General features: G+C 44.8%; 3 pseudogenes; 1 reads left to right on the top strand and 2 right to left on the bottom strand.

Moving 5' to 3' along the window:
* Positions 1–40,903: 40,903 nt before the first annotated feature.
* On the bottom strand, positions 40,904–46,572 carry LOC144251385 (endonuclease V-like; annotated as a pseudogene).
* A 306-nt stretch (positions 46,573–46,878) lies between these two features.
* Positions 46,879–110,973, bottom strand: LOC144251384 (E3 ubiquitin-protein ligase RNF213-like; annotated as a pseudogene).
* Positions 110,974–123,545: 12,572 nt separating this feature from the next.
* On the top strand, positions 123,546–124,229 carry LOC144251383 (gamma-glutamylcyclotransferase pseudogene; annotated as a pseudogene).
* Positions 124,230–144,179: the final 19,950 nt, after the last annotated feature.

Raw genomic sequence — 144,179 nt, 5'->3', positions numbered from 1 at the left:
GGTCACATCTTAGTGACAGATTCTTCTGCCTCCAGTCCTGTCCTTTGAGCCACATTGGGACTAAAACTAGTGTGGGACTGGCATAGTGATCATATCAGCCTCTAGCTAAACAATAAAGGACACAAATATGCCTCAACCTGTGTAATCTTCCCTAGCAAGAGAGCTATTCAAACCACCACTTTCAAAGGTCTTGAGAAGCTAACGTAATATACGGGTATCCACACTGTATTGTCAGTGTCAGGACATGCATTTCACAAGCCATACTATTCAGCATTGGTCCCAAGGACATGAAGCATCATGTAATTTCCACTTGCCATATAACTCTAGGGCAGCAAGCAGGTTTGGTGGAGAGAGAAAGTCTTACTCAAGTGTTGGATATTGGCCTATTAGGCAAACCCACCTTGGCTATGGCCTGGAGTCTTTGGAGAAGTATGTGTATAATATGACACAATACACTATATTGTCATGTGTATCTAAAAAGAACAAAGAAAAGAAGAAAAAAGAAATGATAGTAAGTTTAAATGCCCAAAAATTCTTGGATACCTTCTCCTTATAAGCATATGGGAGCTCTGACCCCTGCCCCAAAGACTGTGGATGTCAAAGCTGTACATCCAGATGATATACTGCCAGAGTTGACACAAAAAGCTCTGCTGTTTTGCACACAGCATTAAATCCAGGGTAGGGGACAAGTCAATGGAGGCTTAAGTAGTGTGTTCCCCCAGAGATGGGCTGGCTATTTTTTTTATGTTGTTCTAATTAGTTACACATGACAGTAGAATGAACTTTGACACATCCTACATAAATGGAGTATAGTTTCTCATTCTTCTGGGTTGTACATAATGTAGAATCATACTGGTTGTGTAGTCATATATGTGTGTAGGGTAATAATGTCCAATTCATTCTATTATCCTTCCTATCCCCTGCCCTCCCTTCACTCTCCTCTACCTAATCTAAAGTAACTCTATTCTCTGTTAGCCCTACCCTCTGATTGAGAATTAGCATCTTCATATCAGAGAAAACATTTGGCCTTTGATTTGGGGGGATTGGCTTATTTTGCATATACTTTCCAGCTTTATCCATTTACCACCAAATGTGGGCTGGATATTTCTTGCCATAGTGTGAGGAATCTCCAGTCCTCCTAACTAAATTCCTGTTGGTCCTCTTGGGCTGTGGACTTGTGATCATGACCTAATGTGTTAAAGAGAATACTCAGGCAGCTGAACTTAGACTTCTAGTCAGGCATGTCATTCACTATTCATTTTGAGAGTCCCTCATGGACTCTGTCCATGAGTGGGATGCTCTACAGCATCTTCCCCAGTTGTCATTGCCTTGTTCTAGAACAGATAAGTTGTCACCAGTACTTTCTTTTTGGAAGGTGCAGATTAACTTGACAAGTCCCTATTAAACATTTATTTTTCTATTTGTAGCTGCAGTCTCTCACTGTTTTTCTATTTTCTGTGGAACAATTGCTATTATAAAGACAAAATGTTGTCTGTACAGTCACAAACCTCAAGTCACACATGAAAACATAAAGTAATGCCTTATGTAATGTTCTCCCTGGATAAAGAGCAATGATAAGTCATTGATTTGGTTCCTGGGACTTCTGGTGGGAAAAAAATGGTTATTATGATCACTTGCATAATTGTCATCTTACTCCTTTTTGTTCATGTGCTCCTACTGGTGCTTTGGACTCTGCTTACAAGCCATACAGGATGTCTTTTGTCATGCTGTCTACACAATATTAAAACTCCTCCCAGGCTCAGGGCCCATCATGGAAGAAGGGTGCATGTGAGATTTTAAGATCCAGTTACAAGTTAGTTACACATGCATGTGATCAGCTTGACATGACTGAAGCCATCTAAAGTTGTCACCACCATGATTGCCCCAAAGTAACCCTAGCTTGTTTCTCCTGCTTTGTTTCCCAGCATATTATAAATAGATGAAGTCATTAGAGTCATGTATTGTATTAAGTAGAGCTTTATGACTGGAACTTAGTAGTAGAAAAGTGAACAACTCTTTGATTCTCGTTTAAGGTAAACCAGCTACATTGCAGCTAGGATGAAGTTGTTTTTGACCAGACCCATATACAATACACACTTTTCATTCTGGCAAAGTTGTGGGGATGCAATTGCTATCACTGCCACTCTTACATCAGTAGATTCCCCAGTAAAGTGCCCTTTTTAATCCTAGATCTGTCTGCATCTCATTCTTTGGTCTCATAGCACCTTGATGCTGGTTCCCATACACTGGGACTGAGTTGTTCTGTACTACAGGCTGAGAAGAACATAGGAAACCTCAGAATGAGAGCTGGAAGTGCTCCATCTTGGGCTCACATAAACAGTTTTCATATAAACTCATGTAAATTTTTCATTCAGTGAAGCACATTTTTAAAAACTCATATAAAAAGAAATTCATTTTTCTTATGTCCAGAGTATTTGTGAAACATAAGCAAAGCTCATCCTTGTCAGGTTATTTGCTTTGTTTTTGTTCTCAATTTTGTCCTGGTTTAACATAAAATGTGATATAAACCTCCTCTCATAAAGCATATTATTTCAGACTCTCATTCCAGGTAAATAGGCCCTGAGTAGACTTCCTACCCATTCCTTTTCATACCCAAAGCAAGGTTTTCTCTCTGATTCTCCTTTTTTAAGTCTCCTGCTCCTGGCTAAGAGACTTGTTTGTTGCCCTCTTACTCACCAGATAAAAGTACAGAGATTTTCCTATTTATGATGGTTTGACTTAACCAATTTTCATATTCAATTGTGGGAGAGTGCTCCCTTACAACAATCCTGTCTTTCCCTTTCAGTATGGTATTCATTTAAATCCATGTGATATTAATCACCTTATTATACAATACATAAGTTTGTGTTGGATTATTTTGCCCAACTGTAGACTACTGAAAGTATTCTGAGCACATTTAAGGTAGCCAAGGCTTATGTATAATAGGTCTATTAAATGCATTTTTGACTTATGTTTTATTTTGGTGTAAACCTATCATAAGTTGAGGAAGCACTTGTTTATAGTCTCAGCATTTAAAAAGAAATCATTTGTAAGGAAATTATAGAGTCAGAGACCACTCCTTCAGCTGTCATATCTCTTAGGAGCCTCTGCAGTGGACCTCTTAGCTCCTTACCACTCTGCCTGTTTTATATTGTTGGCAGTTATTATTCACTTAAATTTGTGTTCTTTTATATCTTAATTTGGAAATAATAAATAATCCAAAATACTAAATGATTTTCTATTTACCAAAACAACCAAAATTTTAAAATGGACCAATATTCAGGAATGGTGCAGATGTGACACTGCTATAGTTCTGTGGTAGAGATATGGACCAGCAGCAGTTATAAGGCACTATCACTGCTTGTCTGTCAGTGCCTGCTTGGTTGTTCTTTCACATGTGTGAGTTGCCTGGTGCTTTGTTCCCATAGCAATCTCAAACCGACCTAACATCCTGGTCTTTTTGATGATATAGGGTTCATAATTACATCTGGCTACTTCCTGCTGGCTAGGAGTGCTGAGGGAAAGGGGTTGGCTCAGACATTGGTTTTGGTAGGGAGGTGATTATAGGGGTGTAGGAGCATCTGGTTGTAGGTCACTCTGGCAATTTCACCCATGCACTTTGGGGCGAACCCAAGGAGGCCGGGGGTAATCATTAATAGAAGTCCCATTACAAACATAGGAGTGAGAATGGGAGTCAGCCATGTAATGAGGGTTGAGTTTAGCCAGCCTGGTCAAGGGTCATTTGATTGTAGCTGTTTAAGCCTTTCATGCAAACAACAGAGGCTTTTGATATTCTTTTCTACCAATCCAGTTTCATTGATATAGTAGCAGCATTCATCTTTCAGGAATAGACAGATTCCTCCTTTGTCTGCTGTCAGGAGGTCTAAGGGCTTGACAGTTCTGTAGTAAAAACTTAGGCAATAGATGTTATTTGCCTTTTCAGGGAAATGAGAAAGGCGGCCGATGCCTCTACTGCTTCCCAAAGTTGTTGTTCAAGCTTCTGAGTAGTGGTTACTGCATAACCAAGTCCTCCTTCACCCAGTCCTGAGGCAGCAAGTAAGGAGGCCAAGGAGAGTCCAACTACTACTGGTAGAAAGCATCCCATCTTGTCCTGGAAAGAGAGGTGGTAACAAGCCATGTTAATTCATCCTCACTGTACAGAGTTGACTGAGAGACAAAGATGAAAGGAACACAAAAAGCGAAGGGCATGCTGAGGCATAGATTTTTTATTAAGGTACCATTGAACCAGCAGAAGAATCCCAGTGGAGCAAAGCTTGGGGAAGAGATGAATGATCTGATCACAGGGTAGCTCCTAATAATTGGAGAACATCTCTGCTTAGGAGAAGAACTGGACAGGATGGAATGTCCAGAAAAGAATGTGTGAAAGGGTGTCCCTCCAGGGCACAGGCGAGCTTAGCAGTACAGTTTGGGAAGGAGGGTTTGCTGTCAATCTCCATAACTGAGATCCGGGAAGGAAACATAGGCCCAGAGTGAGCAGACAAGACAGAATAGGTAGCCCCTACCCTGAGTCCACAAGGAAGGTTATGGACTTATCCAATACCTGGAGTGTTGCCCTGGGCTCAGTGAGGGTGATGGGGGTCCTTGAGTCCAGGCTTCTTCAGTCTTCTGTGAACCCCAATAGTTCAAGAGAAGGGACTGCCTGGCTGGTCATACCCCCACATGGCAACACCAAGGAAGGGCCAGCCATGCGGCAGTCACTTTTCCAATGAACTGTCTGCTTACAGGTGGGGTACAGCCTGCAGGGGGACCGTGGGTTTGGGCATTGGCAATCACAGTGACGTTCGCATCCACATTTGAGCAAGCCCCTGGCAGAGAGGAATGCTGGTTTCTCCTGAAGACTTCACTGGAGCCATAGGCCTAAGGGCTGCTGTCGAAGCCTAGGTTTGGAGTATTACCTTTTTCTGCAATTGAGCCTGCCTGGCTAGTTCAGCCAATTCTTCCCAGGCATTATAGACTTTAAAGGCCATTTTCACCAGATCTTGGATATGGGTCTGAGGGCCCTCCTCAGCTCCTTTGAGCTTTTTTCTTATATCTTGGGATGATTGGGTAATGGAATGGGTTGCTAACCCTGTAGCCCTGGAGGGAGACTCAGGCTCCAGCTTAGTATATTTGGTGAGGGCCTCTGTAAGATGGTTGAAAACTAAGGCTGGATTCTCATCTGGATCCTGGGTGATTTCTCTAATCAAAGTTAACCCCCTTATTGGAAACTGCCTGCATGCCCGCTATAAGATATTGGACCATGTGAGTGCAGTAGCAGCGACCTTATTTGCCATCTTGGTAGTCCCAGTTGGATTTAGTTATGGGAGAAGCTGCTTTACCTGTGGGGAGAGTTATATCTGTTAAGACAAATTTGATAAAGCATGATCTCATGTGGCCTGCTGGATGCAAGTCTTACCCTTCTGGGGTAAGGGTGGAGGGGAGAATGACATAGACATCCTGCCAGGTTAGATTCTAAGTTCAAGAGAAGTATCAGAATTCCTTGCTATTAAGTAGAAGTGTCAGCATAGAAAGACCCAAGGAGCTTTTCAATCTGGGAGAAATCTTTAAGTGAGAATGGGACGTGTACTCAGACAATCCCTTTGGCACCAGCCACTTCCCTAAGAGGACAAAGGAGCTTTGGGTTAGCTGGTAAGAGGGCCTAGTGGGATTGGCTGTGGGCACTGACAAAGAAGAGAGGAGTGAGTGGGTGGAGAGATCCATTGGCAGGAGGGTTAAGGGTTGTATCAGTAGAAGAGGTGGGCAGAGGAATAAGGACTGCAGGAGGGGGGGGAGAGGGATGGAGGGGAGGGTTGTGGAGTGGGGGAGGAGGAGTTGTGGTATTAGGAGGAGGGGAGGCGAGGGTGCAGGTGTGGGAGGGGAGGAGGAAGAGGATTGGCCTGGGTAGGGAGGAGGAAGAAGAGAATGAAGGGTTGAGAGTAACTCAGGTGGATCTGAGAATGAGAAAGGAAATGTAGAAGAACAAAGGGAAAGGGGATTGGATTTTCTCTAGCAAGGAATTTTTGAGCAGTAGAACAGGTAGAGTAGAGGATAGGACTGGAGTATATATCCCAAAAAGCCTGAATGTGCCTGCAGATGTAAGGGACTTCTGCCCACTTCCCTTTCTAGTGACAGAAATTGTCCAAATCAATGAGTTCCTTCTGGGGGCCATTTTTACCCATTGTCTAAGGAGGACTCAGTGTTTCCCAAGACCTTCTGGCACACTCGAGGGTGGATGGGAGCAGAAAAAGATGTCCCAATTTCTGATCTCACTCCCCCAGAGGGACACATAAGTATTGGGCCAGGGTTGAGGCATCCCTGCGTCCCACCAGGGATCGGAGTGGCTCACTCACAGACTGGGATGTCCCCACAGTTCCTGGGGCCTTGAGCAGAATGGGCAGGGGACTATGGTATGCGCATGACTTACAGATAGACCACATGGGTGGTCAGGGGAAATGAGGGAACGTACTCCAGATGAAGGCAGAGGGAAAGAAACAGCAGCTTAGGAATTTCCTGATTCCTTGGAAGGAGAGTGTGGACGTCAAACCCTATGGGGGAGACCCAAAAAGCCCTCCTGGGTTTTTAGCACCAGGGGTAGGGTCAGGCACCAGTGATGAAAAGGGGGCAGATGAAAAGCTGCTGAACAAAGATTTATTGATATTCACTCCCAGGTGAGACCCTCTAGTCCAACAGAGTAGGTCCAGGGGAATCTTACCCAGGCTCAGCTGGATTGGAATTTTATTGGGATTAGGGCAGGAAGGTAGGGCTTGGGACATGAAAGGGGGTTGGTCAGGGGATTTTGCTGAGATCATGTCCTTCCAGGATTGGTCAGGAGACCAGCTAATTGACAGGGGGTTATAAAGCACTATCACTGCTTGTCTGTCAGCATCTGATTGGTTGTTCTTTCGCATGCCTGGGTTGCCTGGTACTTTGTTTCCTGAGTCACCTCAAACTGGCCTAACAGTTTTGTGTGACCTTTGGCTGAAGTTCACAACTACACTTATTATGTCACTTACTAATACATTTATTTTGATAAAAATGTATAACAGTGAGAATTCTGAACAGATGGGATTGTAGAGAGTATCCAAAATCCTTCAAAAATTGGGATATCATTTCATAACCTAGGCAGGTTGGGATGTTGGTACGTTTTATCTTTATATAACTTTTTGCATCTTTCCCATAAGTTAACATAGTATTTTCTATGTTTTTAAATGCAAAATTACAATTAAATGTAAACAATGCCCAGGAAATTATACTGGACATGACATAATAAAGCCAACAGTCAACTGTTCATGGTAGTGTATGCTTGTAATCCAGCAACTCAGGAGGCTGAGGCAGGAGGATCACAAGTTCAAACCCAATCTCAGTAAAAGCAAGGGTCTAAGCAACTCAGCGAGACCCTGTCTCTAAATAAAATACAAAAAAAATAGGACTGGGGATGGTCACATGCCCTGAGTTCAATCCCCAGTACCAAAAAAAAAAAAAAAAAAAAAAAAAAAAAAAAAAGAAAAGAAAAGAAAAAAAGCCAATAGTGATTCCTGTCTCACAGAAAACAAAAAACAAACTGGGTATGGTGGCACACACCTGTAATCCCAGTAGCTCAGGTAGCCTGAAGCAGGAGGATTGTGAGTTCAAAGCCATCATCAGCAACTGCAAGGCAGTAGACAACTCAGTGAGACCCTGAAGTTAGTTCAGCCTTTCTGAGTAGAAGTCCATGTCACCAAGTCCATCCTTCCCACCATAGCCACTCTGTTCATGGGCTTACTTTACAGGAATGACTGGGAAGAGAGTCTGAATGGCATCCACAGATTATTAAAATTCCTGCTCTACTGAGGTCACTCTTTAGTGAGCATTCACATGGGGCACAAGTATCTTCATGATGTTTAACCATTCAGAGAAGCCTATCCACATATTTATCCCTCATTTTTCCTCATCAATAGTTTTCCAGTCATGGTGTGCTCAAATCTATGACCATCTTATCAAAAAAAGTAGTGTAATGGCTATGTTTTATTCATTATGTCTAATCAGCATAATGCTAACTATTTCATGGACCAGTGTTATGTTTTGTGGGAAAAATATATAAAGATCCTTGTGAGTTGATATTGTGACATAATGCTGCTGAGGTAGGATAATGAAAGCATATTGTTGGCCTTGCCTGCTGATTCCAGGTACCCAGGGATGTGTTAATTTGCTCATGTATCTGGTACAAAAGTTGAAATTGAAGTCACTACTTTCTTAAGCTTATGGTAATCCACTGTCATTCTCCATGATCCATCTGTTTTCTGCACAAGCTGAATAGGAATGTTGAATGAGGATACAATGGGAAAAATTAATGCCCCCTATGCCCTTTAAGTTTTTTAAGGTGGCATTAATTTTTGCAGTCCCTACAGGAATGCAATATTGCTTTTGATTTATTATTTTTTCTGATAGAGTTTTAGTATCTTCCATTTCACCTTTTCCACCATCATAGCCCCCACTCCATGGGTCAATGTAGGGAGTCTGCAGCTTCTAAGTATGTTTATTTTAATGATGCATTAAATAATTGGTGAGCTAACAATGGGTGGGATCAAGGACCTCTGAGCCAACTATGAGACGAACTTAAACTAAAATTCCATTGATCACATGACCTCCATCAACCAGCCCCTACCTGGTGGGCCATAGCAGTGCTTTGTTTGGGTTTACTGGAATCAGTGTCAGTTCAGAGGCATATCCCATAATATCCCTCATATACCTCATTATTTCCTTTTCCTCAGTGCAGTCATCCTGGTAAGAAGTGATAGGTTTCTTGGAATAAGGAGAAAGATTAATAGTTTACATATTGGCAGTGCAGAGGGTCTTTCCACAAAGGTACCCAGTCTCCCTTTCATTCAAAGCCTTGTGGTTCTGCAAACTGGCTCCAATCTGGGAATTGATTGAAGGAAGGTCTTTGACTCTTCTTGTAATTCAAGTTTGACTTCTGGAACTCTTCTGCTTATGCAGATCCAGTAAGAATTTAATAGATTTTCCATCTATTTAATTTGTAGAAACCCAGTGATCAAGTAACCAGTACTATAGTCTTTGCAGGTCAGATTAATGTAACTGCTCCTTTGACTCTAGTCTCCACATGGTAATCATAATCACCTTTTCTTTGGTTACTGAGTGCTGCCATTTGGCCCCTACCATCCCAGGATCAGCTTTTTCCTACTACATGCTTTAAGTTTTCCAGTTCAGTGGCAGCAGTTCCCATTTAAAAATCTGACCTACATTAAAATTGACCAATGGCATATTTAAGGGTCCTGGGGCTCTCTACAAATTTATTTCTCAAATTAATGGTGAAAGATATATCCTCTAGACTTTGTTTTAGTGTAAGTGAGCAGATACTAAGGACAAGGCTAGTATAATTTCCATCTTCCTTATCCTTTGGATTATTCCCTCATGTCATTCCAAGGCAGTTCTGGCAATAACTGAATTTAGGTCACCTTTTGGTCCACATGGGTCTGGGAGTTTGTGGTTCTGCAGCTTTTAGTTTTATGGGATACTGTTATAGAAAGAATTGTCTTGCCCCAGTGGTGCCTTGTCAGACCTTAAAAGGGGAGATTTTTCCTGTCCCCTGGTCTTAAGCTGAAAATGTTGAAACCTACTGCCACATTCTTTGTGGCCATCAGCTTCCACCCCCACTGCCCTTCCATGGGCAAAAGAGGCTGGAAGACAGGGCAGAGGCCAGGTTTTCTTTGGCCATTTTTTGATAGCCTAGGCAATTTTTCTGGAATTTTTCCAAGATTAGAGCAGGTATCCTTGATCCACAGTGAGATAATCTGTGACTGCCTGGGAGGGCCAGCCCTGGGTTGGAAGGATTTAAACCTTTTTTTTTAACCCTTTCTTCTGGTGTCCTGCTATCTTTGCACACAAGAGATAGTGCTTTCAAGCACATTAAACTTAGTTCCTGACTGTTCAGATCCCTTATAATGTACCTGCATAAATGCTTATACATACAGAATCTCTTTTATATACTTTACCCCTGACAGACCAACTTCAACTGCAAGATTGTATAATAATCCAGAAAAAAAATTCAAAGGCCAAATTGTGTTACATTAAAATCTTTCTCCTAGGTAGGCTTATACATATAGGAGGCCCCTTTAGCCAAGATCAGTCTTCTCAAGAAACTACTGGTAAGATCAATGCAGCTTGACCCTTGACTTAAAGGGCCATTAACAGATACAAAAAACAGACAAGTGAGGATCACTGAAACCAGGGCTAACATATAGGAACCTTTAAAACAGACCTGCATATACAAATTTCTTCAACTTATTTTACCTTTGACGGAACAACTCTAACTTCAAGATTGTATAATAATCCAGAAAGTTATTAAAAAGCCAGATCATTACAGTAAAACATTATCTTAGACACTCTTGTATCTGTAGGTGGCCCTTTTTTCAACTTATTTTACCTCTGACAGACAAACTCCAATAGCAAGATTGCCCTAAAAAGAAACAGAGAGACAACCAGAGAGGAACCCTGAAACAATGGCTGACAGACAGGAATATTTAAATTGACAAGCCAAGATCTTTCGCAAGAGACTACATATAGATCAATGCAATGTTGACCATGCTTTAAAAGTGGAAGGAACAGATACAAACAAAATAACAGCATAGACATACAATCAGGGGGAATTCTCAAAGCCAATGCCAACAAACAGGTGATAAATTAGAACAGAAATATTCCTATGTTATTGAGTCCCCAGTTAACCATGACTGTACACCAGTGGCACCACAGGTGTCCCCACAATGAGGGACCATATATGTGGAATCAAGGGTCTTGACATGCACACTGTGGAACTTATCAGATGACCAAGGGTATCGTGATTTTACTGAGTTCAGTTTTCCTTTTCCTCAAAGTGGACCATGATGGAGCAATGTGCACCATTCAGGGGGAAAAGTTAGGAGTTCCCCAAAGCAACAGGAGTTCAGCAGCTGCTGGGATAGTCCCTCAGTCACTCCCTTTACTTACAGGAATAGCTTCTTGTTTTGACCTGAGACAAACTCACCTGTCTCCTTACTCTACTGCAGTTGGCTCTCAACAAGTTTGCCAGCACCCTCCATCCTCAGCATGGAAATGGGTTCCTTGGAGAGCCAGGCTTGCCCAAGAATTGTAGAGCAGGGGCTTCTCTGGTGTCCCACCCAGCGTACCAAATTTGTACCAAAAACTCAGTTCTTGTCTCCAATGTCAATCCAATAATGAGAACAAGATTTTGAGAAAAAGGAAAAAAGAAAGTTTATTGTTTTGCCTGCAAAGAAGAAACACAAGGACTCCTATCTCTGTGTTTCTTCTTCTGAGAACTGTCTCTTCAATTCCTTTGCCCATTTATTGATTGGGATATTTGTGAAGTTTCTTGGTATTTTTTTTTTTTTTTTAGTTTTTTAATATATCCTGGAAATTAATGCTTTATCTGAGAGGCAGGTATCAAAGGATTTTATCTCATTCTTTAGGCTCTCTCTTCATGTTCTTGATTGTTTCTTTTGCTGTAAAGAAGCCTTGTAGTTTGATGCCATCCCACAATAATGCTACTTTTTAAAAAGTTGAAAACTTTGAGAAAATTTTATATATGGTGACATTTGTATTTCAAAATTGTTCAACTCTCCTATGGATGATGATAGTTCTGGAGAATAAAGAAATTATAGAGTTAGTCTATAATTCTATAATTAATGTGCCAATTGGTAGCTGAAAGTAAGCACTAAGCTAGAATGTAGAGAATTGTTTTGTTGTTGTTGTTGTTTGTTTATTATTTTTGTTGTTGTTGTTGTTATTGTTGTACCAAGGATTGAACTCTGGGGCACTTGACCACTGAGTCACATCCTCAGCTGCTTTTGTATTTAATTTAGAGACAAGATCTCACTGAGTTGCTTAAGGCCTCTCTAAGTTGCTGAGGATGGCTTTGAACTCACAATCTTCCTGCCTCCACCTCCCGAGCTGCTGGGATTACAAGCCTGCATCACCACATCCAGCTGAAGGTAGGGTTTTAATCCAGGGTAACTAACAGAGCTTGCTTGCCTTGGCTGACCGCACTTGGTGGCTGGATTACAGGTCAGGGGAGCAAAGTCATCCTACACAGCTGAGGTGAGGCAGCTGCCAAAGACAAGACAAAGTTCACACAGCAACACAAGTTTTCAGACCCTAGTCTGCAAGCAACAGGTACAGGGGAGACAATTTTACTTTCAATCTATTTATAAGATGTGTTCATTTAATTTTCAGAATAAAAAGAACCAAACAAAAATGGCTTGGTGCTTTCATGCTTGCTTTTAGCTTCCAGAACTCTTCAACTTTGCCCTAATGATTGACAGTGTAGGGATGATTTCAGAATATTCCTACCAATGCCATGAATAAAAATCAATACTAGAGATCAAAGCACAGGGGCTGCGATTGTGGCTCAGTGGTAGAGCATGTGCCTAGCATGTGTGAGGCCCTGGGTTTGATCTTCAGCACAGCAAAAAAATAAAATAAAGATATTGTGTCCAACTAAAACTGAAAATAAGTATTAAAAATAATTTAAAAAAAAGAAATCAAAGTACATATGGTTGTACTTCCTAACAATATGTGGTAAATAACCCTGCATACAAATTCTCCATGTCAAAACTCAGAGAAACTGGATAGCATTTGAGAACAAAGGAGAAATAAAGACAAAATGAGCTGATTGGCATGGAAGAGAAAACCAAATCAATTTGGGGACAAGCTGAAGTTTCCTATGGGCCTGTGGAAGGAGATGTTCTGTGGAGTTCAGCAAACCAGGAGACAACACGGTGGAGCTCAGTTATTCATCAAAGCTCTCTAAATCCTGGTGTCCACACTTTAATATGAATAAGCTCTTCTGTATTTTATGAAGTCTCACCTCTGTATGTGAAGACATCAAAAGATGGAGTTTCTACCTAACACATAGATGCCTTGAAAGCTGTGCATATTTGTCCTTTGTTTTGAGTCAACCTGGGATTTCTGCCCACAGTAGGTTGCCTCTCTTCTGGATCAACAGACATTTCTAAATAAAATCTTGCCTATGTCTAAATTCTTTTCAAGTCTGCTATTCATTTCTTTTATTCTAGATCCATGAACCCAAGTTCAGTAAGAAAATTAAAAAAAAAAAAAAGATGAGTCAAATAGCACCTACCATCTAAACAAATTCCTTAAAAGTTATTATGATTGGGGATAAGGAAGTTGTCACAAAGTATTTCAAGTTGTTGATTGGTGATTTTTTTTTTAATAGAGTACATTTAAGTTAATGTAGCTTTCACCAGGAAAGAAAGCTACCATTTTGAATCTTTGCAATGGCCAGAGGCAGGTTTCCTGGGAGGATCATTATTCAATTATAGAGATTTAATAGGAATATCAGGACATTAAAATGGCTTCTTCAAGAAGAAATTTGACTGGATTTTGCTTAAGCCTATGAATTTTACAGTTCTGGTTTGGTCAACATAAACTAAATTCAACAAATTCATTAGATTTTCTATGCATCAATAATGAACCCACTAAGAAAGAATTCAGGAAAACACATTTATTCACAATAGCTTAAAACAAAATTCAAAAACAAAACCCTAGGGACAAATCTAACCAAGGAAATAACAGACATGTACAAAGAAAATTACATAAATTTGATGAAAGAAAATGAAGATGCTAGAAGATGAAAAGACCTCCCATCTTCATTTTAACAATTTTAACAATTGATACTGTTAAAGTAACCTTACTGCCAATAGTGATCTTCAAATTCAATGAAATCCTCACTAACATACCAAAGACATTTTTCACAGAACCAGGAAAAAAAACCCTAAAATTTATATGGAAAAAAAATGAGAAATATCTAGAACAGCCAAAACAATCCTGATCAGAAAGAGCACTGGTGGAGGCATCAGAATACCAAATTTCTAATTATACTGAAGTGGGCACCCCCTTTCTCCACAGAAAAGCCCTCTTCACCGTGGCTGATTTGGGGACTGTCAGCAAAAGAGTCTCTGCAAAAGAGTCCAATGTAGATAAACTTCCTATTTTCATGTCACCCTGTTTACTTGGCCACTGGACGAGAACATACAAGCACTCCAGGTGCTGGACACCCCCTTACTAGTTTTCACAAACATATCAAATATAGTACTTTGAAGAAATGTGCAAACAAGGCCTCTGGCCTTGAGTTGGGCTTTACAGAGATGTCTACATTTTTAAGATAAATTACAATTGGGCTCCATGGTAACAGCTGGCAGGGGGAGGAAAGAAAGGGGAGAAGAAGCTCTCCCCTTTTCTCAGGTGTTTTCCTTGAAGAGTTAACCTGCCCAGAACAGTGAAAGAATAATCTGCTTTTATGTGAATTTCTGCAGACTGTGAACTTCTGAGCCCCTCCCCTTACACACTGGGTATAAAACTCTGAAACTCCCTGATTAATTGATTACAGCAAATTCTGTGCCCTCTGAACCTGGCTGCAGCCAAATAAACTGTTTCCTGCTATCTTTGGTGTCTTGCCTTGTTTGTCCCTACAACAATACTATAGAGACTTAGTGTCAAAAACAGCATGGTACTGGCATAAAAGCAGACATGTAAACCAATAGAACAGAATAGAAAACAGAACTAAAGCCATCTGATTCTTGAAAATGTGCCCCCCAAAAAATACAATTGGGAGAAGACAGACTCTTTAATAAAAGGTGCTGGGAAAACTAGGAAGCCGTATATGGAAGAATGAAACTGGATCCCTATTTCTCACCCTATACAAAAGTCAAGTCAAAGTGGAACAAAGACCTAGGAATTAGACCAGAAACTTTGCAATTCCCACAAGAAAACATAGGGGCAACACTCCAACATATAGTTGCAGGTAGTGACTTCCTCAATAGGACTCCTAAAACTCAAGAAATATTACCAATAATTGATAAATTAACTGGCATCAAATTTAGAAGTTTATGTACAGCAAAAAAAAAAAAAACACATAAAGAGAGAACAAGCATGAAGAGAGAACCTACAGAATGGGAGAAAATCTTCATTAGCTTCTCTTCCAAAAGAGGATTAATATCTAAATTATATAAAGAACTCAAAAATCTCAACACACACACACACACACACACACACACACACAAACCAATATAGTAAATGGACAAATAAACTAAACAGACACTCCTTGAAAAAAGTACAAATAGGCAGCAATTATAGAAAGGAATGTTATCATTTTTAGCCATTTAGGGAAAAGCAAATCAAAACTACATTGAGGTTCATTCTAACTTCAGTTAAAATGTCAATCATCTAGAATATAAATAACAATAATTGATGGTGATGATATGGGGGGAGTCCTTATACACTGCTAGTTGGAATGTAAATTAGTACAACATTTATGGAGATCAGTATTTTTAGAAAACTGAAAAAGAACTACCATATCATCCAAGTATACTGCTTCTCAGAATTTATCCAACAGAAATAAAGTTAGCATACTTAAGATATACATGCATACACATAATTATTTTAGCACAATTAAAAAGAATGAAGTTGTTGATCAGCCTAGGAACCCATAAACAGATAACTAGATTATACACACACACACACACACACACACACACACACACACACACACACAATAGGATTTTACCCAGTCAGGCTAAGAATAAAATTATGTCATTTGCAGAAACATGGATGGAACTGGAGATGATCGTGTTAAGTGACATAGGCCAGACTCAGAAAGACAAGTATTGCATGTGTTCTCTCCACATGTAGAATATAGGAAGGAAAGAAGATGACATGAAAGTAGGAGGAAGACTGTTAGGAAAGGGCAAGAGACAAGGAGAGTTAAGAAGAGGGTAAGAGAGTAGATAGAATCAAAGCATGTTGAATGGATTATGGAAATTTCACATTGAAACCAACTATTTTGTGCAATTCACATGCACTAATAATTATAATAAATGTATTGAAATACTTTTGGTTTAGGGCACAGCAAGGCAAAACCCTTAAAGTCTGTCTTGAAAGAACTTGTAGATGAGTGAGCCATTTGCCAGTGCCTAAGCCATTGCCCAGAGAGGACAGCTGCTTTCCCAGAGGAGCAAACTCTTTCCTGGTTAAATTTGTTGCAGAGTCTTCATTGGCTTCCAGTTTGCCTTTGGGATGAGAATTCCCTCGAAATAAAAAGTGACTCTTGTTCACAGAAGACAATTCAATCTCATGTCCCAATTTCATTATTTATGAAACTTTACATTTCTTATTTTTTTCTTCATTTACAACAAGTTCTGCATGGGCTTTCTTTCGTTCAGCAAGAAGGTCCACGGAACAGTGTAGAGGAGAGTGTGGCTTCAAATTCCCTAATCAAGACCTCCAAAGACCAAGCAGGAAAGTAGGTCTGATTTTATTGTGCAGTTACCATGTATATATACTTAGGCAGTTGCTAAGCAGTGTACAGGCAGCCACCAATGCAATTTCTGGCCAACTGTCCTTGCAGCGGCCAATCGAGGAGCAGGCAGTGGAGCAAGTGCAGGGATTGCAACATGGCCTCATGCCCAGGCCTGTGCCTATGGGATAAGTGGTTTGCCACTCACATATCTAGCAAAGGGGAGTGGTTTGCCACTTAGATGCCCTTAACATATACCATGTATGCGTACTCCATGCACTTGTCCCCACAATGCTCTAGGTAAACAGATTTTATTTACATTTCCCCTTTTCTTAAAAAAAAAGCTTTATTAAGCTGAATATTGACTAACTTGAGAATTATAAACTCCTGGGGATTTAGTCTGAAGAGGGCCCTAAGATTTTATGGCTTTTACTACTTGAAGGCTTGCCAGATTCTTAACGTGAAGTTCTAAAATCTAACGTTTTTTCCAGAGGGAGAGGAGAAGAAAATATTAAAGTAAGCCAAAAGTATTCTACACACACAAAAAAAGACTAACCTAGAAGTAAAAGACTTCACCAAAGCCTTATCCAACTTGGTGAAAGGAAAATTACCCCATTCTACCCCTCTATATCTAACCTGTCTCACCGAAGAAGGGCAGTAAATCTAAGAAGTACCTGCAACTGGCACAACCCAGAGGCCCAAGACTACTAAAATACTGAGACTCAGAGGATTCCACATGTATCTCTTCTTCCCACACTACATGAATGAGGCTGCTGTATAATAATGGTGGATTATACCCAGAAGAACTTCAAGACTTGGATTTTATATATGAGGTCATTTCTAATGAAATTCAAAACAACAGAGGAGATAAAAAAACAAAAATACTAGAGGAAATCTTATCCTCTCACATATAGAGCTAATGTAAACAGCAAGTATAACCTAACTGTTGATAAATCCTCACACTGACAGCTTATTTAGTCTTTGTCTTTTATTCATGGAAGATACTCCCAAGATCAACTGTGGATGGCCGAAACCACAAGATTTGCCAAACCCTATATGTGCATGCTATGTTTTCTCCTCTACATACATACATATGATAAACTTTAGCTTATAAATTAAGCACAGTAAAAGGTTAACAACAATAACTACAATAAAGTAGAACAACTAAAACTATACTACAATAAAAATTAAGATAGTCTCTCTCAAAATATCTTAGAGTACTCTACTCATCCATCTTTATGATGATGACGATGATGTGAGGTGATGCCAGGCCTATGTGATGAGATGCTGTGGGTGAATGATGCAGGCATTGTGAGGCAGCATTAGGCTTCTATTGACCAGACAGTAGATCAGAAGGAGTATCGTGGATTTTGAGTGACCCTGGATCATCAAACCTTCATGGTATTGAGTGTGTAGTTGGATATGCTTGCTAAAGGGATGATTCACATCCTAAGCAGGGCAGAGCAGGATGCCATGAGATTTCATCACACTACTCAGTACAGTACACATTTCAAAATTTATGAATTATTTATTTCTAGAATTTTCCATTTAATATTGTCATACCGTATTTGATCACTAGTAAATAAAACTATAGAAAGTGAAATCAGGGATAAAGGGGAATGACTCTACCTAAGTTTCAGAATCAGATATATTATGTCTGACTCTTGAAGAAAAATGACAAGGAATGCTAAAAGACAAAAAAAAAACACAATATGGGAGTCAAAACAGCATGAAAACAAGAATCATACAAGGCAGAGTATTGATAATTACAAGACAAGGAATTTAAAATAACTATGATTACTATGGCAAAGGTCTACTAGAAATAGTGGACAGAATGCAACACTAGAGGGGTAATGCAAGCAAAAAGTGGATGATTCTAATAAAGAATAAAAATGATGGAAATCAAAATACTACAGGAAAACAAGAATGTCCTTGATTAGTTCATCTGTAAATTGGACACAGTCAAGGACAGGATCAATAATCTTGAAAGAGGTAAATAGAAGCATCTCAATCTAAATTGCAAAGAGAAAATAAATTAAATACAATTTCCAAGAACTTCATGACAGCAAAAGATGTAACATGCACAATGGGAATGCACGAGATTGAAGAAAGATGAAAAGGAACGGATAAATTTTAAAGCAATATTGACTGAAGAGTTTTTTAACATTAATGACAGACACCAAGTGACAAATTATGAAGACCAAAAAAGTACTAAAAACAAAAATCCACACATGGGGCAACTCATACTCAAACTTCAAAAAACCAGACACAATGAAAAAACTGTTAAAAGCCAGAGAAGGGGAACAAAATATTAAAAATGAACCAGACTTATATCAAACTTCTTGTCAGATACTATGCAATCAAAAACACAGAGGGACAGTTCACAATAGCCAAACTATGGAACCAATATAGAAGCCCTATAACAGATGAAATGATAAAGAAAATGTGATGTATATACACAATGAAGTATTACTCAGCCTTAAAGAAGAACAAAATTATGGCATTGAAGGTAAATTAATGGGGCTGGAGAATATGATGCTCAGTGAAATAAGCCAACCCTCCCCCCAAAAAGGCCAAATGTTTTCTTTGATATGAGAATGCTAATTCACAATAGGGGGTTGGGACTAGGGAAGAATAGAGATACTTTGGGTTAGACAGAGGGGAGTGAAGGGAGGGAAGGGGACATGGTGATAATAGAATGAGTTAGACATTATTACCCTGTGTGCATATATAATTACATGACTGGTGTGATTGTACATAGTGTACAATTAAAAGAATGAGAAGTTGTACTCCATTTATGTATGATGTGTCAAAATGCATTCTACTGTCATGTATAACTAATTCAAACAAAAAAATTTAAACCATTTAAAAAGAACAAAAAAAAGAAAATAAAAAGGTGGAGTGAAATATCAAAAGTGTTTAAAAAATCAATCAATAATTATGAATCTAGTGAAAATTAACCTTTAAAAATGAAGGACTGTTGAGAGTCACGGCTGAGTTGGAATGGTCCCTGGCATTTTGCGGGAAGTAATGGTTGAGAGGGGAGCCATTAAGATGATGCTGGATTGATTCAATTGTATATAGACCCCTGCTGTCCTCCTTGGGCGCCTGCTACTTTGGAGTTCTCTGGGGCATTTCCTGGGGAGTTTGAGTTGGTTGGTGAAGTTCCAGTGGAGGGAGTTCCAGGTGGGGTGGTGTGCCAGAGAGGGGCCCCATGTGGTGTTCAGGAGAGTTCCCAGGGAGTGTGCATGGAGTGCTGTTAGAGTTAAGGCAATAAAGTTTCCTGTTTGAACATACAAGTGCTTTGTGGCCGCTCGGTGATTTGTGCCCAACCAGACTGCAGCAAGGGACAAATAAACACTTATTGAAACATAAATTGAGAAAATTTGTCATAGCTCTACCTTGCAAGAAATTTTAAGAGATTTTTCAGAAGGAAGGAAAATTAATAAGTAAGAAACCTACAAATATAAACATAAGGAAGGAATTATTTATCTATTTACATTAGATGAATAGTAACTAAAGGTAAAATAAAATCTTCATTTTTCTTATTCTATATATTGCTGAGAGCCATTGCCAAGTAGGAATGACACATCGAAATTTCCTTGCCAGCGTACACCATGTTGCTTAGAGGAAGGACTCATGGAAATGGACTTGCCTTGGACATTCGCTGTGACATTGCATGTATTCTTGAGTAAGGTGACCTTGCTCAAGGACCAGGGCAGATCCAGGTTTAGGGCGGATCAGGTTTTAGGGAGTATTCCGTCCTTGGGTTTAGGGCGGTTCCAGGTTTAAGGTGAATAGGGCATATCCTGCTGCCTCAGGCAAGCCCGATCCTTGAGTTCCCCTTGAGTTCTCATGGGATTCAGAAAGTATTTGGGATTCAAAGCCTGATGGAGTATGTGAATTTTGCAGCAGAACTTGGATTTCCCCAGAACGTGTTTGTAGAGGGCCGGTGTGAGTTTGGGAATAAAGAGTTGCTGTTTGAATCTACAAAGCTGTGAGTGGCTCTTGATTCTGTGCCCAGCCAGACTGCGGTAATATATAATCAAATATAAGAATATTAATTGAATTGCATTGGGCAATAATCATACAAGGATAAGTGAAATGAATGATATCAATGTTATAAATTATGAGAGAAAGAAACTGGGAATAATCTGTTAAAAGGTAACTGCACAAATCATGAAGATATATAATGTTATTTGAAAGTGGATTTGAATAGTGTGTGTGTGTGTGTGTGTGTGTACTATGCTAACACTAATCTATTTATACTTATGCATCTAAGATCAAGGCATTAGAATGTTTAAGGAAAAACTTATATAATTGCAAGCAGAAATAGTGGAGTCCATTATTTCACTTGGCACACTCAACATATTTTGTGAGTAATTGACAAAACTAGCATTGAACCAAATACTACCATATTGTTATGGTTTAGATATGAAGTGCCTCCCCAAAGTGCAATGCAAAAATTTTCAAAGATGCATTGATTATATAATGAAATCTTTAGACTAATTAGTAGATTAATCCACTGATAAGGATTAACTGAATGGTAACTGAAGGCAGAAAGGGTGTGGCTGGAGAAAGGTCATTTGAGGTTTGACCAACAAGAATTAACCTAGTATGAGGAGTTATTGCTGTCCTGCCATGTTCAGCATTCCAGCCTCCTTGGAATATCTCTGCATTCAGATTCTTCAGGGTACACTCCCCATGAATTCAGGAGATTGGGCCTCAGCACCATGGGTGCACCCTGCCTTCACAAGGGGGGCTACGAAGTTTTTTCACTGTGCTAAGCTGCCCAAACAGAGATGGCTACAAACATGGCCCAGGAACCCTGGCTACTGCTCAAGATGGTGGCAGACCTTGCTATCAAACACATAGTGTTGGTGCTGCAGGTCTGCAGGATGCTGGAATTTAGGGTTCATGGAGGCTTCCACTGAGATTTCAAAGGAAGGTCTGAGAAACCAGGAAAAGTGTAGAAGGGTTGAAATCCCTGCAGGCAGCCCCTGAGAGGATGATGCATGAAGGAAGCTAGAGTTCAAATGAGACCCCCAAGATTAAGAGATGCCAGTAATGTGGAATATCTACAAAGGAAAGCTGCAGGAATCAAGAGGCAAGATGAGAGAGACCATGTGAACTGCAACGAGTAATGCTACAGAGATGGAGCTACACAATCTCTTTGGACAGAACATCAGGGTATCATGTGCTTCACTGGACATAGAGCTACAGGACTTGTTTGCCCAGCTGGATTTCATTCTTGCATTCCTTGGTCCCATCCATGTTTGCACACCTGGAATAAATATCACTTGGTCTTGGTGTAGAATTGCTATTATGTTTTGCTAGATTCTGTTTGCTAATACTTTGCTGAAGAATTCTTTAAATCTATGTTCATAAAAGATACTTGTCAACACATATTTTTTCTGTTTATGTCTTTATCTTATTTTGGCATTATAGCCCCATGGAATGATTTGGGAAATGTCCTGTATTCATCCATTTTCTTGGAGAGATTTTAAATAATTGTTATTTTTTCTTAATTTTTTGGTAGAATTCACAATAAAATTTTTTGTCTGGTGCTTTTTTCATTGGAAGACTGTTTATTATTCACCTGTTTCCATTCTAGATATAGACCTACTCAAGAAATTCTATTTATTCTTTTGTAAATGCTATTGACTGAATTTGTGTCCCTTCAAGATGTATTAGTTGGACCATAATTTCCTATGTGATGGTACTAAGAGGTGGGACTTGTGAGAGATGGTTATGTTCTGAAGATGGAGCCTCATGAATTGGTTTAAGGCTTTGATTAAAGAGGTCATGGGTGTCCTTCCCTGCTTCTGCCACGTGAGAACACAGCAAGAAGAAATCCTTATATTCCAGGAAGAGGATCCTTGGGAGACACTGAAACTTCTGTCATCTTTAATTGATTTTGAACCTCCTCAATCTCCAGAAGGATGAAAAGTAAGTTTCTGTGCCAATTCAAAGTAATATAAAGCCACTTGGTTCATGGTATTCTGTTAGAGTGGCATGAATATATTAAGACATTGAGTTCTGGTAGTTTGCATCTTGCAAGGAATATGTCTATTTTTAAATCATAAGCATACATAGTTTTTTCCTAATATTCTTTTGTTAACCTTTTAATGCCCATAACATCACTAATGATAAACTTTTGTTATTTCTGATATTAGTAATTTTTAAAATCTTTTGTCTGTTTCCTCACTTCTCCTCTTTCCTCCTTCTCTACCTTATTTTTTTCTCTTTCCTGTTTCTCTTTCTCTATTACCTTGGTTTGGGTTTTATTAATTGTATTGATTGATCTTTTCAAAAAATTACTTTGGATTTCATTTACTTTTTGGTGTTTATTTATTTTTTAAAACTTCATTAATTTTTTATTGTAATTTTTATTTATTTTTCTGCTTTATTTAGGCTCTTTCTCTATTTTCCTAAGGTGGATGCTTAAATTATTGATGTTATAACTTTCTTTTTTAAATGTATGCAACCAGTGCTAAAATCTTCCTTATAAGTCTGCTTTTTCTACATCCCTTAAATTTTGTTTTAATTTCAATGATTCTGAATTTCTCTTGAGACTGGCTCATGTGCGATTTATAAGTATATTGTTCAATCTTCAATATTTTGCTAATTTTGGTCTATTATTCTGTTATACATTTCTACTTTATTCCATGTTGTCTAAGGGCATATTTTGTATGATAATTATTCTTTAATTTGTTCAGTTATGTTTTCTATCCTAATATGTGATCTATCTTGATTGGAGTTCTAAGTGCACTTAAGAATAATGTGAATTGTGCTGTTGTTGGATGAGGTGTTGTATAGATGCAAACTTAATCTAAAGTTTGTATAGAAAACAAAAAGACCCATACTAGTCAACAGTACTGGATAAGGAGAAAAAAATTTGTAGGACTTGCAAATTTATCTATGGAATAGATTAGAGACTTGCTCCTTTCAATGAGTATTTTCTCATCCTGCATCTTAGTTCTAATCTTTATTACATTATTAACATTGTTTTGAACTGAGCAGTCAGAATTATGAATATTTATGGGGCACCATGTGATTTTTTTAATATATGTATATAATGTGGAATTATTAAAAAGTCAAGCTCATTAACATATCTATCTAGTCCTTTCCTGATCTATGTTATTTTTGTGATGACACATTTTAAAATTACTTTTATTTTAAAATATATAATAAGGGTTTCATTTTATTATTTTATACATGTTACTCAGTTTTCTCAACAGAATTTGTTAAAAAGGATATCTTTTCTTCAACATATGTTTTTGACATCTTGTCAAGGACCAGATGATTATACATGTGTGGATTTATCTCTGCATCTTCTATGATATTCCATTGGTGGATGTGTCTGTTTTAATGTCAGAATCTGGTAACAATTATTTTACTCTCTACTTCTATCAGTTAAACTTGAATACCTAAATTTAAACATAAAACTCTAAGACGTTTATAAAATAACATGAGAAAGTATCTATGTAATCTTTCATTTGATGGTGTTCTTTTAATTGAATCTCAAAATCCATGAAAGAAAATACTGGTAAGTTGGGACTTTGATAAAATTAAAAACTTTTAAGTACCTGTGAGTTTAAGTTCAGGAGTTTAAGACAAGCCTGGGCAACATAGTGAGATCTGATCCCAAATAATGCATCAGTCAATCCATCAATAACTTAGGATCTGAAAAACAAAATGTTAAGAAAATGAGAAACAAACCACAGAATGGGAGAAGATATTTGCAAAACAAATATATTTTTATTTATTTGCTTTTGTCATGTCCAGGTTTATTTCCTGTGCATTATTTGCATCTCATTGGGATTTTGTATTTAAAACATAGACAGTGAATCCCTCAGTGCTTATCATGAAGCACTTCTTTTTGTCCTCCCAGATTTCCTGTGGTGTGTAGGCCACTGCTTTGCAGCAGGCTCCTCTCGACAATGAACCTTTTCAAAGCAGAGAACCTTCCAAATGCAGGGGTCAGAACTGGGGTCTACACTTGGTGGCTCCCATTTCATCTCTTTGGCACCAGAGCACTGCCCTCAAAGTGGGTGCTAACTCCATTTCAGGATGAGGAGTGAGAGAAATGCTAAATGAATTCACACAAACTAAACCCAGGCTTTGAGCCCAGCATGGCTGACCTCCACTTTTAACACTCCACCAACTGCCCCATGCTGGGCCCAATCCTGAGAAGGATCCACATCAGGGCTGTCCTTCCCTGCTTGGCTCCTAAGGACCAGGCTCAGTGCCTAATGAAACAGCAGCCATGCATGGCACTGACCCACATCCTGAGCCTTCCCAGGACACATTCCATTTCTTACTCCATCCTTAAGAAGCAGGGCTCTGGGATGCCCCTCCCTTGGAGGGTTTCTAGCCTCTAGGTCCCTAATCTACAGTGTCAAGGATATTGGCCCCTTGGTTTGGGAGGCAGTTGGGGAGGGTGACTTTGGTCAGGTGTCCCAACATCATGCCTGAGTCAGGTAGAAATGAGGTGCAGACTGCTGGCCCTGGAGGTGACAGAGTCTGTTCAGGACCAGAGTCTAAGGATGCCTCATCCCAGCACCTAATTATCAGCCACTTGGCCAGAACAAGCCATGGACCCTCCTGGACACTCATGGACTTAGGCCTGAAAGGAGTCCCCTGACAGTGCAGCAGGAATACCCTGTGCCATGGCTCAGTGGCCATGTCATACTTTGGAAAATTTAAAAAAAAAAGGATAACAACCAGCAAACAAGAGGCTGAGTAACAGCTGGGCTAAGTCACAGCAGGCAGAGGCATCTAGTACATGGTCAGTGGTTTGGGGTGGGAGCCAGCCTTAGGATAAGAGGATGGGGGGGGAAGGGACAAGGACCCACCTTCCATGCTCCCCTAGAGGCAGGAGGTCGATCCTCCAGATAATGTGGGCTCCTCTAGCCAGGTGTTTCAGGTCTATATACCTTGGGCTGCCCAGAAGCTGACCAGAACCTGGGTTCACAGCATAGCTCAGCACTAAGCATCCCCAAGGCCTGGGCCAGCCACTCAGGCTTTCTTCGCCTCAGTATCCTGTCTTTTGTGACAGGGGCTGCTCCTACTGTTGTGTGCTGGTTACAGGAGGCTGAGAGCCTGGGACTCCACGTCCAGTACACTAGGACTGAGTAAGACTATGCTGCTGTGTATTCTGTCACCAAGGAGAAGCCCTCGTGGCCTGGGTGGGCACTACTCAAGCAGAGATTCTGGGGGGGGTGCTCATGGGGCCTTCCTTCCAGCCCCAGGCCCTCCAACCAAAGCAAGGCTTTGGTGACTGGGTTATTTCTTCAGTGACTTTCCACATCTCCTCCTTCCTTGGGGACTAGTGTCTCTGAGATGTTCTGGGTCCAGTGGACTGGGCTCTGGGGGCAGCCAAGGCAGGCAGGGTCTCCTACTTCAGTCAGCTTCCTGCCCAGCAGCCTTGCCAGACCCCTCAATGTGTGGCTCCTGCTGCTACCTAGGTGGTTGAGGAAAGCTGGTCAGGGATCTTGCTCCTCAAAGGGACCTCAAGGAGCCATCCCAAGCTCTGTTGGAGCCTCAGCCTCCGAGTTCAGCGTGGAGTCCCTGCCTGTTCACTCTGGGGGGAGTCTGGTAGGGTGTGCTGGAGCCCCATCACCTCCTGGCAAGAGAACCCTGCAGATAGCAGGCCTCTATGTGCTGAGGAAGTTACCCTCCTGCAGAGCTCATGGCTCAGAAAATGAAGGCGCCTGAAGACAGTAAACACTCTTTCAGGCCCTGAGGAACTGGGAGAGAAGGGATTTGCCTATGGCTACCCAGCTAGGTATGACAGGGGCATGCCAACCCTGAACTACAGGGTCCTGCACCCTCTCTGAGGCTGGGCCAAAGCTCCCTGAGCCCCGTGTTCAGGATCTGGCCCCTGGGTCCTGCCCCAACCCTGGAGCCCATGGGGTCCCAGTCCCCTCCCTCTGATGTGGTCCCTGCTCCTCCACCAGTGGGTGCCTGCCCCTCCTTCCCCACAATCCCTGCAGGAAGGGGTTCCTGTGGCACCCCTTCCCCTGCACACACTTAACTCACTGGCAGCCATCTGCCCCGAGACAAATGGGGACACGCTGCACTCACAGTTGGCAGCTTCCTTGGAACCCTACCCCCCAACCCAGAGATGTCATATGTCAGTGTCATGAAAAGATATGAGGCTGGAGAGTTGGGAAGTGGCAGCTACCAATCACTTTCTGAGTAGAACAGGGTGGGGGCATCTACTGCACCAAAGGGCATGCTGGGGCTCTACCATGATCAAAGCCAAGGGCAGGGCATGTGAGGGTATAGTCACTGGTCCTCATCTGGGGGACACATACAGCAGAGGCACCCAGATCATGAGTGTTGCTGGCCCAAGGGCCAGGTTTGATCCTGGCACTTTGTCTCTGCCCACCTAGTGCCAGCTGACCAGCCCACATTAATTCCTCAAGGATGCTATCAGAAATGCACCCTGGCCCCTGGTTCTGACCTGGGAATGTTCTACACCAGAGGGAACCAAGTTCAGTAAGTGCCTGCTGGGGTAGCAGGCCCACTCCTGGGAACTGGGCTTAGCAACCCCATTCTAAGAGGAGAAAACAAGGCTCTTAAAGATTTTCAGAGTCTTATTCAGTCTTACAGCTCTCCAGCAGCAGGAGACAGATCCTGCCCTGGTCTTCCAGTGTGTGGCACCTGGTTCAGGCACAATGCCCAAGGCAGCCTGTCTCTGAGCCAAGCCAGGGCTGCTCTACACCTCATGACCTACTCACCCCCATTCTACCCTGTCCCTGGGCCCAGCCCCTCCTTTCCTCCTGCTCTGTGATGTACTCCTGCCCTGCTCTCCTCCCTGCTCTGAAGATGCTGTTTGTCACCCTTGATTCCACAGAGCTGCAAATGCCACCTGCCTGCACAGTTGTCTCTCCCCAGCACTGCTCTGTTCCTTGTCAGTCCCCTCTCTTGACCACCACTCATTTTGGCAGGTGACTGAGGAATGAATGAAGGGACTGAGGTAGCAGAGGCCAGAGTGTGTGCCCAGGGTTTGTGGCAGTGGTAGAGGAGGAGTGATGCCCAGCCCCACTGGGCCCTGCAGGTCCTTCCCTCTTCCCCTTCCCTGCTAGAGGCTGAAGCCAGATCCAACTGATGCTCCAGGTTGATTGGCTCTCTCCCTGCCAGCAGGAAGGATCCTTCCTGACATTTCCTCAGATAGTTAATTGATACCCAAGTAATGTGTCTGGATACCTCATTATATGCCAAATGGATCCCCTAAGCCTTTCATGTCTGTGCCTCAGAATCAAGATCAGCAAGTTAATAATGGGCCCTTAATAACACTGTTCCCTGTTGGCATTGAAAGAGAATTACTAGGAGATGGGACAGGACAGTAGTAGGAAGAGACAGTGTGTTCCTAGGACCTTGGGATGAATGAAACTATGAGTCCCTAGAGCTTCTACATTTCTGCAGAAGGCCCCAGCCTCAGTTTTCCCAGATGGTGTTTTCCTCTGACAACAGTGCCTTGACTTTCCACTGAGAAATCCTTTCTCTATAGGTGGGTGGAGGCTGGCTCTGCCCCTGGCTCTGGCCACCCTAAGCCACAGTGACATGCTCAGGGAAAGGCCTGTGACAGGCTGGGCCAGCCAAGGTGCACCACCTGGGGTATCTCCTGGAACCATTCAGCTAGAGCATCCCCATGCATGAAGTCACTAGATGCAGGAGTGAGGAAATCTGGGGCTGCTGCTGAGCCCCCACTGGGAAGGGCTGATGGAGAGCCAGGAGGCAGCAAGGCTGTGCAGTGTTGGCTCACCTTGGAGTCAACACATAGGACCCAGTTTTGCTTCAGGTGGTTTCTTTCACACGTGACCTGTGGTTCTGATCACACACCGGATGACTTGGTTTGTACACCTGCACACCCTTGCTCCAGGATTCACCCACCTGAGAGACTGTCAGGAGTCCCCAGGGAGGATGAAAGCCTGGTCAAAGTCCAGGCTTGGAGCAGGGTATGCTTGAGGATGGCTCCAATCCTCCCTCAGGGGTCTGCTGCCCATGTTGGGGGCTATGGACAGAGGAAGCTGGCCAAAGCTGATAAGCAGTGAAGCTGCAGGAGGGTCCCCAGCACCTGGCAGACCAGACAGCCCAGCCCAGTGGTGCCATTGTTTGGACCTTGAGTGTCCCTGAGGCTTAGTCCCCAGACTGTGGCCCTATCCACTGGGCCCTGCAGGTGGGGGAACCTGTAGAAGGTGGACCTAGTGGGCAGTCCTAGATCGTTGGGATTGTGCTCTCCAGGAAAAAGTGGGCCTCTGGTCTCTTCTTATTTTCTTCCTGGCTGCAATGAGATGAGCAGCTTCACTTCTGCCATGAGGTGCTGTCCTGCCACAGGTCCAAAAGTAATGGAACCAGATGCTCATGAACTGAAACCTCTGGAAACATGAACGTTCCATCTTTTTAAGGCAATTTTCTCAGATATTTTATTACAGTAACAGAAAGCTAGACAGCATAGGTGGGCTTAACCCATACAGAACTATGGCCCAGAGGAGGAGCCAGCAGGCCCTCCAGGCAGATGGGCTTTAACAAGGTGACATCCAACAGGGCAGTTCATATCCACCTGAAGACTCAGGCAAGTTAACAAAGAAAGCTCCACTCCCAGGCCTTCCTGCTGGAAGATCAGGGCTGGGGTGCCAGCTGGGGTGAGGCAGGGGCAAGATGGGCTGGTACTCTTGCCACTCAGTATTAAACCAGGGAGCTGTCCAAAATATAGGTTGTGGGGGATGTGGGAAGGATGCCACTCAGAAGCAGACAGAAGAACTTCCAAGGCTGGAGTGGAGGGAAGTTCCTCATGGTAAATGGTGCACAGGTGTGAAGGTGACCGTGACAGATGCATGCCTGAGGAAAAAAAATGGCTCTGTATTGCTGTGTAACAAGTTATCCCAGAACAAATATTTACTATCACACAGTTTCTGGGGGACAGGAATCTGGAAGCAGAATGGTGGAGGACTCAGGCTATAGGTATCATGAGGTGGCTTGTAGCCAAGAGGACAGCCAGGGCTCCTTCCTCCCAAGTGTGGGGATGAAGGACCACTTCCAAAATGGTTCCCTTGCATGGCTAATGGTAACCAAGAGGACCCACTCACAGAGTGCTGTGCCATGCAGCAGGGGCAGGGGACCTCCCTCAAAACAAATGCCAAAAGAAGGAGAAGGAGGCAGAGAGGAAGAGAAAAAGGGGGAGAAACAGAAGAAAGGGAGAAGTAGAGAAAGAAGGAGAGAGAAAGGGGGAGAAAGACAGGAAGAAAAAGAGATGGAGAGAGAGCAAAGCAGAGAGGAAGAGGAAAGGTGGGGGGAGAGAGAGAAATGGAAACAGGGAGAGAATGGAAGGGGCAATAAAGAGGAGAGATAGATAGATAGATGATGATAGATAGATAGATAGATAGATAGATAGATAGATAGAGACCACCACCAAGACAAGAGCCACAGTGTGTTCTGTAACCTAAACCTGGAGCCAGAGAGAGAGCCATGGCTTCTGCCATCCGCTGTTTGTCATACAGACCTACCCTGTGCCATGCAGCAGGACAAGGACACCAGTACCAGGAGGGCAGATCACTGGGCCATCTTTGAGGCCAGCTACCACAGGCTCCAGGAAAAATTAAGCACATAGATGGCCTGATGTTTTCAGTATCAAAAAGAGATTCATATTCCATTTCATTCCATGGCATGGTTTGGGGATAAGTAAATACCCGCCTCCAAGTGAGGCAATTATTAAGGCCAGGAAATACAAGAGGTTGTACAGAGATGTAATTACAACACATTACTCAGCAGCAACCAGTGTATGCAAAGAAACATCTTGGAAACACTTAACCATTATTCATGAGGATGGGAGGAAGCAGGATGAGTGTGCTATGTGTGCACACACACGTGTGCATGTATGTGTGCATCTGGGCTCCATGAGAGGACAAACTTTGACTCACCACAGCCAGATGTCAACGAGTAGTTTCTAAATCTGAAAAGGAAAAAGCAGCAGCAACATTGCTATTCAGAAGTAAATACCAAAAGAACCATCCAGGAGGATGGGGAAAGCAGGGAGCCATGCAAGAGGGGCTGGATTCCATCCCAAGCCCCACAGAACTATCTGATCATCCAGACTGTGCATGTTTATGACTTTGTTTAGGAAAAAACGAAATTTAAATCACCAAGAACAAAACCAAAAGCAAACAAGCTGCTCCCCACACGCATCGCCCTACAGCCTGGCAGAAGCCCAGGCAGCTGGGCCTCTTCTTGAGTCTGGGACCCCCAGTGTCCTCCTTCCCCCCTGTAGGTGCCCTGGGTCTTTCTGCTCTGTCCTGGCCCTCAGCTTGTGCATCTGGCCTGCCACCACCTCTGTTTGCCCTCTGCAGAGCCTCACCACCTGCCTGCACTGGCCTCTGTTGTCAGAGGCTGAGGGGCTTGGTCTCCTGGCTGGGTTGGAGCAGAGCAGGCAGTGTCATCCTTCCATGCTCCTTGCCCACCACCTGCCTGCCACTCACTGCATGCCAGTGCAGCCACCTGTGCTGTCATTAGCACTGGCAAAACTCCACAAGTGGCCTGGCCAGGGGAGTGCAGTGGGCTTGGGCTGCTGATGGGGCAGGTGGGCCAGGCTGGGGAGCCCCTACCTCACACAGGCCCCTGGTGGCACCCCTAGTTCCTCACCTCTCTGAGGGACTAGAGATTGAGCTGCTTTGGGCAATAAAGGGGTGTCTGCACCTGGGCAATGCACCTGGAAAGGAGGGTGCAGACACCCTCTCTTGCTCCCGAAACTATCACAGCTTTTTCTGGAGACACTGATCCTACCAGCCCACTGATGGGGAAAGAGGTGCAGAAAGGTGAAGTCACTTACCCCAGCACACAGGGCAGAAGAAGCCTGAGTTGGAACCCAGGTGTCCCCACCAGGAGAGAGAGCTCCAGGCAAAGCCCTTCAGGCCCTCATCTGAGGAGGCACAGAACAACTTTGGGTGCACAGAGGCTAGGGATCAAAGGGGCTCCCCTACAGACTGAGTTGGACCTGGGGCCCAAAGGGTGGGTCCCAAGAGGCCTGTGGCTCTAGTGAGATGTTGAGGAAAGGGCCAAGTGGCTCAGCTCCACCCCCTCAAGCAGCCCAGTGTCTGAGTAGGTGTGAGTTGGATTGAGGTTGGCCTAGGACAGGTCATACAGGCCACCCAGCCCTGGCTGTGAGAGCCCTGAGGGGTCCTGGGTAAGACCACCACGGGAAGCCAGTCCCTCCCAGACCCTAGGCAAGTTGGGGGGCTGGGAAGGAGCACAGAGGCTGGCAGGGGAACTGGAAATTCAATTTGGATGCAACTTGAATTATTAAGAGGTTCAAGAATATTCTTAGTCCTGAAAGGCTGTGGTCTGCAGATATGGACATCACCATGGTCTATTTATTAGGTTCTGCAGGAAGGAGCTGAGGTGCCACTACACTTAGCCCCCACCCCCCACCCACCCCTCTATTCAGGCCTTGTTTCTGGCTGTCCTCCCAGCCCCAGGCCCAGCCAGTCCTGTGCACCCCACCCGTGCACCCTGCTCCTTTGGTTTGCACCCTTGAGCACAACCCTGAGAGGAGGGTCTGGCTACCCAACTGTCCCTACCTGTGGCCTGCTGGCTAGACAGCCATCACCCCTGGCTCTGTGGTCTTTGCTTCTCCAGACAACAGCCTTCCTCATTGTGTCAGGCCTGAGCCAACCCTTACCACCTGGGGTCTTCATAGTCTCAGGGAAGGTGGAACAGGTATTGTTCCAACCTGATGTCTGAGTTGTGCCCAGGGCACTAGAGACAGGCAGTCAGATCCCAGAGAGCTATGCTCACCTTCAACCCTAGGCTTTTGATTTCCCTGACCCATGGTCCTGATGGAGGTCTGATAGAGAAACATCTGGAAGAAGTTGGGAAGGCATCTGGTGGGGTCATCTGCTGTATTTCCAGTTTGGGCTTTCATGGGAATGCCAGGAAGTAGAGTGCAGTGGGGTGTGGAGTGGGGTGGGCAGCCAGCCAGGGCTTTGCCTACCTGGGACAGATGGCCTGGGGCACTCTGGCAGGGGTGGTGGGCACCAGCTCAGGACCTACACCTCAGCAGGTAGGTGAAATGACCTGAAAGTTTTCCCATGAGCACCCTGGGGAAGACAGGAATCTGGGACACTTCTGTTGTCTTTTTCAGCTAGTCAATCCCAGCTCAGGTCCCCTGGAGCCCCTGTAGCTCCATGGGGCAACCCCCTGAGAAGGGGAATCTCATCTTTTGTGAGAGGAAGGGACCCCCCAAGAAGGAGAGCACAATGCTTCACGAGAGGAGGGGTGGCCCCATCCCCCTACAGAAGGGGCAACTTCTGAGGGGGAAGTCCTTTTCCTACAGAACCAGCACCCTTTGAGAGGGGAACTTAAATTTTAGTAAAGGGGCACCACTTTTCTTAGAAATGGGCACCCCTCTAGATGAGAACTCAGTCTGTAGAAGCAGGGTACCCATCTGTACGGAGACAGATGTTTTAGAGGATTGGCACTCCATTAGAGAAGTATCCAATTTTTACCAGAGGAAGGAAACCCCCATTTCCTACTGAAGGAGCAACCCTCCAAAAAAGGCCACCATTTCTAAATGAGGGGCACACCATCCCCTAGTGGAGGGGCACCCCATTTGACCCCATCCTTCATGGAGGAGCAGTACTCCTATCCCCTAGAGAAGCTGCATGCTTCAAAGGGTGACATCATCCTTATTGTTTGGGAATCCCCAACCCAAATTAAAGGGCATCACTTGAGAAGGTGATCCAACCCCTGAGGAGTTAAGAGGACCCCTCATCCCTCCAGGATTCCAGGCACTATGCCCTAAAGAAGGGGCACACCTCAAAAGGGAAAACATAGCTCTCCAGGAAGTTGGGGGTGCATGACCCATTCTTAGAGTTGGGGTACCCTATGATATGGCCACCCATCACTCCAGGATTCTGGGCTCAACTATATCTAAAAGGGGAACCCCCTGAAAACTTGACCCTGCCCCTCAAGGAGGCAGGGCTCAGGCCCCCATCTGTAAGATGTGGGTCACACCAGAGAGGGACCACATGCTAGAGAAGGGCTGCCTGAAACCCACGGAGCAGAACACCCCAAGATATGAACCACACCTCTAGGGAAAGTGGGGTGCTCACATCCCCTAGAGAAGGGACACCCCTGGCAAAAGGGAACCCATCCCTGGAGAAAAGGCTTCTTTAAAATAGGGGGACACTGACAATAGAAGAGCAGCAACTACCCACTAAAAGTGGGATAACCCCTGAGAAGGGAGCCCCATCTCTAATGGGAGGTGTGATGCCCGGCCCCATTCCCCTAGAAGAGGGCCAACCCCTGAGAGGGGAACTCATATTTTCACAGGAGGGGTGCCCTTTGAGAGGGAAACTTAAATTTTGATAAAGGGAACCCACTTTTCTTAGAAAGGGGCACCCCTCTAGATGAGGACTCAGTCTGTTAGAAGTGGGGCACCCCTCTGTAGGGAGACCTACTCCCTAGAGGAGGAACACCTGATCCTTTAGAGGATTGGCACCGAATGAGAGAGGTATCCAATTTTTGCCAGAGAATGGGAGCCCCCATTTCCTACTAAAGGAGCACCCCTCAAGAGAGGGCCACCATTTCTAAATGAGGGGCACACCATCCCCTAGAACAGGGGCACCTTTTTGACTCCATCCTTCGTGTAGGAGCAATGCCCTTATCCCCTAGAGAAGCCGCATGCTTGGAAAGGTGACACCATCCTTATTTTTGGGAGCCCCAACTTAAAGTAAAGGGGCACTTCTCAAGAAGGTGGCCCAATCCCTAGAAGAGGGGCACCCCATACCCTAAAGAAGGGGTACACCACAGTAGAGTAAACATATCTCTCTAGGAAGTTGGGGGTGCATGAACCATTGTTAGAGGAAGGGCACCCCATGAGAGGACCCTCCATCCCTCCAGGATTCCAGGCACAACCATATCTAGAAAAGGGGAACCCCCAAAAAGCTTGATCCCATCCCTCAAGGAGGCAGGGTGCAGACCCCCATCCCTAAGATGTGGGTCATACCAGAGAGGGACCATATGCTATAGGAGGGCTGCCCAAATCCCACAGAGCAGAACACCCCAAGAGTTGCACCACATCTCTAGAGAAAAAGGGGTGCTCACATCCCCTAGAGAAGGGGCACCACTGGCAAAAGGGAACCCATCCCTGGAGAAAAGGCTTCTTTAAAATAGGGGGACACTGACAATAGAAGAGCTTCAACCACCCACTAAAAGTGGGATAACCTCTGAGAGGGGAGCTCCATCCCTCACAGGAGGAGGGGAACCCAACCCCATCCCTCTAGAGGAGGGCCAACCCCTGAGAGAAGGAGTCCCATCCCTCACAGGAGGAAGGGTGCCCCCATTCCCCCAGAGGAGGGGCAACCCCCAAGGGGTGTACCTTGGGCTCAGCTGCTGACTTAGGTGTACTCTCTCCCTAAGGGCCAGGCAAGTGTGGCCCATCCTCAGTGGGAAGGGGTCGCCAAAGGCACACCTACCCCTGGGCTTGGGTGGGAACACCACCTTGTTCCTGGCTCTCATGTGTTCAATGCCTGCCCAGGCCTGTGGCAGTAGGGTAGCCCCTGTGAGCCTTGCCCAGGTCTGCATGAGCTAGTGACATGAAGTTTTAGAGGGAAAGCTCTGGGGGCTTCCACTATGACCCTGTTCTCATCACACCATTGACAGGACTCCACAGGGAGCCTGGCCAAGAGCCTGGTGTACAGGTGCTCAGTGGACTCAGAGGCACTATCTCTCCGCCTACCATCTTGGTCCTGGGCCCAGCCTGAGACTAGACTCCTTCACTTACTGGGAATTTCCTGCATGTCCAAGAGACTTCATATGTATTTGCACATCTAATGACCTCCAAACCTGTTGAGGAAAATTTAGAACAGTGAGAGCTGGTGCTCAGCTTCCTCAGAGGCTGCTGTAGAACTGTCCCAAAGGGGGTTCCTTGCTGCCTCCGGCCCATGGGGGCAGCTGAACTTAAGGTTGCTTGTGTGAATTTCCTGAGACACCAAATAAAACACAGACACACACTTTACCTTTAAACAAGCTTCAAGACAGCTCCTCTGCTCTTGGCCTCAAGTTCCCCAAATGGGTGAGCGAGGGATGTCACAAGAGGTTGGCCAGAGAGAGCCAGTGAGCTCATTCAGAAGTGAGCTTTTATTGGGAGGACGCTTATTCTTAGAAAGTTCCATCCAAAAAAAAAAAAAAAAAAAACTGAAGAAGGGGTGGAGTTACAAGGGACATGTGAGTGTAATTCAAGCCAAGGGCTATAGGGAGCCATCTATGTCTAAAGACATGTCCTCAAACTTCCGGGACCAGGGCAATATCCAAGTCACTAAGAGATATAGTGACCATCACAGCCTCTCTACTCTGGGAATGGAAGACATGAATCACTCAGAGCGGCACCCCATAGTTCCTAACAACCAGTGCACACTGGCTTGAGAGGCCAGGAAGCTTGCCTGAACCTAGACACGACGTATTGAGCTGTCACTTGGGCTTAGCACAAACCCATCACCCCAGCATATGGCTGAATCTCTTTCCCTCTCCTGTTTGGCCCACAGCCCAGCTGCACTAAGTGCGACAGGTTGCCAAGAGACCCAAGGAAATATCCACAGATGGTGTGCAAGACATGGGTGTATTTTTTATTTTGATATCAGGAATTGAACCCAGAGACATTTTAGCACTGAGCCATATCCCCAGCCCTTTTTTATATTTTATTTAGAGCTAGGGCCTCTTAAGTTTGCTGAGACTATCTTTGAACTCACGATCCTTCTGCCTCAGCCTCCTGAGCCTTATAGGTATGTGCCACTGTGCCCAGGGATATCAGTGTATTGAAAGCTGCTCTTGGGGAAGGTCCAGGGCAGAAGGCAGGACAGGCAGCACCCACCCCTCCTGCAATTCCATTCTTTCCACACTTTGTCCAATGGCAGGTGGCTGGACAAGAGGAACTTGTCATCTCCCTGGTGCCAACACCAGGCCAGTCACCCAGGGAGAAGGGTTTGTTGTCAGGTCACAGCAGTGACGTCATTAGAATGCTTCATATGCTTTGATACCTGCATGATCAGCATCCAAAGAAGCAGCTGTCTGGTGTGTGTGCAAGAAAGAAGATCCTCCTGATAACACTAGTCTGCCTATTTACCATGTGGACAGTCAGTGTCCCTTGGGATGGCATTTACCTGGACATTCTGGTCTGGGCTTAATGTGGCTTGGGAATAGACAAGGGCATTTCAGGGACATGGTTTCTCACCATTCTCCATTTCTTTAAGAAAGCACACCTCCCTCCTCTTCTCCATTGTTGGCCACATTCTTTCATCTTGATCTGGAACTGGGGAAACAGGGACCACAGAATCTGGCAGCCAGCTCCACCTATCCTCTGTCAATTCCACTCTTGAGCCTGGAGTCTGGGGTTCAAACTGGTACATGAAAGACAGGGGATGAGGCAGGCTGAAGGTAGGTCACCCACTGTACCCTTCCTCTCAGTTGCCTCTTCAAACCATGCCAAGAGAGGAAGTGGCCAGATGGGGTGGGGGAAGGGCTGCCTTCCTACAGTAGAGATGAGGCTTGAGGCTATGCTTCTGGGTGAAGGTGGCAGAAGTGTCCTGGCTTTCTTGTGGTGGGTATGGGGCCTCAACTGCCTTCCATTTGGCATCCTCTGAACCCCTAGCAGCCCATGCCCACCCTTGGCCTCATTCCAGACTGAGGACAGACTTGTGGGTGCTGAAGCATGGCCACACCACCATGAACCCCTTCTGTGGCCCACTATGGCTGGTGGGGCACCAGTTAAAAATGAACCCTGAAAGAAAAGACAGAGCAGGTGGAGGCAGGTTTATATTCAAAGGAGTGGACTGAGCAGGAGAGTTGTGGTATTCACACAGCTTTGGGTCCATGGTGCACATGAACCTGAATCCTCTTCACATGCTCTAGGAGGGTGATTGCAGGCACTTTCTGGTCTGGAACTGGCCTTGGAAAGGTCTGTCTTATTGCTGGAGAAGGTAGCTTGCCACTGGCCATGTTGGGTGTTTCAATGGGCATGTCCAGGGTCCTCCTCTATGTTCCAATGGGCCTCTACCTGAGGTTGGGTGTGTGAGGTCCTCATAGCTGGAATGGGAAGCCAGCAGCCCAAGTGCTCATGGCACCCAGTTTACTCTGGCCCTAGCCCTATTTCTCCTGGGAGCCTCCAAGTCTGTCCTTGGGCATTTGCTGTGGTCCTTAGAGGTCAGTAGGCTCTCCCAGGCCTCTTTGGTGGCATGCTTTTAGACCCTGTGCCTTCTGGCTCTTGGTAATGGCATGGAGAAAGGGCTGCCATCAAATGCCAGAGCCAGCCCAGGAGACCCTATGAGGTCCCTGGAAGGCCTGAGGATAGGCCTGGCCAGAGCTTGACAGGACCACCCTGCACTTGGGTTGGCCAGACCTGACTGTGAAGCTGGGCAGTCCCAGGGGCCCATCTCCCAGTTCTCCAAGCAACTTAATAAGGCTGAGGAACAGTCACCAGGAAATGAAGGCGGAGGGGAAATGAGCACAGAGGATACACAGGGCTTGAATGACTTGTGCCATCCAGCCCTGGACACCTCACACAGTCTTCCCTCAGGGAGTGAGGAGTGCCAGAAACAGGGTCTAGAACCCAGGCTGCCACTGTGGCCTGCACTGCTGCTTATCAACACCCTGGGCCTCCCCTTCCTCAATCATACGGTGCGACCCAATACCTGCCTCCTGGTAAAACTGCCATCAGGCTTTGCTAACCCACTGACAGTCATTAAACAGGCCTGCTTTGTGACACCAAGGACAAGAACTACTGTGCTGCCTCACAGGTGAGGAAAAGAGGGCCGGCATGCATGTGATGGCTGTGAAGGGTCTCCAGAGGCCATGCCCTTTCTGTGGAACCCAGGATAGGGTCCCTTGAAGATAAAATAGGCCATGAGAAGCTGGAGTAGCCCTGCTGGGGGACAGTACTCGGGCCAGATGTTTCTAGAGTTCCCACCAAGCCAGGAGTCCATCTCATTCTCCTCCCCCTTCAGGACCTCTCCTGTGTTCCCTGCCAGTCATGAGCCACAACACTGCAGCAGGGCAAGACTGGGCCTCTGGAAGCACCACCTGTGGGTAGCTTAAATGTCCCCTGGTGCTCAACTCTCTTGCCCTGGTACAGATGGCCTGGAGTGTCCCAGAGTCCTGCAACTGTTCTTGATAGTGGATGACAGCCTAGAGGAGACAGAACTCAGTGACATGTGCTGGCTGGTTCTGAGCCAGACTCTGGACAAACTCTACCTGCCCCACAGCCTGGGGAGGCTCTCACACCTCCCACAGTCTGGAGGCCCAGACTTCCAGATGTTAGGAACAGCCACCACTGGTGTGTGGGTGCCAGGGATGCCAAGAACCTCAGTGTTGAGGTCCTGACATGAAGGAAGAGTGTCCTAGGGTCCTCCCCACATGAGCAGCTCTGCCCAGTTTTACTGGGGACTTCAATCTCTTTGGAGGACTTCCAGCAGAACTAGTCTGTCCTTCCAACTAGTGTCACCTGTGACTCCTGCCATCTCTAGAAAGTTCAGCAAGGTTACCTTTTACCAGAGTGAAAGAGGGCTTGTGGGTTGCAGGTGGAGATTGGGACAACCCAGGTGGAGAGGAATATGAAACAGGGCTCAGTCTCAAATGGGACTCTGGCCTCAAGAAGCCCCCAATCTTGGCTAAGATGGGTTTAGCTGACCTCTGGGGCCTCGTGACTCATGGGCAGGAGCAGCTAATCCCCAGATGGCTCCTGCTTCAGTTAGTGGGGAAGTAGGTGGGGTGGGCGGTGGCTGTCTGGCAGGCAGCAGCCCAGCGTGGCAGGAGCACTTGCACCTGGCACTGGCAGGGCAGTGCATCTAACACCAGGGGCCCATCAGAGCAGCAGGAGGGAGACCCAACACCAAGACCATCTCTCATACTATCTAGGAGGGCTGAGGGGCCAGTGGGCCCAGGAAGAAAATGTCGAGCCTATAGGACCCTCACCCATTCCAGCAGGTGGCTTGTCTCTGAAGTGTGGGTTCAGGACTTGGTGGGCTCTTCTCCAGCTCAAGGCACATGACCCTGCCTATTTTTAGGTGGTCAAAGTACATTTCATGTGGCTGACCCCTCACCTACAAGAACATAAGGCCACTCTATGGTAAGCTGAGAAGAGGACAGAGGCCTGCCCGGCAGGTCTGGGAGAGCACAACCCAGAGTTCTAGGGCTGAGGGCCTCTGAGAGAATCTCCTTGTTTTTTCTCATTATGCCACTGGGAAAGAATGGAAGAGGAAAGGCATCTTAGGGCTAACGACACACTCAGGTTTGACAGCCTATGTGCCTAAGACTCCAGCAACACCCTGGATGGGGAGAGAGCAAGGCTCTTGCTGGTGGACACCTACAAGCCCACTCATCCACCACCTCTTGGCACATCTGCCCCAGGAGCCTGTCCCTGGTGGTATGCAGGCTGCTGCTGCCACCTGGAGGCCATTCTGTACACCTACAATGAGGCCAAGGCAGGACTGAGGCCCACTCAAGTGTGTGTAGCCTGTGGCCCCTCTGCTGGGTGGCTACCTCCACCAGCTCAGCACAGGCTATAGGAAGGCAGGAAACATCAGACAGCAGGGAGGCTTCTAGGCCCTCTCCCCCTCCCCTCAGCAGTCTCCAGGACTGGGCTGTGGAAGGCAGGGACTCAGGTGCAGACCATGGCCCCAGCTCCTCCCAAAGGCCCAAGGGCCTGGTACCACACAAGGAGCTGCTGCCTGTAGAAGGCAGATCTGCAGCCCTGCACACTGGCTCTGAGTCCCTGCAATGAGGTCTGCAATCTGAAAGCTTAAGACACAGACTGGCTCCTGGTTTTACACCTCTCTGGTCTGGCTGAGCTGCCTGAGCATATCAATGTCTTCTCTGCCCTGGGGCTTTTGCAAATACTGTTCCTGAGCCAGGATTTCTCTCTTCCTGAGGATGGCTTCTCTTGGGTTTTCACCTTATAGCTTCCGTGAAACACATATTAGTATGTGACTGGTGTCCCCTCATCATGACTATGAAGGTGAGCCATGGGCATTGTGTGCTCAGCTGCAGGCTGAGTTCCTTCTCAGCTGAGCCAACTGGCTCATCAGAGAGCTGATCCCCTGACCCCTGAGCACCAGTTTAGGTGCTGAGTACCTGGCATAGCCACACCCTGGAGTTCCTGATGCCAACATGAGCCTTCCTCAGCACTCACCCCCAGTGTTCTTGCAAGGGCCTCCAGCTGAGGGCTACTGGTGGAGCACTCTGCCATTAAAGCTGACATCAAATGATCCTCCAGACAACCTGGTACCCAGGTGCAGGAGGCTCAAGTAAGGGAGAAGCTGAGTGTTAGGCTAAGTAGCTTCTGAGACACAGGCAGGAAATCTCAGGTAGAATCCTAGGAACTCTCCATCCTTCTGTCTACCTTCCTGCCTCCAGGGCCCAATATGTCCACACCAGGTTTCCCAGCAAGGGGCTCATGGACTTGCCCTCAGCCCAGGGCCATCTTGTCCTCAAACCACTGCTCTGTGACTCCAGCTCAGCTGACAAATGGTGAGAAGTGGAGGAGCATGTGCTGAACCCCGCTTGGCACAAGGACTCTGGGATCCAGAACCTGTAGCAGCATCAGATCAGGCACATGGCTGCTTCCAGGCTCATCTTGTGGCCCATGGAGATGTAGAGAGGCTTGTTGCTGTGTCTATGGCTCTTCAGGGCCTACAGCATGGAAAGGAGGTCAGAGCTGCAGGAACACATGCCCCTAGGTCCAGGCCAGCCACAGGGACTGGAGGCTCTGATGAGGTCCTTGGTGGTAGCAGGGAGTTCTTGGACTCCCAGCCTTAAGGCTCCTTCCTGGTGCCTGTCCCTGGGCAGGGTGGGCGAGTGCTGGCATCAGAGTGTCTGGGGTACACACATGCAAGTGCATGCAGTGCCTCTGACCTTGCAGACTAGGGTAAAGACCCAGGCCAGTCATCATTCCGAGGACAGTTCCAGAACCTCCCATCAGAGGATGCATCTCCCTCAGCCTGCAGGAGCTGAATCTGGAAAATGAGGAGAAAATTTGCAAAAACCATATTTTCTTGGTGAAGGGCTGAGGCAAGCCCCTTCCTCTTTAAAACCCAGTCACAAGCCAGGAAAGGAAAGGGACCTCTCCTGGATGATACTATACCTAAGCAAAGCCATCTGATCAGACAGCCCTGAGTGTGCCCAAGGCCCCCATCTGACCTGACAACAGGGGCTTTGAGATGGGCAGCAGCTCACCTGGGACCACAGCACTGGTAAGTAGAGGAGTGGGCCAGGGCACACAGGGCCACCCTGGCAGCAGGCTGTGACCAGGACTCAGCTATTAGCTTCCTTCTGCTTCCTCCCTACTGGGAACTTGGACATGTGTGTGTCACCTCCACACTTTCCTCTGGAGGGGAGAGGATGGGCCCAGTGTGGGTCACATTGGCCTGGGAAGGGTCTGGACCGCCATGTCCTCCACTGATGTTTATGGAGTGAGTGCTCCACACAGGCTCCTCTGCTGGAGGAAAGGACAGTTGGGGTCTTTGCCCTCAGAATGTGCTGTGCAATAGAAGAGCCAAAGTGTTAATGTCATCTCCCCTGTGCATGCTGCAGGGCCAGAATAGGGAGGTGCAGGGGTGAGAAAGGGTGTGGATGCAGTCACAGGCAGGAGCAGTGGTCCAAAGTCTGGCACCTGGGATGGCATAGGGGTGACTTGGGGACATAATCTACAATAATCTATATGAGTGCAGCAGCAGCACAGAGGTGGAGATGGAAGAGGCAATCATAGCACAGGGAGGAGTCCGGGGCCCCAGGGATTGTAAGCCACAGGCTGGGATGCACCACCCAGGGCTACATGGAGAGAGGCACCAGAGAACACCAGGTGTGCTTTACTCCAGGCCAGGATTCAGGGACACAGAGGTGTACGGGAGGTAGCTGACCCATCCTTCCCATCCCCAGGACCATTCCAGGCACCTGCTGGCTGGGCCCAGGCTGTCTGGGCCTCCCTATCTTCTCCTTGTGCAGGGCGCTCTTCTCCAGCATGTCTACCTGTAGGAGTTTCTTGGCCACTCCAGTGCAGGGCAGCTTTGTGAAGACGCCAATGTAGCAGGCCACCCCAAAGCTTGGCAGTGGGCAGAGGAGGGTGAACTAGGGCAATGGGGTTGGGCAGCACTAAGCCATGCAGCCTGGAAGTGGGCCCAGGATGGGGGATGAACAGAGTCTCACCATCTGCAGACCAGCAGAGAACTCGGGCCAGACTTCAAGACCCTTTGTGCCCTGACTTCATGGGTGAGGTTGGGGCAGGCCCGGCAGCCTATTCAGCATGTTCACACCACGTCACCCTGTTTTTTCTTTCATTTTCTGGCAATTTCCCTCTTCCTCTCCCCTTTGCTGCTACCCTAGGGCCTATGCATATGTTCCCATGGCCTGGGTGCCCATGCCCAGGAGCAGCCGGCTGGTCCCAGGACTAGCATCCAGGTCAACATGAGTTTACCCTTTGGTTTTGGGGCCATGGAGTCCAAGGGCAGTGGCCAGGATGACCATCAACCTAAGCACCCTCCTGGGCCAAGGTACCTGCATCTGAAAGAAATGGCACACCTGTCTGAATATGGACAGAGGACAGACTGTCCAGCTCAGGGATGGTGGTGAGGGGGCTCTCTGAGCTCAAGCCCTATGACTTTTCACAATGGCCAGGTTGGCACTGGACTATGGTACTGGAGATGGGCCAATGTACGGTACTGTGGGGAAGAAAAGGGATATGTAGTAAAGGCGGGGTGAAAGGGGGGATCTTCTCTGGGTGGGGTATCTGTCCTGTGGTCTCACTGCCGATGATGAAAATGAGTTCAGAAAGGAGCCATCAAAGCCTGGATGGCAGCAGAAGCTCTTGCATGGGGTCAGACATGCCCTCTTCTGGTCTTTCCCAGTGCCCACTCTGACCTTTCCTTTTGGGAGAGCAAGATTACCTCAGTGGTGGAACAACCCCATTTTCACCCAGAAACAGATCCTACAGAGCCACAGGGAATCACATCAGCTAAGCTGACCCTCAGTCCTCAGGTTGGACTTGTGGGGCAGAAAAAAGGGGAACTGCCACAGGGGCCCAGCTTTTAGAAAATCCTCTTCTTTTCTGACTATGAGTAGTAGTGGATTTCAGGGGGCCTTCCCTCCCCCAGGCAAAAGCAGAGGGTCCACTTCCTGCCCCTGGGAGGAAGTACCTGTCTGGGGCATGAGTCCCGGCTCCTTCTCCTATAGCAACTGTACCAAATCCACCAGAAAGGGCAACTCTTGGAAGGCCAAAAAGGCCTCTCACATAGGAGGCCATCAGGCTACCCATTCAGCTCTCTTCATACACCACCTGCCACCAGGCATGCAGGTCAGCAGGACCCTGAGGCCACCTGCTTCCTGCCTCCATTTGCTCTGCCCTATTGCTCAGTTCACCATCAATAACCAACCTCCCCTCTCTGCCCGACCCATGGCTCCCTTCTCTGCCTCACCCAGAGTTGGGGTGTGCAAGATAACCTTCCCTGCAAATGGCGGTGAGGACTGAATGCAATGTCATTTTGTAACAGGGGTTCACTTAATACTTTGACTATATACCTTATTGCCTTGAAACTTACATTTTTTTCTTTTTCCAAAACTTCTTTTCCCTGACCTTTATCCTCCTTGATCTCTCTTTCCTAATCTCATTTTTCTTTGAATCACCTCTTTAAAAAAACCCTATTTCCCATGATGGGCAGAATCACTGGCTCTGGGACAGGAGTCCCTTGGGTTTCTCCTTTGCAAGCAAAGCAATAAAACATCTTCATTTATCTCAAGACTTTGTCTTTGTTATTGGATTGACATTGAGGATGAGGACTGAGCTTCAGATTACAATTTCAAAGGTGCCCACCTGGGACCTGGTGTGTATGACACCCAACCACTCTTCCCAGGAGCTCTTCTAAGGGCAGTGGCTAGCCTCACCCCTGCTTGCCCCTTGCCCTTCTGGGGCTCCTTGTAAGTCAACACTGGCTCCTCCACCATATGCAAGGCCACTGGAGGCTCAAAGACAAGGCCCAGGAAGGCACTAGCACAAAGGCAGCATTGCATGGACACAGGGAGGGAAGGGGAAAACCAGGTCTCCTGGAGGCCGTAACAGTGAGGTGTCAACACTGGCTTTATGAAGAGACCTCTGATCATCTAGAAGGGTGGGCATGCCCTCAGAGCTAGGAAATCAGAGAAAATAGGGGTTTCCATGGACAGGAGAACTTGGAGACACTGAGGGAGGAGGGGAGTGCACACTGGTGTGGAGCTGCGGGGACAGGAGATAACTGATTGAAGGCCCTTGCACACATGCTACCAGGAGGTGTGGAGGACAGAGGGTCCAGATGGCCCAGGCTTTCTGGAATGGCTGGCAACTACCCAGAGAGCTTTTAAAGTTCAGCTCCCTTATTTAGGGCTCCTTTTCTCTGGCAAACAGACTGTTTTAAAACCCAAAAGACCCTACCCCACAATGGAAGAGGGTGTCTGGTTATAGCCTGGTAGAGCGTATAGGTCAACCTCTGCCTAGAGCACATGAGAGTGGAGTCTCTTAACTCTGTCTTTTCATTAGTCTCTCTGGCCTGGGCTACTTTGCAGGCTGGTCTGTTTCATTCCCCACCAGGGGGCACAGTGACATCTGAAATAGGCTCCTCTTATGTCATGGGCATGGGAAATGAGAGGGGGCTTTCCTTTCTTGCTCACTGGTTTTCGGAGCTTGTGTGGAGAAATTATAATTTAAGCAACCACCATCAACCTATGAGGACACAGGATGCCCCTTATGTCCCTGTGGAAAATCATCTGTAGATTTCAGCAGCCCAACCTGCTTGAGTTCACTAAGAATCACTTTCTCTTGTCTACCATTAGAGTGGACCCTCCTCATTTTGGGTTATTTTCAGGTAAGATTCTTACCATGTTACTGATAAAATGGCCAAGAGATAAATCTCAACCCTCTAGGCTAACAGAGTTTCTCTTGGGTGTGTTCAGTTGCCAACCCAGCCTCAAAAGAGGAGTAGAAATTGTGATTTAGGAGCTATCACCAAGAGATCTGGATGATTCAATAACAAAAATGGAGGTGGGGGAAGTATAGGGTTCTAGAGAATGTATGTATAGTAGGACCCTGGGACTTCCAGCCTCCAGAACTGTTTATAAGGCACCTGGTCTGAGGCATTCTGCTATAGTAGCCCAAATGGACTAAGACAAAGGTGCAGGGGGCCACTCCTGGACTTGTTGGATGAGGAGGCTCACTAGAAGAAGCAAGTCTAAACTGGGTCCTAAGAGAGAAGTGGGAGCTGGCCAGGCACAGCATGGTGTGTGAGGGAGTAAAAGCTGATCTGAATGGGATATGGGTGTGGGGAGTGGGGTGTGGGAAGGATAGTAGTGGTGGGAGTCCAGCCTACACGGTCATACCAAGCAGAGAACAGATCACAAAGGGCCTTCAAGCTACTGTCAATAAGTGTGAACTTGAATTGCCTTTAGGTCACAAAAAGGACACTGACGTACTGTAAAGAGGACTTATGGTGACATGATCTCACTTTTATTTTTTTCAGGCAATCACTGTCCTAGCCCTGGGCACCAAGAAGAAAGACTTGGGATGGGGAGCCCATGACAATTCGGCTGGCTTAGTAACCTACAGAAGCAGAGATGGTGACATAAACAGGAAAGGGGCCAAAGGGAAGCAGACAAGAAGGCAGATTCCAGCAAGACTGAAAAAGCTGAAAATATTGAGCTGACATCAGACAGGATGAGGGGAAGGGGAGAATCCAGGAAGGGACAGAGATTTCCAGCTTGGGCACCTCTGGGTGTGTGCTGCCTGTCACTGAGACTATGAGACCCCAAAGCTGAAAACCAGACTTGGAGGTAAACATCAGACTTGGTTCTTAGCAGTCATAGAATTCCCTTAGTCTTTATATTTTTATTTTATCCCCCTTCAAACACTTCTCACTTGTTAATGAAATTCGAGGAAAGGCGGGCTGGGGTTGTGGTTTAGTAGTAGAGTGCTTGCCCGGCACTGAGCCAGGTCCTGGGTTCTGACCCCCAGAACCGCAAAGAAAGAGAAATGGAAAGAAAGAAAATTCTACTACTTTGCTCCAGGTCTTCAGCCCCTGCCTGTCCCTCCGGGTTACCTTGGGCTCTGGAAAGCTGAACCATCAAGGAGGCACAGGCGCTGACACTGTCCCCTTTCATGAAGGACACCTCAAGCTCCATGAGAAGGCGGGGTCCTGCTGGGATGCCTCAGTGTCACGGTCCACCAGGAGGTTTGCCCCCTGGAAGGACGACATCAGACTTTGTACAGAAATCAGCCCAAGTTAACTGAATCCTCCACATGATCCATGAGGACACGGAGAGGCACAAGAGTCTCTCCACTTGTCGGTAGCAGAACCTAAGGAGCATGAGTAACCTTTAGCACCTGAAGAAGCTGCTAATCTGCTGCTGGATATTGATATCTGGTCTGATATCATCATTGAGAAAACAACCCCCAAGGGGTTGGTCTGTTCTCATCAAGAAAGTTTGGTGATCTGCCATCCTGCTTGCCTCTCTGAGCTCTGGGATCCCTAAGCTCCTCAGGGAGCCAGAAAGCCTGGTGCTCACAGCAGACACCAGGATGAGATTGTACTGTCCTTATGTATGTGGATGGAACAACCCTGCAAGAGAGGGTTTATCATGACCACCTGTGCCATTTTGTTCTTGATGTCCACAAAGAGATGTTCGAAGTTCCAGTCATGTCTGTATACCAGCGTGGGTATCCCCTAAGTGAGAAATAAAAAAAAGTTTTTGGAAATTAAAATAGAGGAGGCTTCCATCTGATGACAGATGTATTCTTCAGCAGTGACTCAGTGGAAGTACCAAGCCGGACAGTATATTCCTAGGCAAGGCATGTAACTTTGTTGTGTTCTGATGATTCTGTTCCACAGTAACACAAGTAACACAAGAAATCTAGCCTGGCTACAGTGACCTTGCAGATACTGCCCTGTAGAACAGAGTATCTGCCGACCACAAGAGAGGAAGAGCACTGAAGGAACAGGAATGGGAATGTGCATATTTGTGATCTATCCAACAACACTGAGCAGAGACTGTGCACAAGGCAGCCACTGTCAAGATGAATTAAAAATGGCTTTAGCCTCAAACAACTGACAGGCTGACTATAATGAAGGAATAAATACATCTGAGAATGACACCTGACTGGACCTGTAAGGATGAGTGCAGCCACGGTAAGGGACAGTATAGAAGTGCCACTGTGTTCAGGGAGTCGGGAGGCAGTTCACAGGGTTTGATGCAGCAAGGAAGGAAGGGGCTGGAGACACCTGGAAGGCCGAGCTAGGGCCAGGTGACAGGGCCTCTGTGCCAGATGAGGGAGTGTGGTGGAGGCCATGTAACTGTCCACATGCTGTGGACTGGCTGGGGGTGGGGGTTCCTGACTGCCCCTTTCCAGGGGTGCCTGCACTGATGCTCCCCGCATAGGGGCATTCTGGCAGGAAACTAAGATGAAGTGGTGCTACTGGCACTGGGCAGCTGGTCTGACAGATGAATGCTCTGAAGTGAAGCCAAGGCCATAGCAGTTAGAGGACGAGAGAATGGGGAAGGTCTGTGTGGTGGTTCCTGGGCATGGACTGCATATGCAACTGAAGGGGTGGCAGCAGTGAGGTCTTCTTGGTGGTGCCATTAACTGTAGTGGAAACCCAGTCCACTGACACTTGAGGCTGCCCTGGGGGACAGGTGCAGACAGTGATGGTGATGTGGAAGAGAGCTGGGGACACCTCCCGGCCCAGAGAAAATGTAGGGACCACAGATCACTAGTGGGGAGGAGATAACACAGACAACATCCTGGGTGTCACTTGTCTGTTCCCCCTGAAACTCACAAGGTCAGTTCATAACTATAGCAAATCGTTTGCAGAGGGCCCAGCCTACCTTGAGGGTCAGCCGGGGCTTGCCCTGGAGGAAGTGGCTGCTGATCTGCCGCTGGATCTTCTCCAGGTCAAATTCCTGTGAGGTCTCCCCACCTTGCTCCACTTGATACTGGCAGTTGGAGAGAATCAGAGACATCAGGTCCTGCTCCACTTCGTAACTGACAACATGCAGGTCAGTGAACTCTGAGGCATCCACGGAATAGCTGAGGGACACAAGATACAGGTCTTGGTGTCCAGAGCAGGTGTGTGAGGCCTAGGGCTTTGGGGCATATGCTCCTGCTTCTGCATTATAGTGTAAGCAAATGAAAACCATGTGCAAATATGGGGCTTTATTGAGGAAGGCTGAGAGAGGATCTGGGGGACGGGAGCTGTTGCTGGCTAGAGTCTGCAGCCCAGCTTGGTGGCAGGGTGGTGAGTTTACGAAATACCTATTGTTTTCCTTGGAGAACTTCTCCATCGTGTAGATGATTTCATTATGTAGATTAATCAAGTAGCTAACTAATGCAGTTGAGCAGAGGCCCAGGCCCCGACGCTGGGGCAGGATGACCTTAAAATCTGTGTCCAGATCCAACTCAGAGTTGTAGTAGCCTTTAGGTAACTTGATTTCACCTTTAAAAGACAGGGTCATTACTAAGCAAAGGGATGTTGCTCCAGGCGTTTGTCTGGAGGCAGGGAAAGAGAAGGGAAGCCAAAGATCTAGGCCTTGGCTGTTAAGTTTCTAGTGCCCCCAACTCCTTTCTGATCCCATATTTATAGACTCAAGATGACTGAGGGTTACTTTGGAGGTTGGTTCATGTATCCCAGCACCTCCATCAACAGGATGCGTTGCCACACACACAGCAGGGTGCTGGCAGAGCCACGTAGAGGAGGACACTTACCATTGGTCTCCAGTGATCGCCTCAGGGCATTCCACGTGGACAGGAAGATGGTGATCCTGTTGTGGAATAGCTGCCTCAGCCCATCTGTTGAACAAAACACTTGGTAAGAGCCCCACGGAAACAATCCCCACCACCACGCTGGCCAGGGTCAAACCACAAGGCGTGCTCCCAAGAACCTGACCCTGCACCTTCCCTCACTCAGCAGCATGTCTGAGTTTCAAGTTTTAGGCTGTATGAGAAGCTGGAGAGGCTGAGGGCTTTCTAGCCACAGCAGTGGCTCATGGCCATCTCTGGGATTTAGCATCCTTTGCCTCTTTCTCTACCTTAGGAACTGAGCCCCACCCTCATGTCCCAGCCTGAATGATCCTTTTGAACCACCAAACATGGATGGTCCTGATCTTGGTTGCAGCAGACAGCAGTCATACCTGAACTGTGACTGCTAATAAAACTCCTGATGGAACAGGAATATTCATCTTCTGGAACATTCTGGAATTGTTTTACTAAATCCCTTTGCAGGGCCAAAATCTCAGGTAAGAATTTCACCAGTCTCAGTTCTGCTTCCTGGAGAAGAGAAGATAGCTCAGTAACACTTCCTCTATTTAATTGAGAAACAACATGGGGTGTACAGATTTTAGGGCAGGCTGGGGACTTTTTGTGTAGTTTAGTTTGGTCAGTGGGTTGTTTTACATGATTATACCCTGAAGCTTGCAAATGGGAAAGGGATCATCCCATCCTTTCACCAAGTGGTGAGGGATGTAGGATGAACTGAATCAAGTCCCCACTCTCCTCTAATGAAAAGCTCCCTCAAGGACTGAGCTGGGCCCCATCTCTCAGTTTGCACAAGAGTCAACTCTAAATGACCAAAGACCCAGATGTAAGACTTGACCTCTGAAGCTATCAGCAGAAAAACAGAGGAAACACTCCAAGACATTGGCATAGGTGATGGGTTTCTGGATAGGACCCCAAAACCATAGGAAGTAAGAGCAAAATGACAAATTGGATCACATCAAACTAAAAAGTTTCTGCACAGCAAAAGAAACAACCAACAGAGTGAAGGGACAACCTAACAGAATGGGAGAAATAGCTGCCAACTCTTCACCTGACAGCAGGCAAATACCCAGAATATATAACTCAAAATTTTTTTTAAAATCAAAGTAATCCAATTTAAACATGAGCAAATGATCTGAATAGACAATTCTCAAAAGAAGAAATATTAGTGGTTAACAAATATATGAAAAAATGCTCAATATAATAGTCATCAAGGAAATGCAAATCAAAACTACAATGAGATGCCATCCTACCATAGTTAGAATGACTCTTATTAAAAAAATAATAAGATAGGTGTGAAATCCCAGCTACTTGGGAGCCTTAGGCAGGAGGATCACAAGTTTAAGGCCAGCCTTAGCAAGTTCTAAATTAGACTAGGCAATTTAGGGATAACTTGTCTTAAAAAAAAAAAAAGCAGGAAATGGGGGCTGTCGCTCAGAAGTAGAGCATTGCTTGCTTAGAAAGCCCAAGAAAAGGCCCTGGGTTCAATTGCCACTAGTCCCCCATACCCAAAAATAGATGAACCCAAAAATAAAATAATAAATGTTAGCATAGATGAAGAGAAAAAGGAAATCTAATATATTTCTGGTACAACTTTTAATTAATACTTCATAATAGAGAACAGTATGGAGGTTCATCAAACTAAAAAAAGTTATACCACTCCAAAGGAAATCAGGTATCAAAGAGGTACTGCATGCTCATGTTTATGTGGCACCATTCACAATAAGACACAGAATCAGCCTAGAAGGCTATCAGCAGATGAATGCATAAAGAATCTGTGGTTTAAATTCATAATAGAATATGATTCAGCTATAAGAAAAATGAACTCCTGTCATTTTCAGCAAAATGGATAGAACTAGATGATATTATGTTAAGTCAAACAAGCCAGACACAAAGACAAGATCAATGCATGCTATATGCATACATGGAAATTTCACACCGATTCCCATTATGTATACAGCTAATGAATTAATAAAAATAAGTAATTTGAGAAAAATTTTTAAAAAAATTGACTCTTGGGCCCACCGTTGGGTGTGAGGTTGTTGAAAGGAAAGACCAAGGCCTACTGCAGTGGTAGCTGATGTGATTTTGGGTTTTGTTCTGAAGGGCCAGGATCCAGCATCCTCAGTCAAATAAAACCATGTCTTAATAAGAGATCACAACACTAACATGAAGTCCTTCCTAATGTGAGCACCAGACGTTCCCCAATCATTCTGCTCCCTGCCAGCTGTGGTACTGGTCCATGAAGGAGGTGGTGTGAACCTCTACTGTGGCCCAGGAGAGCTCAAGTGGGTGAAAGCTGGGGATGGTTTCTGGGTCTGGCAGGTGTGACTCCACACCCTGTAGCCCCATCATGCAGCACACTGCCTCCCACTTGCAGGGCATAGGGAGGGCTCTGGTTTGGTTTTGGTGTGCATTCTTTGTTTTTAATAATTTTAATTGTAGTTGGACAAAATACCTTTATTTTATTTATTTATTTTTATGTGGTGCTGAGGATTGAACCCAGTGCCTCACACGTCTAGGCTAGAGCTCTATGGCTGATCTACAACCCCAGCCCCTTGGTGTACATTTTTGACTGTTCAGCAGGCACTTGCTAGTGACCACCTACTCAGCTTCTGGGGATGAACACAAGGTATCACAGTCGAGTAACCCGTTTGGTCTCTCCTGGCCTTCCTTAGAGATCACTGCTAACCTCACTGTGCCCTATGTAATGTGCATATTACTCCTGTGACTTCAGCAGATGTGTCTTAAGATCTCTGAGCTCTTCCCTAAGATTCCTGTGATCAGGCCTTGCATTCAGAATCACAGTGCTGATGGGGTTGCTTAGGATTCTGCCTCTAGGAATGATGACTTTGAACCCAGGCACAGAGCCTCCCAGTCCTCAGGGGAAGTCTACCAGGAAAAGGGGGCAGCCCATGAAGCAGACACACCTTCTGTAGAAACTGCCAGAGCACGGGCACCACCTCCTTGCCGTTCTTCTGCTCCACAACGTGCTGGAGGTACTCGACTGTGATCTTCTTCCTGCAGCTCCAAATCTTTGAGCAATGAGCCACATTTCTCTGGTGAAGCTGGGGCAAGAAGCTTGCAGGGTCACCATATATGATTTTGGCCACAGGGCTAGAGCTGATGCGCTCATCCTGGCTGATGAATGTGCTCACAGTCAGCAGGGTCTTATCTAGATGCTGGATAAAGAAATGACACAGCATTCTTCAAGTGAGACATTGTCACAGACAACCAGGCAGCTCTTGGACCCACAGTAGCTCCTTAGGAATCTGCCTGCACAACCCAGATGCTTGCTTTTGCCATCTTTCACTGATTAGGGGGTTCCTTGTTCATAGGGTTTTTGCTTCCACAAACAGAGTGAGACTCGGGGCCTTTATTTCACTGCCCTTTTGCTTCCTGACTTCCCTGTACTGCTGTGGATAGTCAGCTCTGTGATGTTCTCAGCAGAGCAGTCATGAATCCAGAGAGATTGTCGATGCATTCCTGGAGGGTCTCTGCCTCTTACTTTCACATCTTGCTATAAAAAGCAGTGGAGCAGGCTGCCATCTGCCCTCTGGGAATTCCTGATAATCCTTGGCCTTACTTAAGACTAGTGCAGGAGGGGGATAGCAGAAGGAGGGGTTTCTCCAGGTAAGGCCTCTGACAGCCCTCCTGAGGACAGTGGGCCAACAGTGCTCACAGATGAATGGGACCCCCTCCTGGACAGAGGGATAAAGAGTGGTCACCACTCACCACTTACCTCCAGTTCAGGTGGAAGAAGGGCTTTGACATGTTTTTCCCAATTGTTTCTATGTCCTTTTTTTGACAATTTTGCATCAAAATTTAAATGTCCTACAAAGAAAATCAAAATGTGTCTGTTACCCAACAAACAAAAAGCAGTGCTCTCTATACAGTAAACACTAAATAATGTTAATAGAGATAGTCCTCCTTTTGGGGTGATAACTTCCTAAGTTCACCAGGTACTGCCAACACCAGCCTCCAGGCCTTGTGAAGACACTTTAGTCTCTGACAACCCTCCAGCCCACAGCTGTGGCCTTGAAAGTATTTTAAACAAATGGCTAAGGACAATACGTGAACTCAAAAGCCTAGGGGCACAGCAATGCTGACAGCTACCCAGAGCCACCTCACTGCTGCCCCCAGGCCTGTAGGCAAAGGTGGTCCTGGGGAGCTGGCAGCAGGTTAGGGCTCCCGAGTCCATGTGCTGTGGAAGCCACACCAGAACAAGAGGTACTCCGCAAAATCAGTGTTGCTAAGATGGGAAGGACATGCTAATGCTGGTTTCTGATGAAGACATCCCTGAAGTGGAATAGATTCTCCGGTGGTGGTAACAGACATTTTATTGCTACTGTTATTATCTGTATGCTTTTAAATAACATTGTTCTACAATGGTACAATGATGGTTTTAAAAGATTTTTGCAAGTAAGCAAGAAGGAAACTGAAATCCCTCCTAATGCCACTCAGATAACCACTTACAGAGTCCCCTCACAGACCTTTGCTTTTGGCCTGGATTTAATTGTTTAGAGTACAAGAGTTAGCTCAGCAGACAGTGTTTTGTAGCTTCCTTTGTTTATGTAACAAATTGTGTACATGTACATATTAGGTCAGGGTATAAGTGTGACATCTCTGGAAAGCAGAAGTGGGACATGTCACCTGCTGGGGTGCCATGTGCTCCCAGGGCACAGGTTAATGGTGCATGCACAAGCACCAGGTATCAGTGATGCAAGCCCCAGCCAGGCAGGTGGTGTGTGGAGGAGCGCAGCAGCCCCTCCAGCCCCCGCAAGGAGAGCAGAGCGCTTGCTCCCACTCCTGTCATGCCATTCACCAGGAGCTGAGGGAGCCTGGCCTCTTGGCAGTTATGCCCAGCCCACATCCCTTGCTTACTCCAGTCAGGGAGTGGGTGCTGCTCTTTGAGAAGGCAGCGCAGCATGAGGTGGACCACATGGGTGGTCTCCTCGGCACTCTTCCCCAGTGTCTTTGTCAACTGCTCCAAGTCTCTCCGGATGTGCTGCTGCAGGAATCCTTTAGGGTCATTCACTGGAGGCTTGATGATGTTTATCACAGCCTGTGAGGGCAACGAGACAAGACGTGTAGTGAGATCAGTGTGTAGAGGACACAGAGAGAAGCCAAGGGAGTGAAGCACCAGCACTGGGGAGAAGGTGGTTTCTAGGTGAGGTCAGGGTGCTCTCAGCATGACGCAGGCAGCAGAGGAAGGGAGGGAGGTGAGTAGAGCCAGAGATTGCTGGCTCTGATGTCATCCCGGAGCAGCAGGGAATGCTTCCCTGCACCTCCTGCAGCCACCACAAGGGTGTAGGTGACAGGGTCCCACCACCTCCCCATGCCCAGGTGTGGGCATGGACAGAGCTGTATACTCTGAGTAGACTTTATGATCTGATTGTTGCACCTTGTATACACATGCTAAGATGTCACACTGTAACAAACGTGTAATTGTTTTGTGTCAGTTAAAACAGATTTTAAAAATTAAAAAAAATGAAGAGGATTTTCCATAATCTGAGGAGTAGTTCCCCCATTACATCATACGCCACAGAGGGAAAAGTAGGATCTATAACTTTTGCATTACCCTGTGGACTAGATAAAATCCCTAGGTGGCTAGGACTTTGTAGACAAAAGGACTGGATGCAAACACAGCAGGTTCTTCCTATAGCAACATAAGAGAGTCTAGCAGTAGCATCTTATACCTCGGGATTTTGAGTGGCTCCCAAAAGCATAGCCAGATGAGTGAGTAGGCGCATGAGAATGAAGATGACTGGGGACAGCTCTCGGTCAGACACTACTATGACATCTCTGGATTGTGGGTGGCCCAGTACATGGCCAGTCTTGGTTCTGTCTGTGCTGTCTCTGGAAAGGATGAGAGGAAACAGGATGAAGACTAGAGATGTCTGTTTCTCCTCAGCTCCAGGGGCCTCACATCTTAATGACTAGGTTCCCAGGTTTTTTTTTTTTTTCTTGTTTTTTTGGTTTTGGTAATGGTAACGGGGATTGAACCCAGGGGCTCAACCATTGAGCCACATTCCCAGCCCCCACTCTTTTGGGGGCACTAGACCATTAAGCCACATTCCCAGCCCTATTTGGTATTCTATTTAGACAGACAGGGTTTCTCAGTGCCTTGCTTTTGCTGAGGCTGGCTTTGAACTCACAATCCTCCTGTCTCAGCCTCCCGAGTTACTGGGATGATAGGTGTGCATCACCACACCCAGCTAGGTTTCAAGCTTTGAAGAAAACACTCTTTTAGTGTTATTCCAATTATTCCAAGCCTAGACCACCTGCCTCCACATCCTTCTCTCTTTACACCCACCCAGCTGGATGGCCAAACTCTGCAACTTTCCCAATGTTAAATGGCTGCACGATGTGGCCATTAGTGCAGGGTGTCAGGATGGAGAGCAACACCTTCCTCATGACAGCAAGTTTGGGGCATTTTTGCATCCATGTGGGGATTGTCTACGTAATTCTCAATTTTCCCAAATCAAAAACTGGGATATATAGACTGGAAAAAGTTTTCAAGATTCAAGGACATTGATAATTTAAGAAGATAAGAGTCTAGACTATTTTAAGCTTTGTAACAGAAAAGCCAGATAAATGGTGAGGTAGAAGGCCCTGCATGTCATCTTAAGGGAGCTCTGACAGCCACACTCATCTCAGGATCAAGCATGGGACTATGAGATCACATTTTTATTTTTATTTGTTGTTTTCGTTCTGGGAATTGAGTGTGGGCTACACATGTGCTAAGAAAGTACCCTACTTTTGAAATACACCCCAAGTCCTTTCTATTTTTATTTTAAGACAGGGTCTCACAAGGTTTTCTGAGCTAGCTTCAAACTTTCAATCCTCCTGTCTCAGCCTCCTGAGTAGCTGGGATTACAGGTGTGCACCAATATTCCTGGCTGAAGGTCAGATTTTTATCTAGTTTCTGAATCTGGTACAGTTAGCCTCATGTATCTGCAGTTCTGCGCCTGTGAATTCAACCAACTATGAATCAAAAATATTCAGAAATAACTGTGTACTGAAGAGTAGCTTTTTTTTCTTGTCATTATTTCCTAAAAATATGATAAATGAATATTTACATAGCATTCAATTTGCATAAAGTATAATAAGAAACCTAGAGATGATTTTTTAAAAGTCTATGGGAGAACTGGGGATGTGGCTCAAGCAGTAGCGTGCTCGCCTGTCATGCGCGCGGCGCTGGGTTCAATACTCAGCACCACACACAAATAAAGATGTTGTGTCCACAGAAAACTAAAAAATAAATATTAAAACATTCTCTCTCTCTCTCTCTCTCTCTCTCTCTCTCTCTTTCTCTCTCTCTCTCTCTCTTAAAAAAAAAAGTCTATGAGAGGCCAAGTACAATGGTGCACACCTGTAATTCCAGTGCCTTGGGAGGCTGAGGTAGGAGGTTCACAAGTTCAAACCCAGCCTCAGCATCTTAGTGAGACTCTATGCAACTTAGCAAGACCCTGTCTTTAAATAAAATATAAAAAGGGCTGGTGTTGTGGCTCAGTGCTTAAGAACCTTCGGCTCAATCCCCAGTACCATTAAAAAAAATAGTTTACAGGAGGATATTTGTGGGCCACAAGCAAATACTGTGCCATGACATATAAAGGAACTGAACATCTGGACTTGAGTATCTATGGAGGAAAGTGTCCTGGAAACAAGTCTCCACAGATATGGAGGAATGGCTGTAGTTAATATGACTGATTACAGGGCTTGAGCTGGAGCTCCGTGGCCGAGTGCTTGCCTAGCACATGTAAGGCACTAGGTTCAATCCTTAGTATCGCATAAAAATAAATAAAATAGTGCATGTATGAAGACATGAATGATGAGGCTCTACTTTGTGTACAGCCAGAGATATGAAAAATTGCGCTCTATATGTGAAAAAAAGAAAAAATAAAATAAAGACACGCTATCCATCTACAACTAAAAAAGTTTTTAAAAAACACTGATTATATCTGTCTTTCACTTTTCTCAAATTAAAAAAACAAAACAGGGAAGGGGTGCAACTCAATGGCAGAGCTCTTGCCTAGGATGTGTGAGGCCCTGGGTTCCATCCCCAGTACCACAAAAATAAAACAAAGCAAAAAAAAAACAAAAAAACTTCAGCACTACATGACTACAGGTATGCTTGATATGGATCCCCAACATGACACAGTCCAGATGTAGAACAGTGGTGTTAGTGATCCTATAGTTCATATGATTCATCTGCTGGAATGGACAGCCCAGAGCCTCAGGTTCCAAGGGACGGAAGCTGAGTCCACATTCCTGATACTTTGGAAGCCGGCATGAGGTCTGTGGTTGATACCTCCTATTTTAGCACCACAGTCAACACAGAAGCTCTGCTCCATTGGCCTGCCGCACTGGGACATAGAGGGGACACACAGTCAGCACTGCATCCAGCATTGGTACATGTGCAGAAGCCACCCTGCATAGGAGGTGGTGTGTGCCACAGACTGCATCTGGTGCATGTGTGTGTTAGGGAGGAGAAGGAGCCCTGGGGAGAGGTTGGGCACTTAACCACATATACTGTCCATGGGCAAATGTGGCTTCATTTTCCAAAAATAAAGTTTTTTACTCCCAAGTAGAGTGACTAGTGTCTATAGCCCCATCTTCCTTTCTCCTATTCACTGCCTTCTCCATCTCTGTGTCTAGCATGCCAGCCTCTAGAGCATCGTTATCTAACACCAGGAATGATGGTGTTAATAACTTCTAAGCAGTCCTCCTCACATCCACTGGACAAAAACAAAAAAACCCAACCATAAGATTTGCCACCACTAATGGGCCCAGGTTTCCAAGTCAAATGGCACCCCACTGCTATGAATCACAGCCACAGCAGGCCCCTCCAGCTGCAGCACACAGACCACAGAACTCAGTGATAAGAGGGGCCCTGGAATCTCTTCTTATTTCACTCCTCAGACAAGGAAGCAAGTGGGAGTCAGGAAGGTGAAGTCACATCAAGGAGAATCCTGTTCACTTTAGGGAGCAGCACACATAAGTCTAGTCCAGCAGCATGTTGCTCAGCAAGTGCAGATGCCATGAGCAGCCCGGGAGATGCCCTGGAGTCCCAGATGAGCAGCATGTGCTTGTCTCCCAGGACTCATCACCCATAAGTCTTTCTTGTCCTCTCCTATCCTCTGGTATCTAGCCCACATTCCTCTCTGACTAGTGAACCAGCTGAAGGTCTGTTTGGCTGAGCCCTGCTGCAGGGCCAGGGAGGGAGGTAAGGCTCCCAGGCAGCAGCACCATGGCATCCTAGGAGTCTTGGGCAGTGCCTGCAGACATTCTCGGGCATCACACTGGGCTAGGGGGTTCTGCTACTGGCACCCAGGGAGCTGAGGCCAAGCATGCTGCTAAATATCCTACAATGCACAGACAGATCTGCAGAAAAGAATCATGTTTACAGTGCCATTTACACACTCAGCTGGAACACCCTGAGTAGCCCTCAGAATACACCCTATGTCTCCCTCATTCCCTAGGCCCTCCCTCCACTCCCAGATGGGAAATGCACATTTTGAGCCTCCCCCAAACACCATGGCTCACCTCTCCTACAGAACACGGATGACCATAGGGACAAGCTGTTCAAAGAACAATAGGACACATGTTAGCTAGTGAGACTCCTCCAAATGACCTATGTGGGAAGGGGAAGTTGCCCATGTCCTCATGATCTCACCAGAAGCCTTGAGCCATGCCATCAGCTAAGTTTACTTGACATGTCAAGTAAACTGGAGCTCAGTGAACAAATGTCATCAGTGAAAAATGTCTGCATTTAGCTTTCAGAGAGAGGTTAGATTCCAGACACACACCAGGAGTAACTTAGTGGCAGGGGGATAGTATTTATACTTTTCTATTCTCTTGGATTTTTCCTTTTATGGCAAGAGAATGATTTAGAACAACTTAAAAACTAGTTTTAGAAGGTTACTTACTCAAGGCAACAGCATAACTCACATACAGTCAGAGGTTATATATGGCTGTCTCTCAGGTCCAGACTACAGGAAGCTCTCTCTGGGTCAAAAACCCCTGATTTGCGACTGGCCTTTCAATGAGCCTCAGCATGGTCCCCAGGTCCCCCTTATTCCAAATGGCATGTTCTGCCGAGCAACAGTGCATTCCAAAAGGCCTTTTCCCATGACTATGCAGGGAAATGATTTGGTCATCTAGCCAGCCAAGTCTGTGGCCCTCGAACCACCAGGAGGAGGCAGGGGATATGGGCCTTCAGCAGAACCTTGTGAAGCCAAGTCCAACCTCTTGTGAAGCCAAGTCCAATCTGGCATGGCTGCAGGCTAACCTTCCAAACTGAGAGGAGTGAGATCCTTCCCCTTACACCGATACTCACTATACCAGTGGACGCCTTCCAGACCCTCCCACTTCTGGGCTTGAGCCAGCAGGTCTTCAGGCATTGTTGGAAGAAAAGCATTCTGAAAGACCAAGAGCAGAAGTGGCCCTGCTGAGTGAGCCTGTGGGTTGTAGCTGCAACCCAGCAAGAGGCACAGAGTAAGAAAGTTTCTTCTCTGTTCAAGAGCTGTTTACAGAGGATGAACAACAGCTCTGTGTGAAACGGCAAAGGATAGGGCATGTTTTTACCAGGACTGTGCTGAAGGATCAAGTGGGGCAACAGGGCAGAGAATCTAGAAGATGGACAAGTCGGAGAGTTCCCACAGCCACAGGCCAGGTCTCAACATGAAACACCCTGAAGTTTCACTGTGAAACCAAAGTTATCAGCATGCAGCTTACCACCATGCTGGCTGGGGAGAAGGCCAAATTCCTCAGGGGCACCAAGACTTTGCTCTGTCCACACAGAAGGACAGCCGCAGTGTGAACAGCCATTTCTGTCACTGTTCCTTCAAGGCTGTCGGCACCAGAGCCTGCGCTCAGCAAGGGCAGAGTGTTGGCCACGAGGGATGCTGCGAAAGGCCTGACCCCCGGAGGAGACAGGATCCTGCTGTCCTCAACGAACCTGCTCACAGCCTCGCATTGCTGGCACGAAAGACGTTTTTCATGTCAAAGAAGAATACTGTGTGAACTTAGGGTTTTCTCTTTGAAAGTCACACATTTCAATACTGAGTGCACATCAAATATTAAGATAAATATAGTTAAATGATCACTAATGGAGGAGAAATTCATCAGGAAAGAGAATTTTCATATAGAAACACAGCAACCACATTCCTGAGTGCAGATCTCAACACTCTGTTTTGGTAAACATTAGGTAATATTCCTGAGACTGTAAGTTTGGGTTAAACAATGAATAATTCTTCCACATAACAAGGGTACACCCTCTATCCTAGATAGGAAATTATGGAAGGTCATAATTCCTATTATCCTGATAGGAAATAAAAGTTTATGACTTCTACTGTGCTCAGAAAGTTCCTCCTAATCATGAGACTGAACTCAAGCCCCAACGTGTCACTCACCTCTGGCTTAGGGTGGAGGTTCAAGTTGTGGGAGCAGTGGAGAGCAGCCACTTCTCGGAACAGCACCAGCAGCAGGTAGACGGCCTGTTGAGCTCCGGGGCTCCTGCAGGCCTGCGGGTGGGGCGTGGAACGAGCCCTCAGAAGCTACATAGCGCTACCTGGAGCAACCTTCCCTGGGCCACGCACCATGGCCCTCCACACACATGACTGGGGCTATGAGTTCATGAGACAGGCTCAGGTTATCCTCAGTGCACAAGGGCCAGGCAGCCATGATGGAGAAACAGAAGTCAGCACCTGTTCTCCTCCAACTACTTCACTGGTCTTGGAAATGTTTCCTGAGAGGTTTTTCTATTTCCTCTTTCCAGCATAAGGCCCAAATAAACTGGGACTCAAAAAGGAAGCAAGACCAGAACAATTTAAAGATTAGAATCCTGGGGCTGGGGTTGTATCTCAGTGTTAGAGCTCTTGCCTAGCATGTGTGAGGCACTGGGTTTGATCCTCAGGACTGCATAAAAAGTAAATAAATAAATAAAATAAAGGTATTGTGTCCATATACAACTAAAAATGTTTTTAAAAGATTAGAATCCTAAATCTCTGTATCAACATCAAAATAGACACATAAGCATATATGTGGATTGTGAATCCATACAGCTATGAATTTTGCTAATTGTCCTGACATCTTTCACTTACCAGTGAGACCATGGGCATCTGCCTCCTGGCATATAGTGTCACTCTAGGGGCTGTTCAGAGGCCCTCTCCACCACATCTGCATCCTTTGACATAACCAAGGTCGGGGGGGGCACCTACATCAGGGAGAATGTTTGAGCCCATCCTACCATGAGAGCAGCCTCGAGGCCGGAGGCCTTGCACTCGAGCATGGCTTTGCCCACTGCGTCACGAAGTGCCTTGTACTTCTCCCCATGCACCAGGTATTGGTCCATCTGGCCCATGTGGTCTTTCTGCAGCTCAAAAGAAAAGGGTTAGTCATGGTGGAGTGGGTTGAGGTGTTCTGCAAGGCCCATCTCCATGGGCTAAGAAAGACAGCAGACACCACTGGAGGCTGGAGGTAGCTCAGCTGGGACTCCCTGTAGGGTCCAGGCATGACAGTCCTGGGAGTCTTTAGGAGCATGTCTTCCATAGGGTCGGAGAGCCCTGGGAGGAGGGAGGCTGACCCTGGAGCTTCTTGCTTTCTCTACACATGGCACCACCCCAAGCGAGGTGACAAAAAACATGTCATCCCTGAGTCCCAGTTGGTCATATTAAAGATGCCAGGAGCTGCAGTGCCATATTTTTTAACCCTAGGACAGTAAGAATTTTCAAATTTTGAGCACTGGGAACAGAGAAGCCTGAAAGCCAAACTCATTACACTTGGCTTTCAAGTCTACCCACCTCTGCCTGGCACAGAGCACAAGACACAGCCTGCAAGAGGTCACCTTTTAATTTACTGGAAGCAAATATTTAAAAAAAATACTCATTCACTTTCCCTGAAGTGAAGCCTAGATAAAATGCAGGTGAACAACGAACCAGAAACACACACAAGTGTGCACACACATGTGTCCATGCCTACCTTTGCCCTATAGCAAGTGGCCTAATCCCACCCTGAAGCAGAGACCAAGGACCAGATGCCTGCCTGTGTCCTGCCTGTCGTGAGGGCTGGGAGGGTGAGGAGTGGTGCCCATAGCTTGCCCGCTCTGCCAGGGACCTGCGTCTCACCTGCTGTGCAATGACTCCCTTGGGAAACACCCACTGGCATTGATGGCCCTCCCTGGAGAGGCTTTTCACAAATTCCATCCCACGCAGGCTCGCAAGCCTCCGGACCAGGTACACGCGGTGCCAGTCGTTCCCTGCCTGGGTGCAGAACTGCTGGACGTGCCCCAGGTAGCCCTGCTGTTCCTCAGCCAGCTCTGAGAGTGCAAGGAGAAAGCTGGTTAGTGACTGAGGATTGAGGGCCTGCTTCTGGGGAACTCAGTAAAAAACACCCAGAAGAGGGGACCATGGTAAGGGCCAGCAAGACCCTAAGGACAGTTCCTGTCCTTCTGAACCTGTAGCTAACTTCTCCAAGGTAGAGAAGACCTGCCTGATCCCTCCTGAAACTCCAGGAGGAGGTCAGAAGCTCTGTCAAGACACAGGCGAGTCCTGGCCACCTCCTGCAGGAACTCTACAGACGCAGCAGTGGCAGGTCCTTGGCCTTGTCTCTCTGAGGAGCAGGTCTGTAGGAAATGGCCTTCCTCCCTCAGGCAGTCGAGTTCACTCCTTGTGCAGTAAGCACTGGTCTTCTCCTGAATTGAATCCTAAGGAACAGAGAACAAGAAAGAAAAGGATATTATACTTTGTAAGAGGCAACTCCCCAAACCTTCTAAAATTTCCAGTGAGAATTCAAGGGAAAATAAAGACCATTATTGTAGATCTAAGTATAAATTTTTTGATTCATAGAAAACAACTGAAAAAGCAAACATATGAGAAAAAAATGTGTATAATCTTGAATTTGGAAATAAAAATATGAAGACATTAAAAAGGATTCATGATCTCGCCAGCTGGGGATGACCATTGCTAACCCTGAGGTGTAATCCTCCAGGCTGTGGTGTCTTCGCTTTGCACCTGCAGGCATGTGACTGACAATGTAGTCACACACTGCTTAACAACAGGGACACCTGCAAGAATGCATCCTTAGGGACTTTCAATGTTGTGTAAACATCAGACAGCTTCAGATACTAGGTAAGCATCTCACGAGACCACCATCAAATATGCAGTGAAGGAAACATCACCAAGTGGCTTCTGACTGTGTGTGTGACATCTAAGAGCAGAGAAATGTCTTTGAAACATCTTTATTTTTCCACACGGAAAAGAAGCATCTGTTAATTGTACTGAATAAAGCTGCATTCTGACAGTTTTCAGAAACACTGCCACTGCCTAAACCATATGGTTCAGATGGTTTGCAGAAGAAAAGCAACAAAGAGGCAGCCGGCTTACTTCTAGGCAGTTGATGAAGAGCATATAGAGTTCGGTCTTATCTTCAGTGATGAGTGCTTTCTTCTCTAACAGGGACAAATAGGCTTGGATGTAATCTTTCACTGCTTGGAAGCTGTGAAAAGAGAAGTATTATTCCTGGTGATGTCAGGATCACCCTACACAAAAGCGCATCTATTAATCAATCTATTATCCAACTCTTTCTCTGTGTGAGTATAAAGGTATAATACATACATATGCAGGTATATAGCTTTAACAGCTTTTTATTAAAAATGTTTGCACACTCTTGGAGGAATATGAAATTCCACATTGCAGTTCAGCTGTTCTCAAACATTTTGGTTTGGGGCTCTTTTACAGGCTTAAAATTTATTGAAAACTACAAGAAACTTTTTGTTCATGTGGGTCAAATCTATCAATGTTTATGGTATTAGAAATTAAAACTAAAAAAGTTCAAGAATATTTATCAATTCATTTAAGATAAAAAGAATAAACCCACATGTGTTAATGATGTTTAGAAGTGTGGCTTTTTTATAGTCCTATAATTCTTGGAAGCATTGTTTAACAGAAGTCAGCTGACTTCCTACATCTGTTTCTGATGCTATATTGAAGCGTATAAAGAAAACCTGGCCTCACACATGATGTAGTTGGAAAAGGAAGAATTTTTTAATAGTCCTTATATATCTTTGGGGTTATTCTTTTTCAATACTGTACCAACACTTTAAAAGTGATCATTTCTGAAGGCTGGTTATGGGACTTGATACCATGTCAGTTATTTTCATCATCAACTATATTACAATCCCATCAACTATATTACAATCCTACTCTGTTATGAATTTTTCCCAGTGCTATGGATTGAATCAAGGGCCTCACTGTGTGCTAGTCAAAAGCTCTATCACTGAGCTGCATATCCAGCCACTGCATCATTTTTTGAATCTGTGATATCAGGCATTGGTCATTTGGAAAAGCTTTGGTTAGCTGAGTAAAGCATATCTTGAGATGTTGGCATCTTTTTAGTCTACAACCTGTTGTTGTAGATACCTACCTACATTCATCAACATCACCAGAGATCTGTGGTCTGGTGGTCACTGGTTCAGGCAAACTGGCAAGGCCTGAGAAAAGCAGCCAATTCTTATCTGGAGACATTTAGGAGTGGAATTCTTTGAGATAACCACTGTCCCCTGGTATGCAATGTTTTGGATCTATTTCCTGCTTCTACACAACATTAAAAATCACAGCCTCAGGCTGAGGTTTTAGCTCAGTGGTGGAGCACTTTCTCCTCAGGTTTGAGGCACTGGGTTCCATCTTTAGCACCACATAAAAATAAACAAACAAAATAAAGATATGCATTCAACTATAACTAAGAAATATTTTTAAAAAATTGAAACCTCAGGGGTTGAGATTTAGTAAGGCTCATATGTGAAACTGGCATTTGAAAAACTACATATGCACAGTGGAGAAGATGACCATGACTATGGTTGCAATTTCCTTCATGCAAAGAAGCTTTGGCAATGTTACTGCAAATATGGACATGTTGAATAGGCAAATTACTGTCTCAGGATTATTTTTAAAAACTCTGAGGTCTGGGACCCCTCCCCACCAAAGGGTCTCTGCCAGCACGCTGAGAATTGAAGCTCAATGAACACACAGGATCAGCCAGAGGACACCATGCTTGAACATCACTGACCGCCTGTCTAACTGAGAAAACACATAGTCCGCGTGCTGTGGAATCTTGAACTGGAGGACACCGAGGCTAAGGTACAGTCTGAGTTACCACCCTGCAAATCACACCCTGGGGTGGCCATGAAGCTAGGGTCAGAACCACCATTCCTAATGCATGGGTTCTGCATGTTTCATCACACCAAGGGTCCTTCCCAGAACTCTGTCTTCTTACTTGTACCAGACCCTGGCAATGCCCAACTCACATGCCCACAGGGTTCAGTGTCTAAACATAAGCAACAGAGACCAGGTTTCCTCACACTGAAGAAACTTTCCCAGATCATGAGCTAGGATATTTGGCAGCACAAAGACCAAGCACAGCTCAGCCCAGAGAAACTGAGGCCTCAGACAAGTGTGCCTTCAGGGACCCACTCCCACCTGTACTTCAGGAGCAGCTTCAGCACCACGGAGCGGATGACAGGAGTCTTATCCACAGCATCATCAAATGGCGAGAGAGACTTGGTGTGTTCCCGGTATCCTTAGCCAGAAAGAAAAAGGTGCTACTGCTCATATCATGGCACAAAACAGAGAGGAACCGAATCAAGGTTTGAAGGAAAAAAGTAACTCACGTTGGGGAGCATCTCTCAAAAGCTCCTTCTGCACAAAGAGTAGAGACAGCAGCTCATCAATCACACTCTTCTGAGGAGGGGTACTGTCTTTGAAGCACATGGTAGAAACCAGATCCATGAAGAAACTGTTGCACATCTGCCGGAACTGGGCGTGTTTCCCAATGGCCACCCTGAGGAAACAGTGAAAACCCAGTCAGAGGATTCAGAGTGTTCCCAAATCCCTGCATGCAGAATGATTTGAGATTCAGACAGCAAATCATTTTACATCAACAGATGCAAGTGTCTACTTCTGTTAATTAGTTTGTCTTCAAAACTGCAGACAGTTTCTACACACATCTCTTTCAGGAACGCCTCCATCATTGAACCAGGCAAAGCCTGTCACAGAACACTTTACTGGGAGGAAAGAGAGGGCAAAGCCACCAGGGATGGAGCATGACCACGGTCTGAAGCCCACAGCACCATAGCTCTCTTCCTGCACCTCCCAAAGGCTGGGCAAGAGCAGGTGTGTGGCTTGACAGTAGAGGGCTGGCTTGCCTAGCCTGCACAAGGCCTGGAGTCCACTCCTGTACACACCACTCAGATGAAAAGGAGGATAGAAAAGCTGTATCTAAGTTTCTTGGGTCTCTTTCAAGGGCTTCATTTATTAGTTTCTGAATTTTGCTGTCTCAAAATGTTGCGGGACATGTGTGTCTTGGGGAGAGGAATTCTGAGATACCCAAAAGGGAGTCTCACTTCAGAGAGTTCTCTGAAGCCAGGCTTTTATCAGATGGAGGTTAATAGAAATTGAATTTCTGAATATTATATTTGAGAAAAAAGGACAGAAAAAAGAGGAAGACTTTTAAAGAGAAAAGTGTTTTACCTATGCTTTTGGCAGGACAGTTAAACAGTAGGGGCAGGTCATTTGCCTGGAGATCAGCCAGATCTTGATGCAAGGCAAGCAGTACACATGGTCACAGGGCAGACACACAGGATCTTGAGCATCTCCCAGGCAAATGAGGCATGGCTGAACTCCAAACCTGAAATCCAATCTTTAAATTTCAATCTCCAAGGCAGACACCAGCACCCCAGGGGCAGCAATCCCTCCCGCCTGGAGCCCAGACCCTCTCTCACCTGGCTAGGCTCTTGCTGGCTTGCTCCTTGCACTCACAGAGAATGGTCATCACAGCCACAAAGGGCCTGTGGGTCTTGAGGTCAGAGTTCTCTTGAAGACACTGGAGGAGAAAGGCCTGGTGAGGGGTGGCACCCATTGAGGAGGGGCAGCCCAAGGCCTCAGGGATTCTTAGCAGTTTCCCATCCTTTTATCTCTTTGTGGCTCTGCTGCTTTTAAAAGAGAAGAACCAAATTCCCAGTGTCTAAATTTTCCCTCTTCCTTTCTTTTCTTTTCAGGTCTGCCCCTTCCCTTCTCTTGATGAATTTCAATCTTTAAATGATAATAATGTAATGACCATTGCTACACACCATTAAGCTCTGAGAGACCTCAGCATTTTTGTAATATTGGCTTTAGATCTTGTTTTATTTATTTACTTATTTAGAGATGGGATCTTGCTGTGTTGTCCAAGCTACTCTCAAACTCCTGGACTCAAGCCATCTTCCTGCCTCAGCCACCTGAGGAGCTGGGCTACAGGTATGCACTGCCACCCCTGGTTATATCATATTTTAAAGGAACAACACATAGATCCAGTTGTGGCAGCACAGGCAGCCCTTTATAATTAAGTGTCCCCCCTCCGCTCCCGGGTAACCACATTCCTAAGCTTCTCTGAGGTCTTGTGTGCCTGTGTAAACATCCTGCCATTGCCCTGTGCCATTCTGCCCTTTAAACCCTGTGGCCTGGGAGGCCCCACTGCAGGCCCAATTCTGTGAGTTCCTGGTTGGGAGATCAGCTGCAGATCACTGGCATTAACCACTGTATGGCAGCTCCCATGAATATTTCAGATACCTGTTTCCAGTAATGGATATTTAGTGTGTATCTGGGTTTTCACGATTCTAAAGAGTGCTGTACTAACAGTCTAGCGTATGTCTACTTCAGTAAAAACAAGAAGTTGGGCTGGGAAGCAGCTGGGTAGTGCAGCCCTCTCCTGGCATGAATGAGGCCCAGAGTTCCACCTGAGGACCACAAAATAAATCAAAGTGTCTCCAGGACACTCATTTATAAATGCACATCTTCAGCAATGCAGGATAGTGAATTTAATGATTTAATGGCTGTTTCTGAGAGTTTGTGGTCAGGCATGATATTGAAGCCAGAATTAGACAGGCTGATGGGTCAATTCAGAGAATGGAAGGATTGAAATGTTAATTCCTTCAGAACACTTCTCCATCCTCATCAAGATAACCTGACCCTGCTCCAACATGTTGCTAAGGTAACCTGTCCCAGGGATTGTCCCTCCCTATAGGGAGTTTTAATTAAGCCCCTTTTCTGCCCAGTTCACTCCACTTTGACCCCTCCAGCCCATCTGTTTTTCACCTTTTGGCCATCCCACCAAGCATCTTCTGGGCCTAGTCACTAACACAGGAAGGAGAGAGATAAAAGAGAAGAGAACAGGAGAACAAAGGAAGCCTAGAACATATAAAAAGGCAGAACACCCTCACTTCTTGGGATACCAGGATACTGGCTATGGCCCCCTTCTCCCTTCTGGGAGAAGTCTATGTTACCCATTTTTAAATATGCTTTACATGCTTGCCTCTGCATGTTTCTCTAATGTTCAAACTTCACCATGTAAGGAAGCAAGACTTGTCACTGGTAACCTGTGGTATCAATGTTAGTACTGATGTTCTATAAGAGCATTATACAAATAAGAATAGTTCCCTATTGCTACTTTGCCGAGGGTATATTTTTTCTAAATCATACATTTTGTCAAATGTTCTCTTTGCCTTTTGAAATTATTATTTAGAGTTTATTTTTTAGCTTATATAACTGATGACATTCATAGATATTTTTTAGCCATCCTTGAATTCCCAGGATTGATCAAACTTGGAAATGATGTGTTTATTATCCTGATAAATTTGATTTGTTAATTAACAAACCAACTCAGCAATGGATAAAGCACTTAGACATTTCTCCAAAGATACATAAATACCTGAGAAGCACAAGAAAAGGAGCTCAGCATCACTAGCTATTATGGCAATGAATATCTAAACCCTCTGAGGACTGGGGTAGTAGTTCAGTGGTAGAGCACTTGCCTAGCATGTGTGAGGCTCTGGGTTCTATCCTCAGCACCACAATAAAGTAAAGGAATAAATAAAAGTATTCTAAAAAAGCTCTTCATTATTAAAACATTATTCTTCATTATTAAAAACAAACTTCTTCATTATTAAATTCTATTAAAATTCTTCATTTTTAAAACAAAACAAAACAAAAAACTCCGAACCAGGCAAGGTAGCACATACTCAGCGATAAAGAAGCCTGATGCAGGAGGATCACATGTTCAAGGCAAGTCTCAGCAACCTAGCCAAATCCTGACTCAAATTTTAAAAAGAGGCTGAGATGTAGCTCAGTGGTAGAGCACCCCTGCATTCCATCACCGGGACAAAAAAAAAAAAAAAAAAAGAGAGAGAGAGAGAGAGAGAGAGAGAGAGAGAGAGAAATTTAATAAATTGATACTGTGAGTCCCCTTCTAGTTATACATCCAAAAGAAGTAAAAGCAGGCCTCAAATAAGTTGGTGAACAACAAAGTTCACAGCAATCACAACCGTCACAAGGCCTCTGACATTCTGGTCAAGTCTGGGTATGACAATCTATTTCCTATGTGCCTGCCTGCATTTCAAAGGCTGCATACCTGTCTACAATGGCCTTTCTCAGACACCCTGACAGTGGGCACTCTGGAGGTCAATGGCATTCCAACCACAGGATGAGATCACACAACAGTTACCCTAGCCCAGGTCATGGGGTGAAAGAGGTGGGAATCTGGTTGTGCTGAGTGACCATTGTTGCCAGACAGCTTGGCCACAGAGATGGTGGCTTTCTCTGAGGGGCACTGGTTGTGCTATCATTGGCTTTATCTGGTGTTGGGAGCAGAGGCTCAGTGGTTTTCTATTTCCGTGGTCCAATGAATTGCATGTATTTTGAAGTCCCCCACTCCAGTGGCATTCTCCTGCATCACTTTCACCCTGCTCAGGGTGGTGGTGACTTTGTCCCTGAGGGCTAGGATGCTGGCCTGCTCTAGGTCAGCTTGGAGGTGGGTGGAGCCTAACTCTTCAGCTCTTGCAAAGCATCCACAAACAAGTTTCCTGCAAAAGTCCCGTTCTACATAGTCATTATTATCCCTAAGTGACATGCCACGATATAGCAATCAGGCAGGGCAAACTCATAACAACACATGTCTCTGCATCCCACCAAGAGACTTGCCCGTGCTCACCTTGTCTAGTGAGAAGACGTACTTAGTCACCAGCTGGCCCAGCTCAAGAATCTGGCTCTCAGTCCCCAGAAGCACGTGTTCCACAAAGAGTGCAATAGAGAAAACACGACTCCACTGGGTTCTGTCAAAAGAGGGTATTACACACTCAGCTCCAACAGAGAACTCTGAGACAGGAGGAGGGATGAGAAGGCAGGTGTAAGGCAGCATGGGAAGGCGAGCTGACAGGAGGGATTATCCACCAGCCCTGCCCTCAGCACTCCCCCAGCTCTCCATGCAGGCAGGACTTTGGGTCTCAATTTGCTATCTCAGCATGCTCAGCCACTGTGCTCACTCTCTCATAATCCTTCACACAGTGAGTTCCTCTTGACCCTCACAGCATAGCACAGGTTGGGACCCTCCCCACCCTGAAGGCCTGCCCCTCTGCTTGCCCTGCCTGCGTCGGTCCATTCTAATGGCTCCCTGCCACCACAGTGGTTCTCCAGGTGCAGCTGAATAACCTGCCTTTCTGTGGCTCTGGCGCACCATGGCCTCCCTGCATGTGGTTATCCTCTTTCTCAAGCATCTAACGAGATGCCTGGCACTTGACAGGGTTCATCAAGCGCAGAGTAAGTGCTCAAAGAGCCCTTCCCATGGAAGGAGCACCTGCTCACCCTGCTGCCAGGTGTGCCAGGACCTGGAGTCCACTGATGATCACAGGCCGAGCATGCCAGGGAGAGCCGGGCTCTGGGTCTCACCTGACCTCCACAGTGACGGCTCTGGCTGTACTCCCACTGCCTCGCAAGTACCCATCTGAGCAGACGAGCTCCAGTGGTATGGACAGCTTCTTCACCAGTTGCAGCCAGGCCTGGGGATTCGGCTTCAGGATGTCCCTTATCAGCATTTCAGCACAGGCCATTGCAGCCAACACATCTAGTGTCTGGGAAGAGGAAAGTGGTCACATGACCCCACAGGGCCCCTTCGGCCAGAGGTCCTGGCAGAGTGTGTCCTTGCATTCCAGGCTCATAACCTGCTCCTTTGGGTCTTGGGATAGAGGAAGCACTACCCAGCTGTTCCCAACACCTCTGGGCTATGCTGACTCCCAGGCCCCTAAAGGATCTCTCCTTGTGCTCCTGGGGACAGGCGTCTCCCGAGGGGGGCTGTACCATCTCACTGCCAGCCATGTCGTGCTTCTGTACAACTTCAGTGAGGCTCTGTAGAATCTGTGGGTGGATGGTCAAGATTCTGGAGAAGTTGTGCAGCCGGGTCTTGAAATGTTGATAGGCCAGGTGTACCCACGGCAGGTAGAGCCCTTCCTCGGGCTTCTCTGAGGCTGCTCAAAGCTCACAGACACAGCACCACAGCGCCATCTGCAGAAACTGGGGTTTTGAAAGGTTTTCAGTATGAACTTTTAAATTATAAAGAGATGTTTTCCTGTGGGAAATCAGAACTATTCAAAAATCACAAAAAAAGAGAATTACAACCCAGACTTCCTATCTTCCGATTGCTTTTCAGTAGAGCCTCTAGCCATTTTCCTAGCTGTGCCTTTCCTCAGAATCATCCTCAATTCAAGATCACTGTGTTCCTGATTTTCTCCACTCAAGATTATGAGAATCCTCTATCACTCATTATCTGTGCAAATATTGTTTTTCAATGGTTGCAAACAACCATTTTAAAATGGACATACTATAAATTGTCCCTTCTTCATTTATTGGACATTCAAATTGTTTCTAACTCTTCATAATCAGACAAAAAGCTAGAAAACCTTGCTGTGGGCACCTGCCTGGCCTCTGATGTGCAGTGGTGGGGGGGGCAGGCTCTCTAATCACCCTGCCATGACCACTGCTCAGCATCTGCCCAGGAAGCCTGTAAGCCCTCCCTTCTTTTTGAAAACTCAGTTTTGCCAGATGAGCAGGTACAACTGGTATCTAGAGACTCTATATGTTCTCTTGAGTCACTGGTAGGGCTAAGCATGTGAGCAAAGCTTTCTAGAAACTTGCACAATTACACCCTGTGTAGCTGGCTTGTAACTTCTACCCGTTTTAAAAATAAGAGTATATTCTGCTCATTCTCCACAAACTCCTCGCTAACCTTTCGTCATGCTGGCTAGAGTATATTCTCTTATATTCTCCACCTTCTTTTTCTGCTCTGCGTGTGACTACAAGGCAGCTGAGTTTCCATCTTGGGCTGGGCTCTGGCTCTGCAGTCAGCACTTGCCTAGTGGGACTGAGGCTCTAGGTTTTCTCCCCAGCACCAAAAACAAAACCTATCAATCTTTCCACTGAATTTCACTCATTATTCTTACCCTAAGAGGTCAGTTACATATTTATCTCAATTTTGTCAAGAGAAACTCAACAATTTCAAGAGGGGTGATACAAGGAATCTGGAAAGCTTCTCAAGTTACTAGAATGTGCATTCCTGGAGGCCTTGGGGAGTGATGAGGATTGGCCCTGTGTTCTGAGCAGCTCAGGGGACATTCTTAGCCTAGCATTCTGCATGGCTTCATTCTGTTCTAATGAATGCCTGGCACTTGACAGGGTTCATCAAGCGCAGATGAACCTACATGGTAGCACTAGCTCTCAAAAGCTGAGTTCCCATGTTTGCCCCCAGTCCAGACCATGGAATTTCCACACATGACCTTGAATGGATACCTACCTTCAGCTCCTCCCAGGTGGACACTCTCATGGTGAAAAGCAAGAAGTCCCTCAAGTAGCACTGAACCAGCTCCTGATGCTGCTCTCCAGGGAGCTTGGCAAGAAACATGCCCAAGGGAGTCTGCTGGAAGATTTCTACTAACTTATCTGACCGTCCTGCAGGGAGGAAGCCAGAGTGGCTTGAGACAATTGAAGCCACAAGCTGAGAGAAGCTTGCTCCCCAGGAAGGAGAGCCATAGGCTAGAGCAGCCCCTGGGGGTGACTCAGAGACAAAGTGATATTGGTTGCCTTATGGGACTAGAGAGTGGTGGATGTATAGACTAGGGAACACAGAAAGGAAGGCAGGATCAACATTCAATTTAGGCCATGCTAGCCCCAACAAGAAAAAAACATCTGAGGGAGTCTGAGTTTTGTGCTGCATGACTATTCAGTGTAATGGGCTCCAGTAACCCTGGGTTCCTAGGGAATCAGGACTGAGTGGGCTACTCATCAGGGCTGGGGCCAGAGACTATGCCAACCAGGGAGATTTGCCTTCCAGCTGATGGGGAGTTGGCTCCCAGCTGCACACTCTGCTGGACCAGCAGGGTTGGGTAGGGCATTGTCCTAGGTGAAGAAACACCCTCTCAGCAGGGAACAGACTGCTTCACATTGGTTTAGGATATGCAGCAGAATACAGACCCAGGAAAACAAGTTCACTTTCAAGTTCACTTTTTTACTGGTTCTCTAAGTGAATGCTGAAATGATGAGTTCATGTGTACATGAAAGATGACTTCCAAAAACACAGCCCTGCCACTGGCTTTTTTGGAATGACTATGGCCAAACTCCGCCCCCAGCAAGTGACAGCAAAGCACACACTCTGTAGCTTGTATGACTCAGGATGGATGAACGGCTTATCATGGAAGAAGGGGACACACTTACATTGCTAGCATTTGCTGAGAAAGTTTAAAGGAGACCTTTCCTGGGTCTTAGCCTCAGGACAGGAATGGTCAACTTGCAGCAGGTAGCAAGCCCCGTCCCTGCTGGAACATGCTCCAGTTCACCAGCCTGCTGCTCAGTACACTACTAAATCACCTCACAGGCTCACTTGATGGTGTGACTTACAGGCTTCTGGCCTCCTGATGACTCTCACTCCTTCAGCAGAAATTTCAAAATGAAGGCAGGACATGAACTTGAGCCTATTCCACATGCAAAGTGTGAAAACTACAAGTCCCAGAATTTACCAGGTGCTGGCTGCTGTCTGCCCACTGATGGTCAGGCAGTGTCTTTGTGGATAAAGGCTGCTTCACTAGGACTGCATCGGGCCCACGTTGAGCAGGTCTCACCTTTTACATCCATGATGTACTGGGCCTGGACCCAGAGCTCTTCCACATAGTCCCTGATTCTCCAGCTGAAGGGGACACTGTTGCAAGCACCCTCGGGAAGGCTCATATAGTTCTGCACCATGATGGAGGACATCTCACTCTTGGATCTGCAGTGAGGTGAGGTGAATGAGAGGTGAAGGTGCTGTGGGCCAGAGGTGGCTCCATGGTAGAGTGCTTGCCTGGCATGTGTAAGGCCCTGGGTTCCATCCCCTGCACCACATCAAAATAAAACAAGGCTGCATAGACAGTTGCTGTCTCCTTTGATGGCCAGGACTCCTGCTGAACAAGAACTGGTGGGCTACCTCATAACCCCTGATAACAGATACAATGAAGCAGGCTACCTATGCAGGGCCTAGGAGGGGCCCAAAGCCTCAGGCAGAAACAGGTCTCCAGTGACTGCGCCTGTCCCTCCCCTGCACCTTATTGGCCTACATTCCAGAAATGAAGTCCCTGAAATCTGAACAGGAAACTTGGGAAGGCCCCACACAAAATAGGGATAGTGAGTCTGGTCTGATCAGAAGCTCGAGGTTGCCATCTCTGCCGATGAGAGAGATCATGCATAATGGAGCATGAGCATGATTAAGGACAAATTCTTTCCAAAGGGCAGTGTCCCCACTGCACACAGAGTCCAACCTGGCTTTCTGAGCTATCACAGGTGCCCTGAGAGAAGGAAATAAGGAGAGAGGATATGCAACAAAGGCCTGCAGGATGCCATGGCCTCTAGGATGTAGAAGGAGCTGGCGAAACGTTCCTTGGAAAACAGAGCCTACGTTCTCAAGCCCAGGAGAGCTACTGAGGGTGATGTGTGGATTTTCATTCACCTTATGTTATTCATCACAAGCGGAATGTTCAGCAACTTAGTGTTACTAAAAAAAAACATCCACAGGTCCTGGGCCCAGGCTGGTGAGTCTGGTCTGATCAGAAGCTCGAGGTTGCCATCTCTGTCGATGAGAGAGATCATGCTGGCCAGCAGAGGGGTGACTGTGCCTTGGACTCGCTTCCAAAGGCTATGCCTGTAGCAGGGGTGGGACAGGGGATAGGGGACAGTGGCTCAGTATCACAGCCAGTGCTGTTCTTGACACCTCCTTCCTCTGTGTCAACAAGCCATCTAGCTTACAAGCCAGGGCTGCAAATTGAAGTTTCTATCACTTTTAAGTACAAGAGATTCACAAATGAAATTGTTTTAAGATTAGTTAGCAGGACTGGATAGAACTTAATTCTACATCTAATAACAGTAACTAGTGCCTTGAAAAGGTGAAGAAATATTTGCTGCATTTTTATATATTTTTTTTTCAGAACAAGCCTACTAGGTTCTATAAACAAATCAAATAAAGACCAACTTCACTAAAAAAATTAAATGAATATTTTAAGAAAAAAGTAGCTATAGATAAAATATAATAAAGATGAAGAGATCAAACTAAATTTGATACAAAGTTAAATAAGAAAACATGTTTATCTAGAATTCGGCTTTTCTTATAGGTGTTTCTGTAACTAACCCTGAGTACTTTAGACTGACAGTGCTTAATTTGTTGAATTAACCTCATCTCATGTTCATGCTAAAATGATATATTTTTTACTCATGATAAAAGACAAGAATTAATAAATATTTGTTTTTGGGGAAAAAAGTGAAGCCCTTTGTAGGGATTTTTTTTTCTGGATATATAGTACACAGGATTCTAGAGATAATTTAAAAACATTATACTGAGAAAAAAATCCCATTAGGCAAGGATAATGGCCTTGACTTAAGGCCCCAGACTAGAACACACACAATGGATGTGGGGGAGGTGGTGAAAGGGGCCCTGGGCCGGAGCAGCTGAGAGCCCTGAAAAGTGCTCCAGAGTAACAGTCACCACAGAGGGTCTCCAAGAGACCAAATTTAAAACAACTTGAGAATCAAAAAAAAAAAAAAAATGAAGGCAACAGGCTGCATAACATGATGAACTAAAAACCAGAGGACTCCTGGCATAAAGGACTCCAAGGAGGCTGGCTATCTAGCCCCAAGGGTATATGACATTAAGTCCCGGACACACAGTGCTGGTGAAGTGTCATGACATCCTGCCAGCCTCAGAAATGAGCATTGAGGGTACCATGCAAACAGGTCCAGTTGTTCTTGGGTGTTGCTGGTGACCACGGGGAAGAAACTGGACTCGGGTGCTGTGGAGACCATGGGGCAGTAAAAAGGGAGGCTGGCAAACCCATCAAGGCCAGAGGAACAGTGGCAAAGGGGCCATGGGACATGGCTTGGACATGTGCTAGGAAAGGGAGACAGACCATTCAGGGAGACAAAAGCAGGTTCAGTTTCTGGGCTCACAAACTTCCTTCAGACAATGTAACTAGGAAAGAAGTCAAGGAGCACTGCAGAGAGAACTTGAAACAGAAAACTTCCTGTGATGAGGAAGCCAGCACCCATGGGCCCTGGCCTCCCAGGACTCTGCCATCGCCCACATTCCCCCTGTGGGCCACGTGGCGCAGCAGGCCTGGAGCCAGGGGGTCAGAAGGGCAGAGCTGGAGGGACCTGGAGAACCTCAGTGGCCTAAGATCATCCTGCCAACAGGTGGTTTCAGACCCTCAGACCCTCCATCTGAGACCCTGAGCAACCCTCCTGTCCCCAGAGCACAGGCTCCTCAAAGGTTGTCTCAAGTCTGAAGAAAAGGGTCATGGTATTATAGGATAATAAATGATTATGGATAATAAATGACAGTCCTGGGTCCTATTTTTGTACTTGCTGTTACTTCAAGCTGTAGGGATGGGAAGATAATTTCTGTTACTTCCCTGAACATAACCATCTCAATTTTAATAACCTTGAATGGCAAACCTGGCTTTGGTTTATGACATGCTGGCAAACATCCTGAGAACAATTTTTTTTAAAGTTTTCTATTATGAAAAAAGTTAAGGACACAAAAGCAGAGAAAGGAAGCCAACCATCCCCATGAGCACCATTCAGGTGGCCAACAATCCACCAAGACCAACATCCAGGTGGCCAGTAAACACCCTAGGACCACCACCTGCATGGCCAATAACCCACACATGCCCACCATCCAGGTCTGTTTTGGGCTCTTGGAGCAAAAACATAGCTCTGCCCCCCACATAGGTAGAGAAAGAAACACCTGGTGTGCTCCTTCCCCTGGGACGGTATAGTAGGTCCCTGCACTGCCCACTGCTTGCAGTACCTGAAGGTGCCGGCCTCCTGGAGTGCATCCTGGTTCGCAGCCTCTCGCCCCACCCACTCCTTCAGACTGCAGAGCTGGTTCTCTTCTTGCTTCTTTAGAAGGAAGGAGAGGCGCATCTTGGATATCCGCAAGAACGCGGCTGTGAAAAGGCAGAAAGGACATAATTTGGTACACCTGTGGGCACCAAGTTGGAGGCTCTGCTGTGCTGCTTGACCAGTTATCCCACAGAGGGAAGCTACAGGTCCTCTGGCCAGGCCAACTCTAGAGCAGAATTCATGAGATGTTCTGAGATTCCCGCTATGACAGCTGCATTTGCCAAGCCACAGGAACCTAAAAGGGCAGATCTCCATACTCAGCCACTTGATTCCCACTGCTCAGGAAGGGCTTGCTGGACTAGGATGAGAAGCAGGGACATGACTCGTACCACTGCACACACTATCCCTGTTCAAGAGGCTGAGGAGGATGGTGACTCTCCTCATGTTGTGCAGGCAGCTCTCCTGGTCCCTGAGCATCCCCACAGCACTTTGCACACAGCTCCTCAGCAGTCTGGTGGTGTCCAGGACCTGTGCCTGCCAAGGGAGACAGCACATCGTCTGCTGCTGCCATTTCCAGGGTGGGTGAAAGCTACGCTACCCACATGAGAAGGTGGCCTGGTGTCCACCTGCCCAAATCAACAGTGACCAGTCTCCATGGTAAAGCTGACCTACTGACCTCCCCGGGCTGATCCCAGTGTACTGCCCCACCCCCAGAGGTCCACTGGCAAGGTGATGGCTGACATCACGAATTTGGCCAGTAGTTGAGGGACAGCTCCTAGAGCTAACTAAGAGCCTTCATAAAGAAGGGAAAGGCAGATCTTGTCCTGGTAAGTCCCCTACACTTCCAGCATAAAGAGAAGGCAAGACTCAGCCTGACGCTGGCACAGCTGCCTGTGCTTCTCCAGATCAGCCACCTGCAGCCAACAAGGGAACAGAGGAGAACTCACATCACTGCCCCGCAGGTCAGCGGTATCCCATTCCATCTCCTCAGAAACTTCCTTTTTCATTTCCATTTCTGCTACCTCCCCTGACTTGCTGGTCTCTGCCTCCATCACCTCCTCCTGGTTGCCTTTCGCTGCAAATGAAGGGAACACAATCAAGTCACCACTTGGAGAAGGAAAGGGGTGGGTAGTACCAGGTCTGTGCCTAGGCTGAGCCTCACCAGGGTTTCCTGTCCCAAGCTTCATTGGTAGCTTCAGTTAAGGGGACATCCATCATCCACTAGTCAGGTGCCCCACAGCCTGGGCTGAGGGCTGGCACATGACCCACAGCACACCAGCTGATACACTAGATGCTGCTCCTTGGCCTTCCCAAGGCTCTGGTTATGTGGACCATGAGCCAGGCAGTTCAGTGCCACATTCTGAGTTCCTGCTGCAGGCAGGTGCCAAGACTCAAAGGTGACTCAAATGTGGCAGCCCTGACTCCAGCTTCACAGGAGGCTGCCTAACTTGGCACCTTTCACCTGCCTTTCCGCCCCCACCTCTGCAGTCTGCCACCTTGCAACTCACACTTTAGGCTGCCTCCTGGCATGAACAGCTGGCTAATGGTGACACTCTGCAGCTTAGTCACATCAGCAGCCATGACTGTGGACCTTCGGAGGTCATCAATCTGCACAGACTGCCACAGCCCTGTGAAGAACAAAGCCACCGAGTCTTCTCACATCTTTCTGCTTTCTTCTTGTCTGTCATGAGTAGGGGCACACCTCTGTCCAGATGCTCAATCACTCTACTGTCAGAGTGATGATCGGTACCTCAAAGCCTACATCCCTGAACACACCAAAACCCATCAGACCCCCTACATCACATCAGCACTCTCACCATCAACATGGGTGTTGAGGCTGATTTATGTAGTCATGCAAAGTCTCCATGGATCCTGTTCACAGTTCTTTACATTCATCTTACCATACTTACTGTCCCATAATTAGAAAGTGCTGCAAAGTGCTGACAGTTTGACTTTCCATCTATAAAATTATTAAACTTGTTTCCCTCTTTCCAAAATATCAATTGTCTTACATAAGCCAACCGGTGACCTTCCACAGAAAAAGGGATGGACTGATTTGAACACAGTACTTTCCCAGGAACATGCAAAAGAGTCAGCACTAGGGCCGGTGTGAAAGGGGAAGATCTCTGAGTCATTTGTATAATGAAGAGTGGGAGCAGGAGTGTGTCCTGTGCACACCTGAGGTAGACCAAGCCATGCTGACACAGCAGCAGCAAGTCCCAGAGTGATGGCTGTGAACAGTGAGCCCAGAGAAGCCCGGAGACAGATGGGGTTGGTGTCTGACCTAGATACAGTATGGGACCCCAAGAGGCAGCCCAGATATACTTAAAGACAGTCACTCATCTTTTGGCCCTACCTCCATGGAATCCCACGTAGGATGCCCTGTTCCTCATCCGGGACAGTTTTGTGATGAAAAAGAAGAAGACGCAGCCCTGAGTTCCTTGTATTTTGTTTATGTCATTAATAGCAGAATACCTATTGAGAAAACAAAAATCAAAACAAAGCAAGCAATGGAGCAAAAGCTAAGGTGTGAGATGGCTGCCTCATCCCAAGAGCTGTTGGGACTTTACCACATTCCACACAATTCCAGGGGCCACCACAACTCTCATGAGAGGAGAAGGGTGGCTTCCAATTGGCAGGATCACTTCCTACCTCTCAGGGCTGATCAGAATCCCCACCCGCCCTGCAGGTCTCAGAGCACCCACATGCCAGAGGTTGGGGCTTTCTGGCCTTCCCATTTTGAGAAAGTACAATGTGGTACAGTGGCCCTTGCACACCCAGTGGCCGCAGACCACCTCCCTATAGGATCTGGCTAGGCCTTAACTTGTACTAGGCTACCAGTGCTTTAAAGGGGCAGAAGTCACTCTTAATTACATGAGGTAACAGAACACAGCAATTATGAAAGCAACAGATTTATGAACACCACAAAAATGTTCAATAAATATTAATTTATTTATATAGTCTTACTGCCCTTAAACTTATGATAAGTTCTTTTTTTTTTTTTTTTTTTTTTAGGCAGTACTGGGGATCAAACCTAGGACCTCAGACATGCTAGGCAAGTGCTGTACCACCAAGCTAAATCCCAGACTGAACTTTAATTTTAATTATGTGATTCAAAATCAAAATGATCAAAAAAGGACTGTAAATGACTGCACACACAGCTTTAACATATTCTCCTAAATACTACAAAAATTCCATTATTGACAGGTCTTGCATTCCACAATTTCTGTGCCATTACTGGCCTTTTCCTTCATGCTTTACTCTCTAGCTTCTCTAGTCCATGTCAGGAGCTGGGAGGGAGAGTCATTCTTATTTCCACACTGTTTTCATGGAAAAAATTCTTCAGGATGTCCTGGGGAGATTGTGGCTTCTTATTTTTCCTAGAAAACTGCTGAGAACATACTTAGCTGATGCAATGAGCTGAGCACTGTGAGTGCCATCATCAAAATCCATCTGGACAATGAGGATTTTATGTCTGGCTGTCTTCATTAAGCTGCTTCTGAAAGAAAAAGAGAATCACCCAAGTGAGTCCTCTGTCCTAAAACATGGGCAGCCACAGCTCAGGAGGCTAAGGTAGGAGGGTCACCAGTTCCAGACTAGCCTCAGCAACACAGCCAGATCCTATCTCAGAAGTAATAATAATAAAAATTAGGGCTGGGGATGTGGCTCAGTGGTAGAGCATCCCTGGGTTCAATCCCCAGCACAAGCAATAAAAACAAACAAACAAACAAACAAAAAAACATGAATCATAACACTCCACAAAGTGAAGGGAAACACAGGCCATGCAGAATCCAGCATCCAGGTGGGGTCTCCCTCCACAAGGTGAGGATGCAATCCACTGGAGAAGAAAAGGGCCACACAGTGCTCAGGAGACAGATGGACACAGCTGTCTTACAACTGGGGCCAGAGGGGCATTCAAGGAGGCTGAGCAATGAGCCTCCATAGTACTCAGAGTTCCTTACAAGTGGTTACCATACCCTGGCATGCGATACCAAGTTCCCAGGGAAGGGGCCAAGGGTGATGGGCAGGCAGGGCGCCTCACCGGACTTCCTTGAGGAATGAGTACTCAGTGTCAAACTGCTGCAGTGACAGGATCACAGGCTTAGGGGCCAAGCCCTTCACCTCTGCCCCTAGAGCTTCGCAGTCACAGTTGGTCAGCAGTCCGGAGAAGGTGGTGACCTGCAACATGGGCACACAAGCAATCAGCTGAATTTAAGCAAGAACACAGAGCACCGGGTCAGAACCCAGGGCCAGTGGGCACTCAGACAGAAAGAAGCCCAACCCAGAGTAGTTTTTATATACAAGGAGTGGCTGAGGCAAGCAGAACCTCCAGGGTCAACAGATGGCTGAGAGAAGACTTGCCCTGACTAAAAGATGCTTCAATCTCCTCCTGAGATGTCAATGTCTCTCTTCTTGCTTTTTTCCCTACCTGGGAGCCTCCTGATCCTTTAGGGCTCAGCACAATGCCATTTCTTCTTGTAATCTTATTTCATGCTATCAGGAGTTAGCCACTGGCAATGCTCCCTACCCTCAATAGTTCTCCATTCTCTGCCATGGACCACACCCCATAGTGCAAACCCAGATATCACCAGGCACATAGGACCACAGCTCTCCAGACCCCATTGTTTTTGTACCAGGGATTGAATGCAGTGGTGTCTAACCACTGAGCAATAACCCAACCCTTCTTTTTAGTTTTTATTTTGAGACAGGGACTTGCTAAGTTACTTAGGGCCTCCATAAGTTGCTGAGGCTGGCTTTGAACTCTCAATCCTCTTGCCTCAGCCTCCCAAGCCACTGGGATTATAGGCATGTGCCACTCCACCTGGATCTAATCCCCTTCTCTGGGCCTGTCCTTACTGACAAGCTTCCTATTCCTACATCCAACCACACAACAGACATCAAACCTATTCAAAACAGATGTCACTACTGGATCCCAAACCCATCGTTCCTTCCTAGGGTCTCCATGATGATAGCACAAAGCTACAGTGAGCTCAGGAAGGCTGTCCTCCACCTCCTGCCACCCTCCATGGAATTGATGATTAGCCCACCCATGCTGCCAGCTAACCATTTGCAGTTTGTACCATGCCAGAACTTCCTGACAGATCTATCCTCTCAATGTCACTCTCTTACTCCACTGTCTTTCCATCACCCAGTCATTGGGGCATGTCTACGTACACTTTCATTCATAGCTCCTCTCTGTGCAGTCAAGACCAAGCTCAAGGCTATCCACAAGGCCCTCCACATGTCTCTCCACCTATCCCATCCCCACAACCCAGCACTCACAGCTTGAATTTCAATCTCTGTCAGCAGTCCCTTCCTGGTCTCCTGCACAGATGCAAATTCAGACTCGACACCTGTGCCCCAAGGATCCCTCTGCCTCTGACACATACCCAGCCAGCCCTCACAGCGGGCCGGTGTCTTTTAAGGAGAACCAACCTCGTCCATTACTCTTAGGCTGTCCAAGAATGAGAAGCAGGCCAATAACTTATAACAGGGTGGGCCCAGTGAACACTGTGCCTAGTGCTGCTGTCAGAGGAGAGCTCTGCTCACAAACAGGTGAGAGAGACCAAAATAGACTTATCCTCATTTTGCCTAACATGGAGGGGACATACCGGTTTTCCTTCTGAACAGTGCCTTAAATGGAGTTGAGACCTTCTGGCACCAGAGAGCAAGGGCTCTTGGGTGAAAGAAAAATGAAAGGCTATGGGGGCAGTCACCTCTGTGAAAATGGCGTGGCGCTCCAGGTCCAGATTGTGAAGTTGGGCCAGGAGGAAATCTGCAAAGGAGTGGTGCTGCTGATTGTTCCAGTATTCCGGGGACAGGGTCTGTGCAGCAAATGAACCTAGTGTGGAGGTGCTCAGCCCCACCACAGCATCTGGTGTGGCACAGTCCAGCAGGATCAGCTTGGCCTCCTCGGATACTCTGTGATACAGCTCCTGTGTCAGGTCCCCGAGGCCCTGCCTCTCCACAGCCTGCAGCACCACAGAGGCACAGGCGTCAGAGTGGTAGCCGATGAAGACGTCAGCAGGGCTGTACTTGTGCCCAGCCAGGAACTGATGGGCCTTCACGTCAGCAAACTGCTCTGCCCACTGCATGAGCTCCTGCACAATGCTTTTCTGCCACCCCTGCAGCACCAAGCTGAGGTCCAGGTAGTGCTTCTCCAGCCGGTTAATGAGGGGCACGGGGAACTGCTCGTACACCACATTTTTCTCCTCAATGACAATCAGACGGAAGTCAGGGTGGACCCGACACTTGACGCGATGGGTGCCGAGCCCGAGGTCCACGTACTTCTGGCCCCCAAGGTAGACGTAGTACTGGTTGAGCGCATCGTACAGACTCTCATAGAGGTGCTGCAGGTTCAGCAGCACCACCATCTTGCCAGTCTCCATGCAGATCTTCACCCGATTGATGTTCTGCAGATCTGGGTGTACTCCTGGTCCCAGGGAAAACTGGAACCAAAGATGATCTCGGGGTGCTGGTCCTCACTGAAGAATAACTGCTGCAGGATCTGCAGGGCCACATAGTTTTTGGTCAGTATGAGCAAGTAGCGGGATTCAGCTTCTTCCAGTTCCCCTACTGCTGGGAGTATGTTCTGCATACTCCCACAAATGTTCTGCTTGATGAGCTCCAGGGTGCTGACCTCTTCCACATACCCGGCCTCAGATAAACTGGCCATGAAGATGTCCAAAGCGGGGATGTCATCTTTGCCACTGAAGTTCCGAAGGACTGCATGTGCAATATCCTGTGGAGAAGGCTTCTTGTTAGATGCTCTGGTGGTGGCGAAGACCATCTTGATGAGGCTATAGTAGTCACGAAGCCCAGAGAATTCCTTGTTCTGCCTGCTGCACACTGTTTCATAGGCCTTGGCAAAAGGAGCAAAGTACCCTCGGACCCTGTCTTGCACCAGGCTGTCTGAAGAGCAGATCCCTCTGGCACTCTCTATGAGCTCCTTCTCACTGGGGCTGCTGCGGGACACAAAGATGCCCCGGTTCATCTTGGCAGGGTCGAGGGCCCAGTTGGAAATACCTATGAAGCCGACTTTTTGGTGGGGGGAAGGATCACCTTCAATGCACCCGTCTTCCAGCAGTGGGTGCAGAGCCTTCAGGGGCATTTTGGGGGAATCTTCTGCCAAGCCGACCTCATCCAACACCACCACAGACACGTACTGCTGCAGGTCCTTCCCCTGCTGGAAGCGAGCACACTGCTTGAAGGTGTTTATGATGCCCTGTGGGGTGCACTGGGGGCTACACTGGAACGACACCAGATGGACCTGCTTCAGGCTGCGGAACAGAGCGGAGTGTGCGGCCTGGCCTTGCATGGCATCTGCCACGATGGTCTTGGCAAGAGATTTGGAGCTGCCAGGCTTTCCCACCAGGAAGAGGGGTATCTTTAGCTCAATGCAGATGATCATCATGAAGACATTCTCCTTCAGAGCCAAGTTCCTGGCTATGGTTTTCCTCAGAGGCACCCCACTCAGGAAAAGATCCTGTGCATGTGTGATCTCGTCCAGGATGACCCTGCCGTCGTCATATGGTCCTGGAAAATACCTGCAAATGGCTCTGCGGTAGGACTCCTTCTCCTTTAGGGAGGCATGGTAACAGACCCCCACAGCCATCACCAGGGACCAGAGGATGGGGTCTCTCCTGAAGTTATTTTTGCTGACACTTTTCTCACAGAGAAAGGTGTTCAGCTTCACCAAGAGCATCTCACTGCGGCCATGAAACCATGTGAACACCTTCACACAGCGCTCCACATCCCAGAGGCTGACGAAACTGCACTCACTTTCAGTGTTCCTCATGAACCTCTGAGAGGCAGAGAGCACTTCCGTGATTACATGAGTCTCGTCCTCGCTGATCCTGACGTGGTCCACCAGTCTCTGCACAATCTGTTGGATGTAGAGCTTTTCAGTAGTGTCATTCAGTTGCCCAAAGTCCCACACTAGAGGAATTAGGCTCGGGGGCAGGGCGTGGACACGGTACACCAGCTGCCTGAGGGGAATGGAGCCCAGCCTGTCTGCTGTCTCCTCTGCACTGACCCTGTACCCCAAACCAGCTGACTCCAGACAGCAGATGATTTCCTGGGAGTGCTTCCTGTAAGGGTTGCAGGCAGCTATGATGTGCAAGCCTGAGTCCTCCTCCAGGGGCTGGCCATCCATGGTCTGGTCACACAAGACTTCCTTGATACAGCTTATGGCTTCTGTTGTGTTGGCTTCATCAAAGAACAAGATGGTGTCCAACTGGTGTTGGTCCTTATTGGATAAGGCAGTTTTCTCAGCCTCCAAGACTTTGGAGTGGATCATGGCTGCAGTTGTTCCTCCATGAACCTTGACCAACATCATGGTCTCAGCCTGGGTACCTGCACGCCGCAGATCACTAAGGAACTTAATGAGCCTGGTTTTCCCACAGCCTGTTTCTCCCATGATGATAACTGGGATCCCACAGCGGAATCGCATCTCAATGGCCAGAATCTTGAGCATGTTGTCCATTGTAAGCTCATATGTTTCATCAGGGTCAAAGGCCTGAGGAATTCCTAGTGGCCGGCAGAGTCTCAAGAGTTTCTCGTGTCTGGGCAGGTTATCAAAGTCAACATTGAAGGGCACGCCTTGAAGCAACAGCCCCTTGTACAGTTCTTCTGTCATGACATCTTTCTTGATTATCTTCCCATTGAGATGGTTGATGGCGTCAACGCTGCCATTCTCATTGGGCTGAAGACGGAAGCCTATGAATGTCATGGTCTCAGGGTCACCATTGAAGAATACATATGGGTGAGGCTCTGACTCCCACCTCCTCCGGAGAGTGAAGGGGGTGAGCTCTTCCTCATCAACCCCATCCATGGTGACCATGTGCTTCCCTGGGCTCTGGTCAGAGATATGAAGCGTTGGTGTGGCAAAGTCTCTTGCCATGAAGATCATGAAGGTGACCACAAAATTCTTGAAGCCTGGTAGTGTAAATCCAGTAAAGCCTGGATTACAGAACATACAGGCCTCACAGTCCTTGAGCTGACAGTTGAGGAACCGAGCAAAGTTCTGGAGCTCTGACCAGGAGGGGTTGATGACCCCACAATATATGAGGAGGTGCTGGATGCACTCCTCTGGGGTACCTTCAACAGAGCCTGCTTGGTATTGAAATGTGTCTAGGTTTTGTTTTTGATGGAATCTTTTTAAATATTGGTAAGGTCTTTGGAAAGTGGCACTGCGGAATTCTCTCTCGTCCATTCCAAGCTCTCTGAAGCTTCTCTCAGGGCTCAGCTCCAAGGCTATCACTTCTTTGGGAGGTCTGCAGGTGACTCTGGGGAAGATGTCAAGAAAACTAAACTGGGGGGCATGTGGATTCTGCAAAGGAGAGACATAAATATAAGTTAGAACTTGATTTCCTGAAAGATGCCCATATATATTAACCCTCCACGCGATCTACTCAGGATCGGCCTTCATGAAAACAATCACTTAAATACACAGTGATTGTTTGCATTCTGCAGCCTCTCATTCACAGAGGCTGGCATCTGCACCTTAGAGTATTAAAGAAGCTCAACTACAGTAGCTGTATTATTAACCAGGAATCCATTTCCAACCCAGCCTCCTGTGGCATGATCTCTCCTCCAAGCACGAACACATGTGCGACCATAGAACTCCCACCAGCTAATGGCTTTCTGTGTGCAAAGTCACCCTGCTATCTTAACTGGCAGTAAAAGAGACAATGGCCATCAACAGAGGAATCTCCTGAACACTCAGCATGGGTGAGACTCAACCCAGACACAGCATGGATCTGACAGATCCAGACAAATGCAAGATGCTGCCAATCAATAAATACGAGAGCATTCTCATTCCAGACATCATTAAGATCTAAGTCTAAGCATGCATTTCGCCTTACATATACTCGCTGCTCCCTGAACATGAAAGTGGGAAAACAATTAAGATGTGTCAACTCAGGCCATATGCCACAGCAGCAAAGGTGTGCTGTGATCACCTGCAAATGCCCTGTGTGCTTACCAGCTTTGCAGACCTCTTTGGCAGTACTGAATTTCCTACTGGGATTTCAATGATATATAAATGGCATGGGTTCCAAAGCCACATTTTCCCACTTATATCCATTAGGTATTGTAAAATGAGGAGTTTGAAAACAAAAACCCAAGTTCCAGTCTGTACCTAAAGACAGAGAAGCGTGGGTTGAAAATACACAAATGCCAACCATTTCTTCCAACGCCCAGGACAATCCTGTCTTGTTCCTGAAGAGAAGGGTACTGACCACAGGTAGGTGTAAAAAGAAGGGACTCTTCATACAGGGAGAAGCAAGTGGGGCCCTTGGAATTACAACTTCTGATGTGGCCATTCAGCTGCCATATAGGTACTTACCGAAGCAGTCACATCAAAGTGGAATATCATAGGTGTTTTCCAAAACTGAGCATCCCAGAAAGATAGGAGGGAGCCCAGGATGCGGCCCTCATCCACCTGAGTGTCAGTCAACCGAACAATCTTTAAAGGCACCTATTCACTGTTTAACTTCTTTTTCAGTTTTTCATGCAATCTCTTCACATAGAGAAACTTCCCTGTAATGTTAAAATAAGGAAATTAGATCCCAAGCCCATGGACCAAGAGGAACAGAATCCAGAGAGATTAGAAATTACTTCTTAGGCAAGAGCAGTGGCATACTCTTGTAATCCCAGGAGCTTGGGAGGCTGAGGCAGGAAGATTGCAAATTCAAGGCCAGCCTCAGCAACTTAGTGAGGCCCTAAACAACTTAGTGAGACCATGTCTCAAAATAAAAAATAAAAAAGGCTGAGGATATGGCTCAGTGATAGGGCACCCCTGAGGTAAATCCCCATTTAAAAAAAAAAAACAAAAACAGTTACTTCTCTATGTAAAAATCAAAACTGATGCAATGGAACATCAGATTAGAGCACAATTGCACCATGAAGCCAGAGTCCCTAGCTGTCACCCACTCAGCATCCTGGCATTCTCCATGATGACGGCAGTGGAAGTGAAATAATGTAAAAGCAGAGGTATGTCCCGAGCAGGGAGGGGAGGGCAGGTTTTGTCCTGACAGGGCACAGTGATGCTCATGGGATGAAATCAACAGAATGGAAGTCACCACCTCTTATTAAGGACACATGACAGTGACTGAAGGGAGGGTGCAAAGCACTCTTCTTCTGGAGCCAGAGCAGCTATGCCTCCTCTGATCACATCAATGTGACCCAGAAGAGGTCAAGAGTTTACACAAGAAAAAAGTGACCTGCAGAGAAGTCCATCCAAGGAGGAGCTGGGCTCCCGGGAACTACAACCTGGGTGGAAAGGGGGCCCCTTCTAGAGGAAGTACTGACTGCTGGGAGTCAGACCCTCCTGAGACTCACTTTCCCACCTGCAGAGGGGTGTCATCTGAGGTGCCCACTGCTTCAGAGGCAGGGGTCATTGAGAAGCCCTGAGAGACTGCCTACCCACCCCAGCGCTCTCATTACCAACTCCGGCTCTCTCTGAGGCCACGAACCCCACACACATCCGGTCTCTGAACACAGCTGCTGCCGACAGGGTCTGTGCTGGGACCTGGTAGTGATGTGCCAAGTAGGCCTGGATGGCATGGAGGGGTGCCTGGGGGATGAGGTAGTCTTTGTACTGGCTGAAGGCTGAGGGCAGGTAGCAGCATTCCTGTGCCGTGTCGCAGACCACCACCAGCTGGTAGTCCTCCCGGGGACACTGTGTGCACAGGCTGTGGAAAAGGGCCTCTGCCTGGCAGGCCACCTCGTAGCTCAGCTGATCCGCAAACAGCAGGCTGTAGACCTGGTGCCCCTGGGAAACTGGGGCCAGGCAGCAGTGCAGGAACAGGGCAACCTCCTCAAATGTGGTCCCTGGGGTGCAAAGTAGCACCTCATCGAAAGTGGGCAGGGGCTGGCCTGGGGCTTGCATGTAGATGGCCAAGGTAGCCTACAGCACCTCAGAATGGCCACACAAGACCAGGTTGGGCTGGCCAGCCTGCAGGCCCATGGGGAGAGACCGTTCCACAGGAGGCCCACTCATCCTGGCCAGGCGAGCCAGACAATGGCCCAGGGCCTCCAGGTCCAGGCAGCCAGGCAGAAAGACACTCATGCTCTCCAGGGACTGTTCCATGATGGCCCTCAGCTTGGTCACCAGGCTGATCTCAGCAGATTGCAATGGAGGTAATTTTTCCATCACTGTCCTCACGTGGTGTCTGGGGGCCTCATTGAACCCCTCGGTGGCCCTTAAGACGTCAGCTGGGGTACAGTTGACTTTGATGAAGGACAGCATCATGAGGGCAGCTTCACTGGGACTCTGCTTCCTGAGCTCGGTGCTCAGGAGGACCAGCTGCTCGGCCGTGTAGAAGTTGAGGTAGAAATGCTCCCTGCGCTTTCTGCTCACCAGCTCCTTCCAGTCATTCAGGAAGTGCTTGATCTGCCTGCAGAGGGCTTCCAGGAGCCGGGTGACGTCCCCACTCTCTGTCAACTGGCTTACCAACTCCAAGTGGAAGTCCATGCAGATGAAGACACCATTCCTGGGGCAGCAGGAGACCTCAGCAGTCCATGCCCGGAACAGCATGTTTCCCGCAGAGTACAGGTTCAGGAAGGCTTGCATGAGCCGCTGCACATGGCAGAATAACTGGGGGAAACAAGGGCATAAGGCAGATGTCACAGTGAGCTACTGCAGGGGGACATGCTAATCTAGACACACATGGGTTCTAAGTCAAGGGTTTTGGGTTCACTTCTCCTTCAGGGTCACTGGGAAACACGAAAAGCCTAGGAAGAGGGCAGCTACCTTCAGGAAGAGATCAGGTGGCAGATAAGAATGTTGACTGTGGGCTGGGCTGGTCTCAGTGGTAGAGCACTTGCCTAGTATGTGCCAGAATCTGGCTCTATGGCTGCACTGGAGGAAAAATTGTCTACTGTGAAGTGCAAATAAACTGTAAGGAAAGAACCTATAACAGGAGAGAGAGAGAGAGAGAGAGAGAGAGAGAGAGAGAGAGAGAGAGAGAGAAAAGGGGGGAAGAGAAAGAGAGAGAGACTATTATAAAAACCAACAACCTATATCTACAATTATTTTAGGGTTTTTTTGGTTTATTTTTTTGGGGGGTGGTTGTTACCAGGGATTGAACCCAGGGTGTTATACCATTGAGTTATGTCCCCAGCCCTTTTTCATTTTGTGACAGGATCTCACTAAGTTGCTGACACTCTTCCTGACTCCGTCCAGAGTCACTGGTATTACAGGCATGTGCCACCACACCTGGCTCAGTTACTTTAGTTTTGATGAAGAGTGCCCATTAGAATATTGAGGTGTTTGACTTTGCCAATTTACAGAGTAAATGAAGCCATTCATACTTCTTCTCAGAACTATCTACTTGGTCACCTCCTGCTAAATGCAGCTGATTAACCACCAGTGGTGACAAATCTTAAGGATGCCTCCAGGGCCTCCAGGGCCTGTCCCACCTCAGATGTGGCTCCAGGCAAGGTGTACCCTGCAGACCCACCAGCTCCACTCTCTGGAGCCACTCTGTCCACCAGAAGCTAACCCCTGCCCCTTCCCCTTTGCAGGAAGCAGGGCAGTGAGCATGCCCAGCCTGAGGCAACAGGGCACCTGCTCACCTCAGAAAACCTCTCCACTTCCATATTCTTGTGGTCTTTCTTGCCAGACATCAGTATCAGCTTGTTTAAAAGATCCTTCAGCTCTTCCAAAGTGTAGGAGCGCTCTGGCTCCAGGCCACTGTGACCCCCAGGGAGGGTCAGGTGCAGGATGGCATCTGGGGAGATCTGGGAGGCAAACCATGATTAGAAGCCATTTTCTCGTGTCTAAAATGCTGACTCTGCAGCAGGCCAGTGCATGCTACCAACACTGCACCTGGAATCTGGGCGGGCTCACCTTCTGGTCACCTGTGGGTGCCCTGATCTCATAGATGCCTCTGCTGTTGATTGCTGTGGCCAGGGACAGGGACGAGAGCTCAATGGACCCATGGCTTTTCTTCACTGTCTTCAGCCACTCCAAGTTCCTGGCAGAATCTCGCTGTTGGAACAAAAGCAGAGAATATGGGCCAGGGTTCAAATGACTATCTTCCTGGATGTCCTCCTCCTGCCTCTTCCCTTGCTGGGCAAACTCCAGCCACCCTCCTCTAGGGCTCCAGGCATAACTTCTTGCCTGAGGCTGCCTCAGGTACCCCTGGCTGTTCCCTCAGGACCCTGCCTGTTCCTCAGGACCCTGACCACTCATTGTGACTGCACTGGTGCCAGGTTTCTAGCTGACACTTAGAATGCACTTGGCCTGCACTTATGGTTGATTGGTAAGATAGCCACAGGCCGTGCTCTCTGGTGGCAGGCCACCATCCTCCTGGGTTCCCAGAACAAAGACCCTCTGAGGAGAGATGGTTGACTGAACAGGAGCCCTAAGTTCTTAATGTCTTGTCATGGTCCCTGAGCATGACCAGAAGAACAGGAAAAATCACAACAGAAAATGAGCTTCTAACAGAAAAACTGCAAACTGCTCTCTCTGTCCATCTCCCCACCCTCCAACCACATACAGGACTGTCCCAAGGCTGGTGCAGGCCTCTGGACATCTCTTCTCATTGGGTGAGTTATGAGTGTAAGTTTACTCAGACGCTGGTACAAGTAATTTACTTAAATGTTTTTTTTCTGATAAAAAAAAATAATCAACATCAATTGTGAAAAATACCAAAAAGTAACTAAATAAAAGCACAGTTACTAAATTCAGAGAAAACTGCTGCTTCCTACCTTGCTCTTTCTACACTTGTCCTGTAGGGTGGAGACTGCTCTTGACAAGCAGCTCTGTAGTTCTCTTCCAACCCAAGACAAAGAAAGCATTTCCATAGTGAAGAAAATCTGGCTTTAAACATCAGTTTAAATGGCTGCCTACACGCCTCCATGCCCATATGCCCTCAAAGCACAGCTGCTTCCCAAAGCTGCAAGACCTCCACACCTTGGAATCAGGAACAAAACTCACCAGCTTACTGGGCAGATGGGGGTCATTTTGCAGAGCCTTCCAGAGTTCTCTTAAAATTTCCATGAACTTGCTGAAGCCTGCCTTCTTGTCCAGCTTATACAGCAGGGACACATAGCCCTGCACAGCATCATGGAAGCAGGCCACCTGGTCCACGTCAATGTCGCTTTCTCCCGCTGAGATGGAGGCCAGGTCCACAAATACCTTGAGCTCGGTGAAGCCTGGGGCAGAGAGGGAGTCAGCACAGGACCACTCCATGATGCTGCACAACTCTCACCTGGGGCAAGATCCTTCGTGAGGTCATCAATAGACACTAAGTAAACACCTAGCGTGTGTGGCACTTCCTGCCTTCCGTTAGGACACCAGGATACCTTTTCTTTTGCAGCATATGATGACACCACTGAACAGCATCTAATCTTTACCAAACAATGTCCCAGGCACTGTTCTAGGCTTGTGTGTATCTTATTTCCTTTAATCTACAAACATTATCACCTGAACAAAAACACGTTCCATTGGTAAATATTTTGAATCAAATGTATGATATGTCAAGATCATTGTAATGTTTTGAGCAACTAATAAAATAATAATAATAATATTGGGCAATCAATTATTTAAAAAACTGAGATAATTCCCCTAGGGTTAATTACTAATCAAAGAATGTAAGTCAAAGCAGACTCAGGAGTACAAGGTGGAAGCAGCAAAGCTCTGGATGAGAGCCGGAGCCAATGACGCCTCAGTGCCAGCAGGAGGTGGCCTTCTAGGCCTCTGTGGTGTGTGAGTGCTGTCCCCGCTCCACCTCCTTGAACTTTCTTTTTTATCTCTCCTCCCCTGCCTCTATCTAGTCCACACAACCACACAGGCTGCCCAGCCCTATGCTGGAAGAGAAGTATACAGGTTACACAAGCTTACAGCAGCAACACCCCTCTGTGGGCAAGAGCATGCCTAGGCCTCTGGCAGAATGAGCTTGAAGGAGAAAAAGAAGTCAGGATGCTTATGAAAATGATGCCAGTGTCCACAGATGGAAAGAGCAACAAAGGAAACAGTTTTAACCAGAAGCCTGAAAAGCTGTCCTGATGCAAACTCCACTGTGGGCCTAGAAGCAGACACTGCCCCCCCCAACCCAACACATGCACATTATTGAGGCAGGACATCCTTAAGGTCAGGAACCCCATTTGGCAAACACCTGAAGCTGAGCTCCCACCATACCTTTCAGCTCGTCGTGTAGCCAGCTGACCAGCTCCTTCTGCAGGGCCAGCTCCTCCAGACACTGGCGGCGGGGCTCACTGATATCCTGCAACAGCTTCTTGGCCTGGATGAGCTGTGGGCTAATCTGGTTCAGTCTCTCATGGTGGGTGGCCTTGAAATCATCAATCTGCAAGATGAAGCTTTGCTGTGGGCTGTTCCAGCAACCACCCACACCTGCCCTCCAGTATGCCTGGACAAGCAGCTGCTATAGCAGAGCCTGACACATTCTTGCACCAAGGATAGCATGACCTCCACAGCCCTCCTTGCTAAGCTGCAGTAGCTACTGTCCCCAGTACCCAGGTCCTGTGAGGAAGCTTTCATAGACTTCGAAACCTGCTACTCAGAGCAGCCCAGCCAGGTCCATGTTGTTAGCTTCTCTGGGGGAGTTACTCATAGACTTACCGAAGGGTTCAAGTCTAGGTATAGACAATTCCACACTGTGTGTTAAATTTTAAGTATTAACATACCTGCCTCTACTGAAAATCCACACATCTTAGAAATGTGAGACTAAGAAACAGGAAGAGATTCAGGCCTAAGCTACAACAGGAGCAATGTACCATTTGGCATTCCCACGGCAACTAGGAGAGGTACCTGGACAGATGACAAAATACTTCCCTTTGTGTTTTCATAACCTAAAGAGATGAGATTCCTCTGGAAAGGGGTAGGTTTTTTCTACCCTGAATTTTTGGCTCTCATATAGACCCAAGAAAACTCACTAGCTAAGGAACAGTCACACTGTCTCAAGCAAAGGTAAAAACCAGGGCTTGGAATGTTCCAGACTTAGTGCAGCCCAGATGAGAGTCCTTGGAGGGGGCTGCCTCACTGATTTTCCCAGAAAACCTGGGGCTTCTAAGGAGTCTGAGGTAGGCCCCCACCTCCCAGGAGTCCCCAGCAAATAACTTACAAAGTTTATTAAAGTGTAAATAACACTGAAGTCACCAGTCAATCCAAAATCCTTTTTGAACTGCAAGATGACCTTGGCCGAGCTGATTGCCTGGTGCAGGCTATGGTACTCCTTGATCTGTTCAACACGCTCTGAGATCCAGGCCCTCTGGGCCTGGGGGTCTACTTTACACATGATCTGGAGGTCTAAAGTCAGGTCATTGTATTTATCTACAAAATCCTTGAAGAAGACATTAATTTCTCCAAAGGTGATCTCTCCTGACTTCAGATCCTGATACAGTTTCATGAACCTCTGGTAACAAGGCGAGTACAAGTACTCATAGGCCTCTAAAAGCGCAAGGGTTTGTCTTTCAGACTCTCCTTGGGGATGGCTTAATGACTCTGCAGCTTCCTCCCAGAAGATCTGGAAGATGTGGCTGTCCATCAGCAAGTCTATCCTTGTAGCCATTCTTTTGACCTCATGGTCCAGGTTGTAGTGCGTCATCAGCTTGCAGGCTGAGGACAGCGGCTGTCTCACCCTCATGGCTTCATTCAGTCTTTTGCAGTTCAAGTCTTCTGAGTGTCTTGCTTCAATCTCTCCAAAATCCACTTTGGAAACCACAAGGAAACATGGAAGTTAAATTGCTAGACACAGTAGCATCTTGTTTTACGTTCCTAGTATTTCTAATAACTTCTTTGAGAAAACACAAATTAATATTATTTATGGGATTTTTTTTTCTTAAGAAGAATTCATCCCTCCTCCCCTCCACCCTGCCATGGGATTGTTTATCAGTTTTCATGATAAAGAACAGACTGGAAGCTCTTGTGTGGAGAGAACAGTTGGAAACACAAATCCATCTCCCTCCCAAATTCCATTCCAGTGACAGATTAGAAAATGCTTTTAAAACATCATAACCAGCAGGAACAAGGACAGTAGAAAAGAAGCCCAATAACAACACAACCTGAGAAGTAGAAAGATGGCCACACCAGTGGCAAATGACACTTGGGGCCTGAGAACAGAGACCCTAAGGACACAGCAGAGATGAGCTCAGTCAGGCCCAGCACAAGTTTCTGGCACTTAAGGACACTAGATGTTAAGGTCACCCTAGACTGGAGGAGGCAGAGAGGGAACTGTAATTGGGTTCAAAATCTGTTTAAGAAGCAGTTGGTGAGAGTCCACCTCCACCATGGAGGCAGATGGGGGCTGCCCGCCCCCTGTCAAGAGGCAGGAAGGACCAACTGCAGGGCTCTCTGGCCTGGAGGCTACTTCTAGACACACACCTATCTTGGGCAGCTACAGAGGACAGGGAGTATTCAATCTAAGGACAAAGAGGATGACACAGTCACCAGGGCAGGAAAACTGGAATAAAAGTGGGGCTCACTCTCCTCCTCTCCCTCTTGGCTCCAGAAATCTGGCAGCAGGCAGGGGGTGCAAATATGACCAGCTCACAAGAGAAGCCCTCAAGGACTAGGTCAATTTAAGGGCAGCCACAGAGCCCCACAGGTCACAGCCCAGAAGCCCTTAGCCTGTTCATCCACCTGTGGGGACTGTCTTCATACAGACAAACGAAAATCTCCAATCAGAACAAAAAAAGTTTTAATGTGGGAATATATATCCAAAAAAGCCAATAGGGATTGTGTAGCTCAGTGGTAGAATGCTTGCCTAGCATGCGTTCAATTCTCAGTGCCATTAAAAAAAAAAAAAGCCTAGCGTCCATCCCCAACATGCAAAAAAGGAAAGAAAGAAAGGAAGCCAACAGATAAAAGCAACTTGGATGAAACGAGAAAAAACGGGAAAACATGCTGCAACCACGAACCATAAGAACATAGTATATAAATAAATATTTCAAGAGAAAAGGGAGGGGCTGGGATTGTGGCTCAGTGGTAGAGCATGCACCTAGCACATGTGAGGCACTGGGTTCTATCCTCAGCACCACATAAAGATAAATAAATAAAGGTATTATGTCCATCTACAACTAAAAAAAAATCTTTAAAAAAAAAGTTTTGGGCGTGATGGTACACACCTGTAATCCCAGTGGCTGGCAAGGCTGAGGTAGTAGGATCACGAGTTCAAAGCCAGCCTCAGCAAAAGAAAAATAATAAGCAACTCAGTGAGATCATGTCTCTAAATAAAATACAAAAATAGGGCTGAGGATGTAGCTCAGTGTTCTAGTGCCCCTGAGTTCAACTCCAGTGCCAAAAAAGAAAAGAAAAAAGGGAGTGCCTTCAAATTAACTATATATAAGAGCTGAAATGAAGAATTCAATGCCCAGGTTACAGGAGGAGATTGAAGAGAAGGCTCAGGAAGTGAAGCCCAAGCAGGAGAGATGTCATGGGAGTCAGGCAACCATGCCAGGAGGCCCAGCAGCTGCTGATGTGTACCCTGCAACAGGGAAAGCATGATTAACCAATTCAGGAGAACGCCCTAGAGCTCTAAGACTAGATCTCTGGCTGAGACCTGCCAGTGCCCCATCCTAGAGATGGAAAAGAGACCCAAGGCCAGGCACAGATTAATGTCAACTTCAGAATACTAGGGCCAGAGAGTTCTCAAGAGCATCCAGAGAAGGACAACAAGCTCCATACAGAGGATCAATAGCGAGAATGCATCTGACATCCCAATGCAGCACTCATGCAGCACTCTGAAGGAAATTCTGCCCCTGGCCAAATGATCAACCTACAGCAGGGGCACAGTTCTGTATCTGGTATCCTGTATCCCTGTCCCAGCAAGCAGTAAATGCCACCCTCTGTCAAACAGGAGTCAAGCACAGGCCAGAGATGCAGGAACTGCTCTACCAGCCCAGAGGCCAAGGCAACCCAGGGAGACAGAGGAGATTAAGGGCCAACTCCCGCTAGGGAAAATAAGCCCTCTGTCCTGGGAGATGCTTCAGAGACATCCACTCAGATAGCTGGTCCAGTTTGGGGCTGAATTTGAAATAAACATAATGAAAAAGGGGAAAAGAAAGTACCAAGGCAAGAAATGCAATTCCACCAGCTACAGAAAGTTTGTTCCAGATCCGTGGAGTGGCCGTGGTCCACAGCACGGCTTGCCTGTGAATCCTGTGAATCCTGTGTTCACACCATGGTGAAGGCCTGACCCTGAAGAAGGTACCAGTAATTCAGGACACCACTGGGAGTGACAGAGCAGCAAGCAGCCTCATGTTCAGGGCTTCCTCCTTGGGAAGCCAGCATAGGACACTGACACTGGGAAATCGGGGACATGGATGGGTGTGGAGGCACACAAACAAGAATGTACAAGGGGAAGCTGCTTCGCTGGGCAAATGCATTGAAAACTGGGTCAAGAATGTTTTTTAAAAGCTTCTCCCAGAAAAATAAGGCCCCACTATTTGTGGCCTGCTTCATCCCCATGACAGCTCTCAAGGGTTCCCAGCACAACTGTGGGAGCAGTACCTTGGATGAGATGCTTCACCTTCCCACACAGCCTCAGGAGGCTGTCCACCTGTCTCTTCTCTCTCTTCAGAAACATGACTTCGCCCATCCTCCAGTCCAGTGTCTCTTCCATGTCACAATTTTTCTGTTGGAATGAAGAACTTTCTGTCTCTGGAAAATAATGACAAAGTCAGCCAAAGGAAACAAACTTCATGATATTCCTTTCTCTCCCTGGGAGTGCCCCACAGTCACCATCAGAAGGACAAGGAGGCCTCCAGTTGGTGGCATAGAGGAGGACAGCCAGCACACATGTGAACATGGGCTTCTTACCAGCCTGGCCTCAGCTCACCTAACTGCCACAGGTCCAGAAACTGACTTTTGTGCTTCAGGATCAGCTCCAAACGTCTGACCAATATGGACCCATCCAGGACATCACCAGCAACCTCTACGAAGACAGAGCTGGCGGCAGCCATCAACCTCTTGGCATCCTCTGTGATGTTGGCTAAGAGCTTCTCATCTGTCCCTGAGAAGATAATGAGCACAATGAGCATGCGGCCCTCCCCTCTCCTTGCCATTAGAACCTCTCACCAGCCCCCTGCCAACATGGCGCTGGCAGCAGTCAGTGGTGTTTCCAGATGCGCCGATGCCTCACTTAGCTATGCCTGTACCTGTGAGGTTCAAGTCTTAACCTAGTGCATCTCCTGACTGGGAGGAGGAGATGGCCAAAGTCAGCAAGGAGAACCACAGTGCTCGGGGTTGAAGTCCTGAGCCCATGCTACAGTGAACGTATTTCTTGAACTACATATGATATTCTTGGAAATTCACCTTGTGGGAGACCAACCTTGCAAGTGACTGAGTCACACTCCCTGGCTGGGTGCTGAGGCACTCAGTCACAGAAATGTGGCAAAGCTTTCCCCATCCTTCTTGGGTTTGAGGGACTGTGCCTTGTGCATAGGTGAAGTTATGCTCACCTGTTCCTTTGTAATATAACCCCTTGCCTGTTTAGGATAGAATCTTTCATGGAAGTGCCTGTGTGTGTCCCCTTCTCTTACTATGCCCTTGGATGTGGCCTACTCAGATGTCAGTCAACATGCTGACAGCAGACATCATATAGATAGACTCAGCCCCCTGAAACCTGACTCCTTGCCTCATTTGAATAGCTTCTCCTCAATAAAAGGGGTCAGTATGTGCTCTTGCTCTCTCTCTCTTCCTGAGGACCCTTAAAGTCAGAGGAGCCGTCACTGCGACCCCAAACAAAAAGATATTTGTGTCTCTTTTGTTTTATTTGGTGTACCCCAGTTCAACTGGAGTGACCCCTGAGCCTTTTAGTCACAAGTACAGAAACCCGGCACATCTGTCTTGAGAATCCCTGCAGTAGTAGGAAAATAAACTGCAACAGGACAAGCTCACATCAGAGGCCACTCCACGGGTGTAGGGAAGCATCTGCACAGCACCCAGGAAGGAGGCAGATCCATGCTGCAGCTTCATGCTTTGCCTATCTTGTCTGCGGATCAAAACCTGGAACATGAGCTTTTGGAGCAACTAGAGGGCAACATTTTAAAACATGACTATTTTAACTGCCAGATTATTTATCTCACAATAATATGAGGCTTGTATAGTATTATAAGAAGACCAAGTTTATCTTTACCATTAAAAACAAAGATAGCAGGGGGCTGGGGTGCATCTTGGTGGTAGTGTGCTAGGCTAGTAAGCACGAGACCCTGGTTCATCCCCAGCATCACACACACACACACACACACACACACACACACACACACACTGTAGCTGAGATGACCTTCAGTGGGAGAACTGACCAACCCAAGAACATCCAGACAAGGGGGCTTTGCTCAGTGATAAAAGGAACAGAGCCATGAACCAGGAAAAGACAAGGAGGAGCCTTAACTGAGTGCTGCCAAGTATGCAGAGTGTAATACAGTGTACTCTTCCCCAGCAGGCTGCTATGGCCCGTGCACACAGCAGCCACCTTCAGGACCACACACTACTCCTGTCTATGTCCTGGTGTAGAACAGAGCAGCTGGTTTGGCTGAGACAATCATTGGCCCTGGGTTTTTATTACCACACAAGTGCTTTCCCAGTACAGGATCTGAATCTAGCAATTTACACATAAACCTGCACCATCATTTCCAGGGCAATGCATGACACTTGGAAAGGTGATGGCTGAAGAGTCACTTCATGTTTTGTTAGTTATCAATATTGGTCTCAAAATGTGACACATGAGCTTCACAGGGAGGCAAGCTGGATTTGGACTGATTTCTAATAATTTGTTGTCTTGGACACAGTGAGTCTCCAACATCCTGGTTAAGCAATGTGCCCTGGGCATTTCCATTCTCTCATCTGGAAATCAAGGGGCTTGGGGACTTTCAGAGGGGTTGCTTCAAGGAACGTGTGTCCTCCCAGGAGCACATATTCAGCAGGCACTCAGCAGACAATGGTTCTAGTGTTAGAAGCTCTTTATGCCTAACACCTGCCTGGGCACCTCCATGCATCCTGCCTTTACCAAACCTCAGCACATGCAGGCTGAGGACCAGGTCAAGTACCTTGCCTGTTCATTTGCCCAAGGAAGGGCAGCAACTCCAACCAGTCCTACACACACCGTACAACTTGAAGAGCTGCTTCACATCTGGCCCCGTGAGCAGGTGTTCAAGAATCTCATCCAGGCCTTCCACAGCCTTTCTGTTGTTCCTGGGCCAGGACTTGGTGATCACAGCAGACACAAGGCTGCCAAATTTCTGCAAATCATGACAAGAGACTCCCTCTAGGACACTGATCTGAGACTAAAAGAAAATGAATTAAAAGAGAGAGTTGAGAAGATTTTACTGATTTGTTTTTTAATGACACAAGTTAGCACCCAAGAGCATTTCATAAATCTACTAAAGCTAGTTTTATAGTGCCTCAAAAAAAATAATAATACAGTAGAGAGGTTGGGCTACCCCCTGGTAGCTTGGCCTATTGGAGGCCCTGGGTTTCATCCCCTGTATTGCAAAAAGAAAAGAAATATAAAATACTAAATATTTCCTAGGGAATTTCCATTGTCCTGGCCTGGCTCCTTACGTGAGGTGCCAGAGGTTTGAAGATGCATACACATGCACAAACACACCACTATAACCCCAAGTCACACACCCTCCCAGCTCATTGTCAGCTTCTGTATTTCTCTTAGACTTGCCTGTCATGAAAAAATGCCAAAAACAAGATGAGGAAAACTTTACTACATCACAAGCTGCCCTCAAACACCACAGACACTCCAATTCTCCTTCTGATGCTTCACTAAGAAACAAAACAGTTTTCTTCTTTGCATTCACATTTTTGCAAAAAAAAATGAAAAAGTTTCAGTGATCAATAAAAAACACAGGGTGAACTAATAACAGGTACTTTTGACACTCAACAGGATAAAAGAAAACATTAATTAGCAATGAATAAAAAGTTATAGACCATAGGGAAGTGAGATTTATCCTAGGAATAAAACCATGTTTTTACATCAAAAATCAGTTAATAAGCCTGGTGTAGGGGCACATGCCTGTAATCCCAGCAGCTCACTAGGCTGAGGCAGGAGGATCACAAGTTGGAGGCTAGATTCAGCAACTTAGTGAGGCTCTGTCTCAAAATGAAAAAACAAAAAGAGCTGGCAATGTGGCTCAGTGATAAAGCACCCCTGGGTTCCATCTCCAGTCCACATACACAGACACAAAAACATGAATACATCATACTGATAGAAAAAAGTTACACAACCATTGTAATAGATACAGAAGAAGTATCAGGCAAAACTCTAAGAACAAGACCAGGATAGCCAATTTCACTCCTTTCACAGTGCCAGAGTTGCTATCCAGGGCAATTAGGTAGGGAAAAGGAAAAAAAAAGTATTGGGATTGTAAAGGAAGTACTAACTTACAGGCAGATAACATGGTCATCTATGCCAAAACTTCAAAGAAGGTACTCTCCCACAGATACCCCGCTAGAGAAAAGAAATGAGCCTGCAAAGCTGTAGGCCACAGAGATGAGGTGCTGCCCTGTTTCCAAGTGCTAGTGATAAACAATCCAAAAAAATATTTGAGAAAACAATTTTTAAAAATATTTTTTGTGCTGGAGATGTGGCTCAAGTGGTAGTGCGCTAGCCTGGCATGCGTGCGGCCCAGGTTCGATCCTCAGCACCACATACAAACAAAGATGTTGTGTCCGCCGAATACTAAAAAATAAATATTAAAAAACAATTCTCTCTCTCTCTCTCTCTCTCTCTCTTAAATTTTTTTTTAGTTGTAGATGGACACAACACCTTTATTTTATTTAATTTTTATGTGGTGCTGAGGATCAAACCCAGTGCCTCACAAGTGCTAGGCAGGTGCTCTACCATTGTGCCTCAACCCCAGCCCTGAAAAAATAATTTGTTACAATAGCAAAGGAATAAAGTACTTAGGAGTAAATTTCATAAAAGAAATGCAGACCTCACCACTTGCAAACTGCAAACTACTGTTGACCCACTTGAATCTAATGTATGAAATATGATATGTCAAGAGCTTTGTAATGTTTTGAACAACCAACAAAAAAAAAAAAGAAAAAAACTTAAAGACCAAAATAAATGGGGAGACATTCCAGGTTCAGAAGCCATGAGATGTGACATTGTTAAGAGGTCAACACTCCCCAAAATGACTTACAGATTCAAAGCCACCCCTGTCAAAGTCACAGCTGCTTTCCTTGCAAAACCTGACAAACTGATTCTAAAATTCATATGGAATCCCAAGAGATCCAGAATAGCAAACAATACAAAAAGAGGAGAACAAATCAGGAGAATTCATGCTTCTTGATTTTACGACCTACTGGAAAGAAATGGCAGTGGAGACATGGACAGATGTGAGGTGAACCCTCACAGCTGCGGCCAACAGACTTTTTGACAAGAGTGCCAAGATCACTCAAGGGGTGAAGTACAGTGCCTTCCTCAAATGGTCTGGAACAGATGGATCTCCACATGCAAGAGAATGTACCTGGACCCTTACCTCATACCACATAGAAAAAGAAACTAATGTTAAGAGCTAACACTCTAGAGCTTTCAGAGGGGGTTGCTCCATGACAGAGCACTTATTAGCATATAATCCTAAGTTAACACTCAGTGCCAAAACCAAAATAAAAACCTTTTAGAGGAAGACACAGGTAAATCTTCATGACCCAGGATTTAGCACAAGATGTCAAAATTACTAGCAACAAGAGAAAAAAAAAAAGACACATTGAATTTTTCCAAAAGTAAAAACCTTCCCAGGAGTGGTGGGGCACACCTGTAATCTCAGCTACTCAGGAAGCTGAGGCAGGAATATTGCAAGTTTGAGGGCAACTTTGTGAGACTGTTTCACAAAATAAAAAATAAAAAAGGGGTAGAGATGTAGCTCAGTGTTAGAGCACCCCTGGTTTCAATCCCTACTACTACAAAAAAGAGAGAGAGAAAAAGAAATTAAAAACTTCTGTGCTTCTAAAGAAAACACCAAGAGTGAAAACAATCCAGAGAATGGAAGAAAATGCTGGCAGATCACATATCTGACCAGAGATTTGCACCTGATTATCCAAAGAACTCTCATAAGCCACAATAAAAGAAAAACATAGAGCTCAATTAACCATTTGAGGAAGGCACTGAACTTCACCCCTTAAGTGATCTTGGCACACTTGTCACAAAGTCTGTTGACCACAGCTGTGAGGGTTCACCTCACATCTGTCCATGTCTCCACTGCCATTTCTTTCTAGTAGACATTTGTCCAAAGACATAGAAAACAGAAATAGCCAAAAAACATATGAGAAGGTACCTGAGGTCATATCTATCAAAGTCACCAGAGAAACCACTCCACACCCCCAAACTGCACAGTGACAGGTCTGAGAGCACAGGCTATGGGGGTGTGGAGAAGTCAGGTCCCTCCTAGGCTGGCAGCTGACATGGAAATGGCCCAGCCACTGTGGGAATGGTCCAGATAGTCCTTCAATCACACAGGTACCAAGTGATCCAGCCATTCCACCATAGGTGCAGAGAGTGTGAACAGCACATCCACACAAACCCATGTGTGGAGGTCCACAGCAGCAGACTGATAACAGCCATCAGTCAGGGAGAGCCCGGATGTCCACCAGAGGACAAATGGAACATAAAAGCCCCCTGAGTCCATATGATGAGCAACATGTAGTCATGAAAAGGGACAAATGACTGATAGGTACTCCAGAGTGAATGACCTTGAATACATGCTCAAGGAAGCCAGGCACCCAAGGCCACAGCCTGTGTGATTTCATTCCTGAGACACCTGAGTAGTCTGTGGAGGAGGAAGGAAAATTAGGTGCTGCTGGGGAAGGCCTTGGGGCCAGCATGGTGGAGGGCAGACTCTGCAGCTGAAGGGCTGCATTTTCTTTCTGAGCGGATGAGAAAGTTGCCAAGTAGATTGTGCTGGTGGCACTCACACCTGAAACACACCACTCCCCCCAAGTTTGGCTTCCAAGGGTGAGTGACAGGAGATGTGGCTGCCATGTTACTAAAACACTGAGCAAAAAACAAATGAAAGCCTTAGAAGTATTAGTTATGTAAAAAGACTAGAGCCTGTTTCCCTAGAAAAAGTGAGCTCTGCTTCTCACAACTCCACTGGCCAGCAGTGTGCAGGGCTTGAAGTGTCCAGCAGGAAATACAGAAGGACCCTGGGAGCCTCAGGGTACTGTGTGGGGAATGTGCCGGGGCAGAACCTCCTCCCACTTTGCAGAAAAAAGCTAAGTGAAATAATAGAATCTTTCCCCTCTTTTTCTGCAGTGTTGGGAATAGAACCCAGGGCCATGCTGGGCAAGTGTTCTACCCCAACAAGGATGGAGTCTATTTAACTTCAGAAGCTTCCTTCCATAGATGTTTTGTCAACCTTTGGGGTCATTTCCTGTATATCTGTTGAGCAAGAGTTAACAGACCACAAACCAACCAGATCAGCTGCACGATGGCTTGTGGTTTTGCACAGGGTTCTGCAGCAGGAAGCCAAGTTGCATGTCAAGGAGTGGGTAGAGAGCACTGGATTGCAGCATGAGGCCCAAGCCAGGGAGGGGGCACCAAGGACCCAATCCTGGTCAGCACAGGCCTTGGAACTGGCAGGCACTTAAGGCCTGGAGCTGGCCATATCAGCAAGTATCTGTGAACCTAAGCATGTTTCCCAAGAAGAGATTGGTCACCTGGCAGGCAGAGCTCACAGCTTCGATGACACACTTCTCAAAGCTCCTGGCCACACTGTCCTTGAAGCCAGCGGCATCCCAGTGAGGGCTACAGAAGGCAGAGATCTGGGAAAGGGGCCTCTCCTGCAAACACAGCGGTAGGTGGGGGTGTAAGTGCCTGGTTGTTCTGACTCCCCTCCTCCCTGTCCTGTACTAAGCATGTCCTCCCTGCCCCTCACTAGAAGAGTAAAGATGAAACCAAGTTAGTCTCTTCTCATATTGCAAAAAAAGCAGGCAGAATAGCAGCTTGTAAAAACATGTAAATTTTGAAAAAGAGCCATTTTTCCTTTCTTTTGTCTTCCTAAAAACATCCATTTAATCAGATCCATATAAAACACTCAGGGAGAAACCAACTTTTCTGGGTCACAGACCTTCATTCAAAATGAAGGGCATTTTTGGAAATTGATTCAAGAAAATGTTCATAAAATAGAAGTCCAATACATTTCTACACAGTACAGTACCTCTCTAGAGATGAAGACACCTGCCTACATTTCCTCTGATGGGGAAGGTGGGTATAAGTTCAGAGAACACTAGGAGAGCAATGTGTCCAGATGATGTAAATTGTCATATTCTATCTTCAGATGAAGAACTGGTCAAGAAACCTATGCTCAGTATCATGAATAGGGACTCACTGACAAAAATCACTAGCAGCTGTCCTGCATCTACAAGGAAAAGTTGGTCACTGTATTGTGCCTCTGAGAAGTACAGCCCCATGAGAGCTTTCTCAGAAGTTCTTCCACCATGTTCCTATTCAGGGAGAAACACAGGTTAGAGTTGGGTGATATCCTTTATTCAGCCCAACTCTCTTATAGATGAGGCAAAGGAGGCCTAGAAAAATGTTCCTGCCCAACTTAACAAAATATTTCAACTCCACCACACATTTCTGGGTAACCTAGTGCTAGTCATTGAGCTTTCTGAATTAGTTAAGTGGTTCAAAGATGGCAGAGGTCTGAGGGTTTCCTGTGTACCTTCTGCAACTAAGCCCTAACCTATATTTCATATGACAAAACTCCAGGAGGAATAGAACTAGATCATGGACATTCAAGGGCACATAAAGACATTGGTCAACCCACTACTGTCTCTATCCTAAATCTCAGAGTTACTGGGACCTACCATGTTGTCCATTTGTCTGTTGTCATCAATAGCTCTCTTCTGCAAAGTCAATTTAAAGAATGATTTGGTATCTGTGCCTTACTGAGGTGAAGGTGTGTCAGCTCTAAATGATAGCTTTCAGGTTCTAAATGGCCACCTTCAGATCTCAGCTCTGACCCCAGATCCATGGGAAAGCCCAGCAGTGGCACCCGTCATGACCCCACAAGTACGGGTCCTTCTAAATCAGTATTTACATTAGGACCCTTCAAAGACTGTCCTTCTTGCAATAGTTCTAGAATCTTGGGATTTTCCATGATTTACCTGAATATTTTCAGCACAGGAAGATGCTATGAGATGCATCTAGATATCCCTATCACTCATCAGCATCAACAGCTCTCTTCTGCAAGGCCAATATAAATGCTTTCTGTTCTGCACAGGCTCATTTCCATGGACATTCACAGGGTGGTCATTTCACTTAGTAAATCACATTGAACAAAATTATGGGGGTCTGCTCATTCATACATGAGGGCTTCTACTATCTCACCTGGAAGGACTTCTGCTCTCTTGAGGTAATCTCATGTGTGCTTGATCTCTTTCCAGGCCTGACATAACCCAAATGTTTAGTTCACATAAGACGTTATTATTATTAGTGTCTACCTCTGAATTTCTTTTTTTTATTGGTTGTTCAAAACATTACAAAGCTCATGCTATATCATCTTCCATACATTTGATTCAAGTGGGTTATGAACTCCCATTTTATATCCCAAATACAAGTTGCAGAATCACATCAGTTACACATCCACATTTTTACATAATACCTTATTAATGACTGTTGTATTCGGCTACCTTTCCTATCCCCTACTATCCCCCCTCCCCTTCCCTCTCATCTTCCCTCTCTACCCCATCTGCTATTGTTTAATTCTCTCCCTTGTTTTTTTCCCCCTTTCCCCTCACAAACTCTTATATGTAATTTTGTGTAACAATGAGGGTCTCCTTCCATTTCCATACAGTTTCCCTTCTCTCTCCTTTTCTCTCCCCCCACTTGTCTCTGTTTAATGTTAATCTTTTCCTCATGCTCTTCTTCCCTGTTCTGATCTTAGTTGCTCTCTTTATATCAAAGAAGACATTTGGCATTTGTTTTTTAAGGATTGACTAGCTTCACTTAGCATAATATGCTCTAATGCCATCTATTTCCCTGCAAAATCCATGATTTTGTCATTTTTTAGTGCTGCATAATACTCCATTGTGTATAAATGCCACAGTTTCTTAATCCATTCATCTATTGAAGGGCATCTAGGTTGATTCAAAAGTCTAGCTATTGTGAATTGTGCTGCTATGATCATTGATGTGGCAGTATCCCTATAGTATGCTCTTTTAAGGTCCTCAGGGAATAGACCGAGAAGGGCAATAGCTGGGTCAAATGATGGTTCCATTCCCAGCTTTCCTAGGAATCTCCATACAACCTACCACATGTCATTTTAGCAAAATCATTTGTCGATGGAGAACACTATGCATACACTTATAAAATGAGATATGAACAGAACACCATGTCATTTTCAATTGAATGTATGGCTTATTATCTATAATCTTGGAAAAGTGAAAAAAATGAATTTCTCTGAGCCTCAATTTCTATGTTTAGTAAATAAAGAAACTGGATCAAGAAGCATCTAAAGACCCAAAGTTATCACTCTAGACATGTGAGACTATTAAGGCAACTGTCAGGCAGGCTGTAGACCTAGCCAGGTTCTGAGTATTTGTATTTTTATTGTTCACCAAGTCTCATTTCATGGTAAGGCTGTGGAATTTTGTTTGTTGGAAGAAAGAACAGCAAAATAAACTTCTCTGCAGCATCTGCATTTCCCCCTCTGGCATAGTTTAAGGGACATGCTGTTGCATTTCACATTGGCAGAGGCACTAGCATGCCTGTTTAGGAACTACTATTGGAAGCTACAAAAAAACCAGCCAGAGTAAGCTGCCCCCACGTGGGAGAAGGAAGGGCTCTTTCCAGGCAAATGCAAGTATAAAAAAGATGTGGGATCATGGTAGGACAATCATCAAAGAATAGCTATTCTTTCTTTATTTCTTTTTTTTTTTTAAATTCCTCACTAAGCCTGCTGTGTTAGTCATCTTTCTGTCACCACAGTAAAACACTGAAGATAATTAACTTATAAAGAGAAAAGATCCACTTGAGCTCACAGTTTAGGGGTTTCCAACTTAACAAACAGGAGAACCTCATGCTTTGGGTCCTAGTGGGTGTGCCAGATGGCAATGCTGGGGAATGCCTGGCAGAGCAAACTGCTGTAATCAAGCCAAGAAACAAAAGAGGAAGAAGAAGAGACCAGGGTCCCACAATCTTCTCCAAGAGTATGTCTGCAGTGACAAGAAGGTCTTCACTAGGGACCACTTTCATAATGTTCTTTTGGCTCCTGACACTGCCAGCCTGGGGACTAAGCCTTTCATACATGGGCCTTTGGGAGGTCATTCACGACCCAAACCATAGCACCTGCTAACAATTCATTAACAAATTAAATTTGGACACCAAAACATTACTGATCATGGAATGTGTTCTTGGGATCTTCTCTACTTTTCTATGAATCTTGGGATTTTTCAGAGGACATGGACTCTGCTCACAGGGTTAACACAAGACAAAATAATGAAAATCTTTAGCATGCTCTAGACTTCAGTGATAGTTAAGCACCTAACTAATAGAAGAGAAATGTATAATTGGGATGCCACCATCTTTTTAAAGTTTTAGTTGTTCCCACCTTATCTACAATAATGAAGGCAAAACAAGGAAGACACTGAGTAACTTGGAAGCCTAGTATCACCACTGACATTGACAACATCTAGGAAGATCTCCTTGTTTGTTTCCCACATATTTTATTGATCACTCATCTTTTGGTAAAATTAAGCCAGTGCATTTCTCTCTGCAATCACACTGCAATGTTTCAGTCAGTATTGATAATAAAATGCTTGCCCCAAATCCTAAAACAGCTGAACCCACATCTACAGCAATGTCCCAAGAGCTCCCACATTTTGCTAGTACATTCTCAAACAGGAAGATGTATCTAATCTAATGCTGATCACATCACATGATTAACCACTGCCAAAATGTTCAGACTTTGTTTTACCTATGAAGAGGTAGTAGGCATATAAACTATATCAGGCTTCTTTTTTAAAGCTTCTTGCAAACCCTCATAAGTTAACCCATGCATAATTCTCTCCTTGTAGACACTGCAACACTATCAGGGCAGTATATAGTAGTAATAATAGGGATACCGAATTATAGCTAACTCATAATTACCTTAGTATCATCTAGAGTTGATAATTTTCTTAACATTATCTCAGAATGTGCAGGTTCAAATTCTGCAGAGGTTAAAGTACCTGTTTCTATACCACCAAGGTAATACAGAAACAGTTTCCCAAAGGAGGGACATTCCTTTTTGGTTGGTGAAACAATGTTGAGGAGGAGAGGTACACACAGACACAGTTACAGAGAAATGGATAGGAGCTATATATTCAAAGAGGCTGTGGCTCACATCAATTAAGTTAGGGTAATTGTCATTCACTAGACTTGATAATTTAGTCCTTCTGAGAAGCAGACATCAAATAGGAAGAGTCAAGGATTCGTGTACAACATGTATTATTGCTATCTACCACACAATTATTTTCTAGGTAACACATTGTTGCACATAAATATATGCTTACATACTGTATGTATGATTTAGGAACATTTATTAACTTCCAGAAAAATTCATGTGCTTATATAGATGTAAACAAGACACCCTTAGAAGTACAGAGTAGAATGGCCGTGTCTGGGCTTGGGCAAGGAGGAAATGGAGAGATTTTGGTCAACAGGTACAAAGTTTCAAATATGGAGAATAAAAAAGCTCCTATAATATAATATGAGGTATGGTGACTATAATAACAATACTGTAGTGTTTACCTACTATTTACTAGGAGAGTAGATCTCAACTGTCTCATCAAAGAAAGAATGAAAGAATTATAAATGCCATAAGGTGATGGCTATGCTAATTAGCTTAACAAGGGCAAGCATTTCACCATGTATACATATTTCAAAACATCTGGTTATCTGTTTTAAATATATATCTTTTTATTTGTCAATTACACCTCAATTACATCTCAATAAATCCAGAGAATAAAATAAAATATTTTTGAAAGATTCAAAAGAAAGTAAAGGACATTTTCATAAATTTAGAAAGTGAATAGAGAACTGGGAATGAAGCTCAGCTGTAGAGCATTTGCTAGCACATGTGAGGCCACAAGCTCCATCTTCATCATCATAGGAAAAAAGAGTAAAGATTCTCTGAAGTGTTTGACATTTATTGATGTAAAAAATCATTTATCCTTTTTTCTTTTAAACTAATAAGCAAAGACTTATTGGTATTATTTCACAAGGAAAGAACTTTTCCAGAAAATAAGGACACAACCATTAACCCTCACATTTTACCTGTTTTCTAACTTTTTAAAAATACTTCTTGGCTACTACATCACAATCACAATGCACATCTAAATAAGCATGTCAACTCAGTAAATCCTTGACTTTCTTAATTTCGGTTTTGCACAGAGCAAACACCCATAGGAATTTAACTTTTACAGAAGAGCTTAGCATACCTGTCATGTTACAGTACACAAGAGCTGATCCAAGAGGGGTACTTCCATCCAAGTCAATGTAGTAGAGGCCTAAAGAGTTTCCACTGTGCTTACATGTAGGCTTCAGGTGACCACTCATATAGAACTGCAAAGAAGTCACAGTGTTACAGAGGGGCTTTGAGGGAATGGAACTCTCCGTATTGCCCATGGAGTGAGACTTTTCTCCCATGTGGCTCATCTTGGTCATGTCTTCTCTCAGAGAGTGTCCTTCCATCTCAACTCTGCAACAGGTAGATTCAGAGGCACAGAGTGAAAAATTTGGGGATATCTACTCTGAATCAGAATCCTACACATCCTTATTTTCAAAATCAAACAAATTAGATTTATTCTAGTCTAGTCCAAGGATCTCAAGTGCATTGGCTTAATCTGCCTAAATGCTGTTATTATCTAATGACAATTAATTTTTTAACACTTTACTTAGTAATTATACCTTTTGTTAACTTAAAACAATTTATATGTTAAAACACATTTTTCCAATAGTTGAATTATTCACATCAGCAACTCTTCATGCCATTTATTTTCTGGTTCAATAAGTTTATTATCTGTATCTGAAAAAACTTCATAGAAAAACTGTTGTTTGGTTTAGCTCTCTGCAGCCCTATCCTGAGCTCTGAGGAAGCTTGCCTTCTTTTGAGCTACCCGATATTTCTTCTGGGCAAGGAACATTTTAGGACTGTTCCACCTCTTCTTTTTAACTTGTAGTTCTAGCAAGGCCTGCATCCAAATAGCAGGTGAAGGCACCAGGTTGATCATCAATGCTTTCCACACTGTATTCATTTCCAGTCACCTCCACTTAGCCTTCATAAATCTTGTCCATACCAAATCTATTGAGAAGCCTACAGGCCAGTACAATATGCTGCAGCATAATTTGTTAGGCCAACTTTCACACCATATTTTGGAAGTTCATGTGCATATGCTGCGCAGACTATCATATCCCCTTCTATACGGGCATAAGCAATCTGGCAAATAATATCTCTGTTAGTTACACAAACTATCATCCTGTATTTGGGTGTGTTGTACTTATTTTTGTCCTGGATCACCAAGTGTTTCCAAGCATAGTAATCAGTTTTTCCCTCTTCTTGACAACTTTCAGAAACCCCATCCTGTGGCTGGGGATGTGGCTCAAGCGGTAGCACGCTCGCCTGGCATGTGTGCGGCCCGGGCTCAATTCTCAGCACCACATACAAACAAAGATGTTGTGTCCGCCGAAAACTAAAAAATAAATATTAAAATTCTCTCTCTCTCTTTCTAAAAAAAAAAAAAAAAAAAGAAAAGAAAAGAAACCCCATACTGCGGAACAGAGCCCGGGTCTGCAGATCCACACAGACCTGCAGGCCCAACAGCCCTACAGGGGAGAAAAGTTCTTCATGCCATTTTTAAGTTCATTTTTAAAAGACACTTTCTTAAATGCTTTGCAAATGATTATCAAAAAATTAAACAAAAATATTTTATGTCTCTTTTTAATTTTAATTTATCCTAATTCAAAATTTTTAAATTTGTACAACAAATGCTTTGCTATATAAAAGGCAAGTGATTAAAATCTCCACATGTTGAACCTAATTGATATTTAGCATAATTTTAAATGAATAGTCAATCTGTGACATCTCCTGTGTGAATCACACATTGTCTTGATGGGAAAACCCTTCAGAAAGCCCCAAATACAGGCCACAGCTACCATAAAAGAAATGCAAAAGCATCAGATGAGGTGTCCATACAGACAGACTTGGGCAGTGGTTATGCAAGTGACACCAAGACAAAGAGATCCTAGTAGAACTGAGGATACAAACTTAGGCCATTTCACAATGACTGCTCTCCCTCTCTCTATGTATATGTGAGTGTGTATATATACACAAATATACACACACACATACATAGTATGCATTTATATACCACTGTGTATCTACATATGTGTTTCTATAGGTATGGGTGTATATTATATATGTGTGTGTATTCCCCTCATTTCAAATAGTTAAGAATGACCCAGGGATGTGTATAAATATTATTTTCCTCTCATCTCACAGAATAAAAGGACACAAAAATGTCTGTTTAGTTCAAGGATATTACAAAAGATATTTTTTTTTAAATATGATCAAGGGTCCAGTGTGTAAAATCAGAGGCCTCCAAATCAAGAGTCCAACTAGTACCATCTCCAACTGATAAAAGTACAGATAACATGGATTGTTTTCCCATCATGCTTGGATTTTGGCCACTTACATTCACATTTCTTTTTTTTTTTTTAAAGAAAGAGTGAGAGAGAGAGTTTGAGAGAGAAAGAGAGTTTTTTTTTTTTAAATATTTATGTTTTAGTTCTCGGCGGACACAACATCTTTGTTTGTATGTGGTGCCGAGGTTTGAAGCCGGGCTGCACGCATGCCAGGCGAGCGTGCTACCACTTGAGCCACATCCCCAGCCCTTACATTCACATTTCTATAAACAAACATGCTAATAACCACCTAAGAAAATAGCCCAGAGTGACGCATACACACATTTGGGCTGGGGCTCAAATTGCCTATAAGAACAAAGGAAGAGGAAGAATGATTAGGAAAATTTTAATCTAAATGGGAATGTATATATGCATTAATTTTGTACTTGGAACTTCAATCCCTGTTGTGTACTTCACCAAAAAATAATGGCCCCACGATCACTTGGTTTTGATTTGGCAATATTCAACTTTCCTTTGATATACCCATAGAAGAATCACAATAAAATAAAATCAGTTAATAAAACAAATCATGGGCCACAGGAGGAAAACCCTTTACATTTATCAGTCAAGTTTTTCTTCTCAGGGTTACTTGGATTTATGTTTAGATAACAGCTACTGATACCAAACACATTTAGTGGGTATCTGCTTTGTCTAAGAAATTTTTCTAGTGTGATAGGAGAGGCTGTAAGTAAAAGAAACCATCTCAGTTCTAACTCTGCACCTGTGGCCACATCCTTAACCCAAAATTTCCGAGATCAGATGTCCAGCCCCTTTTAAATGGGAAGTTCCTTAGCAAATTCTTACCTAGCAGAGTAAACATAAGTGAACATACAAATGGAACTGATCACTGGATATGCAGAGGGTGAGTCACCTTCTTTTGCTTCTCTGTGGAACTCCAACATCTGGAAACCCAGGGGTCTCATTCCAAACTGACATACTAGCTCCCTGGGATTCAGTTCCTACAAAGTTGGATTTGTGACAATCCATTCTCTACATTATGTCTCACCATTTATGTGGGAATAAAATTAATTCACATGGAATAGTTGTTTTTTTTCCCCAGTCCTAGGTATTAAAACCAGGGCCTTGCACATGTTAAGAAAGTGTTCCACCACTAAGCTATATCCCCAGTCCTTTATAATTTTTATTTTGAGACAGGGTTTCACTAAATCACTCAGGTTAGTAAGTGCAGTACATGCTACTGATTCTCATGCATTTATGACAGGCAAATTTTCTATTTATCATAAAAACGGTTTTCCTTCTCATAAAAACATAATGTTGATTTCATATCTGACCAGGATAAATTTCTTTATATATATATATATATATATATATATATATATATATATATATATATTTATTTATTTATTTATTTTAGTTCTTGGCGGACATAACATCTTTGTTTGTATGTGGTGCTGAGGATCGAACCCGGGCCGCACGCATGCCAGGTGAGCGCGCTACCACTTGAGCCACATCCCCAGCCCCTGACCAGGATATAAACTGCTTGCAATGACCATAGGCAGATATACATTTCCCCTCCATCCTTCCACACCCTTGTGATGTGACACTGCAGATCTTTCCATACATAAGCAAAGCCTGCATTTCCACCTTGAATCTGAGGTGGGCATGTGACCAACTTTGACCAAAGGACATTTTAACAACACACAGTAATTAGTTATCAGGCACAAAAAGGACAGTTCTCTTTTGTAAACCTCAAATATGTTTCTGGTACATATGAAGAATGAAGTGGGGTTTTTTTTTGCCTAAAAGCACAACAATATAAATCAAGAATCAATAAATGGTATGGAGTCAAACTAATAAGCTTCTTCTTGGCAAAGTAAACAATTATGTGAGGAAAGAGCCTACAGAGCAGGAGAAAATCTTTACATATACATCAGAGCACTAATCTCCAGGATATATAAAGAACTCAAAAAAACTTAACACCAAAAAAATAAATAACCCAATCAATAATTGGCTAAGGAACTGAACAGACACTTTTCAGAAGAAGATAAGACAGTTGATCAACAAACATATGAAAAAAAAATGTTTAATACCTCAATTACTAGATAAATGCAAATCAAAACTAAGATTTCATCTCACTCCAGTCAGAATGGCAGTTATCAAGAGTACAAGCAACAATAAGTGTTGGTGAGGATGTGGGGAAAAAGGTACACTCATACATTGCTGGTGAGACTGCAAATGGGTGCAACCACTCTGGAGAGCAATATAAAGATGCTTAGAAAATTTGGAATGAAACCACTGTTTAACCCAGCTATCCCACTCCTGGATTACAGCTTTGTAAGGATAGAAACAGATGTCATTTATCTTTTATTTTTTATTTTTGGGTGGGAAGGCTGGAGATTGAACTCAGGGGTACTCAACCACTGAGTCACATCCCAGCCCTATTTTGTATTATTTTTAGTTAAACACATGGTCTCACTGAGTTGCTTAGCACCTCGCTTTTGCTGAGGCTGGCTTTGAACTCACGTTCTCCTGCCTCAAACTCCTAAACTGCTAGGATTATAGGCAAGCACCACCATGCCTAGCCAGAAGTCATTTTATAGCCCAGTGGAGATGTAATCTCCAAATAAAATGTGGTCTTACTTCCTGTTGAGTTCAGTTTACATCTAATTAAATATCATATTTTAGTATTTCTTATGCAAATGAGCACATAAATCCAAGTCCTGCAAATGATCTTCAAACCAGCTTTCTCCTTTCTGCTTGATCTCTCACTAGTGACTTGGTTTTGGGGACTCATAAGAGTCTTATGTGGGTCACGTTTCTAATGTGACCCCAAAAGTCATAGATCCTGCTCTACAGAGTAAAAACAGCTGAAAACAAAAACAAGAGGATTTAGGTTAGATGCTTAAAACATATTTGATGAAGTTAACTCTGAACTAGAATTCAGGAAGAAATTCTCTAATCGTAGAGCCAAAACAACGTGAAATGAAAAGAAAAAAATATCTCCTGTGGTCTTTCCATGTAACCCTTCTAACTTAAACATTGTGACAAAAAAATTTGTAATCTATATTTTTTTCATCTATTTAAAATTTAAGCATCAAATATCAGGAAAAATTTATCTTTACTTTGTTTTCAAGGGAAAAATGGTACATATTGCACTTTAAAAGTTTAAAAAGCCATTCAACCTGGATGGAAGTATAGCTCAGTACAGAGCACTTGGTTGGCATATGCAAGGTCCTGGGTTCCCAGTCTCTAGCACCACCACCCCTCCCCCCCAAAAAACAAAGAAAAAACAGCGTTCTATAATAGTGTTGACTAACAAAAAAACTCAATAAGGATATATACATATATATGTATATACATATATATTCATGTGTATAAGTGTGTATGATTATATACATGTGTGTGTATATATATATAAACACACATATATACATGTGTATATATATGTGTGTGTGTGTGCGTATATATATATATATATATATATATATATATATATATATAAAAAAAACCTGTATCCACATGAAAATAACTGTAAATACTTCTAGCTACAACTGCATATAGATTGTAATGCTAAACAAACCAAAATTCAGGCAAAACACTGGCCAAATTAGTGACCACAGTTCAGCTCACAAGGAAACTCAGCATGCTGGTTTTCAAGAATTTTTGGTTTATAAAAGAAAGAAAAAATTTATTTTCACTCCCGGCTTTTCAACCAATAAGCAGTAAAGGAAAATATTAGGAAAGTGTGGTGGTGAAAAAACTTTTGGTTAAGAAATTCCACTCCTGAAAATTATCATCAAAATAAAAGCCTCAATATCTGAAACCACATGTGCCAATGCCAATGTTTGTAGTGGGGAAAAACTAGAGATAGGATACCCACCTTCAGTAGGAAAAAGAAGAAAATACTGGTGCACTTTCATAATGAAATGTTAATAGCCATTAAAATAAAACTATACCTGGTTAAAAAAAAAGAATCCCACAATGTGTTACTGAGTCAGAAAAGCATATTTGTAAAAACTGCCAAATTCAGATAGGTAAGTATTTATAAACATGTACATGAATATGAGCCAGTGATAGATCTAAGTGAGATTTGATTATGCTGGATACAATAAGGTAGGCAAACTAGTCCAGGAACATGACAGTGTTGGGAGGAAATGCAGTTCTGCAGGGAAAAAGCAGAAGGAAATCAAAGAAAGCCAAGCAGAAAGAAAAACTGGGAGGTGACCTCAGAGAAATTCTACGGTAAGTTCTGGCCTTTCCTTCCCTCATGGACACACAGATTCAAAGAAACACAGATCAAGTCTTTTTATGAAAAATGAAGACCCTATTTCATAAGAAGCACAAAACTAGCCACATTGAAGCTGGTAGCAAAACCTATGAGATCCTAACCCCTTTCCCAGCACAGTGTCAGAGAACTATGAAACTGCAGTACCAGCTTCTTCCAGGGGAGGGAAGGAAAGGTCTGAACTGTACATCCAAGTCCAATGTTCTGAGGGCTGCCCATCGGTCTGGTCTGATTTACTTCTTACCTGAATCTGAGTCTTAACTGGAAGGGACCCTGTGTGGGAGTCCCTGAGAACAAAAAGAGCAGTGTGGAGGATATCTAACAAGCAAGTACGCCCTGTAGCCCCTCCCCAAGGCTCAACACAGAGTGTACTGCTGAAACCCCCAAATCCTAGGTTCCTCATGGGGAGGGGAAGAGATGGAATGTGTATCCAACATTCCAAATTTTCCAGTGACTGGCTTCTACCCACGGGACTGGTTCCTTCTTTCCTATCTTGAAGCAAGTAAGAAGCTGGCATGCTGTGGACATCTAGGAGATATGATAACAAAGACAGCAGTTTAGACTAGGAAGCAAGCACCTGCTAAGCCCCTCAACTAGAGCAGAAAAGCAAGAAGGTGGAAACCACCAAATTTCAGTTCCTGAGGAAGAAAAGGATTGGACTGTATATACAAGTTTCCAGCTTTTTCAGGGGCTGCCAGAGAGACTGGCTTCTGTCACGTTTGTCTTGGTGTACTGATGGGACCTGGAACATTTTAGATACCTGTGAGCCACTGGGGAAAATGGTGGCAGTTTGAACTATCATGTCATTACTTATATAGCCTATCTTTGTGGTTCAATAAAGTGAATAAAGTAATCACCAAATCTCAATTTTTCTCTGGAAGGGGAGAGCTGGATCAAGTGTGCAGTGTTCCAACATTTTCTGAGGAACTGGCTTTTATCTCACCTCTCTTAGAGCACTGATGGGACCCAGCATATTCTAGATGCATGAGGGCCACTCAGAGTATAGCCAAAGGATGGACTATTTTGTAGTCATCTGCCAGAGCCCCTCTCCTGGTCAGCACAAATTAATCAATGAGAATCCCAGAACCTGGCTCATCTCTGTGATGAAGAGAAAAGAAAGAAACATATGCCAAACAGTCATAACTGGCTTCAATCTCACCATTTTCAGAGGATGAATGAGACCTGGTATAATCTAAATGTCTGTGTGCCTTTGAGACCTCAAAGGAATCCTGGTGTGCTGCTGCATCAGAAAACCAGTGGTACCGCAGACTGGAACCAAAAGCAGCAGAAATCTGTGAATTCATGAAAGAAAGAAAGAAAGAAGGAAAAAAGAAGGAAGGAAGGAAGGAAGGAAGGAAGGAAGGAAGGAAGGAAGGAGGGAGGGAGGGAGGGAGGGAGGGAGAGAGAGAGAGAGAGAGCGCGCGCAAAGATCAAAAGAAACAGGCAAATCCCCTAACTGGGAATTTACACAACTAAATCCATCCAAGACACATACACAGAGAGTTTGAAAGGTACGCGGCAGCGCTTCCCATTGAGGGTCTTATTCTATACAAATCCTGTTCCTAAAGACTGGAAAACGTGTATTTTTTTTTTCTAATGTGCAGGTACTAACACTAAGAGACAAGGAAAATGAACAAATAGAAAAACTTGCCTCTCCAAAAGAATAAGATGAGACTTTTAGACCCCAATTTTACTAACATGTAATATATGAATTACCTGGCAAAGTACTCAAAATAAACTTGGGAGAAAAAAACATGAACAAAATGAAAAATTTAGCAGATACATAAAAAGAGCCAAAAGAAGTCTTGACCATAAAGAAAACAGTAACTAAAATGAAAAATTTAATATAGAAATCAGTCTATATCAAAATATCATACTAGATCAAGCAGAAGAATCACTGAATTTAAAGATAAATCATTTGAAATTAGCCACTCAATGGCATAAAAAGAAAACAAAAAGTGAAAAAAATGAAGAAACTTGGTAACTTATAGGACACTATTGAGTAGACCAGTATAAATAATTTTGAATGTCCAAGAAAGAAAAGACAGAGCCAAAAGCTTACTCAAAAAAATAATGGGAAAAAACTTCTGAAATTTGAAAAAAATGAAGAAATATCTATATTTAGGAATCCAAATAAGAAGAACCCAAAGAATTCCACAGTGAGAGACACTATAATTGAACTGAATTGTGAAATATCAGACATAAAGAGAACTGTGAGAGCAGCCAGGGAAAAGTGACAGATCACATTACAGGGGAACTTCCCTGAGACAGTCAATGAATTTTTCAGCAGAAACTTTGCATACAAAAAGGCAGTGGAATATTTTCCAAATGCAGAAAGGTAAACCTGCCAACCAAGAATATAATACCTGACAAAATTGTCCTTTAAAATTGAAGAGGACATAAAGAGACCAGTCTTACAAGAAACATTAAAGAGAATTCTTCAAGTTGAAACAAACCAAAGCTATCTAACACTATCTATGCATACATAAGTATAAAACTTGCTGTTAGAGGTAAATGTATAGAAAAATACAGAATAATGTAACACTGTGACAGTACTGTGGAAATTGCTTTTCAATGCTAGTATAAAAGTTAAAGACAAAATTTTAAAACAATTTTATAAAATATGTGTATGGTTACCCAGTACAAAATGATGTAAATTATGATGTTAATAATATAAAGTTCCATGGAGAGGGGTAATAATGTAGTTTTTTTTCTTTTGTTTGTTTTTGGGGGATGATTGAACTCAGGGGCACTCAACCACTGAGCCACATCTCCAGCCCTTTTCTGTATTTTATTTAGAGAGAAGGTCTCACTGAGTTGCTTAGCACCTTGCTTTTTGCTGAGATTGGCTTTGAACTCATGATCCTCCTGCCTCAGCCTCCTGAAATGCTAGGATTACAGGCATGCACCACCATGCCCAGCAATAATGTAGTTTTTATATGCAAATGGGGTTATTATTATCTTGAAACAGACAGTTATAACTATATAATGTTTTAGGTAAGTTTGATTGTAATCACAATTAAGATATGTAAAATAAAGAAATAAATCAAAGCATATCACTATAAAAATCAACAAAATATAAAAGAAAATAGTATAAAAAAACAGGAACAAAAGATTTATAAAATTGGCAGCAAACCTTTAACAAAATGCTAGTAATGTATTTCTGTGGCACAATAAAAAATAAATATTTGGTATTTGTACCTGATTCCTGACACATAGCTCCCATAACTCTAAATCTCCAAAGGTCAAAGTGCCTTCTGTATGCTCAAGAGAAGACTGATGACTGAATGCTACCTCTATATACTTTTTAAATGGGAGCTGTTGCCAGAAAGACCAAAGAATCATTAGAGGCATGGAAATTTTCACTGCATTACAAGTCCCAGAAGGCAAAAAAGGATGAAGATTGAACTTAATCACCAAGGGCTAATGGATTACTCTATCTACCTGTGTCACAAAGTATTCATAAAAATCACTAAACAAAAGGGTTTGGAGAACATGCAAGCATCCATGTGATAGGAGTGTGGTATGTCCCAAACCATGATGTTTAGGACTCTTCCCTAATTTGTCCTTTTACCTCATTTGGCTACTTATTAGAAGCTTTTAAAATAAGCTGGTTATAGCAAGTAAAGGGTTTTCCAGAGTTTTGTAAGCTATTGTAGCAAATTAGTGAACCTGACCTGGGAGTATTGTGATAACTCTGTAGGCAACTCTTGACAAAAGTGTGGGTAACCCAGAGACCTGATACTTGCAAATGTCATCTTAAGAAAGGACAATCTTGTAAGGCTATTCCTTAAGAGTGTGGAGTATGACACTAATTCAGGGTACTGAGTACCAGAATTGCTCTGAACTGTAGGACACACAACTGGTGTCCAAAAGTTGGAGAAATGGTGTTAGAAAAGGCAACATAAATTTGGCATCAGAAAGAAAAATACCACACATGATTGGAGTCAGAAATGTTGTAGCAAAAATATTCACCATCCTCATTAATGATTACTTTACTATGAAAAAATTAAATTCCTCAACCAAAAGACACAGGAGTGGTTGAACAGATGAAAAAATCAAGATCCACCTATGTGTTGTCTACAAGAGTTTCAGGTTTACATATAAGGACAAATACAGACTGAGTTAAGTAATTCAACAAAATAGTCCATGCAAATTATAACCAAAATACAGCAAGGATGGCTAAACATGTCAGAAAAAATGAATTTTGAGTCAAAAACTATTACAAGAGACAAAATTTTAATAACATCAAAGGATAATAAAAGGATCAATTCACCAGAAAAATACCATAATTATAAAAACAAATGAACTAACATCAAAGAACCTAAATATATAAAGCAAACATTGCAGAACTGAAGCAATTCAATGATAGTAGGATACTTCAATGCCCAACTTCCAATAAAGAATAGAACATCCACATAGAAAATCAATAAATAAACAGCATAGTTGAACAACAAGGTAGACCAAATAGATATAAACAGAACATTCTACTCAAGCACACATGAAACTTTCTCCAAGGTAGATCACATGCCAGGTCACAAAACAAGTCATAACCAATTTAAGAAGACTGAACTCACAAAAGTTCTTTTCTGATCACCATGGAACCTGGAATTCAATAGGTGAAGGAAGACTGAAAAATTCACAAATATGTAAAAATTAAACAATATGCTTTTTTTCTATTTTTTGTTTATTTATTTATTGGTGCTATTGTTAGAATTCAAGGCACCATTTATGTAAGGCAAACACTTCACTACTAAGCTACATCCCCAGAATTTTTTTTTTTAATTTTAATTTTGAGACAGGGCCTTGCTAAGTTTCCCAAGCTGGCCTTGATCTTCTGATCCTCCTGCTTCAGCCTGAGGAACGAGAATTAAAAGACCATGCTGCCACTCCTGGCTGTAATCAACACTCTCTGGAACAATTTGGTGTGTCAAAGAAGACATTTAGGGGAATTAGAAAATATCATTGGATAAATGAAAAGGAGAACACTCTGTGCCAAAACTTATGGAATAGAGCATAACAATATGTGCCCACTCTGAAGATAAAGGAAGATCTGAAACAAAAATCTAACTTTATACCTCAAAGATCTAGACAAAGGAACAAAGCCCACCCACCTCATCAAAGAAAGAAAATCATAAAGATTAGAAGAGTATTTAATGAAATAGAGAAGAAAAAAATTAATAAAATTGAGTTGGATTTTTGGAAAAATTGAGGAATTCACAAAGTTTTAGCCACACACGAGCAAAAGGAGATTGAAATAAATAAAATCAGATATGAAAAAAAAGATATTACAACTAATGACACACAAATAAAAAGGATCCTAAGAGACTGATAAGACCAATTCAATGCCAACCAATTGGAGAGCATAAAAGAAATGTATAAATTCTCACAAAGATATAACCTATTAATATCAAGTAATGAAGAAAAAGACAATCTTAATAGACTTGTAGCTAGAATAATAAAAATGCTGAATTGGTGACCAAAAAATCTCCTACTAAAGAATATTTAAAGAATTTGGGGCTGGGATTGTGGCTCAGCAGTAGAGCTCTCGCTTAGCATGTGCAAGGCCTGGGGTTCAATCCTCAGCCCCTCGTAAAAATAAATAAATAAAATAAAGCTATTGTGTCCATGTACAACTAAAAAATAAATATTAAAAGAAGAATATTTAAAGAATTTAAAAATATTTAAAGAATTGAAGCCAACCCTTATCAAACTCTTCTAAAAAAAATAGAAGAGAACATTTCCAAACTTATGCTGAGACTATCAAAATTAAAGAAGATTTAAAAAGCAAAACCACAAAACAATATTTGTGATGAACATAGAAGCAAAAATCTATATCAAAATACCAGAGAACTGAATTCAACAACACAATTAAAGGGATAATACATCATAACTAAGTGGGATTTATTCTTGGAATACAAGAGTGGGTCAATATATGAAAATCAATTAATGTGATTAACTAAATAAACAGAACAAAGGACTAAAAATCACTTGATTATCCTAATAGATGCAGAGAAGGAATCTGAGAAAATTCAACACCATTTCAAGATAAAAACTCCAACAACTAAGAATAAAAGGATATTACCTCCACATAATAAAAGCCATCTATGGAAAGCTAATATGTTCAATGGTGAAAAAATAAAAAGTTTTTCCTTGAAGATCAAGAACAAATAAAGGGAGTTTTCCCCAGCCCCTAGGGGGCAGTGCTGCAGATACCAGTCCTGGTCTCTTGGCAGCAGCACCAGGTTACTATGGGTTTCTTGCACTTCTGCTTCCCAACCCTCAGGATGGTGCAGGCATCTGGGGAGATATGGATAACTCCTGTTGTGAGGAAGGCACAGGCAAGGAGGAGAGGGTTTTTGTACTTCGCCTATGGCAGCAACTTAATGATGGAAATGATCTACCTCTAAAACTCCTTGGCCACGTTCTTGGCCTGCCTGCAGAATTTCAAGGTTGACTTTGGCAATTTCCAAGGCAAAACCAGTCAGAGGTGGCATGGAGGCAAGAAGGCATTAAAAGTGGAATGTATGTTTTAACAGAAGTGAAAGTTTCAACTCAAGAAAGGAAAGAACCTATCAGAACTATCTAATGACAAATTATGACCACACTTCCCCATCCCAACTATATAAAAAGGTTATTTGCATGGGTACAAAAGAAAACAGTTTGCCACTGGAGTATTAAGAGAGCCTAAAAGAAATAGAAACAACCAGGTGTAGTGGCACATGCTGGTAATCCCAGTGGCTCTGGAGACTGATGGCAAGTTCAAAGCCAGCCTCAGCAAAAGCAAGGCACTAAGCAACTCAGTGAGACCCTCTCTGTAAATTAAAAAATACAAAATAGGGCTGGGGATGTGGCTCAAGTTAAGTGCTCCTGAGTTAAATCCCCAGTATCCACCCCCCCCCAAAAAAAGGCAATAGAACCAAATAACTATAAAGGAAAGGTCTCAGAAGACTTTATTATCAAAAAGGGGGAACAAGAGCTCTTTAGAACATAACAAAATATATCTAAGAATAAAGAAAATTCTATGTACTAATATAAAATATTTTTAACATTTAAGAACAGGGATCTGTGATATCTCCATGTTTAATCTGTTTTCAACAATATTCTGAAGGGGAACCTCACTTTAGTGAGGTAAATTGCTCTGCTGCCTGGGCTTTTTTTTTTTTTTAATTAGTGTAATAAGAGTAATCAAACTACTGACATAATTGATAATAAAAATAATAAAATTTTGGGAACTGGAAAGAAAAGAATAAAGCCAGCTGCCCACTCTTACTATTTGTAGTCAACATCTTAATAAAAACAATAGACAGCAATTAGGCAAGATAAAGAAATAAAATGCATCCGAGTTGGAAAGTAAGAAGTAAAATTATTTCTTTTGCAGATGACATTTTAGAAACAAAAACACTAATATTTTAAAAATTGGAATTAATGAAAAAAATCAGTAAAGTTGCAGGATAAAAAAAACGACACAAAATTCTGTTGTGTTTCTAAGGAAATTGCATTAGTCAGCTTTCTGACACTGTGACAAAATACCAGAGATAATCAACTCATAAGAAAGAATGATTTATTTTGGCTCACAGTTGCAGAGGTTTCAGTATGTGGTTGCTTGGCTCTGTTGTTTTGGGCCTATAGTGAGAAAGTACGTCATGGTTGAAGCACATGATGAAGGAGATCTGTTCACCTGATGGCAGCTGGGAAGCAAAGACTCCCACGTTTATTGTACCGTTACTCACATTAGCCAAAATGCATAAACAATATAAACATCCATTGGTGGATTAGTGGATATAAAATACACACATACACACACACAATGAAATATCATTCAACCTTTAAAAAGGAAATCCTGCTATTTGCAGAAACATAGATGAACCAGGGGAACCATATGCTAAGTGAATTAAGCCATTTGCAGAATGACAAATATTGCATGATTTCACTTACATCGGGTATTTAAACAGTCAAACTCATAGAAGCAGGGAATAGAATGGTAGTTACTAGGGTCTGAGAGCAAACAAAAATGGAGGGTTGCCATGTAACTCATGTAAAATTTCAGTTACTAAAGATAAATAAGTTCTAGAGATCTGCTTTACAACATTGGGCCTAGTTAATGTTATTGCACACTCACAATTTTTTAAGAAAGTATACTCATGTTGAGTGTTCTTATCACCACAAAAAGTCTATTAAAAGCTGTTATATGATAATACTTCGTGATTTTGTAACTTGCATCCATTTCACACATAAATATTAAATTCACACATAAAAATTATATCAAACATAAACAAAAAATTATACCAAACATATAAAAGTTTGTATGATTTTTACCTTTAGAAGAAGTATATTTTAAAACTGAATCAATGAAACAAATTGAATCTCTCTTCTCTATTAACCACACATTACTTTTTTACCATGAAGAGTTATCTCTGGTTTGTGTTTCTTGGACAAATCAATGATATCCACTCCATTATAAAAGAGATTTTCAAAACACCCAGTGGACACTCTTATGTGGCAACACCATTGATACTCCATGTCCAAGAATCCCTCCAAAGCTGATATAAAAAAGAAAAAAAAGATATAAATAATATTGTTTAATTATTTTCTGATTATCTGCCCCAAATATTAATGATATATAGATACTATGATAAGTGTCTTCAAATTTGCTTTGCATATTATATTGTCATATTAATGCCAAATGAAGTTTTAAGATGCAGATTTATAATTTTATTCATTAAAGAGAGACTCAATCCCCTTATTACAATTTCTAGACATATGAGTCTTCTAATATTTAGATGAGAATATTGTATCATTATTTCCATGGTGATCTGTATAATAGCTTATCCACTGTATCATTGCTAAAGAAAAGGAGAACAGTAAAACTCCATGTCCCTGAATGCCCCCTTTCTTTTTTTAATTATTTTTTTGTAGCTGTAGATGCACAGCATGCCTTTATTTTATTTATTTTTGTATGTGGAGCTAAGGATCAAACCCAGTGCCTCACACATGCTAGGCAAGTGCACTGCCACTGAGCCCCAGCCCCAGCCCTGATTGCCCCCTTTCTGTTCCCAAAAACCTTGCCAAGTTAAGGAAACACTGAGAGCAAGCCTGGACCGGAAAGTCCACATATGCATTATCTTAAAGGACCTGGGCTTCCTCTTACGCACAATGGAAACCAGAGCTAGTTGGTGCTACCTGTAGAAAGCTACTTTCTTACATGTACATCAGGGCAATTGCTCCTTAGGATGCTGGTCAGACAAGCTAAGGAATTGGCTAACACTGATGATGTCACTGCTTCCACAGTCTAAGGCTGAGGGCACCATGGAAAGGATATGTGACAACAGTCCAGCTGGCAACTACTGAACAAAGTGGTGAATATAACAAAGTGGTGAACAAAAGTAAGAATATAACTAGTCAAATTCAAATGAAGTTCTCTAGCTTATTGAATAGCAATATAGTAATGAAACCCTGATAATGAAGAATTAAACGATTTCCCATTTTAGCAGTACATATTCCTAAGTATGTCATTGATGGCATTAAGAATAACTAAGGCTTACCTTGCAGTTAGCCAACAAGGACATGTTTGTTCTATACATGATTTTGCCAAGATTATTTTGGTCAAAAGGATTTTACCCTCATCCTCCCTGTTGCCACTATGGTTCTGCAATAGTTAAATGATTAAAGCATCAGAATCTTCTGGAGCATTTGCTGCACACAGATTGCTGAAATGGGGCCCTGAATTTCCCACTGAACAGGTCTGAGGTAGAAGCTGAGAATCTGCATTTCAAACAAATTCCTTCCTGGTGTCCCTGTGCTTGAGCTGGTGTCCATACTTTGACAGCCGCAGCTTTAAACCACCAAAATTACATTTCTTGGAAGATTCTCCTCAGGCAAAATGGAGTAGAGAAAATTTTATTGGTAACTGAGACACAAAATAATGGTTTTAAAACTCTTTTGTCCTAATGCTTTGAGTTATTTCCTAATGTGGTATCTAACACTATCTAGAACAATTAACCATGTGCTAATCACTTATATATCTGATAAGGCAAATCTAAAATGTATGTTGACAGATATTTCTAAGCTTACTGGGCGATCAAAGTAGCAGAGAGACACCTGGCAAACTGGGTGTAACAAAAGTACTTAGTCACAGCGACCCCTGCAGCAGCCCCAGTAGTTTAAAATCTTAAAGGACAATAAACCTAACCTCAATTTCAGGGATTTAAAATGGTAGACAAGGCGCAGGCGCTCGCAGCCGCTCCCGCGTGCCCCCCACCCCACAAGCCCCGCGCGCCGCCCCCCAGCCCCGCGCGCACCCCCCCTCAGTCCCGCGCGCCCCCCCCTCAGTCCCGCGCGCTCCCCCCTCAGTCCCGCGCGCCCCCCCCTCAGTCCCGCGCGCCCCCCCCTCAGTTCCAAGCCCCCCTCAGCCCCGCGCCCCCCTCCCCCACCCCCGCGCGCCCGCGACTCTCGGGGCTGTAGGGTTTTTTTTTTTTTTTTTTTTTTAATTAGTTGCTCATGACCCCCACTACCTGGTGCCCAGCGCGCCTTGGGTTCACCGCCCCAGATCTCCCAGCCGCGAAGACGGGCTCACTTCAGCAGCAAGAGCGATTGCTCTTCAGCCACCGGCGGCGCCCAAGGTTCCCCACGAGGCTGGGACTGCTGGGCGTACGCGGGAAGCTGAGAGAAGGCAGAAGATGCCTAGGTCTTGGGGCCATTGGGGACAGCTGGCCTCGTCCGGTAGCTGCTCCTGAGGGCCTTGGCTCGGCTGGCGAGAGCGAACGTCAGGCCTCGAGGAAGGAGCGACGCACTCGGAGGAGACCTCAGCGCCGCTGAGCTATTAGGCTCAGAGCGGGATTCCCTTAACCGGCCCGGCCCCGCCTCCTTGGCGCCACTTGGCCCGCATTGGCCAGCGCCGCCTGCACCTCTGGGGAACTGGCTCATGCAGAGTTGAGCCGGGAAGAGGAAGGACTGGGCAGCTGCTCCTCCCCACCTGCTAGGCCCAGCAGTGGACCTCAGTTTTCCACACTTGGCAGCCCCCTCAGGTTCAGGTAAATAGATGGGATTCCATCACTGTTTGTTCCTGGTCCTAATGACTTTCGTCTTTGTGTCTTCCAGCCAGACCTCACCCCTCAGGCCTGGGGCCTGGAGGCACCAGCTGCCTCTCAACAAGGGCATTTGTTCTTCACACTGTCCCTCTCAAGGCCTCTCAGCAGGGATGGCCTTCAGAGGCCAGGAGCACTGTGAAAATTCCTGTCCCAGAGAGGAGAAGTGGGCAGGAAAGGAGGGGTCAGGTGCAACTTTGACCCAGTTAAGTGACTCTGGGGAAGAGCAGATGCAAATGCCCTAAGGCAGAATCAACTTAGAGTGTTCAAAGAACCTCCAGAACAGCATTAAGCTGAGGACAAGGTTAGTAGTTGTTATGTTTGAATATGAGGTGTCATCCAAAAGGTCAGGTGCTGACACAGGAGGTGCTCGATTACAGTTTGAGAGCTGTAGCCTAATCAGGATTATTGAGTGGCAACTGCAGGCACATCCTGTATGGTTGGAGGAGGTGGGTCACCAGGGGTGTGCTTGGAGGCTGTATATTATGTCCCTGGCTCCTTGTGCTTTTTCTGCATCACCATGACCTGAAAGGCTTTTCTTTGCTACATTCTTCTCCTATCAACTTCTGCCTCATCTCAGGCCCAGAGCAACATTCAGCCAACCACAGAACCTCTGAAGCTAGGAGTCAAAATCAACTTTTCTTCCTCTACCTTGTTCTCATCAGGTATTTGGGTCACGGTGACAAAAAAGCCAACTAACATAGTAGTTGAGGGTAGAGAGGTCCTTGGCCTTGGAGGCCAGTGCAAGGAATTTGCATTTGCTTTTGCTAAGATAAGAAGCTTCTAGAAGAGGGTAACACTAAGAAGAGACATGGGGCTAGTCTGGGTTTTCAAGAAGCAGACACCAAGAGGGGATTAAATATGTAAGGGTTTTATTAGGGGGAGTGCTTTATTGAGATAAAATGGAGCTGGACAAGATGAGATCTGATTCCTAGTGAAGGAGAGAGAGCGGGAAAATTGGGTGGTCCAAGGTGGCCATGCAGTCTGAGGGAAGATTCTGCAAAGCCTTGGAGCATCTGTGAACTGTCCAGGTGATTCTGTGTCCTGCAGAAATGGGCCTGCCTTAGTGTCCTGCCTCTTTCAGACACTGGCTAGGGGTGGCCCCTGGGACACATGGCCTCTTGTAAATGCGGGGGGGGGGGGGCTTTCAGATCCAGACAGCCATAGCCCTCAGTCCATTGGGCACCCAGGTTGCTGGTCTGCAAAAGGCGTTCTCATATTGCCCACCTAGCTGGCATTGTAGACATGCACTTGGGCTATTTCAAGATTATCTGGGAAGGTGAGCAAGAGGCACAATGATGACCACAGAAGGTTCCAGCTCTAGAGCCCCACCCAGGGGTGCATGAGCAGCCCCAGATGGAACTCAGTGGGGTCCAGACAGAAGTATGTGCCTGCCAGGGAGTTAGGCACTGCCTGACTCCATCCCTGCCACCCAGTCTCCTGCCACCCAGCAAATCCCCTGTCTCCCTAACGGAATTCAGGCCTATATCCTGGCTTCTGGCTATTGTGCCATTTTTATAGCCTGGACTTGATTTAGATGTTAAAGCCTTGCTAAGAATATGCCCCAACACTTGAAAGAACCTTTATTATTATCCTAAATTGTAAAGAACTGGTTGTTGCCCCCCCCTTCCCTTCTTCCCTTTCTTCTTTTCAGGGTCAGGCTGGAGCTAGGTCATTGTTGTTAATTTTAGATCTGAAATTGTATGGGATATGACTGGTGTCCCTATACTTTCACTCCTTAAAACAGGAAGGAAGGCCCCAGCTGGGAACTTGGGAGAGACAAGAAGCTGCTCAGGGCAGTGTTGCAGTGGAAATCACTAAGTATACCTAGGAAACACCAGATTCAGAGAGAGTTTTTGTGTGGTTAAATTAAAAAATCCCTCTGCCCCTCCCCACCATCTGAGGGCCATGTCTACACCCACCATGGATTAGAGAGTGGGAGGTAAGACCTGTATGTGTGGGTTCAAATCCCAGCTCTGCCACTTTCTAGCCCTGTGGCTTTGGGAAAGGATCAAAGTCCAGCTTCTTCACTGCCTCAATTTCTTCATCTATAAAATGGGTGATACAATCTATTATGGCTGGTAGGGGGTTAATCAAGGTAGCCTATGTAGTTTTCACTGGAGTGTCTAAGGCAGGCATTACCTTTGTGTGTGTTAGCCGTTAGGACAGGTTGAGCTTTCCTAATCTGAAACTCTAAAATTGGAAAAGCTCCTAAATCCAACATGTTTGGGGTGCCAACACAATGCCCCTAGTGGAAAATTTCACACCATAAAATTCTGTTTCATGCATAAAATTATTAAATATATGATATAAAATTGCCTTCAGTCTATATGGTTTAAGGCACATATAAAAATGAAGACATTTTATGATTAGATTTCAGTCTCATCCCTAGGATATCTTATTATGTCTATGCAGATATTCCAAAATCTGAAAAAAAAATCCAAAATCTAAAGTGCTGCTGGTCCCAGGCATTTTAGATAGAGGATACTGTACCTATATTCACTCTGAATTTCCTGATTGGTGGGGCTTAAACTTAGAACACATCAAGGAAGGTCTTAGGGGTAAAAAATAAAAATCCCACAATAAAGTAGTGATCAAATGAATAAACTTACTATTTTACTACCTGGTAAGACTTATTAAGACATTTAATGATACTTGCTGATGTTGACCGAGCACTTTCTACATAGCTTTTGCTGAGCTAAACTCTTCACGAATAGAACAGCCCAGAGCAGCAGGCAAAGCAGGGGGTCTGGATCAGGCCACCTGGTTCACGATTCTGGCTCTGCCACTCAGAAGCTGCTTCCCGCTTCTTATTCTTCTTTAACAATTTGGAAGTCAGAATCTCTCTGCAGTGGGGTAAATTCTGTCTCCCTGCACATGTCAAAGTCCTGGCTCTGAGTATCTCAGAAGGTGGCCTTATTTGGAATTAGGGTTGCTGCAGATGTCATTAGTCAACATGAGTTCACACTGGAGCAGGGTGAACCCTTAATCTAATCTGAAAGGTGTTCTCATAAAAAGACAATGTGAAGGTCCAAGGGAAGAACACCATGTGACAAAAGGGACAGAGGTTGGAGTGAGGCAGCCACAACTAGGGGGCACTGTGGGTCAGCAGCTGCCACCAAAAGCCAGGGAGTGGCAAGGAACCCTTCTACCCAGAGTCCCAGGGGGACCACATCCCAGCTGAAGACTTGATTTCAGTCTCTGTCCTCCAATGTTAGTGGAGCTTTCTGCTGTGCGCCACTCAGTTCAAGGTACTTCATGATGGCAGCCCCTTACCTCCTAGGGACCACTGAAGCCACCTGGAGTCCTGTGAGCCAGGAGATATGGGCCTTCTTTTCCTGCTGCCCAGCCTCTCACAGTACTCCCTGTTTCTGCTCAGCGTGTGCCTTGTCATGGGAGTGAAGTTTTTATTTTCCTGCAGGTCATGATTCTTCTTGGCAAGCCATTTTGAAGTGCTGGACTCCAAATGCCCCCTGAAGGAGTTGAGCTTCTGGAAACAAACCAGCCCCTTGAAGAGTCTAGATAGAGACTATCACTGTGGTTTAACACTGCCCATCAAACACTTTAGGATGAAAAGACCCACGTATTCCCAGCACTCAAGGTCAGGGGGAAATCTAAGACCTAGGTGTATGCACCTATGTGTTGCTTCTTTTCTAATTAAGTCATTTTATAAATTTGTTTTTAAGTGTCTCAGGTAACTCCAAGCATGCCCTTACTCATCCCTAGGATATCTTATTAATTTATTTTTTCTTCATCTCAAATTTAAGACCATATATCCTGTGGGGGAAAATACAGGGTTTGGGGCCAGACCTTGCTGGATTCTCCCCAGCCTTGTTTTCTGGTCTCTGACTCACCTATATTTTCTCATGTAAAATGTGATCATAACTACACTTACTCCAGAGATTTTTTGCAACATGTAATAAGTGGTGTGTCCAGATCACAGCACATTAGATAGGAGCTGATCTTGCACATCAGTGTTGTTTGCTGAGGCAACACTTTCCTGGAGATTACTCCATGCTTCCTGTGAGGTCTGTGGCTTGTGCTGGCTTCAGTGGAGCACTTAGTAAATGCTAATGGGTAGCAGTCCCTCAAATCTAGGTATACTGGTGATGGCTCTGCCCAGTGCTGTCCCCTTTTCCCTTTTTGCTTGCAGTGTGAGTATTACCCCACAGAACCCTTTACTTACTGGGTCAGTATCTTCTTTTCCCTTCAGTGGGTCTTGAGCATACAGTCCCGGGCTGTTGGATAATTTCCTTTGGCATCCAGCTTCAGGGAGCCAGCCCAATGCCCAACTGCTGCAAAAGAGAAGGAAATGAGTATTTCAGGGCCTGAGGGGAGCCAGGCTCTTGAGTTTGCAGGGAAGGAAGTCTAAAGGGGACTCTTCTGCTTTTTCTTGGGCAACCTGTGCCTTGGTGGACCTGCAGGCAGCCTTCATTCATGGATTGGCCCATGCTATCTTGTTCTCAGCTCTGCAGGAATTCATGCTGTTAAATACCTAAGCATTCTCAGTGGTGGTGTTCTGCTTCATCACCTATAGTGATTCTCAGTCTCCATGGTGGATAGCCCTGCCACACTCACTACACTGACCTGAAGCCAGCATATTTCCCTATGGCTTCCATTGTGGGTGTAGAACTTGTAGAAGTGTCTGTCTTTCTGATTCCCTATTTTTACCCCAGATGTTCACTTCAGGCCTTGGGGACCATGTGAGGGGGACTTTCAGGTCTGATGTTGGCATTATTACTTCCCAGATAGGCTCCTGTATGGATGATTCTAGATTATCAGGCTACACTTAACTTAGCATGACCCTGGTCTTATTTAAACTTTTCTAAAAGTTCCCTGGTAGATTTTTTAGAATATGATATTAATTTTGCACTAGAGAAAGACAAAGTGCACCCAGACCCTCTGGGTGTATTTGTATCGTAAAACTGATGTAATAAAACACCACAATCTGGATGGCATAAAACAACAGAAACAAATTTGCTGAGGCTGTCTTTGAACTTGCAATCCTCCTCCCTCAGCTTCCCCAACTGATGGGATTACAGACATGCCCCATTGCACCCAGCCAGGAATGCAGATCTTTGAGTTGTCAAAAATGTAGATGCAACACTCAGTTTGAATGATGGCACAAGTGCCACCCTAAGCTACTGTAAGAACATCCAAGGTCATTTAGTGTTGTAAAACAGCCTTTTTGATGAGTACCATCTCTGCCTTAAGGAAAGAACTACCTTTCTCAGTGTCATTGAGAGCTTTTTGAATATAATTGTCTACAGCTTCTATGTACCACATTTACATCCTCTAGACTAATTTTTGAGATAAACAGTAAAGCCTAAATGATTATACCAGTGAAAAACAGATTGTCCCCATCTGTGCTTGAGACTGGGGCTGTTTGCAGGTTGACTTATTTTTTGTGTCTACTTCCCTTGCATCCATGGGTATACAACAGTACATCTTTCCATGCAGCCTAGAGGAAGCCAGGGCCATAAGTTAGTCCCACATATCCACTAGGTCCCATTGGGTGCTTATCATCTAATTCCAGGTCTGTAGTACCATCTAGTCCCAAACTGATCATAAGCCTGTGAAATCACAATATGTTGACATTGAGATTTTGAGGTCTATCCTGACTCCCAAATGAAACTAGGCCACATATCCTAAGTGTTGTTATGTTATTCACAACACATTGTGGTCTTCTGATTGAGATGTCCTGTGGTGGGCATAAGCCATATATATTTATCCCAAATTAAAAAAAATATATTTTTAGTTGTAGATGGACACAATACCTTTATTTATTTAGTTCTTTTAATGTGGTACTGAGGATTAAACCCAGGGCCTCATACATGTGAGGCAAGCTCTTTATCATAACCCCAACCTCATTCACCCCAAATTTGATAGTAATATTCCTTATATCTCTGCTATTCTGGCATTTATAATGGAAGATAAAGTGAAGATGGACTCTAATGTGGCTTAATGACTGCAAAAGTTTGGAAATTGGTTCACTCTACAGTGAAGCTTTTTCCATGACCTGGATGTGACAGAGTCTCATTTATAGGACATAATTTAACATCTGCACAAGAAGTGGTTCATAATGAGTCCATCTTTCCCCTTTGATCTAGCATTAGAGACCATAATTTTGCCTAGTTATACCAACAAGCTAGGGTCAATCCATGTTCTGATTGTTCAACTACTGACATCAACTACTGCCTTGAGTGAAAAACAGACAAGCACCTAAGTTTAAGATACCATGACCCAATAATGGAGTTGGATATTTAACCATTACCAAAAGAGAATAAGTAAATATTGTATATTCCCAATTGCAACATGGAAAAGAAATAAAATGTCTTATATTGCGTATTCTGCAGGAATCAGCAGAAAAGTGTCCAGGGAACAAGGTTAGGACACTATATGTGGTTCCAGTATCCTAAAGGAAATGAATGACCCTATTTCCTACCTCAGGTTACCCTCAGTACAGCTCCAGTGACGGTGACTGTCTGGGATACTGGCTGATTTCAAAGGCTTCCTCATTCTTGGGCCATCATTTTGAGAGTGTCTGACCTGAGGTTTCTTCAGCCTTAGGGGAGTGAACTTTCCAGTGGCCTCTTCTGCCACATATAGAGCAAGGAGTCTTTGAAACCTGCCCTTAATTGAGTGATCTTTCTTCTAATGTCCTTACTTTCTGTAACAATGACATACATTTTCAGAGGCTCAAGGGTCCTGTGGAGGAAGAAAGGGGTGGACATTAAGAAATGCAGTCAATAATTGCACTGATCTCTTGTCCCTCATTTCTTCTTTAATCTATCCCTTAAATGTTCCTCCTGGTCTAATCAGAAAAGACCTTTGTGGCCACCTTCAAGGGAAATTCCAGGGCATACGAAATACCAATTTTCCAATTTCTATCTAAATTTTGGAGCAAATTGAAGAAAGAAATTATCTTTTAAAATAAGTTGTCCTTCAAGAGATGTAGGATCTAAGGGTGTATATTTTACTAAGCCTTCTTCAATCTTTCTACAAAAGCCCTGGGATTTCACTCCAACCCCTGATCAATTGTTGCCAGTTTCATACAACTAATAAGTTTCATCCTACTGTCTTTAAGTTCTGCCTTGAGACAAATAACCGAGTGATTGCTGTTCCACCTTCTGGGTGATTCATCATAATTCCATTGATGATGCTAAGTTGCAACAGTGGAAGGACCACAGGGTATAAAATGTTAGTAATATGTAAATCATTCCCCCAAGCCCTAGAAGCTTCTGTGCCCTGACGTCTCTCTGTATCTGTTAGTGATTGATTCAAAATTACAGGTACACCTCTCAAAGCCTGGGTTAAATGTTGGTCATCAGGAAACCTTCTGAAATCCTCTTGATTTCCTTTAGATCTTGCATAGAAAAAGACACCTGCATTCTGACTGGTCCAGATCCTCCATTTGTCTCTTGTAACAGGTGTAAACTGGCAACGGGCTTGGCACAGATAGGCTCATGGTGAAGGAAACCACAATGGGAGGAATGGGAGCAGTAGGTAATGGTGGGTACAGAGGAAAGTGGAAGAATTAGATTTTGACAGCTTTGTATGAAGTACATTGTTGAGAGAGAGGAAGAGGTAGTTTGGGGGGGTCCCGTAGGCCAGTAATGTTTTGACTCATCATTACTAGAAGGGCCTCATCAATGCTGCAGTTACCACATCAATTTTTTTGGTACTTTAGTAAAAAGAAAGCCTGTAGATAGGGAACTTCTGCAATCTTACTTCCTTTCTGCAACATGAATCTCATAAGAGTATTATAGTTTAGACTTCCATTAATGGACCATTTCTTTTTATCCGCTAATTCATACTGAGGCCAATCAATATTATAAAATATAATTAATCTCTTCTTGAGGGTCTCCAGGCAAAAAAATGATCCTAGTTTCATAGGATGTACCCCAAGGAGGTGGTAGCTTGTATCAATGGTTGATTTCCTGTCTGTGAAATAAAGCCAGCCAGGTGTGATGGCATACTCCTATAATCTCAGGGACAAGGGAGGGTAAGGCAGGAGGAGTGCAAGTTCAAGGCCAGCTCAGCAACACAGCAAGGCCCTAAGCAACTTAGCAAGACTGCCTCAAAATAAAACAATAAAAAGGGCTGCGGATGTGGCTCAGTGGTTAAGTGCTCCTGGGTTCAATCCCTGTTACAACACACACACACACACACACACACACACACATACACACACACACACACACAATAATTAATTAAAGAATTAACAGCCTGTTGATACCCCAGGAGTTCCTCAGTAGCACTGACCTGCAAGACAGATGACTGTATGAAGATATCCCTCACATACATTGCAATTTAAACCCAGAATCAGGAGCCATCCCTGTGTAGTTCCCTAGAATGTAGTGTAGCATGTGTGTCCAAGTTCAGCAACTCATGCCTTGTCTGCTCAACTCTGTTTCTCAAGCCTTTAATCTTATTTATTAAACATGTTTAATAACCTTATGCCAGACAATTGATATGACTTGGGGAGTGACCCTTAACCCTTTTGCAGATAATTTGAAGAATATTATGAACTTGATGTTGAAAAGTGAAGGGAGCCAGAGGTTTTTCTGTCACCCTGTTGGAAACATAGCAAGGCCAAAAGTAACAATAAGTGTCATAGAAAAGAGGAAGGATCATTATATGGCTGGTTTTTTCCCTTGGAATATACACTGTGAGGGGACATAATGTACATGCAGAGTCATTATACAGTAAGGACAAAAAAGTACCATTTTGGTGAAGATACCAGCTGAGAAAAGGTTTCTTAGCTATTAGATACCTTAAACTAACTAGTGCCCCATGAGGTGATTTGCAAGTAGGTAAAGATGGTGAACTCATTGTCCTCCTATTTCTGAACATAGCCTCTAATAGAAGGTGGTATGATGCTCATTACTGAAGAGAGTCAGAGGTTACTATAAAGCAACAGCCAAACAGTGGAGTCTCATTGCCTCTCTGGTGGCCTTGCTCAAAAAGATGCCACAAAAAGCAAGAGAGAGTGTACATTTGCATGTCAGGAGGATAAAAAAAGGTGCTGCTGTAGTTATTTACTGTAAGAAAAGATGGCACTGGTGTGACATATGGAACAGATTTTGGCAGAGGAAAGTGTACACAGAGAAGCGCAAAGCAAAAGGCAAGATATCAGGGATTAAGTTACATATCATCTCAACCAAAGCTGTGAGAGGAACAAGGTGAAGTTCATATACCTGTCCTGTAGATGACTGTTGATCTGAATGGAGGCACCAGGTTAGAAGTCACAGGAAAGTGGAAAGTTGAAGCTCCAAACTTCAGTTCTTATGTTCCAAGGAAAGAAAGCCAGACGCTGAAAGCCATGCAAGAGAATTTTATTATAAGTAGAAAGTAAAGTAAGGCTCAAAGAGCCCTCTCATGAGAGTGGGTCATCTCTCATCAGAGAATGAGAAATGAAATAGTGCTGTTTGTAAATGTACTGCTGTTTTATGGTTGCCTTGAGAACTGGGGTTCACCTTCATCACTCTTTGCCAATCGGGTGTTCAACTCCTTCACATCAGGTGGTAGAGTTTTTGATCCTAGTTGGTTCTCCCCAGAACTGTAATGGTGGCCATCCTATTAAAGGGGGGATTTATTTAAAAGTCAATCCTATGTTAATGTGAGTTTTGGGATCAGTGACTAGACAGAATTTACCTTTGTGCTCCTGGATTTCTAAGAAAATTTATCTTCAGGAATATTTTGAGACACCTATGGCCATAAGAATGTATTTGTGAATATAAGATCCTATTTTCAGGAGATCCCATTGTCTAACTTTACAATGACACCAGCTGACCCTGTCAAGAGTTAGTAATCGCTCCACTAATCTTATTTGATGTATTTCTAATTGGCTCCCTTTGTTCTGTTTATTTGTATAACTGTTGTTTTTCTGCATTTTCTGATTACACATTTGCCTTAAAAAATAAAGAAAACCTTAAAGTAACTTAGAGAAAATCTATGATCTTTCCCTGTTATTGGTCTGCATTTCATTGCATTGCAGTTCACTACTCACTACTATTTAATGTCTCCCACCCCCTGAGAGAACTGACAATGACAACCTTTGGTTTGTACAGGTTGAAGGACCTTTGCATTGGGGCTGGCAGGCTAAATGGCAGATGAATAGGATTCCACTGGCCACCCTCAGGGATGGACCAACAGGAAAGCAGGTAGAGGGTGGGGTTAGTCACAGAGCCAGCTTTGGCAGAATGCCCCTCTTCACACTGAACCAGCCAGACTTTGTTAAACATGATGAATTTTCTCACTGATCTTCAACAGCTCCATGGGCAAATTGGGCAAAATCCTTAGAGATGAGGAATTAAAGCAGAGCACAGAAGTCAAGGTTGCCCCAGGCAAGTGAGGGGACTGGAATGCAGGTCCCGGGTCAGGGCACCTCTCTACTGGGTGGCAAGAGCCTGGCATACTTGGGCCTGGGCAGGCTCCAAGTTGTGGCTTCACCAGACTGAGGTGCTGATGGAGTTGGTGTCTGCCGCAAACCTTTAATTCAACATATTAGCATTAAAAACAGGAAGCCATAAATTCTAATCATTGTAACATTCCCTTTACTAACAATATTACAATATAAAATTTGAATAATTTTTCAGATTTAAAAAATGTAATGACATCATTAAATATTGTTACAGCATAATATTAGAAACAACAAAAATGCAAATAAGGCATTCGGATTTCTCATAAAACACATTTTTCTCCAGATTAAAAACATTTTATTCAGATGTATAATTTGTATATCTTTATGGGGTATAACACAGCAGTTCAATATATGTATACAAGTTTTATCATGCAACATTAACTTTACTCCCAGGAAGTCACTAGAGTGTAATCTCTCTTTAGTTTTTTTTTTTGTTGTTGTTGTTGGTGGTGTTGTTGTAACTAATGACTTTGCATAGAATTTATACTGTGGCAGAATCAGAGAAACTGTCTCTTTGTACCCTTCAAGAATGGAGACATTAGAGCACTTCAAACAGGCATTGATGCAGGGCAGACGTGGCTGATCACCTGTGGAATTTTGGGGATGCAGTTTTATTTATGTTGCAGCAATCCAGAGGGATTAATTCCAAGAAATCTCTGGACCCTAGGTGAGGAAGTTCTCTGAGATTTATAGTCAGTGGTTACACAATAGGGTGGTTAACATAACAGTTACTGTTTCTTCCATGTTCTTATCTTAGGTTAGACAGAGATTTCACAAGTTTTTACTAAGAAAACAGAAACAGTAAATTTTGCACATCAAAAAACTTGATTGCAGACTGTTTTTTTTTTCTTTTTTTGGTTGTAGATGGGCACAATACCTTTATTTTATTATTTATTTTTATATGGTACTGAGAATCAAAACCAGTGTCTCACATATGGTAGGCAAGTGCTTTACTACTGAGGTACAACCCCAACCCTGCTGACCTAATTTTTACAAGAAAGAGAAACCTGACATTTAAAACAAAGTGGAGCTCATACCACATGAACACTCTAGAAATCCTGTTGACTTAAAAAAAAATCTTCTTGGCTAGAAAGGAGGCTTATATGTTACAATTGGTGAGGGTCTTTTGGGGACCACATCATTTGGAGTCTTTTGGGGACTACACCATTACTCTCTCTTTGATGTTCATTATTTAATCTTTTAAATCAAAGGCCATCATTATTTTCTTGGTTTAAAGCTTCATGTGATGTTATATCTTAGTTTCTCTCTCTCTCTCTCTCTCTCTCTCTCTCTCTCTCTCTCTCTCTCTCTCTCTCCATCTGATTCTAGAGTACACCTAATAGTTTTAATGTAAAGGGAAGACAAACATGGAAGCAATGAACAAGTTAATAACATAATCTCTACTATGTCAATTATGCTTTTGAATCCACCTAGAAAACCATTGTCCAAATCATGAGCTTGGATCCTAATCCTTAATGCCCTCTGATGTTTGAACTGGTACATGTACTAGTTTTCTGATATTGTCATTTGTGTGTTTGATTGTTATCAGTCCTGTAGTAAGCACCAAGGAAAGGACCATGTGCATGCCAGAAGTAATAAATCATAGCATAAGAGCCATCTCAGCAGATGAAACAGTCCATTTGTCCTGTTGGTTGGTTTATCTTCCACCTTGCAGTGATCAGCCAGCCCCCAAGTGGCTGAAGCAGGGCTGATGTTTCCTCAAGCTTTGGGTGTGTGCAGGCTTTTCAGCTTCCAGAGTGACTAGAGCAGGGATAGTGTCCTTCTGATCCTCAATTGTCTGTTGTTTCCTTCTTCCTGATGGTCAGCTGAAGGGATACAAATTAATGGGGAAAGCTGCAAAAGAATATATATAACAATATAAGATTATATTTTCAGAAGGTCCCAAAACATGCCAAAAGAAACAAAATATTACAAAATGTATATCTGTGTATATGTATATACATATGTTGATATATTTGGTGACACTGTAAAGAAGAATATGGAATTGTGGTCAGTGCTCCATGTATGTGTGGTAGAGGTGGTGGATATCCCAGGAGGCTTAAACTACATAGATTTATCTCAATGTAACTTTTTTTTATAAAGAAAAAAATGTTTATTTGACTCACAATTTTGGAGTCTCTAAGTCCTGTTTATCACAATCTCAGCAAAGGCTGGTTGTTGACTCTATGACTTCATGACAAGTGACAGATTGCAATGATAAAAGTTCATGTTGGAGTAAGTGGTCACATATTCACCCATGAATGGAGGGAAATGGGTAGGGCCAGGATTGCTCCTTTTATAACAATACTCAGAGAGAATTTAGGGTTCTTATTAAAACCACTAAAGATGGATTGCATATTGTTTCATGCCCCCAAATGATCTTAGGACCTCCCAACTGGGGCCCACTTCCCAACTATTCAGCCACTTCCTAACAGTGCCACCATGGGGACCATGTTTTTAATCATGAAGTACCCTTTAGGGATACAAACATTTAAAACAGCAAGTTGCGGACCAGTGGATCCAATGAGTCTGCAGAATATTGTCTTCTCATATATTTTACATACTCAGATATTTCCCCAGTTTCTGAATATGTGATCTGTACAGATAGTTTATCTGCTGGTCTAATAATCACCTTAATTTGTTAGCCTGTATTTAGTAAAATCCATAATGGTTGAAAGTTCAGGTTGCCAAGTGAAAACCCTGAAATCACATTCTTCATTCTACAGAAAATTGTAAATCAGATACAAACTGGGGGTATAAAGGAAGGATAGATATTAGTGATACTTATGATATTCAGTGATTTAGAAAATGTTTTCTCAGTAATCTTCTCATATAATTCATTATTTTAACCCCTGAAGAAAACAGATAATGGCAGATTATGGTGTTCTGATATCAAATTAATAAGGTGGCATTACCAGTTGCAGGTGCAGGCTAGATTTGGTACCTGCAGTAGAATAGGTTAAAAAAAATGACTCAATGCCATTAATCATCAAAGAAATGCCATTAAAAATTCAATGTAACTTTAAACAAATTTGTAAATAGGCCTACACTTTTATAAGCCTGATCCAACTTTTCATGCTTTGGCTTATGATCTTTCATATATTATTATTTATTTAATCTAAAAACATGAAGTAAATTTTAATTTCCTACCTCCAGACGTCAGCTTTCTTCAAAAGGTACATTTCTAAGTGTGTCATATTTAATCTCAGAATATATTTCTGTGGGGAAATAATGCTGAATGCCTCCCTGGCTCCCAAATTAAGATAGTGCTCAGCAGCTTAATTTACCCCTGGCTTAGCATCCTCACCATCTTTATTTTACAAAATGTAAAACCAAGGTTGTACCTAGTTCTGTACCCTGGTCAAAGTCACCCGGTTAAGAGGGATTTGAATCCAGCTCTACCACCTCTGAAGACTTGGACTCTGCTCACACTATCCTTTATCAAGACGAAACTCACTAACTTATATTTTTCCTTTCTTGATAATCTCTTGGAATAAACCTATGCCAGGCTAAATTTTGTAGGTCTAGGAGGGTATTTTCCCAAGAGACTGCTTTTCCCCACTTCAGGTTTATGGAGTCTGGCCAGTCTGGCTGTCCACAGAGCTGCAATGTACCCAGCTCCACCCCGCTGTCCAGAGGCTCAATGCCCATCAGCCCTGTCTCCAGGACCCAGAATCCTGTTCAGGGAGGAGTGAGGGGTGGGGGAATGTGCCAGGGTAGTAAACTCAGGAGAAAAGACCAGAAGGTGCTCCCAGAGCAGCCATAGATCTCTCTCCAGCTTGCCTCACAGGGTCAAGGTCCAGACCTGGCCAGCAGTCCCCAGGCTTCACCTGGTCCCTCACCAGCTGGCTGGACCCACCTAGCCCAGCCTACTTCCTGCTGTGAGGATTGCAGCCTTTATTTAATGTACTCACTTGTTTCCCTAGGACGAGTTCCCTCAGTGTCACAATTCCTCAAGGGTCCAGAAGAACTGGGGGCTCACCCTAGGGGAGGAAAACCAGATGATGGCATGTGGTGGATGCTAGTGAGGCCACTGTCATGTAGAATGCCCAGCTTCCCCAGCTTCTGTGGTCTTGGGCAACATAGCAGCAGCCTTGGGGTTGAGTTGCTACAGCAGGAGCAACAGCATGGAATGGTAGCCTCTGGTGACAGCAACAAGCAGCTGCTTCCTGAGTAGGGAGTTGAGCATTGGCATTGGGGCATCTGTGGAGGCATCAGCTGGACAGTTCGGGAGTTTGGTTGTGGAGCTAGGGGCAACAAAGTCTTCCAACCATGGGCAGTTTTGTCCTGCAGTACTGACAGGAGTCCAGCTTCAGTTGCAATAAAGTTGGCATCCAGTGCTGATTGTCTCTGGTGTCTATGTTGGAGTCTGGTGTCAGAAGTGTGAAGCTCCAGGGTCTAATGTGGCAGCAACAACATGCAGCTGCATCAGAGTCCGGTGTCAGGTTTAAGACCTTTGCAGGTGTGGGCATGGGGTGCAATGCATTGACATTGGGGCATAGGGGGCAGTGTTGGTGTCCAGCTAGGGCCTGGGAGTTTTGTTGCTGTGCAGAAGTGGTGGCACCAGAGAGTCTGGAAGCTGGTGCAGCAGCAATAGAGCATCCAGCCCTGAGCATCTTCATCCTGCAGCAGTGACAGGAATCCAACTGCAGTGGCGGTGAAGGCAGCATCTGGCAGCCATGTGGGGAGTCCAGTGGCTGTGGTGAGGAGCTCCAGGCTGGCAGCAGTGGTGAGAGCTTGGGGCATTAAGCGTCTGAGTCAGATGTAACCAGTAGCTGGGATGGCTTCCATTGTGGCTCCTCCAGGCCCTTGGTCTTGCTCCTGGCAGAACCAGCCTACTCAGGAAGCAGGACAGGGGAGGCAGTGGTACCCAGGCAGCCTCTAAGGACCTTATGCTGCCCACACCTGACCCCCCTGGGACTGGCCATATCCCACAGGGCAGCTGCTCCCCCCATCCCCTGCTATGGCCTCTGAAACTAGGCAATCTGCCAGGTGGGGCAGCCTTGGGAGAGGACCCCTGTTGGCATAACTACAGCCATCTTCCTTACCCCTTGCCCTCTTTATGAATACTGTTCTTATTCTCAAGAAAGAAAAACTTGAGGGTCTCTGTTCTCTCCTTGAGAGATCAAAAGTTGCTCTCCTCGGTGCTTAAGAAACAGTAACTTAGCTAGGGGTGGTGACACATGCCTGTAATCCCAGCAGCTTGAGAGGCTGAGGCAGGAGGATTGGGAGTTCAAAGCCAGCCTCAGCAAAATTGAGGTGATAAGCAATTCAGACCCTGTCTGTAAAATAAAATACAGAAAAGGCCTTGGGATTTGGCTCAGTGGTCAAGTGCCCCTGAGTTCAATCCCTGGCACAATAAATAAATAAATAAAAATTTAATAAATAAATAAATGCTATTAAAAGAAAAGAAAAGAAACAATATCTTGCC

This window comes from Urocitellus parryii (assembly GCF_045843805.1).
Source record: "Urocitellus parryii isolate mUroPar1 chromosome 13 unlocalized genomic scaffold, mUroPar1.hap1 SUPER_13_unloc_15, whole genome shotgun sequence".
Lineage (NCBI taxonomy): Eukaryota > Metazoa > Chordata > Mammalia > Rodentia > Sciuridae > Urocitellus > Urocitellus parryii.
This window is presented reverse-complemented; position numbering and strand designations above follow the sequence as displayed.